The sequence below is a fragment of the Taudactylus pleione genome, unplaced genomic scaffold (assembly GCF_031769625.1).
Source record: "Taudactylus pleione unplaced genomic scaffold, aTauple2 ptg000579l, whole genome shotgun sequence".
In the NCBI taxonomy this organism is placed as follows: Eukaryota; Metazoa; Chordata; class Amphibia; order Anura; family Myobatrachidae; genus Taudactylus; species Taudactylus pleione.
In genome coordinates, this window is record NW_028284981.1 from 2,761,037 (window position 1) to 2,905,215 (window position 144,179).

The window sequence follows — 144,179 nt, forward strand, 5'->3', positions numbered from 1 at the left end:
GGGAGCAAAGGACAATCAGCAATTTGCTCCCAAAACACCAGAAACCACAAAAAAAGACGTTCAGGCAAGTTGGTTAATCTGAGTTAAAAACAAAAAAACTTTGAACAACAGCTTTTGTCAGTCTTCCGGTGTTTGGGAGCAAATGCCTGATTGTCATTTGCTCCCATGCATTACCGGATTTTCATTCCAACCAACTAGTTGAATGGTTGGAGGTAAATTGGTCTGGTGTATGTACCTAGGAATGACCTTTAGAGGCTTATATAGTCATCTGTCCCAGAAAGGACACAAAATATTTGTTATACAAATTATATAACATCCTTTTAGGGCAAGTATAAAAAATAATAATCTTGACTTTAGAACTCACTGGTAGATTTACTAAAGCTTCTAAAACAAACAAACACACACACATGTACGTGTGGTGGTGTTTCCCATAGCAACCAATAAAATGTTATCTCTCATTTTCCTGAATGCATTGAGAAATGATAGCTAGAATCTAGCTGCTAATAGGGTAGGGATGGGGAACCTCAGGCCCGGGGGCCGTATAAGGCTCTCAGAAAAAAAAACTCAGAAATGATTCTGCTAGCCTCATCTGGACAGCAGGGTGCCTAGAATGGTATCCTGGAGCCAGAATCTATGCAGCAGTGCCACCTGAAGCATCCTTAGGACGCTTCAGACTGTCACACCGCTGCCCTTACAGCTCCCCAAAGGGGGCGTGGCCTGCACCGGGCTTGCAAATAATGTTCTATATATAAAAATGGCTCTTTGCAGATAAAAGGTTCCCCACCCCTGCTATAGGAAACGCCACTGCTTGTCTGTTTTTTTTTTTAGAAGCTTTAGAAAATCTACCTGTTCATGTCTGATATACAAAGATCTCCATTAACTAGCTATTACCTTTATGGTAGAGTTTCCCAAACTCTGCCATGACAGTCCAGGTTTTAAGAATATCCATGCTTTAGCACAGGTGACTTAATTGATTCAATCAAACTGAATGAGGTACTATCTGGACTCAAGCATGAATATTCTTAAGACCTGGGGCTTTATTTATGAAGCCGCTGCTTCCTGGCGGGTTGCAGGTGACTATTTAAAATGGCACCCACCATTAGTGCAAAGCACACCGGGTTTTAGACTGACTGGGTGACTTTTTAAGCTTACAAAAGTCACTCTTTCGTAAATAAAGCCCCTGGAATGTAATGGCAGAGTATTGGAAACTCTGTCTTACGGTATTTTGTGCTTTTAAATGACCAACAAAATGATGGTTCCACTGTGATACTAATATTCTGTTGGGACCGTTCAATAAACTAATCATTGAAGGATTTATAACCTGTGAATGAGACTGAGCGTGCTCAGTTCAGCCCACTGCCCGCTTACTGTCTTCAATAGGTTGGCGATGCCACCATCACAGCTTCTCCTGCAATGGCATGTAACCATCGCAAGGTAACTATCGATTATGTGGTGCGCATGTGTAATCAGTGCTGGGATTTCGCACATGCGCAAAAGGTGCTGTGCTGCAGACACCGCTTCTGGGTGTCCTCAGCTACACTGAACATACTCCCCATCGGTTCCCAACCATCTCAATCCCGGCATGAAAAAGCCATCCGTTGTCCTGTGAACATCGATGGTTGCAAACCATCGGCTTACGTTGTCCTTCCCTAATTTCTGCCAGTGAACTGCTTAAACTACAGATTAGTGAGTTTCCCAGCATTGGTCCTGTATTTCTCTGACTCTATATTTGACTCCACGGGGTAGATTTACTATTGCTTCTAAAAATGAAAAGTGAGGATGTTGCTGATAGTAACAAATCAATTAGATTTTAGCTGTCCTTTCTCTAATGCATTCTAGAAAATGATAGACAGAATCTGATGTGTTGCTGTGGGCAACACCTCCACTTGTCTGTTGTAGAAGCTTTAGTAAATACAACCTCCATTACTAATAACAACCATTCCGGCTGTTGCCGAAGACCTTCCGGATTCTCTGAACCCAACGCCTACCACTGATTTGACTGGCTCTTTTCTGGACAATTATGTTGACCCTGCTTACTGATCATTGCACTGTTGCTTGCCACTGGAAACCTTTTCCTCTATCAAATTCAGGAGAACTTAATCGCCATATCGCATAACCATCATTCATCTTTTTCTACCATTTGTAAGCAATCCTGAATTTTTACATGGGCAGTGTTTCTGTAAGCCAGTGTGCTCCATTCCAAATGGTCTGAGAATACATCTGCCTGTACTGCCATTTACTCCTAATTTGCATGTTATCCAGGTTATAGGTGAGTACAATGTAAACAAAAATAAATGAAGGCTGCAGGTGTACTTCAGGGTCCAGTCTTCAGCCCGGGCAATGACGTGTATCCCAGCTGGTTTAATATATAAATAGTTCATGGTATGATACCAAGGAGTATATTTATTAAGCTGCGGGTTTTTAGAAGTGGAGATGTTGCCTATAGCAACCAATCAGGATCTAGCTATTATCTTCTAGAAGGTGCTTGCTAAATGTTAAGTAGAATCTGATTGGTTGCTATGGGTAACCTCTCCACTTCTAAAAATACTCACTTTTGTAAATATACCACTATGGGTGTGGTATAAAAAGTCAACTCCTTTTTTTTTTTTTTAACATAATTTATTGATATTTTTAGCAGATAACATGCAATATAGTTACATATAGCATACTAAGGAGTTATATTGTTCAGCAAAGGTATTAGATCTATAAACCTACTGGAAATAATAAAAAAAAAACTCAAAAAGCCTTACAGCTGAGTATTGCCATACAGTAACCACAAAAGAATATCACTAGATATATAATATAGTAATTTGAAATGTTAATTGAAAGTAATTATACCATAAGCATTTAGTAAGAAGAGACATATATATATATATATATATATATATATATATATATAGGGAAGAAGGGGAAAGACAAGATATAGAGATATATATATACACACACACACACACACACACACAAATACAAATAAATGTGAACTGCAGGTAGCCTCTATGAGGAGGAGATTTATTCGCATAAGGAAATGGTTTCGCCGTCAGTACCAAGTTGGCGTAGCGGACACCAATTTGTTTCAAATAATTTTTTAATATGTGCTCGAGTGTCAGTATCTATGGGGTCTATGTATTAATAATCGCGGTACTGCCACGATTATTAATGTTCCAACTCGCCACGGATATTTTCATTTATAAAAAAAATATCCCGGCTACATACTACTGGGAACACTCATGGACAGCGGTTGCGGTAACCAATGTCCGCGTGAGTTGTATCCCTGGCATTTCAGAGAAGTATTTTTCTGAAGTGAAAGACTTCCCGGGGGAAGCTGACACTGCGCACAGCATCAGCTTTTGGGGGCTGTGGGGGAGAGATTGAAAGATTACTCCTGCATCGGGAGATGGTATAAACTACAGGTGTTAAACTTCGAAAAGCTTCGCTTTTTGGAGTTTCTGACATTGGGGTCAGATCGTAGTCCTCATTGATAATAATAGGGCTTGCGATCTAAAGTGCTAATTAGCACCTTGCCGGAGATTTCTGTGAAATCACCTGCATTGTGCTATTAGTACATAGGATCGATACATAAAATTATGCAGAAACGTTTATGTAAAAAATCAGCTTGATACATAGGCCCCTAAGTGCTCAATATAAAATCCCCATTTTTTTTATAAAAACGAAGAACACCTTTCTCTACATCTGGCACTGTGGCCTGCCATTCAAATACTGTGGGGGAGACTCTGCTAGTCACACTAAGAAGTAGACGCTATTTCACTATGATAAGACTCACCGTAAGCACCTGCGGACGCTCTTTGAAGTGATGCGATCACAGGCACTAATATCGCACCCAAATCGCATTGAGTATGCGATTATTGATAAATGGGCCCCTAAATCTTGTCAGACAAGAAAACCTTTTTAAATATGTGGTGAATTTTGGGGTGTGGGGCCCCTTGAACTGCTCTGGCTGGACTTCTTTGGGGCATCACTACTTAACACCTATTTTTAACACTTTATAGCACTATGTTTGTTATTTATGTTACATTTTCAATTTATTTTTCATTTTTTCTAACACTTTCAACCACTTCAACACTTCACTGCTATTTTTTATTTTATTTTGTGTGGTGCCCTGGGGTGGTTTGGCTGGGATGGTTTGGGGGTGCCCCACGCCCCCAGACATGCACCCCTATAGTGTTAGGGACTTACCCGATGAGGTTACTTTGACGTTTGTATGTAAGCTCATAACTTTGGCCAAATTTATGCCAAAATTCTTGTATATAATGGTTATATGGTGCATCTGGTGTCTCTCTTTTTTTTCTGTGTTGTAGTATTAAGTCTCAGCTAGGTAGCACATCCCATTAGAAAGGGCTAAGGGTGTGCAGTCCATGCCCCCTTCCCCTAAAATAAATTTAAGTTGCTACAGACTTCAACATTATTCTCGGCTTTATTATATATTTTTTTTCCCCTCTTACTAAAAGCTTTATTTAGGGAGCTGGTTTGATAAGAGCATCCTCTACATTTTAGCTTTTGGTTGTAAAATATTTTCTGTATATAATGTTTTTCCGTTCAGTCCTGTCCCTGTCTTTAGAGCAAGCCTCGAGGCCTTCCTGTACTATGCATTGTGTGGACGCCACAGTCTGGCCATTTGCCCAGCTCCAAGCACTTCACCGCCCGCTGCCTCGAGTGAGCCTTGACCCTCATACATGGCGCCATGCGGACACCCTTTGTTGCCAATGAGCCTGAAAAGGAAACGCAACTATTTTGTTAAAAAAAAAACCTCTCCTGTCTGACGCAGCTGCAAATTAATAACAAGGACTCTTCCTAATATGCTTTGAGTTGTTTTTTTTTTTTTTCTCTCTCTTTGACCCCTCTGGTCGAGTCGCCCCAGCGTAGACTCTACGTCTGCGCCAGATGGAATATTCCACCTCCTGTTACGTGACTTTCCTTAACAACAGTCTGATTCCCCATTGCAGGCAGTTCTTTGAGTTCCAGCCAAGATATGAAATCAAAGCACATTTTATGCCCCAGAAGCGCATAACTCTAAAATTATATATAACACAAAGAACCAAAAATATTGCAGTATTTTGACTAAAACCGACTTCTATAACCAGACTCCACTAATGTGAAGTAAAATTACGTCTGGTTAAGAGCGCACAGTGCTCCCAAACAACGATGAGAATAAATAAATATATCAGTACTTCCCCACAACTTCAATCAGGATTCAGTATATGATTTTCAGACCGTAATGATGGAGTTTTCATATACATGAAAAATATAAAATCGGCCAGACATAGTGTAATACCATAAAAACTGCAATTTATTACACTCAATAAAAAATAAACATGAAGATTATATAAAAAATATGGATATAGAAACAGGGCATATGGTCATCAATGCCTCTCACAATAATTCCACAAATGCTATATACTATATAATAGCTTTCTACATGAGGATAAATCCTCCTCCATACAATAAAATTGGAGATTTACCAGAAGTCCCCTTTTTTAAGGGCCCGTAGTTATTAAAGATGGAGGCTTCCGGATTAACCTCTATCTCAGGGTCCTTATCCAAGGGGTGATCTTATGTGTTTCCTCCTTTCTGGATGATCCTGTCACCATGTACCTGTACCAACGCGTTTCAGGAGTCAGCTGCTCACTTCCTCAAGGTAAAGTGACATGTGCAGAAATGATCATTTTTTTATATACCCTATTCCTAGTTAACTTCCGGGTCAAAGGTCAGGGGCTGTAATTTTACTTTATTTCCCCTTATAAATACATTTGGATGATGTATAGCCATTATCTAGCTAAATCGCAATGCTTTAAATTCATTTAACATACCAGAGAACCTCTAATCATTTTTAATAACCTGTATACTTCATTTATCGCCAGACCGGAAGTGCGTCATCCTCACTTCCGGTTTCGGCGTGCACTCGCAAAGAGCTCCGTGTAGTCCACATGGAATAAGTACTTCATATTTTCCTAAGTATCTGTCGAGTCGCGACTACACAGTCTGTCTGCGTCTCATCTTGCTGTGTGTAGAACGCACCTATTCTCCGTTCTACTTCTGGTTTCGGCGGCCATTTTCTTGTAGCTCAAAGTACCCTGTGTAGTCTTATTATCATGCGGTTATCATTGGAAAGCTGGCAGTTCATGTATATCATATAGTCACAGTAGCCATCTTGTGTTTGTCATTTTTCCCGATCGAACCGCTATTACTTCCAACCAGGTGCCATCTTAACTAAGGATAATTTTCACGTACCTTTAACCCTAATATATGGGCAAAAATAATAATTAGAATTTGATAAGCCATTGTAATAAAGTGACTCCGTGCAGTATAAGGGAAAAAAAGGTGCAAAAAGAGGAATGGGTGAATAAGTGTATAATATTTTAAATTCAATAAAATACAGAAGGACCACATGTGTATAAAACGAGGACTACGTGTATAAAAAGATAACTATGTATATAAACAGGGGGGCGCAGTGGGAAGGCTCATGCACTTCTATATAAAACATATGGAATCTATAAAATATAATGTGTTAAAAATGTTATATAAAAATATATTTTATAAAAATATTTTATAAAAACCATTTCAACTCAAAATCCGAGTTCAGTCCTCTTGGTATCATAGTCTTTAGTTTAAAAATCCACTGCATTTCACTTTTAGCTAGTTTTTTTTCTTCGTTACTTTCTCTCCACATATTCTTAATGTTTTCAATAGCCAAAAGCAGTTATGCACTAATTTAAAATGGTTTGATAAGGAGTGTGTTGTCAATCCATTCCTGATGTTTCGGAGATGTTCTCCTAGTCTTGTTTTTAAGGCTCGACTAGTTCTTCCTATATATATCAGGTGACAACTGCATTCAATAAGATATACTACATTTGTCGTATTGCATGTGATGAATTGGTTCAAGTTATATGTAGTGCCTTTAACGGTGAAATTCACATATATTAGAGGGAAATTATGCTGTAATTGATACACAATTATTTTATTATATGTATCAATTCTTGTATATAATCACTTTGTAAGTACATTTGTGTTGTCATTCAGTGATAATTAGGAAAACTTGTGTAATATAAGGAAGAACACACCACTTATAAGTCACCTCAGATTTCTGTGACTTGTATAGAAGCATTCAGCCTATAGTAGCGACAGCGACAGCTCCTACCTCCATCTCCCGGGGGGAGGGGGTCTAGTCACTGGTGTGCACTGCCGGACCGGTCTGAAATGTGCAGAATCCCGTGCATGTGTACAAATCAACAAGCAGCCCAGGCATCTAGGAGCAGCAGCTGATGCAGTCCCTAGAAGCCTGTGGTGCTTGTTGATTTATATGCATGCCCCTAGAAGCCAGGTATAGCAGGGGAGTGAAAGCACTCTGGACCCCCTTTATTAATGATGCATAACCCCTTTAGCGAGTGCTAAAGGGGTTATGTCATCTTTTCTGTATTCAACAAACAGCGGTAATCTAAGATTACCGCTGTTTGTCACAGCATCATTCGCGACATCTTTAGATGGCAATGGGGACCCGGTGCTGCCTTTCTGGCTTCAACGAAGCCTACGGGTCCCCGTGTCCTGCACATGTGCAGATGGACCGTCGCACATGTGCATTACACAGGAGCCTGTCGCTGGCAGAGTTAAGCTGCCAGCAGCCGAGCGGAGGACCTCGCAGACGAGGAGGACGTCACTGGACCCCACCGGAAGGGTAAGTATTGATAAATACTAGTGGCATTTAAATTTGTATCACAGTGACACTAAACGATAACATTCTGCTGGTATTTACGTTCGTTCGTAAATGGGGTCACCTCTATGCTAATTGCAGTCCAGATTGCTAGTCCCAGGGGGAGAAAACACCTCCCCCTGAGCCTGTCTGTCTGGCTGTGATTAGCAGGAAGCGCTTCCAATGGGAAGTCACTGCAGGTGGTAAAATTTACAGGGGGAACTGCAGCCCTGCCACCCCAGTTAAAATCTGCCACTGAATATGGTGGTTTATATGGTCACAGAACCCAATGACTTTGAATATCCAGTGGCAGTGATAGTGGAGGCGAAGCCTGGTGTAACATAACCATATACTAGGATTATGGCTGTTTGGGGATCTGTATCAGGTCCGTCATCACAAAATGAAAACAAACAATAGAGGTATTCATGAAAGCTTGGAGAGTGATAAAATTGTGAAATATAAAGTACTAACCTATCAGCTTCTAACTGTCATTTTTCTAACAGCCTATAACATGGCAGTTAGGAGCAGGTGGGTTGGTACTTGATCTCTCACACTTTTATCACTCTCTTAAGCTTTCATAAATATAGCACTGCCTAAAAAAACACAGCAGCTGTCAGGGGCGTAACTAGACTTAGGGGGGCCCCATTGCAAAATTTCCACGGGCCCCCTCGGTACACACCCTCCCCCGCACTCTCCACACCACCCTCTCCTCGACTTACCTGCTCCGTGGTCGCGGTGCGCAGGGCAGGGACACCATCTCTCCCGGTCAGCTCCCTCTCTCCTCGCTGACTGATGCTGGGTTCAGTATCAGTCAATGAAGGGGAGCCGGAGGCAGTGCGAGGATTGGAAAGTGAAGAGGGGGGACTGAGGCTGGCATTGTAGGTGCAGGGGGAGGGCCAGGCCCTATAACATCCGCACCCCCTGCATCTACAGTAGTTACGTCACTGGCAGCTGTATATGGAGGTTATGAGCCTCTCAAATATGTATATAAACAATGTGCAGCTAGGTTAGAGAAAATAATTTTTGGCATCAATACACTTGTATAAAAGAAAAACGCCATTCGCTAAAATCACGTGATGAAGTGAACATGAACCATCTTTTCTTTTTTTTCTACTATATAAAAGCGAAAATTTGTCCTTTTGTCCTTCTGTCTTTCTATACAAATACACAGTTTACAAGCCAAGATTGGGAAATTTTACATACGACCGTATTAAAGCACGGCGAAGGCAACTAAAAAATTTTAAATCGAAATTAATTACTGTTCATTTTTAATTAATTAAAAAACACAATTTTTGCATAGCATTCGCCCTCTACAGGTCAGGAACGGAATTAGAAAAGGATTTAGCTTATCTACTATTTTTTCTTTTCTATCTCTACTATCTACTGTTTAAAAGCGAAAATTTGTCCCTCTGTCTTTCTATACAAATCCACAGTTTACAAGCCACAGTTTACAAGACAAGATTCTCATGGTTCTACATCTAAAACACCAAAGAAGAATAAAAGCATTGTCCTGTTTGGTTTATTGTTAGATGCAGATTTGGACACCATTCTTCTTGGGCCATCTGCAAGGTCAATAATAAAAATGTTATTTTTGTTTAATTTCATAATTTGATTTTATAACATGCATTTTGCTACATACTAAGGAATTATGGAATTTTATTCTGTAGCATATAATCTAAGTCTCTGAACATCATTTACTATGGCTTTTGCTTGGAGTTTACAGTACCTTTTAAATGCTGTATGAATTTATAACCACTATTGATATTAAGCCAGACTCATCCTGGTATCAGAGCAACAGAAGCTCTTGGCCGTGTTTACACCTTACATCCGACAAATTTTGAATACTTTTAGCTCCAAAATTTGCTTTATACCTTTACAGGTCCTGCTTCCTTGGAAGACCTTAGGACTGTGGATGGGGAAGTTTGTCACACTTTTCGTGAGGCCTGCCTAAGGACAGGTTTGTTGGAGGATGATGTGTAAACAAACATTCTTAAAATCCCGGACAACGCCGGGTACTCCAGCTAGTATACAATAAAATTGAGATCATATCTATATTTCCCAAATGTATGAGTGCTATTATCCAGAAAGTCACTGAAAACAGAAATGGGTACGGTGTGATATCACCCAGATACAGAGATTGCCACTTGTTAGTCCAGTGATGATAGGAAGATAAGTTACCAGACCAATGGACATGCCCATACAGAGTTGTTAGCAAGAAAGATGGCTGTAGGAGGTCCATGTCTGCCAACAAATGGGATACCCTTTGACAGGTCCCTGATAGGTGCAGTGCAGAGAGTTCTTGAGGTCTCAAGTAAATAATTGTCACTGCTCAACGTGTTTCGCTGAGATGTTTCAGAAGAAGCTGAGGGTCATCTCAGCAAAACACGTTAATAGCGAATCACATCATCACCCGCATCACAGTTGCGGTATGCGGGGGATTTGCCGACTAACGGGAGCCGGGAGACTCCCAAATTCAGGGGTCCCCGCAACTTCCGTGATGGTGGGTAAGTATGATCAAGACACATGTGCAGTCGCAAAAGGTCGCCAACTATGTGAACATCGGCATTGACCCTCATCTCAGAATGACCTCCAAATTGTCTAGTACCACAAATATAGGATGTCAGCCAGCATGGTGTGATCACACTGAGATCCTGTCCGATAAAAATAAAAAGGTAACAAGGGCCAGGGGTGTTTTAAAGAGGAGGGGGCCCGTGTGCAGTCTCCGACATGGGCCCCCTTCTCTTTGTCCGGTGGCCGGAAGCGCACTGAGCTGTGCGCGGCCAGCGCCGGAGTTATAGACTCTGGGCACTAGTGCGCAGTGAAAATTACTCTGGCGTCTCAGCGTCACTCAAAACTGTGATGATCTAATGATCTGGGACAGATGCGGCATCCTTGTACTCAGATGCTGGGACTTGCAAAGCCGCAGGTGCGTGTCTCAATGCATCTCCCGGCGTCTGCGATAACATTCAGAAAAGGAAATAAAAGAATGTATAGTGGAATCGGTATATGCAGAATACCAAAGCATGTAACTGTAAGAGTACACTATAAAAAGTAAGTCCCTGAAGAAAAAGTGAATCCCTGGGAACTGGACCTGGGCCATTGGCTACTGTCCTTGTGGATTCAAGGTGCCTACACACTTGGCGATTTTTTACACAATTTGCCCGATTTTGACGAATCGTGAAGACAAACCGTGTAAATATGCCCAAATATGCACGTCCCCGCTCGTAGTACATCGCATCTTCAGATCTGCCATGCTGTAGGGAAGATTTGGCAATCTGGGACACAATGCACTGGATGCACGATAGATCTTAAATCAGATTGGACATTTTTGACTCCAAATCGTGACCACGACTGCTGGGGAGCTGCCTGGGGAGAGTTCAGGGGAAATCGTGCCTCAGGCTGGATCGTGAGCACATCACTATGTGTGTAGGCACCTTTAGATAATCCAGCTGGTCGTAAGTCCGAGTGGTTGTTAAATAAGTAGGTTATTAAGTGAGGAGCATCTGTAATGAAAAGTTAAAAGGTGCATACACACGCAACGATTTTGTAACCAACGATTTTCTGTCAGATTTTCCCATGAAAAAAGTTAACGATTTTTTGAATGATGAATGAATAATGCTCCTTCCCTTAATGAAAATCATCACGTTGGACAGTCTGAAATGGATGATGAATGATAACTACAAACGGGAGTGCGCATTTGTGATTATCGTTCATCGTTATAACTCATAAACTGAACGTTTTTTTTTTTACGATTTAACAATAATGACATCGTTATCGACAAATCGTTCAAAAAATCGTTCCGTGTGTATGCACTGTTTGTTGAAGTCATTCATGTATCTTGCCATTTTCCAGTTTGTCCACAAGAGGCAGTGGAGAGAGCAAGCAAACTATGCTTACATGTTAGGGGGAGATCCACCATGCTAAGGTACAGTAATGAAATATATACATGACATATGTGGTAGGGCAAACAAACATTATTGGGGCACAGGCAGACCAGCAGGTGCCCCACTGCCACAGGCTAACCAAATAACAGCTGGCAAACCAGAATTGGGCAAAATATTAGGAAAAGCAAACAAAGTGTCTACCCTCCCGATTTGGCCGGGAGTCTCCCGAAAATCGTGTGCAGCTCCCAGCCCCCCGGAAAGGCAGGCAAGCCTCCCGGCAGGCGGCCTCCCGAACCCCCGCGATTAATAGTTAAACCCTCGCATCGGAGAGGGATGGTCATTTTGGCCCCGCCTCCTGCTCCACAATGTCTGTATTAATGGCATTGTGTAGCGGTGGTGGGGTGAAAATTACGCGATCATGTGGCCCCACCCACCACCACGCCCACAAATGCTCGTCACCCGCCCTTGTCCTGGCCCCCCCCCCCCCCTCATCCTGCCGATCTGGCTGCTCCCTCCCAGAAGGAGCAGCCAGAAAGTCGGCAAGAATGAATATAATATATGCCAATTTATACTTTGCCAACCATGTAAATAGGGTTCCGCAGAAACCAGCACCTGGAGCATACAGAGCCTGATTCTGAGATTTCTGCGAATGCAGTCGCAGCTGCGTTCTCACGGATCGCAGTTGCTACAATATGCTAATGCTTTCCAAAGCGCAGCCAAGCATAGGGACGCCCACTACTGCCTTGTCGCATCCGTCCAACATGACGCACAGCGTGAACATTGGTACTATCAACACATCGGGCAGTCACGCAGCATGTAAGGCAAGTCTGACCAGCCGCAAACACTGCAGCCCTCCTGGCACGCAGGCAGCTCTCATGCTGCGAAGGAGATGGCAATGGCTACTTTATGCGCGTCCATGAAACAGCATTTAAGCGGTCAGACACTCCTGCGTTTGTATAGTCACCCCCCCATTCAACTCAGAGGTGTCTCTAGAGAGGAGGGGGCCCGTGTGCAGTCTCCGACACGGGCCCCCTCCTCTCCACCCGGCAGCTGGCAGCGCACTGAGCTGTGCACGGCCAGCGCCGGAGTTATAGACTCTGGGCACTAGAGTGTGCCCAGAGTTTATAATGAATGCACAGGTGACCAGGAAAATCTGACTGCCTGTCATTCAATGTGCGAATGGATACTCTGGGCAAGCGTATTCGTCAAACAATTGCTGCGCGTGTGCAGTGAAACTGGTACACATGCGCAATGGCTAACAATCGCTAAATATGCATTTAAATCAGCATGGCGTCCATCCCTGAATCAGGCCCACTGCCCCTTCACTCACCCCTGGCGCACTCCCCGTGTTGGCCCAACCATTACAGCTGGAGATAGGTGTTCGGACATCCCCACCTTAAGAATGCAGAATTTTCCCAGGTTGTAAATGACCGCCAGTGGGTTGACAGCATCCATTGAGCAGGAGTTTAATTTATTAAACAAGTTAATGATGAGATAGTTCTGTACTAAATGTATCACAATATATTATTATACCATTGTGTATTCCGAATGTATAAAAATTTTATTTTCCAAAGGATATAAAAACTCTTTATAGAAAGCTACATTGGTAACATAGGAACTTCGCAAAGAACAAAGGATCAAAGACTTACAGTGTTAGAAGGGAAATCACTATTATGAAGAGGCTGTTGATGTCTTATTAACACCCTCACTGCTGGGAGTACTGAGCATTTGCACAACGATGGAAAATGGAGATCTATTGTATAATTCCCAGGGAAGACTTGACCTTGCTTTTAAGGACAAACAGCCGCATAAATTTCTATAAATCTGCAGTCTGTGTTTATGTCATAATAGTATTTTGGACCCGTCACCCATCATTCACCAGGTCACTAGCTACTGTATTATGCTGTGATTTGTTTTCCTTTCCCCACCCCACTTTCTCATCTCTCTTCCCTGTCCTTCCCCATGTTCCTCCCGACTCCCCCTTGTTCTTTCTATTTTCCTCCGGTACCCTTTGTCTTTCTCTCTGTTTCTCCTGTTCTTCCATGTCCTTCCCCTTGTCCCTCCCATCTTCCCCTGTCCTTCCTGATGTTGCTCCCGCCTGTCTCTGTTCTTTCCCTTCATCCCATCTACCCTGTTCTTCCCTCCTGTTCTCCTGTATTCTCATGTCCTTCCCCATGTTCCTCTCGTCTCTCCCTGTCCTTCCCCATGTTCCTCCCGTCTCTCCCTGTCCTTCCCCATGTTCCTCCCGTATCTCCCTGTCCTTCCCCAAGTTCCTCTCGTCTCTCCCTATCCTTCCCCAAGTTCATCCCATCTCTCCCTATCCTTCCCCAAGTTCCTCCCATCTCTCCCTGTCCTTCCCCAAGTTCCTCCCGTCTCTCCCTGTCCTTCCCCAAGTTCCTCCCGTCTCTCCCTGTCCTTCCCCAAGTTCCTCCCGTCTCTCCCTGTCCTTCCCCAAGTTCTTCCCATCTCTCCCTGTTCTTCCTGTCTCTCCCTGTCCTTCCCCAAGTTCCTCCCATCTCTCCCTGTCCTTCCCAAAGTTCATCCGTCTCTCCCTGTCCTTCCCCAAGTTCCTCCCGTCTCTCCCTGTCCTTCCCCAAGTTCATCCGTCTCTCCCTGTCCTTCCCCATGTTCCTCCCATCTCTCCCTGTCCTTCCCCAAGTTCATCCATCTCTCCCTGTCCTTCCCCATGTTCCTCCCGTCTCTCCCTGTCCTTCCCCAAGTTCCTCCCGTCTCTCCCTATCCTTCCCCAAGTTCATCTGTCTCTCCCTGTCCTTCCCCAAGTTCCTCCCGTCTCTCCCTGTCCTTCCCCAAGTTCCTCCCGTCTCTCCCTGTCCTTCCCCAAGTTCTTCCCATCTCTCCCTGTCCTTCCCCAAGTTCCTCCCGTCTCTCCCTGTCCTTCCCCAAGTTCCTCCCATCTCCCTATCCTTCCCCAAGTTCATCTGTCTCTCCCTGTCCTTCCCCACGTTCCTCCCGTCTCTCCCTGTCCTTCCCCAAGTTCCTCCCGTCTCTCCCTGTCCTTCCCCAAGTTCCTCCCGTCTCTCCCTATCCTTCCCCAAGTTCATCTGTCTCTCCCTGTCCTTCCCCAAGTTCCTCCCGTCTCTCCCTGTCCTTCCCCAAGTTCCTCCCATCTCCCTATCCTTCCCCAAGTTCATCTGTCTCTCCCTGTCCTTCCCCAAGTTCCTCCCGTCTCTCCCTGTCCTTCCCCAAGTTCATCTGTCTCTCCCTGTCCTTCCCCAAGTTCCTCCCGTCTCTCCCTGTCCTTCCCCAAGTTCCTCCCGTCTCTCCCTGTCCTTCCCCAAGTTCTTCCCATCTCTCCCTGTCCTTCCCCAAGTTCTTCCTGTCCCTCCCTGTCCTTCCCCAAGTTCCTCCCGTCTCTCCCTGTCCTTCCCAAAGTTCATCCGTCTCTCCCTGTCCTTCCCCAAGTTCCTCCCGTCTCTCCCTGTCCTTCCCCAAGTTCATCCGTCTCTCCCTGTCCTTCCCCATGTTCCTCCCATCTCTCCCTGTCCTTCCCCAAGTTCATCCATCTCTCCCTGTCCTTCCCCATGTTCCTCCCGTCTCTCCCTGTCCTTCCCCAAGTTCCTCCCGTCTCTCCCTATCCTTCCCCAAGTTCATCTGTCTCTCCCTGTCCTTACCCAAGTTCCTCCCGTCTCTCCCTGTCCTTCCCCAAGTTCCTCCCGTCTCTCCCTATCCTTCCCCAAGTTCATCTGTCTCTCCCTGTCCTTCCCCAAGTTCCTCCCGTCTCTCCCTGTCCTTCCCCAAGTTCCTCCCATCTCCCTATCCTTCCCCAAGTTCATCTGTCTCTCCCTGTCCTTCCCCACGTTCCTCCCGTCTCTCCCTGTCCTTCCCCAAGTTCCTCCCGTCTCTCCCTGTCCTTCCCCAAGTTCCTCCCGTCTCTCCCTATCCTTCCCCAAGTTCATCTGTCTCTCCCTGTCCTTCCCCAAGTTCCTCCCGTCTCTCCCTGTCCTTCCCCAAGTTCCTCCCATCTCCCTATCCTTCCCCAAGTTCATCTGTCTCTCCCTGTCCTTCCCCACGTTCCTCCCGTCTCTCCCTGTCCTTCCCCAAGTTCCTCCCGTCTCTCCCTATCCTTCCCCAAGTTCCTCCCATCTCCAGTGGCGGTTCTAGGGGTGGGCAAGCAGGGCTATCGCCCGGGGCGCTGCCATCTGAGGGCGCGGCTGTGGTCCCCCCATGGCGCCGTAAGCCCGTCCGCTCTCTTGCCTGCCCCGGCACCCCAGTCTTTGCATGGTTCTGCCTCCTCTGTCAATCTACAGCACCTCCTCTTCAGATGGCTCTTCCACCACTTAAGCCCATTAGGCAATTGGTCCTGTTGCAAGCGGCAAGTTTATGATGTGCTGCTTTGTATACAGACAGTCTGTTCATGTTACATTATTTTGTGACCAAACACCCTGTTTTTGAACACTTGGAAGTGTGTTTAATTTTTTTTACTTTATACTACAAGGTATAATTAATGGTGATGGGAAGAAATTAGAAAAAATTTTAAAAAAGAAAATAAGAGGAATGGAAATTATAGTAATATATAAGATTAAGGAGAAATGTGGAGACATGTTTAAAGATGGATAATGGTATTAAAGAGAATGCAGAGCCAAGGGGTATATTTATCAATTATCAGATTTTACACAATTTCTTATTGTAGCTATTTGGGGCAATAAACTATATACATAATCCATTCCCTCTCCTTGTCTTCCCATTCTCTGCATGTGTCTCTGATTCCTCTCTATGTGCACCTGTCTCTGTCACTCTCTGTTTGTTAGGTTCAGTGGCAGTTCTAGGGGAGAGCAAGCAGGGCTATTGCACTGCGACATAATGTGTAAGAGACATTACTGCGTGGCATAACATGTAAGTGGCAATGCTTAGAGTGGCATAATGTGTAAGTGGCATAATGTGTAAGTGGCATTGCTTAGTGTGGCATAAGGTGTAAGTGGCAATGCTTAGAGTGGTATAATGTATTAGTGGCATTGCTTAGTATGGCATAATGTGTAAGTGGCATTGCTTAGAGTGGCATAATGTGTTAGTGGCATTGCTTAGTGCGGCATAATGTGTAAGTGGCATTGTTTAGTATGGCATAATGTGTAAGTGGCATTGCTTAGTGTGACATAATGTGTAAGGGACATTACTTAGTGTGGCATAATGTGTAAGTGGCATTGCTTAGTGTTGCATAATGTGTATGGGGCATTACTGTGTGTGGTGTAATGTGTTATAAAGAGCATTACTGTGTGTGGCATAATGTGTAAGGGTCATTACTACAGTGTGGCATAACGTAAACAAGCTATGTGTGGCATAACGTACAAACTCCGGCGGCGCCATATTCCCAAACTGTGCTGCTGTTCGAAATCCCTCCCAGTCTCCCAGAAAGCCGGTGTAGCCGGGGAGCAGTCACGGGAGACGATGGAGCAGTAGCACACTGCAGCAGCGCATCCACTTTCTGCTGGAAATGCCCCATAGAGTGATGGACAGGAGGCATGTCATGAAGGCACAACCCGTTTAGGGAGTGCGCGCAGAAGAACGCCTTATTTTTACATATTTGCTAATTTTTTTATCTTTCGGAGGGGGGGGCGCCAAAGGGAACTTTCGCCCTGAGCTCTACGGGTCTAGAATCGGCCCTGCCCATCTCCCTTTGTTTTTAGCTCCCGCTCGACTCCCCTGTCCTTTCCCGTTTCTCCTATTTTTCCCCTGTCCCTTCCGTCTCTCTCTGTCCTTCCCCATTTATCTCCCGTTTTCCCGTCTCTTCCATTTTCCCATGTCCTTCCCCTATCCTGTTGGAAATATGTGTGTACAGGTTTGTAGGTGTAGCAGAGTTCCAGTACGCACCAGCAGAGACCACGAACAGCTCAATTGCTTAACCAGAGTATTGGTTTTATTGGTGTTATATGAAATATAAATAACCAAACAAGACTGCGCTAATTAGAAACACACTTCTAGACTGTAGGATGGCAGAAATATATAACAACAGTCAGGGCTTCTTATATGCAAATATTCATAATTTAATCACATTTGATATATTTGACCACACATCACATTCATTTAAAAATAACAATGTAACTAATAATATCCACGGTTATATAAATATCTCAGTAATAATGACCTAATAAGGTACTTTGTAGGGCCTTCTGGAATAGATACATATATGACTCTAATAGGCTGGTGTTGGATCCACAAAGAAATGAGTCCAAAGGTAAGTGGAAATCCGTGTGGAATGGAATATAAACGAAGCATACAATTCCTTTTAAGACAGAAATAACGAGCTGATATAAAAAGTCTTATCCCAAATCCGGTATAATGACCACGCTTGGGTCTGTTTAAGTTGAAAAAGGGGCGAAACTTGTCAGAGGACCCCTGAATATCAGCATCCCCAAGTGTGTCAAGTGCACTGGAGTACTGGAATATTTTCTGGACTTAGACGGAAAAGATACGGCAAGTCGTTACTCCAATCCCACTGGGCTGTTATTTTATTCTGGATACACACACGCGGCTTTATCAGCTGTTCAAGAACGTGAGACAGAGAGACTGCTGGTGCAGCATATCCCGGTTCAGAGCGCCGCTCACTTAACTCCGGATAACTTAAACGGACCCAAGCGTGGTAATTATACAGTAGTGGTATATTTCTGCCGTCTTACAGTCTAGTAGTGTTTCTAATAAGCGCAATCTTGTTTGGTTATTTGCATTTTTGTTAATACTAGGGTATCACAATCCCTGGAGTTTAGATTTGCAGCTGATTTGCTGGTCTCTTGTCTCCCTGCAGTCCCAGGGAGCTCCAAAAAGCTAAAAAAATAATATCATAAAAATGATTACAATAAACAAAGAAGATGTTTATAAGTTATAAATACTTTGTATTATTCTAAGAATTTTTATTTCAAATCTCAGGAGTATGACAGGGGAGGCTCTGCTGAGTCTGACCTCATCCCTCCTGGAAAATGGGGCAACGCGACCCCGTTTCTGGGAACGCAGTCTGTCCCCATCCACACACCGCCCCACAAACACCTGTCAATCAGGCCTGCGATCTCGCAGGACCTGTCCTGCACATGCGCAGATTCCCGATGATCGTGAATCTGCGTTGATAATAGGATCTACGTCCTCTGCTTAATCAGCCTCTCAGTTCCCCCAACAGTTTTTGAGGATTTCCGTCTGTGGTAGCAGGTGGGATAATTACTGACCCAGCAAAATAAATGAACTCACCTGTGCATGATTAACGAAATCCACAAGCCGTGGCCTGTTGGTGGGACTTGAGGACTGGAGTTGAGAAGCTCAGACTTAGTAAAAGCTAGAGGGGGTTTGTGTACTAAAAATGGTCAGCCACTTATTTTGTAAAACTTTTTACTTTTCAACTGTCTCGTGTGCCTTTAATTTCCCATGTCTAAGACGAACGCTTTGAAGACGCATTCCAGGATATGAGTCTCCCAAATGAATGGGGATAAAATCTAAAGAATGAGGCGCCAGATTCAGGCCTCTAGGACCCAGACTGCTGCGGGAGATGTCTCAGTCAGAGTGACGGGTCTACAGCATGAGACGGTGAGGCAGCTTTCAGTAAGAGTGCCGGTCAGCGAGACAATAAGGGCACCAGGCACCAGGTCATGTGCCTTGATCTCAGAGCACAGCCGCAGCCAAAATAAAGACTGGAATATGTCATATGATGTGTAGGGAGCTACAGTGACTGTGATTGCAGTAACTATTACGGGATGACTAGCATTAGGGTCCAACAGTGAAGTTGTGTAAGTGGCTCATTTATTGAATTGATCTATGTTACTATAAACTATCATTTCCTAGGTCAACACAGGAAAACTTCAAATATTTTGATATTAATCGCAGTCTATGTATTATTGGTAAGCTGAAATAAGATGTTTCTCCCCAATGTGCAAAGTTTATGGTCCCTCTAGAGCAGTTTCAAAACCCCAAAGATGTAGGAGTCTTGCAGGGCTGGATTAAGAGCCACATGAGGGGGGCTAATAATATTATAACCCTCCCCCTGGTGCCTAACCCTAACCGTCCCTGCTAGTGCCTAACCCTAACCCTCAGGTAAGGGCCTAAACCTAACCCTAAGAATAAAAAAAAAAACATGTCGACCATTTCTGAACCTGCCGACCTTCTGTACTGTCAATCTTCTGGTGTCGACTAAATCACTGTCGACTTTTTTTTATTGTTGACCTTTTGAATGGAACCCCTATGTGGGTGTGACCAGACACAAGTGCATGTGTACACTCCATACCCCATACAGTATCAGCCCCACTGTCTCCCTATATACATAAAAATAGAAAAAAAAACATAATTCTGTCTGAAAACTAGAAAAACTATTTTATTAATTAAAATTCATGGCTGACTGTATGACCAGCTTGGCAGCTGGTCATCATCATACTGATGGTGGGCCTATTTCTGTTTGGAGGCCTGGAGCAGTAGCTCTATCCGCCCCATTGTTAATCTGTCCCTGATGTCTTGCATAATTGAATTGCCATGATAAAGATATACTATGAATGTTCTAGCCCAGTGGTTCTCAAACTCGGTCCTTAGGACCCCACGCAGGTCACGTTTTCCTGGTCACCCAGCAGGTGCACAGGTGTAGTCATTACTCACTGACACATTTTAAAAGATCCACAGGTGGAGATCATTATTTCACTTGTGATTCTGTGAGGAGACATGGAAAACATGCACTGTTTGGAGTCCTGAGGAACGAGTTTGAGAACCTGTGGTCTAGACATTTGCAGTATCCTCCTATCACACAGCCAGACAATAACATCTCAGGAAATAAAAAAAAACAGCTGCAAAGAGGAATAAACTTTCAACTCTGAAAAATTATGTTTCCTTTTAAATGTAGTGCTGGTTTCCTGTGTATGGACCTGGCCCCAGATCTTCATTTTGTGGATATTTTGGATTTCCGAACACTCTGCATTAATACCTGTCTACTATGGGTGTGGGAATTCCCTGCATGAATACCTGAAGTGAAACAATGGCACCTCTACTGAATGCTGTTTAGCATTATTTTTACTACTGTACTACAGTACTAATAAAAAACACAGGGAAATTGCTACAGCATTAACATTCAAAAGGTATGCAAAAGAGTCAATATGGAACTAAAGTATATGGGAGAGGTTCTATGGGAGTATATGGGAACAAATCTATGGGAGTATATGGGAACAGGGCCGTAGCTAGGGTAGTGCGGCCGGTGCCATCGCACAGGGCACCACAGGTCAGGGGGTGCAGTTTGGGCCTGTCAAATTTCTGTTTCTTAGCATTCTTGCTTGTAGCTTCCTCTTATTTCATCCCCAGCATCTCCTGGCCTCCCCTATCTCTTCACTGGCCCTTCCCCATGAAGCCATGGCTCTTTTTTGGGTGCATTATGTCCCTTTGAAAAATGAGTGGGGCGCCAATGCTCTTTCTGGCATAGGGCACCAAAAAGTCTAGTTACGGCTCTGTATGGGAACACCTCTATGGGAGTATATGGGAGAGCCTGCTACGCATGGATGCCCTAGGGGTAACTCTCCACTCACCAGCGGCACTCCGACAACCAAGTCCCGCTGATGCCTGGGCCCCTGGCTCGGCTAAAAGCCCGTTCCATTGCTTTCAGCAGTACTCAGTTGGAGCGCAGCATTGCAGCAGGAAGGACAATAGAGGAGGAACAGCAAGGGGTGAGACTGAACAGCCGCTCTTCTCTGCTGCAGGCTGCCGCTATCTGTCATACAGTGTGAGAGGCGGCAGCTGCAACAACTGACTCAGCAGCAACTGCAAGGAGAGCGCCTCTCCAGCCTAGCGCCTCCCTGCAGTGCAGGATATGCTGACTGAGTTTTGTAGGCCCTTGCTGGCTGTTTAGCCTGTGAAACACTTACCCCACCTGCCCCCGCCATCCGCCGTGGACCAGCATCTGCGCACTGTTCCCCCAAGGTCACATGCTGATGTACGGCATCTGACATAGCTCCCTTTTGCAAAGCCACTTCTCGCGATAGAAGTGGGCTGCAGGGAGCTGGCAGCCGGGCTGCCTGTCTTGCTGGAATAAAAAAAGACAGCCGGGCGACGTGATTCGGGGGGCAGGGCCACAGTTGACAAGCGGCCCCAAGGACCAATCGGCCCACCGGGATTTTTTCCGCTGAAGGTAATTGCCAATCCGCCCCTGAAGTCTACTGTGGGTGTGGGAATTCGATGCATTAATACCTGTCTACTGTGGGTGTGGGAATTCTCTGCATTAATACTTGTCTACTATGGGTGTGGGAATTCCCTGCATTAATACCTGTCTTCTATGGGTGTGGGAATTCCCTGCATTAATACCTGTCTTCTATGGGTGTGGGAATTCTCTGCATTAATACCTGTCTTCTGTGGGTGTGGGAATTCCCTGCATTAATACATGTCGACTATGGGTGTGGGAATTCCCTGCATTAATACCTGTCTTCTATGGGTGTGGGAATTCCCTGCATTAATACCTGTCTTCTATGGGTGTGGGAATTCGCTTCATTAATACCTGTCTTCTATGGGTGTGGGAATTCCCTGCATTAATACATGTCTTCTATGGGCGTGGGAATTCCCTGCATTAATACCTGTCTACTATGAGTGTGGGAATTCTCTGCATTAATACCTGTCTACTATGGGTCTGGGAATTCCCTGTTCATTAATACCTGTCTTCTATGGGTGTGGGAATTCCCTGTTCATTAATACCTGTCTTCTATGGGTGTGGGAATTCCCTGCATTAATACCTGTCTTCTATGGGTGTGGGAATTCCCTGCATTAATACCTGTCTTCTATGGGTGTGGGAATTCGCTTCATTAATACCTGTCTTCTATGGGTGTGGGAATTCCCTGCATTAATACCTGTCTACTATGGGTGTAGTAATTTCCTGCATTAATACCTGTCTACTATGAGTGTGGGAATTCTCTGCATTAATACCTGTCTACTATGGGTCTGGGAATTCCCTGTTCATTAATACCTGTCTTCTATGGGTGTGGGAATTCCCTGCATTAATACCTGTCTACTATGGGTGTGGGAATTCCTTGTTCATTAATACCTGTCTACTATGGGTGTGGGAATTCTCTGCATTAATACCTGTCTACTATGGGTCTGGGAATTCCCTGTTCATTAGTACCTGTCTACTATGGGTGTGGGAATTCCATATTCATTAATTGCTAAAATTGAAGCAGAGAAACAAAATGGATTATGTTTGCATGTGAGATTACAATTATAATTTGATAACTAGTAATGATGTCCTGATAAAGGAAGATGAGCTGGACTAGGAGATCATGGGAAAAAAAACCAAACTTCCCCTCTGGGGCCTGATTCAGGGATGTAGGCAACACCGATGTTTTTTCCAATGGCCGATGTTTTTATCGGAGTCACACTGTGTATCTGCCACGATGGTCCTGCACAAAATGATTGACAGCCAGACCTGTTTGTGACAAGTGACGGGGGATGGGGTGACTCCAACGCGGGCACGGCTTAGCCTGCGACTGCGATCCCACATACAGTTACGAAGACTCCGGTGTCCTGAGTTATTCATTCTGAATAACCAAGGGGTTACAGAAAACGTCAATAATCGTCTGATCTGCGACTGATGCCGCATCTTTGTACGCAAAGGCTGGGATTTGCAAAGTCGCTGGCGGGCGTCTCCATACAAATACAGATGGCTGCAACATTTGCATATTTTCGCACAGTCACTGCGTACAAAATCGCAAAATGGGATTTACGTAAGTCCATATATTGTGTCCAGCATATTTATTATATACAATCTCAAAAACATCAGTCAGAATACCCTAGAAAAGGTAAGTACCCCCTGAATGGATTACATCCTGGAGATACTTACAGGATACTTACAGGTTTGTTTATGGGGGCTGAGATATTGTGAGCTTGGCTACCGCTAGCTAACGCCATCGTAATACTTATGGGCGGTAAAGAAGGTCCCTGTGATGGGGCGAGGCTTAATTATGAGATTCTTCATGAATTGCGTCATTTAGACCCACCCCCTATTTAAATTAGCACCAATAGCGGCAATTTACCACACAAGGGCGTGGCTTAATGACGTACCCCATCAGGCCCCGCCCCCCTTGCAACCCACCTGCTTCTCCTCCTCGGGAGAAGAAAAAGTAGGCAAATATGTTTTATCGTTATAAAATACATGGATTTGTGGTGCAGATATGCATAATATAACTCATTACATGCTGCCTCCAGAAGCAAGACACATAGTTGATGGCATTGGTTAAATATGCAGAGTCCCAGGGGTATATTTACTAAGGTAAGAGTTTTTAGAAGTGGAAATGTTGCCCATAGCAACCAATCAGTTTCTACTTAACATATAACTAGCACCTTCTAGAAGATAATAGCTAGAATCTGATTGGTTGCTATGGGCAACATCTCCTCTGCTAAAAGCTCTCACTTTAGTAAATTTACCCCCCAGTCTATTATGCCGCACTGGGGCTAATGGGTCTATGCTGCTGGCGCATAGAATAAATCCCCAAATAAAAGACAGACATGATGGGATCCAGACCTTCACATTAGCATGGCAACCATCACCCTGTACGATAAGATTCCTCAGGATGTATGTGATAGATACGTGCCACCCTCTGTACAATGGAACCATGTTGTATAAGTTGGTCACGCTGTGGCCTTGAGTCGGGCATTTCCTGGCAGACGGGAGAGAACATACAGGAAACACGGCCCCTTATTCCCCATGCTGGCAGAGGACAACAGGACTATAATAAACTAGTAACAAATTAGGAAAAAAAACACATCTCTGGGGAGTGTTACATAGTTTTTGAAAATTTTGAATTAAAAGTTCTAAGGGCCGTGAGAGTACATAACAGTCATTATGTAGATGGATGAGAACTACCGATTTCTATAAGACAGCTGAGCAATATATGGTGTGGATAAGGCCTTTCCTGGTCTGCTATTGGCTGAGTATGTTGCAGCAGTGAAGGCATTGAGAGGTAGGACAAAAAAAATTGCACATTATATTTATATGGAGGCATGATACTAACAAACATGCCGCCAGTATGTACCATAACTTACCTCTCCGGCAACGTCCTGCCGCGTCCTTCTCCTCAGCAGCATTCTGAGCTGTGTCGCCGGTAGCCTACACCTGCTGAGTGATGTATTACACTTTCACCCCATGGGGACTCAGCAAAGACTGGAAGGTTTCGCTACGTTTGCTGGGTCCCCATTGCCGAAGAGTAGCAGAAACACTAAGGGGGTCTATGTACTAAGCCTTGGAGAGAGAGATCAAAGACCAACCAATCAGCTCCTAACTGTCACTTTACAGGCCATGGGGTCTGTTTACTAAGCAGTGTTAGGAGACAGAGTGAAAAGTGATAAGGTGCCAGCCAATCAGCTCCCAACTGTCATTTTTCAAACACAGCCTGTGAGATGACAGTTGGGAGCTGATTGGCTGGCACCTTATCACTTTTCACTCTGTCTCCTAACACTGCTTAGTAAAACAGACACCCATGTTGAAAAATGACAGTGAGGAGCCGATTGGTTGGCACTTTATCTCTCTCCAAGGCTTGGTACATAGGCCCTCATTCAGACCCACTCGCGAGCGGCTGTCCGCTCGCAAGTGGGTCGATGGTCCGCACTGCGCATGCGCACGACGGAGGGAGCTCCGTCGTGCGCATGCGCGAGCCCCGACGAGCGAAGGACTTTCCTTCGCTCGGAGTGTCTCATCAAAGGGGGCGTGCTGTCGATGTTGACTGACAGCACGCCCCCTTTGGTGGGCATGTCGGGGGCGTGCCTGCCAGACGGTAGGCGTTCCCAAGGGAACGCCTACCGTCTGAAGCCGGCCCCACTGACATCACTAGTAATGTCAGTGGGAGTGATTTTGGCTCTGATAGAGCCAAAATCACTCCTGGCCTTGCCGTTGAAAAACTCAACCGCAGGCTTTTGCTTGCAGTTTTGATGGTCGCGATGGTCAAGACCATCGCGACCATCATCCTGCACGCTCGTATATGCTGTGGGTGGTGACCCACAGCTATACGAGCGTCCAGGAGGACGCTCCATATTAATGGAGGTGGGCCCTGATTCAGAGCGAGCACTCTGGTCAGAGCGTCCGGCTCTGAATCAGGGCCATAGACCCCAAAGTATCAACCAATCAGCTCCTGTCATTTTTCAAACACAGCCTGTGACAGTGACAGGAGCTGATTGGTTGGTACTTAATCTCTATGTATATAAAAAAAATGGCCGCCCTGCCCACCCGGCTCGCACCCTTTAATGACCCAGCTCCGGTACTCCCATATCGTGCTGCGCGATCACTTCCGATCGGGCAGCTGAACTTCACTGGCTAAAATTGCGCCTAAAGGCAAGCTAGAGTTGACACATACACCCGGTGTTTATCTTCACCAGAATCATATACACACACTTTAGCTGGATGGTATCCCCTTGCGCCCTAAATAACACAAAAAAATAACACTTATCTTGTTACAGAAGAAAACGATCTCTTTGGACCAGAATTCTCCACAATGTGATGGTTTGTAATAATGAAGATATATTCTTGGACCATAAAACATGTGAAGATATAAATATACAAGATCTAGTGCAACCAGTTCACATTCATCACAAATTTATGAAACAAATGTAGCATTAGTACAATGTAATAGCAACGGATACATTTACTGAAAAAAGTGTATTGCAGTAAAAAGTGATACACTCTCCATCGTGATAATGAATAGTAATCACAATAGATAAAAAAATAAACACATTTAATGAAGATAAAAAATCCAAATAGCACCATCCATATGATTAAAGAATCAGACGTTACCTGGGTAATGGTGCAGTGTAAATGGCGCAACCCGGGTTATCTGACCTGGATCATGCCTAAACTGAGCTGATTGGTGGTTGTGGAGCAGTCACCTCCCACTTTTTATGACCTCACATGTTTAGCAGGGCAGACCCAGGTTCAGTGTGAACGGGGCTGACCTGAGAATAACCCAGATAAATGGTGATGTGTAAACGGTGTCTGACCTGGTTCTGACCTGCGTTGGACCCATGTCTGAAAACCCAGGTTGGACCCGGGTTTTTTGTGGAAAAGAGGTATGAATGTCAATTTAGCTCAGCTATAATGGGTCCATTTACTAAGCCGTAATGTACCCATCCACATAGTGATATATGCAAGCGATAACGACGTCGTTATCGTGCAATCGCTTGCAAATCGTGCATGCATCGTGCACATTTATGTCGGAAACGAACAGCGATGCGCACGCCTGCTGGTTGTTTCCGACATCTATCATCGTGCAAACAAGCTGGTCAACCTGATGATATCGTCAGGTTGAGCATGTTTGCAGATGATTGATGAGCCTGCACTGAACGACTGCTCGTCATTCAGTGCAGGCTGAGAGGGGGGGGGGAGCGGGTACTAATGACCCAGCCCGGGCTTGTTGAAGGGGTCCGCGTCCGGCACCGTTCCCCCCCTCTTACATCACAGCAGCCCAGCACACGATGCTGGGCTGCACTGGGAGACTGCTTGCGGCTCCTAAGAAGCAGCCACAGCAGTCTCCTATGCCTGTGGGGGGGAGCGATCAAGCTGTTCGCGCTCCCACTGGTTATGTGTTGGGCTGAGGGGGCTCACTGCGACCCCCTCACCAGTGCGCAGTGCCACAAAACTATTTTTTTAACCTAAGGGGGCATGGTCATGCCTCCTGCGATTAGGCCACCCCCTTTTTACCTGGGCCCGGCGCGGCTATTGGTGGGTATGTGCGCGGCCACGTATGGACGATAGTGATATCGTCCATTGGCCATGCATGCAGGTCAACTTGCTCGATATCGCGCAAGTTACTATAGGGACCTGCTAACGTTGATTGCGGGTGGCTATAGTCGTCGGCGACTAGGTGGTGTGCTGGATGATCGATATCGTGTGTATGTTTCAGGTGTATGTGTTTATTTTTTTTAAGTTTTATTAATGTCTACTAGAAAAATATGAGATATGGTAAGAACTTACCTTTGTTATCTCTATTTCTACGAAGTCCATAGGGTTCCACAGGATACCTTGGGGTATAGGCGATGGCGGCACCACAGAGTTAAAAACTTCTCCATCCTCCCAGGATGCACTGGGGTCCCTCTCCTACAGCGGCGGATTGGGACGCCGGGACGCCAGGCTAGTTCCCGCTGGGCCGGTCACCTTGGTGGCCGGCGGCCGCCCTGCCCACCCGGCTTGCACCCTTTAATGACCCAGCTCCTGTACTCCCATATCGTGCTGCGCGATCACTTCCGATCGGGCAGCTGAACTTCAACATGGCGGCCGCCCGGCCCTTCCACATTCTAAACCCGGCCCCACATCCCGTGCAGACTCCTCTCCACAGCCGTCTCGCTGACGCGATCGGAGTTCAGTTCCGATCGGGCAGCTAAACAGCACAGTGGCCTCCCGGCCCTGTCCAACCCCACCTACAGCACAGTCACTCCTTCCCCTTCTGTCCCGCTGCCGCGATCGGAGGGCAGCTGCACTGTGCACCTTCTGCGCAAGTGCAGAAGCCTTCAAGCCAGTGTGACTGACTTTTGAAAAAAAAAAAATGGCCGACGGGGGAGCTGCTGCGCATGCCCAGCCGCAGCAGCTCCTCCCATAAGCCTTTGCGGAGCCCGGGGACGTCAGTCAATTCTGACGGCCCCGCCTCCAGCCACAGGGAGTCAGGGACACAGGCAGCAGACGCAGCTGCTGCACAAAAGCGGGCGAGGAGGTGGTGGCGACTGGGCTGGGCTGGAACTAATTGAGCTTCGTCACCAGCAGGACAAGAATATTTTTTAAAGTAAGTTTAAATTTTAGATTCACGATATACTGTGTGTGTATATATATACGCTTGTTCTCACCTTTCGTTTTCCATATATATATATATATATATATGTGTGTGTGTGTATATATATATATTTATATATATATATATATATTAAGAACGGAACCGAGTAGAACCGAATCCGCTCACCCTATATATATATATATATATATATATATATATATACACACACACATATACATGTCTGTCTATATCTGTGTATATATATATATAATATATGACAACTATATATGATATTAATATCTATATAGAGTCAGATATATATATATATATATATATACAATCTCAGATATAACACATATATATATATATATATATATATATATATATATAAAAATAGTTATATATATATGAAAAGTAGTATATAATCTGTCATATGTATGTATGTATGTATGTATATATATATATATATATATATTACACATACACACACACACACACACACACACACTGTACAGGGGCGGATTGGGCGGAAACCGGGCTGGTTCCCACTGGGCCGGCTGCCAGCCAGCACTTGCCCACCCCCCGCTGCCGCAGCTACAATCGGGCAGCGCTATAGTTCTTCAACACATGCACAAACGCTGCTGAGCTGATGGGGAAGGGGGGGGGTAAGGCTGACTGGGGAGCTGCTGTACAGCCGCAGCAACTCCTCCCACAAGCCTTTGCAGAGCCTGTCAGTCACCACTGACGGCTCCTCCTCCGTTCAGCCCTTTTGCGGCCCGGCTCCCCACCTCCAAGCAGTAGCCTGCACAGCAGCACAGTGACGCCGTGCGACCGAGTCAAGCTGCCGGCAGACAGAGGAGCTGCCTGTAAGTAAGTGGCGGCGGTGGCTGAATGGGGGATTGGGGTGGAGGCAAGGTTAAGAGAATACTGGGGTTGCTGGGAATGAGCCTGACACATGGGCTGGGGCACACAGGGACTGCTGAGACACACATGGGCTGGGGGGAATGAGACTGAGACACACTGGGGCTGACACACAAACTGAGGCTGGGTGGAATGGGACTGAGACACACACATAGGGGATGGGGGAAATAAGGCTGACACACTGCGGATGAAACGCACACTGGGGCTGAGACACACACTGGGGCTGAGACACACACTGGGGCTGAGACACACACATAGGGGCTGGGGGAAATAAGGCTGACACACTGGGGCTGAGACGCACACTGGGGCTGAGACGCACACTGGGGCTGAGACACACACATAGGGGATGGGGGAAATAAGGCTGACACACTGGGGCTGAGACGCACACTGGGGCTGAGACGCACACTGGGGCTGAGACGCACACTGGGGCTGAGACGCACACTGGGGCTGAGACACACACTGGGGCTGAGACACACACATAGGGGCTGGGGGAAATAAGGCTGACACACTGGGGCTGAGACGCACACTGGGGCTGAGACACACACATAGGGGCTGGGGGAAATAAGGCTGACACACTGGGGCTGAGACGCACACTGGGGCTGAGACGCACGGGCTGGGGGGAATGAGGCTGAGAGCTACAGGTGGGCCTGGGTATGGGGAGGCGCAGGGGGTCCTGAGAGACATATGGGGTCCTGGAGAGAGAAATGGAGGCCTAGAGATGGAGAGACACATGGGGCCTGAGGATGGAGAGACGTAAGGGGGTCTGGAGTAACACTGGGGTCTGGAAAGACACAAATTGTTTGATCAGGGAAATTCATGTTTTTCCCTGCACAAGAACTTCTGTTACTATACATTATCTGGTTATGATGATAACATTGGTTAAATGTCTATGTAAACAGGCATCTTCCAGACAGTGTGATCTACATGAATAGTGAATACCGGCTGAAGACGCTGCCCAGAGAGGCTCAATTTCGTCAGAGTTTCCCAGTTGCAGAGAAACCACAATATAGGTAAGAAAAGAGACTTCCAAACTGATTGGCCTGTACCTAGTTCAGAGGGATGGGGGTCCCCAAAAAGAGTGCATCATTCACCAAGATTTCTGTTGCAGACCCTGCAACCCTCAGTGGCATGCAAAAGCCCCTCCAGGCCCTAAGAGGAGGGAGTATCCTGCCTTCATCCAAAGACTCCGCCCCCTCGACAGACCCGCCCCCATAAGGGCTGCTTCCAGAAATTTCCCGGGCTGATTTTCCATCCCAATCCGCCCCTGCTCTCCTATACCCCGTCCCCGAGCCTCAGGCACTCAGTTTCGTCACAAGTCATAGGCCGGAGGAGGATAAAGAGAGAAGAAAGTCTGGAACACACAAGAATCACATTCTCACAAGAGGGAGACGGAAAAACCGGTGACCAGAACCACAGCCCATCTGCAGTACAGGTGCGACAGGGCGGGAGTCCTGTGGTACCCTATGGACTTCGTAGATATAGAGATAACAAAGGTAAGTTCTTACCATATCTCATATTTTCTACATCAGGGTCCATAGGGTATCCACAGGATACCTTGGGGATGTCCCAAAGCAGTATCCTTCAAGGGTGCAGACGCTCCTGTGCTGAGAGGAGAATCCGTCGCCCGAAGGAAGCATCCTGAGAGGCGTAGGTATCAAAAGCATAATACCGTACGAAAGTATGGACAGATGACCACGTGGCCGCCTTGCAAAGCTGAACAGCTGAGGCGCCACATCGAGCTGTCCACGAAGGACCCACAGACCTAGTGGAATGAGCCTTAACAGAAGATGGAACAGGAAGGCCCTCGTGAGCAAAAGCTTCAGAGATAGCCAGTCGAATCCATCCTGCCAATGTTTGTTTAGTAGCAGACCAACCTCTTTTATGGAAGCCATAAAGGACAAACAAAGAGTCTGACTTCCTATATATAGAAGTGCGGTCCACATAGATTTTCAAAGCCCGCACCACAGCCAAGGTGGCCTCACCAACCGAAAGGTCCAGTGAAGTAAACTATGGTACAATAATTTCCTCGTTGATATGGAAACTAGATACCACCTTTGGAAGAAACCCAAGACGAGTGCGCAGCACAGCCCTGTGTCTATGAAAAATTAGAAATGGAGGTCTGCATGAGAGAGCTCCCAATTCTGAAACCCTTCTGGCCGAAGCAATAGGCAGAAGGAATACAGTCTGAATGGGTAGCCATTTCGAATCCACTGAGCCAGGTGGTTCAAATGGCGGTCCTTGAAGAGTCTTCAAGACCACAGCCAGATCCCATGGTGCCACAGGTGGAACAAAGGGAGGCTGAATAAGAAGCACCCCTTCAGGAAGCATAACAATCCTATGATAAAAACCACACTGACACCTGTACCTTCAGGGAAGCTAGGCGAAGACCCTGGTCTAAACCCGCCTGTAGGAAGGCCAGAACCCTGCCTCTAGTGTGACACCACTGGAAGAAAGCCCGCCACACTCTATGGCAGATGAAGGCTTCCAAGCTCTCAGCATGGTGTTGACCACAGAGCTGGAGAAACTTCTGGACCTCAAGAGGGCAGGCTCAATAGCCCCGCCGTCAAAGACAGCCGACTCAGGTCCGGATGAACGCAAGGACCCTGAGACAGCAGGTCCTGACGTTAAGGCAACAACAGCGGAGTGTCCACTGAGAGACCCTGAAGATCCGTGTACCAGTGCTGCCTGGGCCACGCTGGATCAATCAGCAGTAGCATGCCGCCTTCTTGCATAAATTTGCATATCACTCGAGGAAGAAGGGAGAATGGAGGAAAGAGGTACGCATACTGGAAGGTCCACTTGATTGCCAGAGCAGCCACTAGACAAGCCTTTGCGTCTCTTTTGTTCTTGACCCGAACATTGGCAGTTTGTTGTCGTGTCGTGAGGCCATGGAGATCTATCTCTGGAAGACCTCACTTGTTCACCAGTAGCTGACACACTTCCTGGTGAAGAGACCAATCTCCTGGATGCACGTCTTGACTGCTGAGAAAGTCTGCCTCCCAGTGGAGAACTCCTGGTATGAACACTGCTGATATTGCGGTGAGATGCTTTTCCGCCCATACTAGAATGCGAGCCCCTCCTTGGCGGTTTATGTATGCCACCGTGGTGGCGTTGTCCGACTGTACCTGCAAAGGTTTTCCCTGCAAGACCTGTCTTGCTTGCTGGAGAGCCTTGAATATTGCCCGCAGTTCCAATATGTTTATTGGAAGAGCAGCTTCTACCGATGTCCACCTTCCCTGAAAGAAGTGTGGACACATCACCGCTCCCCAGCCCCGGATACTGGCATTCGTCGTCAGAAGGGCCCAGTCTGCGATCCAAAAGGGGCGCCCCTTTTTCAGGTGAACCGTCTGTGGCCACCAGGCCAGAGATAATCGCACCTCCGGGGAAAGCACCATAGTCTGTGTCTTTATCCTTTGGGGCGACCCATTCCATCTGGAGAGGATCAGCTTCTGCAGAGGTCTCGAGTAAAACTGGGCAACCTCCACCATGTCGAACATGGATACCATGAGTCCCAGTAACCTCATTGCCGAGTGAATAGACACCCGGCGACTCTGCAGGCAAAGACGGACCTTTGCCTGTAACGCAGAGATCTTTTCTCCCGTCACCAAGATCCTCTGATGTTGGGAATCCAACAGAGCTCCTAGATGGAGCATCCTCTGAAATGGTACCAGGGAGGACTTCTTCCAATTTATCAGCCAGCCGTGAGACTGCAATACAGACACTGTTAGTTGCAGATGGCGTTGAAGTTTCTCTGAGGACTCCGCCAGTAACAGGAGATCGTCCAGATAAGGTAACAGGCAGACTCCCTGCAACCGCAGTTATGGCCATTATGCCATAATGGCCATAACTTTGGTGAACACCCGAGGTGCTGTAGCCAAACCGAAGGGCAGAGCCTGAAACTGGAAGTGGTCCTTGGACACTGCAAATCTGAGGAAGCACTGGTGTGCTGGGACAATAGGGATATGCAGGTAAGCATCCTGAATATCCAGCGACACCATGAAATCCCCAGGTTCCACTGCTAAAATAATGGAACGTAGGGTCTCCATCCTGAACCGAGGAACCCTCAGAAATTTGTTGAGGGATTTGAAGTATTGGCCGGTAGGACCCATTGGGTTTCTGCACCAGAAAAAGATTGGAGTAATACCCCAGTCCCTTCTGAGACAAAGGAACTGGCACTATAACTCCATTCTGGAGCATCGAGTGCATTACCTTCTTGAGTTCCTGGGCCTTGTCCTGATTGGACGGAAGGCCCATGGTGAAAAACCGGCGGGGAGGCCTCCTGCGGAAGGAGAGGGCGTACCCCTGAGAGACCACTTCTCCGACCCATGTGTCTGAAGTGGTCAGACACCAGCTTTTTGGGCGAATTTCAGAAGTCTGCCTCCCACTTTGAGGTCCCCCAAAGAGAGGCCCGTCCCGTCAGGTCAAAGGTTTGTCATCGGACTTGGGAGTGGGACGTCTGGTACTCCAGGCCTGCGTCCTGGGCTTTGCAGGTTTCTTGGCGGCAGTCCTCCTAGGAAAGGTCTGTACCCTGGGTCTGTTCTGCGTTCTATAGGCCCTTTTTGGAATCAGCATCCGCCTTCCAAGAACGCAGCCACAGGATACGTCGAGCCGCCACTGCTGCCGAGGAGATCTTGGATGCCATGAGGCCCATATCTAAGGCTGCCTCATTAATGTAGGTAGCTGAGTCCCTTAAATTACCCACCAACTCCACCTGTTCAGGTGACGAGTGTGGGTCCAGGGATGCCTCCAAGGTATCATCCCAGTGCTCCATAGCTCTTGCCACTCAGCACACGGCCAAAGGCGGCCTGGACACGCCTCCTGCAAGGGAATAATTCTACCCTGCGATCCGTTGGATCCTTTAAGGAGGACATAGAGGGCATAGGCAACGTAGCACTCTTTACTAGACGTGTAAATCCACTTGTGGCGGGTTATTACATTTTGCAAAATAATTATCTGCAAAAGGGTATGCCACCGCAAACCGTCTAGGGGGCTGGTAACGCTTACCCGGCATTTTCCACGCCTCCTCTAAATGATCCACTAGCTGATCAGATAGGGGAAACACTGTAGTATCACTTTTAATATCCTTGAAAAAGGCATATTTTGATTTAGCTACAGGAGGAGCGCCATCCTCAATAACCAAGGCCGTGCGCACCGCAGCGCTAGCCCAAAGTCACATATAATGCAGAATATTGAAAACCCTGCAGTTTCTGCGCTTCATCAACTAACCAGACCTCAGCCTGGTAGGAAACAGCGCTGCATACACTGACCTCGCACCGGAGGAGAGGTAAGGAGGGGGACCCAGACCACGATGCCCGCGTTAACAGCTTCCAGCAGTGTTTGCCACATGTATTAAAATGGCCACCGAGGAGCAGAGGGAGGGCTGGTCCAGGGGGGGGGAGCGCATGCAGATGCCTAACCACCTTGTGGAGAGGCCGTGTGCAGCGGGGGAGGCGCAGGCTGCTTAACAGGGAAAGCGCGCTTCCCTGGCATGCATTTAACCCCTGGGATGCTGGACATTTACTGTTTCTGTCCAGTCCTCAGTCCCAGGGGGTAGTGGAAAGCGCAGGGATCAGTAGCCTGGTTCCACACTGCAGCCAGGACTGTGCTATTCGGCTGGGACCCACCGCGGGACCTTGCCGCTTACCTGAACCCCCGTAAATCCGGCCACAGTCCGGGCAACCGGGGCCACCGCTAGCTGTGACCCCAGTCACCCACCAGCATCCCCGGATCAGTACCGGCGTTCTGGTACCAGCGGGGTGTAGGAAAGACGACATGGACGTCAGTACAGACTGTCCATGTCTGCTCGTTAGATGTGCAGCCACAGCTGCATTGAAGAACTTCAAGGGCCTGCAGTCCCCCACTCTGTACGGTGCATCCGACTTCGGCCAGGCACCGACGAAAACTGAGTGCCTGAGGCTCGGGGGCGGGGTATAGGAGAGGGACCCCAGTGCATCCTGGGAGGATGGAGAAGTTTTTAACTCTGTGGTGCCTGGATGTCTGCTGTCATCGCCTATACCCCAAGGTTTCCTGTAGATACCCTATGGACCCTGATGTAGAAATTTGTATTTAGCAAGCATAACAAACATTGGAGTGAATATATGTGATGTGTACCTGCTGTAAACCAACCTGCTGCCGATACAAAGCTGTACACATCAGTATGTACGCCTCAGCACATAGGACAAAATATATATTTTGCTGATTTTTACTGTTAATTACGAACATTTTAAGGGGCCTATTCATTAAATGTAAAAATTCAATGGAGATAATTAGCTTTAGAACTCTCATGGAGTTCTAGCTAATTATAGGTGGAATTCATCATTCCACCTCTCCATAAGTATCTATTCCGAAAAGCTGTCATTTTTGCGATGACAGCTTTTTGGGAAATAGATACTTTTCCCTGCCTACACTACCTTATCGCATCTGGAAACAGTGCTGCGCATGCGCTGTTACATCTGTAAAACCAGCGCATGCGCAGCACTGCCTACAGATGCGTTAAGTTTCGTACCCCCCCGGACCCCCCCCCACCCCTCCGCTCACCTTCCCCCCCCCCCCGACTTACCTGTCCGCGCAGCAGCCTCCGGCTCCGTCCTGCTGGTCTGTCATGTGGTTTCCCAGATTAGAAAAAAAATATATATATTTTTTTCTTTTTCTAAACTTTCTTGTGCTCTGCTGGGAAACCACATGACAGACCAGCCTCCGGAGCCTGAGGACGGAGCAGAGCGTCGGAGGGACTCGTCGGGGGACCTGCACACGCTGATACAGGTAAGTGGATTCTGCTATTCGTCACCTCACAGTGGCGAATAGTAACTGCATCAAATTCCGAAAAAAATTCATAATTTTCGGAATTTGATGAATACCACAATTTCCACATCCCCATACTAATGTATGGGGAGTGTGGAAATGAACGCAGGGGAACTTAGCAAGGAGATATCTGTGATATCTCCTGTGTTAAGTCTGTTCATGAATGCCAAAATAACGTTATTTAAGGAAAATGTCCTTAAAAACGTTATTTTAGTGTTGCTGAATAGGCCCCAAAGTCCAACTCTCTATCAGCTCCAATGCGTTCTCCATTTTCTCATTGACACATCTATTTAATCGCATGTTGTGGTCTCTAGCATAACCCTATTTATCTTGTGTTTCTCCTTTTGGAATCTGGAGAGGCAAAAACACAACGTCCACTAAGCTTTTTTTCTGTTATAAAGCATATGCTTAAATTAAGCCCAGGGCTTAGTACATATGAAAATTCAGTAAAAACTCTGAAAACTAGGTTTTTACCACATTTTTTCCTTTAGTACAAAAAACACAAGTTCACACCCAATCTCACATTTTTATTTTATTTCACCCCCATCATGGGGATGTTGATTATAATTTAGCATTTTAACTGATACACTTTATACATTGAACATTTCGTGATCTGTGGTGGTTCCCATAGATAATGACTGCAAACTGTTTTGACCATTAATATTGTCTTTAAAAATAAAGAATATTTCACACGATTCTGAGGGGATCCCTCAACCGAACTTTTCAGTTTAAACCTTGATAGTGATAATAGTGACATCACATTGACCAAGATGACCAATAATGACATCTTATCTAGTTTCAATCGGGCTGAAGGAACGTCTCATTAATGGACCCAATTAGACCAAATTGTGTTATTTGAACCTTTATTGTGCTGCCTGCCTGTGGCAGTTTCTAAAATGGCGCCTTTCAATTATACAACGCTAGAGAACCATATATACAAGGTGAATGACTGAGAATGGATCCTCATTACTTTATTAGTTTTATATTGACAAAATATACTTCTGAGTAATATATGTGACCTTTTTTTAACCCTTTAATGTGTTTTTTTTTTATACCTACACTATTAATAAATACTCCTACATGCTATACATAATAAAGCAATTTTCTTCCAGATGTAGTCCACGTGTCGCAATGTCGGCAAGTGTGAAATGCTACTTACAAGATTTTACACTCGAAGGCAGTACAACTTTAAACATGACAAATTACCGTCAGGTTTACAACTGTAATGCTGCCGCGCGTGATATGCTTAAAGTAGCATTTTACACTTGCCGACATACCGCCGTCTGCCTGCTTGTCGACATTTTAACTGCCGACAAGCCATATGTATCCCATTTTATTTCACCATAGTTTTAATACCCTTTGCTCTGTGGCAAATTGTGGTACACAATTTTATTTCAGAATGTACATATCAAGCAAGTGCAATATTTAGATTATACACACCCTGTACCAATTACCAATATATATAGATAGTCTATTCTAAACTCAGTGAAACATATTTTCTTCAACCTTTAAAATAATACCATTAATAAATATATAATACAAAGGTTAATAAGTATAAAATGGAAACAATAGCCATATAAACACCGAGTTCTGATGTCATTGCTTCTGTTCTGTGAGTTCTGATGTCATCAACTAAGTGTCCAATAAGCAAGCTTGTGCATTATGAGGAATAGTATACTATGTCTGTCTATTACTATGAATTTTAGACGTCACCTCCGATTTCTGACCCACATAAAATAATGATTGCGGAAATCATAGGTGACTTACTAAAGTTCATATAAGGAGTGTTCTATCCCATATATATAGCCGTCAGCAGCTGTAGTAAGCAGCAAAGATCCCAATATATTCATAAGAAAATATTAATACTGGTTAATGTATAAGTCCAAAACATAGGGTGGGGGGGAAGGATGGGGGACAGCTTATTTTTTACACAGTAAAAAAAATAAATAAAAACTAAAACCATTGACTATTTTTTTTACAGACTAGTAAAATGTGACAGACTTTTGCACCCCAATAGACCTGACCAATGTTCAAGGGATTTATGAAGGGAATTATTCAGATGGGAAGTGATATGTACATAAACGTCCTTAACATTAGTATATTTTTATAGGACCGCTGAGTCCTGATTCCAGGGACCTTAAGCCTCGAGGCTGTAGCATAGTTACCCTGGTAATTTTCAAAATGGATTCCTCTAAAATCTATTATTTTCATAAATTAAGTGCAATGTATTTTTTATACTTGATCTGTTGCATCCATTACAGCTATAAAACACCCATCCTCCTTTAAAATTGTCGGTCACAACATTATACATTGTGGGAGCGACTATGGATGTTGTAAGCTGTGTTTGATGGCCAGGATCTAGGTGCGCCGCGAAAATTATAACAAGCAAACTTTAGCGGCATCCTAAATTTGGAGAAATTAGAATATGACATTACTGTTTTTTTTTAGGTAAATTGGGTAACTGAAGCCACAAGTTATCTGGGGCTATCGACAAACATCAATGAAATTAGTTTCATGAATGAGAATAAAACTGTGACTGTGAAATTGAGCGCTGCCAGGATGAATAGGTGATTGCTAAACGCAGGCCCAGTGGTGCTGTTCATAAATCCAAACACGTTCCTGAGGTATTTTTTTCATTGCATTTGCTACAATTTACACTACTAATATGGGTAGGTGATGTAAGGTGTTTTAAATATGAATATATAAAGTTCCCATTAGGAATGGTCAATAAGTGCCTAGTACCCTCCAACGTGACCCTTTCCATTAGGTAATACTCTGCTTCTGGACTTCCCACCTAATGCATGATTGCAGTCACCTGTATTGAACTAGGTAATAGATGAGACAGGTGTTTCCCCACAGGTGTCTGCAATCATAGGTTTAGAGGGAAGCCCAGGAGCAGAGTATTTTGTACCTAATGGAACAGGTTATGTTGGAGGGTCTGTAAGCGGCCCTCCAGCTGTTGAAGAACTACACATCCCAGCATGCCCTGCCACGGTTTTGCTATTTGGTCATGCTAAAACTGTTTCAAGGCATGCTGGGATGTGTAGTTTAACAATAGCTGGATGGCTTGTTGCCCACATCATGGAATACAATAAAACATTTACAAAAAACTCTGTTAGCATACATGACTATTACAGATGACCATCACATCTAATTATATGTAAAAGCACAAATTGCAGATCAGATAGCTAGTTTTAAATTCATGTTGCATATGTCATTTTATATTCCCACAGTACAGTTAATGGGCAGGATGTACTAAAGAGGGAAGTGTGGCAAAACCCCGAAAATGCAGTTTTCGAGGGTTTTACCGCATAACCCATATGTACTAAGCACTGGAATGCATTCGTCGAGATGCGGGATGTACAGCATCGAGGATTAGATGCTTAGTACATCCTGCCCAATAACAGCTGTAACTCCATGTTGAACCTTCACAGGCCAGCTCTGATGCATGCAGCCATCTTGTTTCTTCACACAGACATAGGACAAGAAACTGCCTCTTCCCATTTGCTCTGGTCCCATTGGTTGTTATCAAGCAGGTAATAGTTACAGTTCAAATCTTTGTTTCTGATTCTTGAATAAAATCCATGTGAATAAGTGGTGTCAGATGGTAGATTACATTTGGTTAAGAGTGAATTCTTTAATTTTGGGCGCCTGTGTCATGGAGGCACACTGGCAGGACGGACGTAAGAAAAGTGTGAGCTGTACTGTTGTACTGGGTTCTATATTTTAGGAGACCTGTTAAATTAAGTCACAGTGCTAGTTCCCCGCTTATCGCGTCTCCGCTGTTTGCGTATGGTCCTCTTGGTAATGTGCAGCCCCGGGTTACGCCCTGCTACTGGTACTGCAAGGTGTACTCTGAGTGCTATCAATACTGTGGTTTGTGCTGCTGTTCTCTGATCCTCCAGTCAGGGTCGGAACTGGCTGCATCTTCACCGAGGAGCCTGAATAAATGAAAAGGGAGAAGAAGTATTACTTCCAATAAGCTCATAGGATTTACTATCTAAAGATTTGCCGGTGCCGGTTCTTTATACGTGATTACAATATTTGCTGTTTCCATTAGAGCTTTTCAAATATATCATCCAAGCCGCAACTAACCGAAGGAACAATTACTATAAGTACACTCTGTTGCAAACCTTAGGATTCAATATCCTCTGTGTGTGAATAGAGGAATTTTACACAAACGTATCCGGAGTGCTAATTATATGCCGTTGGTGCCTCAGGTGTAATAGATACACGTACATATGTATATATATATATATATATATATATATATATATATATATATATATGTGCGGAATTAGTACCAGGGTATGTTTATTTGATTACATTTGTACTAATTTTTTTATATGTATTTTATAAAATTGTGTTCATGTGTATATATATATATATATATATATATCTGTGGTCATTATTTAAATTATTCTCTATTTTTGGATAATAATTGTATACATTGAAGACCAAGCGCTGCTGTGTTTTTTTCTGAAGTATCCTCTCTTGCTATAGATGGTAGCAGCTGCTGGTTAGTTATTTAGATTTACAGGGGTATTCAATATGGGAGCGATAACATCGTTTTTGCGTTAATATCGCACTATTGACGTCATTATCGCAGGTTTGACTTTTACACCGTATTCAATTTCAAAGACTTATCGCAGTTTTGAAAAGTCTTTGATAAAAAACGGGGATAACTTTTCACCATTGAATAGGTGTCGAAAAAAAGTGCAGAATTGGGATTTTAGGGGTGCAGGCTTAAAAAAATAGCCTGCACACCTGGGACTGACATTTAAAAAAGAACTGTGTCAAAAAAAGTTTTAAAAAGAAATAGGGACACCCCAAAAAATTAATTTAAAAATTGGGGTAAAAAAAAAATGGGAAAAAATTGTTTAACAATAGGGAAATAGGTTCAGGGCTATTCTGCAAGTATGCGGCAGGTGTTTTCTAGAATAGAATTATAGCGGCATGTGCACAAATGCAGAATTTTTAAAAACTTACTTTAGGGACATCAAAATATGCTAGTACCCATTTTCATGTACCCCAAATTTGATGGGACCACTTAAAAAAACGATAAAAATAACCTAAGTGCTCTTCTGCATCACTTCTTCAATGTCGGGAAAAAAACACCTGCTGCGGCTATTTAAATCCCTGACTTTCAATTAAAGGCTCAAACGGGGGTACCCATAGTGTTCCCCCATGTTTTTACAACTTTAGGGGGGTCTTACAATTATTTTAAGGAAAAATTTGTAACTTTACGAAAATCCAACTTCGGAGTTTCGCGTTTTCGTTAATTTTATATTGAATACGGGGATAAGCGGGAGCGCGCACCATACTTTAACGCAGGAAAAAACTCAGATATGAAACCTTAACTTCGACAGTGAAGTTAACGTTTCATATTGAATACCCCTTTAAAAGTCGGGGACTTAAATAGCCGCAGCAGGTGTTTTTTTCCCGACATTGAAGAAGTGATGCAGAAGAGCACTTAGGTTATTTTTTTCGTTATTTTAAGTGGTCCCATCAAATTTGGGGTACATGAAAATGGGTACTAGCATATTTTGATGTCCCTAAAGTAAGTTTTTAAAAATTCTGCATTTGTGCACCTGCCGCTATAATTCTATTCTTCAAAACACCTGCCGCATACATGCAGAATAGCCCTGAACCTATTTCCCTATTGTTAAACAAATTTTTTCCCATTTTTTTTTTCACCCCAATTTTTAAATAAATTTTTTGGGGTGTCCCTATTTTTTTTAAACTTTTTTTGACACAGTTCTTTTTTAAATGTCAGTCCCAGGGGTGCAGGCTATTTTTTTTAAGCCTGCACCCCTAAACCCCAATTCTGCACTTTTTTTCGACACCTATTCAATGGTGAAAAGTTATCCCCGTTTTTTAGCAAAGACTTTTCAAACCTGCGATAAGTCTTTGAAATTGAATACGGTGTAAAAGTCAAACCTGCGATAATGATGTCAAAAGTGCGATATTAACGCAAAAACGATGTTATCGCTCCCATATTGAATACCCCTGTTAGTCTGCTGCGTTCTATTCTACTCAGCGCTGAGGGTAATTACACATATATATTCTTCTTATATTTACTAAGTGGTGGGATTTCAAAAATACAAATTGTCGAAAAATGTGACTGCTGAGTTTAAAACGGCAACAATAGTGAATGCAAAACCAGGAGTGTTTTGAATAAAACATTATTAATGTAGTAAATTCCGCCATGTCCCATCCCAGTGGCTTGTGCTGCTCAGCGGTTGTAGCCAACTGTAATGCTGGGTACACACAGGCTGATATGTATCGGCCGTTCAATTGGGCGGCCGATATATCGTGGGGGCATAGACGGGTGAGTATCAGCGATATGTCTGTGACTGACGATGTTCACAGACATATCGCATCAACTGTGCTGCACAGCCGATGCCCAATATATCTGCAGGTATATCAGCACATTGCGCTGTGTGCACAGGCGGTCATATGACGGTAGTGGTCAGGGAAAGATGAAATAAAAGCGCAGTACCGGTTACTCACGTGTGTGCGTATAGATGTACCACAGGACAGCTGTAAGTAGTGCTCCAATGGCAAATGCTCCGAATGTGATTCCCAGGACAGACCCCATGCTGAGTCCTCGCTCTGTAGAGACACAACAGTCAGTATCTGGTTTGTGCTCACCAACATTTTTTGTGACTGTTCCAATCGATGCGCGTCAATGTGCTTCCGTATCTGCTGTATGTATCTGGCGCGTTCTGAATGCTGTACTCTGCCAACCAGCTTATCTGCTCTGCGCCACGGCCCTGTCACTCTTCCTCCCTGTTTTAGCTGATGAGCCCACCATGTCTCCCCCATCCCTTTCCCCTGGCTTCATGTTTATCTTGGCTTCCGGTGGCTTCCTTCCTGCCCTCTTATCTCCCCCATTCCCTGTGTATGCAGTCAGTACACAGCCTTTCCTGAGGTCAGCGATTGCCCCTGCGCTGACTGCTCACTGTCTGTGACATCGCCAGGCCCCGGGGAAAAGGAGGGACGCCAGATGCACCTCAGTTCTAGCGCCACTAACATTCCCTTTTGGGGAACTGTGTTATTCCTAAAGCTAATGCTGCTGTTCTACAACTTGCAAATACAATACCATAAACAACACCTGGGTATACTCAATAATGCTGACATTACGTCTAACTCAATGGAAAACATAACAGGACTAATCATTTTGGTAGTGACCTTAGAGGCCCTCTATATCCCCACCTCTTTATGGCCTATAGAAGGTGTCCACCCTTACTTATATTATTGTCCATGAGAGTGTTAGACGTCATCTCATCTAAATCACTATAAGTGGATCTACCAAAATTGGAGTTATGATCTGTAGCCACTGTGCCAGTAATCACAATAAAATGTCCACATGCAACACATATTTTAACACCCACAAATACTACTCTTGTTCCCAGGGGACAATCTTCCCTGTGATAGGGCGTTTGCATTGGGACAAGGGGGGGGTGTACTAAGCCTTAGAAAAATCCATCTGGCGTCCTTCTGTGCATACGAAGGCGAATGCAGTGATGGGAGGGATATGACTAGATCCCTCTCATTACCCCCATAGGCTTCTGTTGGGTAATGCCACCTGAAGATGGCATAACCCATCGGGACGAAGCAATGCATTCCAGTGCTTAGTACATATGGGGTATGCAGTAAAACCCCCTGAAATCTGCATTTTCGTGGGGTTTACCACATTTCCTCTTAAAGGTCTCATTCATTAGTAAGTTTTATCATTCACAATGAGTGATAAAACTCACCCCTAGATATAGCAGGGACATGTAAGGAATTTAACAAGAATGAAGTACTTCCTGTTGTAAGGGCCCAAACAGGAAGTTGACTACAGCGTAGGTAGTTAAGTTCCATTTTCCCACACGCCACATACATCTTGATAAAGACCCATATGCAGGTCGAAATGCGTTGGTTGTGACCATGTGATGAGGACAGGATTTAAGCATTGGGGCCCACATCTCCATCCCCTTGAAAACGTCTGGAAGTTCCGAGGTCCAGTGGTGAAGGGGCCCCAATGTTTTTACTATTGTTATGAACTTTTTATCTGTTTCATATTCATGTTGTATATTTTATAATTATAATCAAAAGTTTTTATTCCCTTTTTATAAGGGTAATATCCGTCTTTGTTCTATCATTGGAATTTGAAGTTGAAGTGTTTTTATTCCCTTTTTATAAGGGTAATGTTTATCTTATTGTATTAATAAACTGTCTTATCCCAATCATCGACTTTCTTGTCTAGTCACTAGGTAATCACTGACTGTTTACTAAGGGAACCTCTGCTATATCTAGGGGTGAGCACCCAATGAAAACCCACATTTTGGTTGTATTTACTGTTTGAATTTGGTCCTTTTTGGTGAAAGGATCTGGCGAGAATCTCAGCCCCCTTTTACCCATTTCTGAGTGATAAAACTTGTTGCGTTTGACAAATGGTGCTCCAGCCAATTAGCTCCAAATGTCATTTTTCAAACAGCTTATATACATTTTCCCTATAGACTGTTTCTTAGAACCACATAGAAGCAACCTTAGCACCCTTCAATTGTCACTTTATGGCAGGGGTGGGGAACCTTTTTTCTGCCGAGGGCCATTTTGATATATATAACATTATTTGTGGGCCCGGTGCAGGCCACGCCCCCTCCATGTGATGTCCCCCGGGCGGGGCCACAATTGTCGGTGATTACAGCAATGCCCAGAACATCCTGAGGATGCTCCGGGGAGCTGTAAGGGCAGCGGTGTGACCGTCTGAAGCATCCTAAGGACGCTCCTGGCGGCTCTGCTGCATAGATTCTGGCTGCAGGGCGCCATTCTAGGCATCCTGCTAGCCAGATGAGGCTAGTAGAGAAAAGTTCAGAGGGCCAGACCAAATGATTCCGCGGGCCTTGAGGTTCTCCATCCCTGCTGTATGGGGTATATTTCCTAAAGTGCAGATTTTAGTAGTGGAGTTGTTGCCCATAACAACCAATCAGATTCTACTTATCAATCATCTAGTACCTTCTAGAAGATAATAGCTAGAATCTGATTGGTTGCTATGGGCAACAACTCCACTTCTATAAAACCCACACTAGCAATTATACCCCTATGTATATCGCTGTAATTGGGGCAAAATTAACGCAAACTTCTAACTGTATATCACTGAAACAATTCAGTCTGATGTTAATGCCAAGTGATTTGCGGTCACTTACTGGACGAGTGGTTGTTAAAAGTTACTGCCAACGATTTCTGCATCAGTTCAACGTCAGGACAGTCCTGGAATTGTACAGAAGAAGGGCTTTGTTAAGAAGACAACGACAACCTCTGCCAACAATGCTGCAATCACATGACACTGGTAACTGCCCCCAAAATGATAGTAATAGTCTGATAGCCCACTAACTGTGCCACGTGCCCACGAGAGAGAGAGAGAGAGACACACAAGCTATTCCTCCCACACAAATGCCACTGCTTTGAGAAACTGATACCATTCATTGAAAAGTTTGGAAGGACACAATTTATTTGGCAGTAGAGATTTTCCTCAAAAGTAGACCTGTCACCTACATATGGTGAAGTAAACCATTGGGCTAACTCAACATAAATCAGATTATCTACTGGCTAAGGGCCAGTACCTCATGACAAACCTCAATAATGTCACTGGTTCCTAAAATAGGCGGAAATATCAGTTTAACCCACAAAATGGCTGCCTCCAGTGGAAGCTCCAGAGGTGGGGCTGCAGTCCAAAATGAAAATAGGGGAGCCACACCAACTGCCAGTGAGTCCAGGCTGGCAACGTTTGGCTGCATTTGGGGTGACAGTTGGTGTGATTCCCCTATTTGAATTTTGGACCACGCTGCAGCCCCACCTCTGGGGCCGCCACTGGCTGCCTTCATTGTTTGTAGGCAACCAGTTATCTTTAAGGAGATAACTACAAGTGGAGAAATTAAATTACCCATAGCAACCAATCAGATTCTAGTTATCAATTATTTAGAACATGCTAAGAAATACTTGGTATAATTTGATTGGTTATATGGGCAACATCTCCTCCTCTTCACTTTAGAAGGCTTAATATATCTCCCCCTAAGACTACGGTGGCCATACATAAATTTATGGACACAATTAAACACAAAGGGGTAGATTTAACCACTTGCCTGGCGCGGTTGCATCGTTTGCGATCACACCAGACCGTGCGTTACTTGACATGGGGCCTCATTTATTAACGAGTTTTATCACCGAAACGAGTGATAAATGTCACTGTGTATGATAAATGGTGCTCCAGCCAATCAGCTCCCAACTCTCAACTGTTAGAAAAATGACAGTTGGGAGCTGAATGGCTGGAGCGCCATTTATCATACACACAGGGCCTATCTATAATTGGTGCAGGGTGTGTGGGGCACACGGGCCCCTGGGTCCAGGGGGGCCCCGCATCGCACACCCTGCACCCATAGTATTAATTACCTCTGCGGAGTCCCACGTCGGCGCAGGGGTCCGGCGATGTAAAAATGACTGGAAAATGGCCACCGTGGCCATTTTCCCATTGTTTGCGCATGCGCAGTACAGGGAAAATGGCCGCCGCGGCCATTTTCCCAGTGACCTGAGCATATTCTATAGACTCTGGGTGCACTCTAGTGCCCTAGAGTCTATAACTCTGGTGCTGGCCATTCACAGCTCAGTGTGCTGCCGGCCCCCGGACAGAGAGGAGGGGCCCGTGTCGGAGACTGCACACGGGCCCCCTCCTCTCTAGAAACGCCCCTGCATACAGTGACATTTCTCACCATTTTTGGTGATAAATAATTTGTTAATAAATGGGGGCCATAGTCGGAAAACAAGACGACCAGTCAAGAGCGTACACTCGGCAGCTGCCAGAAGATAATCTTCCAGCAGCCGCCAATAGCAGAGGGACCTCCCGGCCCATCTGTATCCCTGCATCCTCCTCCAGTGTCTGCCGAGCTGCTGATCACTGCTGATTGGGCAGCCTGGCAGTACTGCCCCACCAGGGGCTGCAAAGAGGAGAAGCCAACGAGGATATTTAACTCCATAAATCCAGCAAAGCTCAGCTCCCCAGTGTATACCAGGCAGCTGCAGAGAGGGGCAGTCGTTGGGGAAATGCAAAGTCGCAATGGTTTGGTCATCAATGGTCTGATATATAGATGACCGCTATGTGAAAAATGTATATTAATGTTATGTGCTTCAACCAAAATAAAAAAAATATTTATTTGTTTGTTGTTGTTTTTTTTTTTCTGTTGTATTATTTTTTTTTTTTAAGTAAAATCATGTTGGTTAAGTTATATATAGATATTCTTGACCTAATTCAATAATATTTAAAAAAAAAAAAATTCTGAGTGGTTTTTTTTTTTTTAAATATCAGCTAGTTATGTGGTTAATACAATTTAAAAAAGGAAGATATGGAAGTGGTGCACACAGCAACCAATCAAATGGTAGCAATCATTTTCTAAAATCTACTAGATAAATGATAACTACGACTCTTCCACTTTTCCCTTTTAGACATTTTAGTAAATTTACCCCAAAGCACAGCTTAATGTATACAGCCACAAAACACCACCAAATATTTCATTTAAGGTCCTATAGCCATGGTTACATTAGAGGAATAGCTGGAAGCTGGCTGTGGAGGAGGCTGTCAATATTATTATTAGTTATTTTATATTATCTGACTTGCACTTTAGGTCTAGTGGTAGTTTAAATGCTGACCTCTGTTTCTGAGGACTCTCACCCGGGAAAGTTTTAGGTGGGAGAATGAAGAAGTGCTGTAGATGGTGGCATTCAGTTGGTGGTGAGTAGGGATGGGACACTGAAAGAAAACATCGGTAGTACCGATGTTTTTAACATTGTTCAGTGCTAAACAGTGGTTCGGGAACACTGATGGTTTTTGATATCTCTACTTCTTTGAAGAAAAACTAGCTACTTAACAACACTCCAACGCAAGGGATTTGAACACAAACCCTTTTAATTGTTAGTTTAAAACCATTGCAACTAAGTATATCTAAAAGGTGTGCAGCCACATATTAAATAGATCTACCTTACTGCAATGGTTTAAACTAACAATTACAACTAGCTTTGTAAAGTTCCAATTACAGGTGTCTGACTGTGGTATACGAGGATGGGAGTTTGAGTCCCATGTATGGAATGCTGATCATTGCCTGTTTTAAATACAGGGGGAATTAACTGAAGGTGCACTTATAGGTAGGAAACAATCAAATGAGCCAGCTCCCCCCACATCCCCAATACATCCGTGGAACATAGAAACAAAATAGTTATGGTGAGGAAACATTGGCTCTGAACATTCCATGGTTAGCCTTTGGAACTAATCCATTGATGGTTCCGATGAAACACCATTTGATTCCTATGTGTAGTTGTGAGCTAGCAAATGTTGTCAGAACCAGCGGTGGTCACTTATACAAATGCCTTCAAAGTATCAGTGTTGTTGATGCAATACTATGTCAATTATATTATTACAAAAATAATACACAACGGGATACTAAAATGTGCAAAGAAGACCAGAATACACCATTAACATGGCTGAACTCACCTTATTTTTCTCATTTGCCAAGCAGAAGGTGCAGGTGAGGCTCCCGGAGCTTACAGCTTCTGGCAGCACAAGTTGTTTTGCGTCAAATATCCAGGTTATTCCACCATGTGACGTGTCTGTAGTGGGTTCCTCCAATTTCTGTTCCTTCTCCCCAGCCAGTAACACACACTTATTTAGCATCAGGAAGTTGTTGCCTGGCATAGTCGGCTGTCCGATGGAAAATGGCAATGAGGAAAAGGACAGTCTGAAATCGCTCAAGCAAGATTTACACAGTGATTTCCCCCGCCCCCTTCCCCCGCTAAAAATAAAACCCGAGCAAACAACAAAAACAGTATCTGAAGTGATCTAATGCTAAGCAATGGGCAGAACTGACCACATTATGTCACACACACAGGTACTGTACATGCTTCCTATAAATCAGACAGACAGGAATGCTACACAGGTGATTCAAATCAGAACGTTAACTGCAGTTGCTCACTTTCCACTGCATTATGGCAACTCACAGTTCTGAAGGGATAGGTACGGGATCCCGGCAGTCAGAATCTCGATGCCAGCATCCCGACAGGGTTAGAATACCGACACATGACGGTCAGTATTCTAACCCTCCCCCTCTCCCTACCCTAACCCTACCTCTCCGGTGCCTGACCCTAAACCTAGCCTCCCCCTTTGCACACCCTAAACATAACCCTCCCCCCTTAGTGCCTAACCCTAACCCTCCCCCTAGTGCCTAACCCTAACCCCCCCCAACCTCCCTACTTACCTTCGGGATTCTGGCAGTCGGGATGTTGGCACTGGGATTGAGAGAAGTGTTGGGATTCTGGTGCCGGCATTCTGAGTGGTGGAATCCCTGCGGTTGGGATATTGACCGCATCCCGTTTTAATCATCATCCTGGTGACTAAGGGCCTGATTTAGAGATGTACGCTAAACCGATGGTTAGCACACTTCTTGGATTGTTGAAAGAGTGCTTCCCAGCCATAACCTGATTGAGGGAGGCAGGCAGGGGCGTATCTATAACACTAATATATATATATATACTTGCCGACTATCTGGATGCTCCTTCCGGGAGGGAGCAGTCAGATCGGCAGAACTGGGGGCGTGGCCGGGAAAAGTGGGGCATGGCTGGCGGGCTGAGGGCAGTTTGTAGGTGTGACAGGGGGCGGGGCCACGCGAGCGCATCATTTTTGGCCCCGCCCCCACTACACAATGCCGAAAAAACAGGCATTGTGAAGCAGGGAGCGGGGCCAAAATTCCGCGAATCACGTCAACCCCCCCCCCGCTGTGGGGGTTTAACAGGTACTGGCAGGGGGGACACGGGGATCGGCGGCAGGCTTACCTGCCTTTCCGCCGTGCAATGATTCATATATCAAATGAAAGGGAATTTAATGCACAATAAACAGAGGTCAAATATTTGAATTACAAGGGAAGTTCAGTTTGGCTGTTTCATTTTGCAGAATAAAGTTGTTTACTGAAGTGCAATTACGGTTGGATGTTTGTGTGTATTGTTTAGTGCTAACGACGGTGTAAGAAATACATACAACAATGTCATCCAGGCAAAGTGGTGACTGCTCACCCAGGAAGAGATCCAGGATTGTGGTGTTACGTGAAAATGGTCTTTCATATGCAGCAATTGCGAGAAAAGTTGGTGGGAATGTGACAACATCAGGAGTACGAAAGTTTTGTTTACACTATCAGGAAACACAATCTATACAAAACAAAGAAGGAAAAGGTCGGAAAAAGTGCACAACAGCTGTTGATGATAGGAGAATAAAACAAATTTGCGTCAGGGACAGATGGATGTTATCTGCGGCCATTAGCAGTGACCTGAGTGCAACTAGTGTTTTTGTCAGTGCAAGAACGGTACGGAGAAGACTAACGGAGGTTGGCCTAAAAGGTAGAATTGTCCGAAAAAAGCCATTGCTGAATAAAAAGCAGCGGCAGAAACTAATACAGTGGGCAAAAGAACACATTGCATGGACAGAAGGTCAGTGGAAACAAGTGATATGGAGTGCGAAACTAAGATATCGATATTTGGTAGTGATGGGAGAAAATATTGGAGACGTCGCATCGGGGAAGAGGTCCATCCAGATTTTATTCAAGCGAAAACAAAGAATCCTACAAGTGTTATGATCTGGGCATGTATGACAGCAGATGCTGTAGGCCGCCTTTATGTCATAGATGGCACACTGAATAGCAAAAGTACATTGACACCATCCTACAACCAAAACTTCTACCTTCTATCAGGGATCTTTTTCTAGATAATGCCCCATTTTTTTTTCCAGCAGGATTCAGCTCCCTGCCACACTGCACGGACATGCAAAAAGGGGTTTACGGAGAATGTCATACAGGTGCTGTGATGGCCAGGAAACAGCCCAGACCTGAACCCCATAGAACATTTGTGGTTCCGTTTGAAAAAACTGGTACATCTGAGGCGTCCATCCAATAAAAGACAATTAATTGAGGCTATAATTGTCTCATGGCACCACATAATAAAGAAGGAAGAGCTCCAAACATTGGTTGGCTCAATGACACATCGCTGTGCTGCTGTCTTGAAAAATAAAGGATACCCAACAAAATACTGATAGGACAGTAACATCATAAGTACACAGGGATTTTCATCCTAAGTGTTGTTTTCACTGCATAACTTCCTTTGTAATGCAAATATTTGACCTCTGTTTATTGTGTTGAATTCAGCATTAAATTTTCTTTCACTTGATATATGAATCATTGCACTGCATGAAGTGTAACAGTTTTTATAAGCATTCAAAGTTGAAAAACATTCAAATTTCAAAAAGTGTCCGCAATTTTGGCCACCACTGTATATGTGTATATATATATATATATATATATACGTATACACACATACATATACATATATATATATTATCTATGATGGGTGCAGGGTATGCAGTTACCACCCACAGCTTTAGTGAGTGACCAGGAGATGGTCGCAATGGTTGAGACCATCGCGACCATCGGGGCTTGCGAGGAGACCCTTGAGGTAGGGTCTTGTCTGCCGCAAGCCCCAGAGAGCTTTCGGCTCTAACAGAGCCGGAAGCTCTCCCACTGACATCACTGGTGATGTCAGTGGGGCAGCCCACAAATGGCAGGCGTTCGCATGGGAACGCCTCCGTTAGTGAAACCACCCCCCCGGCCCGCCTACAAAACGGGGCGAGCTGTCAATCATCATCGACAGCTGCCCCTTTTGTAGAGAGACCCAGAGCGAGAGAAATTCTCTCTCGCTCCGGGTCTTGCGCACGCGCAGTGCGGCCGCAGAAGTGCTTGCGAGCGGGTCTGAAGGAGACCCTGAGTCTGCACACGGCCCCCCCCCTTTCTTAAAACGCTCCTGGAGGTAGGGCTGGGGCGTTCCTGGGCAGCGTTCCCGGAAACGGGGGAGTCGCCCTCATTTTCCAGGAGGGACAAGGCCAGGGTCTGTTTCTGTGGTCGCAGATTTCCTGGCCTCGCAATCTGCCAGGACCCGGTCAGACTACAGCCTGGCCAAAGGGGCAACAATCGTAACCGATGGTCGCAAGTGTTCAGTTGGTAATCCCAGGCTTTCACCTTGGTCGCAGCACTGGGATCGCAGATGCAGCAAGGAGGTATTTCCTAGTACCTGTGTGTGTGGCCAGATTTAAGTTGAGAAGGGTTTTCTTTATTCATATTGGGTGAAAATGGAGGGGTGTGAATGTATTTTACATTCTGTACCCCTGGATCAACACTCTATTAACTGAGGAGAAGAATAAATTGATAGACTTGTTTCTGGTTTCATTCAAAACTCTGCAGTTTGGTTTCAACAAAACAAAGCAGAACCTACATGTACATAAATCTTCTGGTCAGTGTCCAATGTATTCGGGGTCAGGCTGGCATCAGGGCTCTGGGATATATTTATATGGATACTGGGACTTTGGCAAAGGACTGTCTGAAAATTAAAAAAAAAACAACAACTTTATTTACAACATTTCATTTGCTATTTATTTTGCACTAGTACTTATTCATCCATCACAGTGGCGAAATTTAGACCAATCCTTAGCCTGGGTAGAGCCGTAACTAGACTTTTTTAGTGCCCTGGGCCAGAAAGAACATTGGCGTCCCCCCCCCCCCCCTATTTTTCAAATAGGGACAGAAGACACATGCCCCAAAAAGAGGCGTGGCCTCATGGGGAAGGGGCATGACAAATATGATTAGTATTGTACCACTGTTATCTAGTGGGAATGGCCACCAGAGTGTTTAGCATTGAAGGCAAAATAGCAAGTAGCCATCGATGGCTACCAACTATGCAACTGATGACCATCGTTGGTTTCACCAACTGATGGTCATCCCTGTTTTTTTTACTGACTGGCCCGTGGGCCAATCAGAACATGAGGGCGGGGCTTTGTGGGTGACAGGGTCGGAGCTATGCTCCGTGTCCTGGCACCTTGTTAAAAAACAAAACAACAATCGGTTATGCTTAGACATCGATGGAGGGAAACCATCTGGTTCTCCCCCATTGATGGCAAAAGCATTCGACATCGGCCATAAACTATCGATTATTATGAATCGTCGATGGAAATCCCTATCAGGGCCAGCTCTTAGGGTGTTCGACCAGTGCAGTCGAACAGGGGTGCCAACCCATAGACGCCGCACCTCTCCCAACATACCGATTTCAGCTGGGCAGCACAGGGAATAGTACTTCACATAAAGGGTAGTGGACAAGTGGAATAGCCTCCCATCAGAGGTAGTAGAGGCTAAGACAGTAGAGCAATTTAAACATGCATGGGATAGACATAAGGACATCCTTCAGAAGAAGTCAGGATCAATAAGGGTTGAGGTAACAATATGTTTAAATATGGGACAGACTAGATGGGCCAAGTGGTTCTTATCTGCCGTCAAATTCTATGTTTCTATACAGTGCGAATCCAATGGCTGCAGTGATGATACACAACAATTATGCAGAGGTGATGGATTCTAATCTTAGGTATGACAGTATTTTGAAATGTGTATGATACATAAAGGAGGATGTGACTGAAGATGCTGGGGGAGGTGGCCAGATTGAGGGGGAGTCGGCCAGGGAGGAGATAGGGGCAGGAGATGTCGGGATGAAAGAAGAGAGAGCTACAAGTAAGAATGATTCTAAACAGAAAATTGACAGGCCCTGCGGTACCCTGTACCATGGCACATGTCGCACCACCCTAGTTACCGCCCTGACCCTAGGTCTAGTAGTTCGCCTACTCTGGGTATAACATAACGTGAGACAGCTCCCATCTAAATGAATCGCCCCAATGCCTGTTTGATGGCTCCAAAGAAAATATATATATATTTGTTTGTCATATTTTTTCATATTATGCTTTTATACAAGTGTTTGAATCACACAAATGGGCCAAGAGTCTGATTTTTACACTAATACGTATAAAGAAGTTGGTAACTTCCTTTGTTTTTTTTTTGGTTTAATACACTTATCACAGTTTAGTTATAAGCCGCAGAACATATGATATAAAACATATAATGCATACATTGTCTATACAGTATAAATGCTTCTGAGAATGGGAATGTGTGACTGAATTCCGAAATATACGTACCTCATGTATACTAAATGTATCGCTCTTAATAATGAACTGGAAAAAAAAAAAGAACAAGTGTCAGGTTTTTTATTCTTGTTATAACAATAGTACATTACACCATCAACCATGTATTGTAAACACGCACGCAGACACACGGACGCACGCACGCAGAGACACACACACACTCGTATATATTGTTTAAGCAGTGAAAAAAAAAATCAGTTTAATTTATAGATTAAACTGCAAATTCCACCATATTGGGAAAATATGTTTATTGTTTCCATACGCAACATTATATGTAAGCTACATCTAGCTCTCCCATATCCAGTTGTTCTTGCTATTGTGACCTAAAAAAGGTGATATAGAATTGAGGGGGTAAATTTACTAAAGGTGTTTTTTAAATCAAGCTAAATCGATTATATATTTCAGGAGCTAAATTGCACATTTACTAACAGACACATTTTGATATTGATTTTGAAATGTTAGTAAATGTGTGATTTAAATCAATTAAGATCAATTAAAATCAACCTTTAGTAAATTTTTACCCCCGAGGCTTTATTTAATTACTATAAGGGGCACCTAAATCTGCCACTTTACCGCTCCACGGCTCTATATCCTGCTCCCCCCTCCTCTTCTGTCCTTTAGAACCTGGCCTCTGCTTTGAGCCTCTCTGTCCCCCTCTATCCAGCTCTGCACCGCCCTGATTTTTGGCAATATAGAATATTTTTTCTTACGTTTGTCTTTTATTGATATTGTTTACAGGGTGCAACCTTTCTTTTTTTTTATTTAAAAAAAGTATTTTAAATATTAATAAAACTAGTAGAGACTACAATTCATAACAAGCTAAAATTTGGACATAAACTCAATTTTATTTCCTGCAACTTGCTCTTTTCTTAAGTGCACAGTTGAAATTTTTTGCAATGTGTGTTTTTTTCCCCCCCCCTTTTACAACTGTTTGCTCCAAAAGGTACTGGATGGGAGTGTAGACACAGCAAAAGTACAACAGTAGGGGTGCGTCAATGTGAATTGCATCCCACGCTGGTGACCTAACAGGTGCCTATGTGCCTGTTATGGGTGCTCGACCCCAGGAGCAAGTTGCGAGCTGATGATGATGATGTCCACTGGGAACGTCTGATTAGCCAAACACGTTAAGGCGCACCAATTATGCACATATAGTATAACTGCACCAGCTGCGATCTAATTGCAGGATTACAGCGTACTGAACACTTGACTTAAAAATTAAATAAAATAAAACATGATTCCTACTCTGTTTGGGAAGGGGAAGGCTACTGATATGTGTATTCATGTTTTTGTGATATGTAATGATTAATGATATGTAAATTGTGTCCAGCTCTGAATAAGGTCCATAGAGGACAAGTTCCCCCAGTGCAGATTTGTCCCCTGTTATCCTGCCTTTAATCTGTGTGCAGCCACTGGTACTGCGGTATTCCAACCTAAATATACACATGTATACTGTATACATTATTCCAACCTAAATATACACATGTATACATTATTCCAACCTAAATACACACATGTATTACTGTAAACATTATTCCAACCTAAGCATACACATATATTATTGTATACATTATTCCAACCTAAGCATACACATGTATTACTGTATAACTGTTTTAAAAAGGTGAAAACCTTTTAATTTCTAAAAATATTATAGTTCTTATCTGTTACTGTCTCCTCACACCCTAGGGCTCCTGTACTGCTTCCTCACACCCTAGGGCTCCTGTGCTGCCTCCTCACACCCCAGGGCTCCTGTGCTGCCTCCTCACACCCTAGGGCTCCTGTACTGCTTCCTCACACCCTAGGGCTCCTGTGCTGCTTCCTCACACCCCAGGGCTCCTGTGCTGCCTCCTCACACCCTAGGGCTCCTGTATTGCTTCCTCACACCCCAGGGCTCCTGTGCTTCCTCCTCACACCCCAGGGACCCTGTGCTGCCTCCTCACACCCCAGGGCTCCTGTGCTGCCTCCTCACACCCCAGGGCTCCTGTGCTTCCTCCTCACACCCCAGGGCTCCTGTGCTTCCTTCTCACACCCCAGGGCTCCTGTGCTTCCTCCTCAAACTCTAGGGCTCCTGTGCTTCCTCCTCACATCCTAGGGCTCCTGTGCTTCCTCCTCACACCCTAGGGCTCCTGTGCTGCCTCCTCACACCCCAGGGCTCTTGTGCTTCCTCCTCACATCCTGGGGCCCCTGTACTGCCACCTCACACCCCAGGGCTCTTGTGCTTCCTCTTCACACCCTAGGACTCCTGTATTGCCTCCCCACACCCCAGGGCACCAGTGATTTCTTCTTACACCCCAGGGCTCTGTGCCTTCTCCTCACACCCTAGGGCTCCAGTGCTGCCTCCTCACATCCCAGGACTCTTGTGCTTCCTCCTAACATCCTAGGACTCCTGTACTGCCTCCTAATACACCAGGGCTCCTGTGCTGCCTCCTCACACCCCAGGGCTCCTGTACTGCCTCCTCACACCCCAGGGCTCCTGTGCTTCCTCCTCACACCCCAGGGCTCTTGTGCTTCCTCCTCACACCCTGGGACCCCTGTACTGCCACCTCACACCCCAAGGCTCTAGTGCTTCCTCCTCACACCCTAGGGCTCCCGTGCTGTCTCATCACACCCCAAGGCTCCTGTACTGCCTCCTCAAACCCCAAGACTCTTGTACTGCTTCCTCACACCCCAGGGCTCCTGTACTGCCTCCTCACACCCCAGGGCTCCTGTGCTGCCTCCTCACACCCCAGGGCTCCTGTGCTTCCTCCTCACACCCTATGGCTCCTGTGCTTCCTCCTCACACCCCAGGGCTCTTGTGCTTCCTCCTCACACCCTGGGACACCTGTACTGCCACCTCACTCCCCAGAGCTCTAGTGCTTACTCTTCACACTCTAGGGCTCCTGTGCTGTCTCATCACACCCCAAGGCTCCTGTACTGCCTCCTCAAACCCCAAGACTCTTCTACTGCTTCCTCACACCCCAGGGTTCCTGTACTGCCTCCTCACACCCTAGGGCTCCTGTGCTTCCTCCTCACACCCTATGGCTCCTGTGCTTCCTCCTCACACCCCAGGGCTCTTGTGCTTCCTCCTCACACCCTGGGACACCTGTACTGCCACCTCACTCCCCAGAGCTCTAGTGCTTACTCCTCACACCCTAGGGCTCCTGTGCTGTCTCATCACACCCCAAGGCTCCTGTACTGCCTCCTCAAACCCCAAGACTCTTCTACTGCTTCCTCACACCCCAGGGTTCCTGTACTGCCTCCTCACACCCTAGGGCTCCTGTGCTGCCTCCTCACACCCTAGAGCCCCTGTACTGCCTCATCACACCCCAGGGCTCCTGTACTGCCTCCTCACACCCTAGGGCTCCTGTGCTTCCTCCTCACACCCTAGGGCTCCTGTACTGCCTCCTCACACCCCAGGGCTCTTGTGCTTCCTTCTCACACCCTGGGACCCCTGTACTGCCACCTCACACCCCAGGACTCTTGTGCTTATTCCTCATAACCCCAGGGCTCCTGTGCTGCCTCCTCACACCCCAGGGCTCCTGTACTGCCTCCTCACACCCCAGGGCTCCTGTGCTGCCTCCTCACACCCCAGGGCTCCTGTGCTTCCTCCTCACGCCCTAGGGCTCCTGTGCTTCCTTCTCACACCCCAGGGCTCTTGTGCTTCCTCCTCACACCCTGGGACACCTGTACTGCCACCTCACACCCCAGAGCTCTAGTGCTTCCTCCTCACACCCTAGGACTCCTGTGCTGTCTCATCACACCCCAAGGCTCCTGTACTGCCTCCTCAAACCCCAAGACTCTTGTACTGCTTCCTCACACCCCAGGGCTCCTGTACTGCCTCCTCACACCCCAAGACTCTTGTACTGCTTCCTCACACCCTAGGGCTCCTGTGCTGCCTCCTCACACCCTAGAGCCCCTGTACTGCCTCCTCACACCCCAGGGTTCCTGTACTGCCTCCTCACACTCCAGGGCTCCTGTGCTTCCTCCTCACACCCTAGGGCTCCTGTGCTCCCTCCACACACCCTAGGGCTCCTGTGCTTCCTCCACACACCCTAGGGCTCTTGTGCTTCCTCCACACACCCTAGGGCTCCTGTGCTGCCTCCTCACACCCCAGGGCTCTAGTGCTTCCTCCTCACACCCTGGGACCCCTGTACTGCCACCTCACACCCCAGGGCTCTTGTGTTTCCTCCTCACACCCTAGGGCTCCTGTGCTGCCTCCTCACACCCCAGGGCTCTTGTGCTTCCTCCTCACACCCCAGGGCTCCTGTGCTGCCTCCTCACACCCCAGGGCTCTTGTGCTTCCTCCTAACACCCTGGGACCCCTGTACTGCCACCTCACATCCAAGGGCTCTTGTGCTTCCTCCTCACACCCTAGGGCTCCTGTGCTGCCTCATCACACCCAAGACTCCTGTACTGCTTCCTCACACCCTAGGCTCTTGTGCTTCCTCCTCACACCCTAGGTCTCCTGTACTGCATGCTCACACCCCAGGGCTCTTGTACTTCCTCCTCACACCCTAGGACTCCTGTATTGCCTCCTCACACCCCAGGGCACCAGAGATTTCTTCTTACACCCCAGGGCCCCTGTGCCTTCTCCTCACACTCTAGGGCTCCTGTGCTGCCTCCTCACAAATTCCAGCACTCTTGTGCTTCCTCCTAACATCCTAGGACCCCTGTACTGCCTCCTAATACCCCAGTGCCCCTGTACTGCCTCCTCACACCTCCGGATTAAAAAAAATATATGTTACACGTCATTGGATATATGACCATACTTTCATTTTAAATGTTATATTTTTAAAAAGTAATTTGCTCTTTAATTTTTACTGCTCATTTAATGTTGGTGACCAAATTACAAGCAAATATAACTATAATGGGATTAATTTACACTGGTGGTTTGAATTTGGATTTAAAATGAATTAAATCTGGTTGTGACTGGCAAAATGCACCCTATGCTGATAGCTGGAGAAGTGTATGGATGGCACACAGATTAGTTGATGAGATCCACACTCAGTGGCAGCGCAGTGCCATGCCGTCTCAATGCTTTCATGATATACAGAAGTAGGGGAACTGTCTGTCTTGCAACCCAAGGTAATGATCGAGACGCGCAGGAACACGTCAACCAGTTGTGAGGACCGAGCTGGAGGTAGGATGCAACTCGTATCATCAGGCTCACACCTACAGCTGTGGAATGCTGTAATTCATGTCAACACAGCGCGGAACGGGGCACGATGACCCTATCGGCAGTGAATCATGTCATCAAGATCCCGCCCACTTCCTAATGATGGCCAGGGAGTCCGGTACAACTCGGGAGCAAAGGAGTGTGCTATTACAGACATTCATCACTTAACCTGTTTAGCGATAGTTCGGACTTACGACTGGCGCTCCGACCAGCTAACTATGGCGTGCACTGATGCAAAAAAAAATAAACAGACAGACTCTGCCACGAGAGGGGGCCGTGGCTGTGGCGCGGGACACACAGGAGACCTCGACTCCCATGAGGGAAAGTATAGACAGGGATGCGACACACTCTAGGAGGAGGTTGGACACACACAGGCATGTGTCACCCTCAGCCTGGGTCCTGCTGCTTCCCGGCCACTATACGTCCTTGTTTAACGACCAAGCCGTAGGAACGGAACTTGGTCATTAAGTTAGAAATGTCTGCATATGAAATCCTTTTAATAGGACCCTGGACACAGATTTTGGGTCGCAAAAAAAAAAAAAGAACAGAGCTTTGCTGTAGATTATAGTTTCTTCATTATCTCACCTCATTCATCAGGTGACCAGCCATTTCTTTAGTACCGCATTCTTCCTTGTGGGTGACCAATATCAAAGAGTCACCTTGGGGCTTAGCTGAGCACTTAGAATTCCCAAAGTATACATTACTAGGGTCCAGAAGTCCGCAATACTAAAATATGAAGCAAGGATGTAATCAGCAAAAATAAATCTCAAGTGTATGGCCTGGAAAGTCTAACATCTCTGTATTCAAAATGTACCCAACACAGGGGCTTCTGGGCCTGACTCAGACCCGGACGCTATTTGCAGACGGTTGTTCCAAAAAAGGGGCCGTCTATTTAAATTGAGCGCTCGCTCTTTGCGGTTTGCGCCTCTATGTCTGAGTGAGCGAACGAAAAATGCGCTCGCTATTTTTTAAAGACGCCCCTTTGCCGTTCGCATCACACGTCATCTTCAGTATTTATTAGATTAATCGGGTACATCGAAAGGCGTCTGAACTTTTTCTTACCGCTATCACTGCGAGCAGTTCAGGCTAAAAGACAACCAAGTGACGTGGTCGATGACGCTCCTTTACTAATTATGCACTCCCATTAAACGCCCTTTTGACCGTTAGGCACGCCTGCGTTCGGATCTCCACTCCCCCGTTTTCAAGCACCTTCCCCTGTTACCACCCACAAACGGTACATTCTGTCAATCAAATTAGCAGCCCCTCGCTGTTTTGCGAGCGCACGATTTCCGACCACAATGACTGGTTGGCGCATGCGCATTACGACCCATACGCATGCGCAGTTGTGCGAACATCGCTCTGAGCGAACGAGCGGCCGCTTACGAGCGGCTCTGAATCAGGCCCTCTGTCCACTGTATTTGGGGGAGATTACAATTTAGAGAGAGATCAAGTACCAATCAATCAGCTTCTAACTGCCATTTGTCGGGCTGTGTTTGAAATATGACAGTTAGCAGCTGATTGGTCGGTACTCTCTACAAGTTTTGATAAATCTCCTCCAAAGTGTATATTTGAATGTTATTATTGTGAGTGGGAGAACTGATTGTTTGTCAGATACAAGAGCAAATATGAGCCACAGAGAGAACGTGGATTATCATGGAAACTGTAGATTTGCATGTTTTGACTTCAGCCAAAAATATAAACATAGTAACATATATAGTGTACATTTGTAAGTAAATTCAGCTACGTTTATCAGTCATGACTGATGGGCTCTTATTTCTCATAGTCCATATCTATGGGAGGAATTAAATCCATTGTCATGGATGTGATTTGCAGATCCGGATCTGCAAATCGGGTTAATTTACATCGCAAGTTTTGCCTCGCACCCCATAGAGGTGAGCATGGAAATTTGTGATGATGGCGTTACTGTAACTGGACGATATGTGCACGGTCAGGCATTCCCGGGGGCACATTCCCAGCATTTCAGTGACTCTCCTTGATTTGGATGATTTTGCAAGAAGTCACCTGAGTGTATCCATCTTTGCTAAGTGAATTATTTTGGTTATTGAAACTGCTGTCTCCTCCTTTATTAGTCTCTTTCTCTGTCTATACTTCTTACATGACACATAGGGCCTGATTCAGAGCCGGTCGCTATTTGCGCTCGCTCGTCCAGAAAATAGGGGTGGCTATTCAAATGAACCGTTTGCTGTTTGCGGTCTGTTCACGCCTCTAGGTCTGAACGAGCGAACAAAACTTGCGTTCGTTTTTTGGGAAACTACGCCCCCTGTCCGCTCGCATCCTACTTCATGTCCGCTATTTATTAGATTAATCGAGTACATCGACCAGGGCATGAGCTGCTCGCTATTCTTGTGGTTGGTTTTTGCTACCACAATTTTGCGAGCGGTTCTGGCTATAAAATAAACCAGTGACGTGGTCAATGACGCTGCTGTTTTAAATATGCACACCCATAAAACGCCCGTTTTGACCTTTAAGCACGCCTGCGATCGGATCTCCACTCCCCGTTTTCAAGCACCTTCCCCTGTTACCACCCACAAACGGTACATTCTGTCACTCAAATTAGCAGGCATTCGCTATTTTGCGAGCACATGAATTTCGGCCGCACTGACTGGTTCGCGCATGCGTATAACGATCCGTACGCAGTTGGGCAAACATCGCTCGGAGCGAAACTAGCTGCCACTTAAGAGTGGCTCTGAATCAGGCCCATTGTTTCTCTCATCGTCCCTGCTGTTTGTAATATCAGCCACCGTTGCTTCTAAGTTTCAAAGATTTGCGATTAATTCTCAAAAATATCACTCGGTTTGAATGCAAATTTAATTAGCTACATTGTATAGTATCTTAAACAGTTTCCATGGGTACTAAAATACTGTAGAATGTAGTCACTTAGCAGAAGAGGACTCCGTCGTGCGCATGCCCAGTGGGCAAACATCGACCAGATTGCGAGCGCTCAGCGCTTGCGACCGGGTCTGAATCAGGCCCACATTTCATAGTTTATTTTAATGCCTTATAGCTGTGAGCTGCGACCTTCAATTAAGCTGGACAGTTACAAAATACTCACATGCTGTTTGCACCAAGAACTAACTTTGATATTTTCAACCATGTTTGAGGTTGTTGAACTAGACCAATTTCAAAATGTTTCGATCAGCTTGAGCATCCCCTATGGCAGGGCCGCAACTAGGTGGGGCTAAGGGGGAACGGGACCCGGGTGCCGGACTTGAGAGGGTGCCTGGTAGAAGCTGCTGGGAGGCTAGGTTGCTGCTCTTGTGGGTTTGGAGCCGCATCCCGGCAATGAGAGGCACAGAGACACCGTCAGTCTAATGTGGTGCCAGTCGCAAGCCAATCAGTACTCGCGGACCGGAAGCCAATCAGCAGAGGCTGCCGGTCCGTGAGCTGATATTGGTTTGCGAGCGGCGCCACATTACAATGACGGCAGTACTGACAGTTCCCCAGCATGTGGCAGCCCCGTCCCATGCCACCTCGAGTTCACCCACCGCACAGCCCTGGCAGGTAAGAGAAGGGAGATGGGGCCTTACTGTGGCTTAATGTAATAGAGGCCTTACTGTGGTATAATGTAATAGAGGCCTTACTGTGGCTTAATGTAATAGAGGCCTTACTGTGGCTTAATGTGTAAGGGGCCTTACTGTGGCATAATGTGTAAGGAGCCTTACTGTGGCATAATGTGTAAGGGGCTTTACTGTGGCATAATGTGTAACGGGCTTTACTGTAACATAATGTGTAAGGGGCTTTACTGTGGCATAATGTGTAAGGGACCTTGCTGTGGCATAATGTGTAAGGGGCCTTACTGTGGCATAATGTGTAAGGGGCCTTACTGTGGCATAATGTGTAAGGAGCCTTACTGTGGCATAATGTGTAAGTGGCCTTACTGTGGCATAATGTGTAAGGGGCCTTACTGTGGCATAATGTGTAAGGGGCCTTACTGTAACATAATGTGTAAGGGGCTTTACTGTGGCATAATGTGTAAGGGGCCTTACTGTGGCATAATGTGTAAGTGGCCTTACTGTGGCATAATGTGTAAGGGGCCTTACTGTGGCATAATGTGTAAGGGGCCTTACTGTGGCATAATGTGTAAGGGGCCTTACTGTAACATAATGTGTAAGGGGCTTTACTGTGGCATAATGTGTAAGGGGCCTTACTGTAACATAATGTGTAAGGGGCTTTACTGTGGCATAATGTGTAAGGGGCCTTACTGTGGCATAATGTGTAAGGGGCCTTACTGTGGCATAATGTGTAAGGGGCCTTACTGTGGTATAATGTGTAAGGGGCCTTACTGTGGCATAATGTGTAAGGAGCCTTACTGTGGCATAATGTGTAAGGAGCCTTACTGTGGCATAATGTGTAAGGGTACTGTGGCATAATGTGTAAGGGGCCTTACTGTGGTATAATGTGTAAGGGGCCTTACTGTGGCATAATGTGTAAGGAGCCTTACTGTGGCATAATGTGTAAGGGGCTTTACTGTGGCATAATGTGTAACGGGCTTTACTGTAACATAATGTGTAAGGGGCTTTACTGTGGCATAATGTGTAAGGGACCTTACTGTGGCATAATGTGTAAGGGGCCTTACTGTGGCATAATGTGTAAGGGGCCTTACTGTGGCATAATGTGTAAGGAGCCTTACTGTGGCATAATGTGTAAGTGGCCTTACTGTGGCATAATGTGTAAGGGGCCTTACTGTGGCATAATGTGTAAGGGGCCTTACTGTAACATAATGTGTAAGGGGCTTTACTGTGGCATAATGTGTAAGGGGCCTTACTGTGGCATAATGTGTAAGGGGCCTTACTGTGGCATAATGTGTAAGGGGCCTTACTGTGGCATAATGTGTAAGGGGCCTTACTGTAACATAATGTGTAAGGGGCTTTACTGTGGCATAATGTGTAAGGGGCCTTACTGTAACATAATGTGTAAGGGGCTTTACTGTGGCATAATGTGTAAGGGGCCTTACTGTGGCATAATGTGTAAGGGGCCTTACTGTGGCATAATGTGTAAGGGGCCTTACTGTGGCATAATGTGTAAGGGGCCTTACTGTGGCATAATGTGTAAGGAGCCTTACTGTGGCATAATGTGTAAGGAGCCTTACTGTGGCATAATGTGTAAGGGGCCTTACTGTGGCATAATGTGTAAGGGGCCTTACTGTGGCATAATGTGTAAGGGACCTTACTGTGGCATAATGTGTAAGGGGCCTTACTGTGGCATAATGTGTAAGGGGCCTTACTGTGGCATAATGTGTAAGGGGCCTTACTGTGGCATAATGTGTAAGGGGCCTTACTGTGGCATAATGTGTAAGTGGCCTTACTGTGGCATAATGTGTAAGGGGCCTTACTGTGGCATAATGTGTAAGGGGCCTTACTGTAACATAATGTGTAAAGGGCCTTACTGTGGCATAATGTGTAAGGGGCCTTACTGTGGCATAATGTGTAAGTGGCTTTACTGTGGCATAATGTGTAAGGGGCCTTACTGTGGCATAATGTGTAAGGGGCCTTACTGTGGCATAATGTGTAAGGGGCCTTACTGTGGCATAATGTGTAAGGGGCCTTACTGTGGCATAATGTGTAAGGGGCCTTACTGTGGCATAATGTGTAAGGGGCCTTACTGTGGCATAATGAATAAGGTGTATTACTGTGGCATAATGTGTAAGGGGCCTTACTGTGGCATAATGTGTAAGGGGCCTTACTGTGGCTTAATGAATAAGGTGTATTACTGTGGCATAATGTGTAAGGAGCCTTACTGTGGTATAATGTGTAAGGGACATCAGTAAAAAATATGAATTGCTCATATGTGAAATGAGCTTCTTGCCAGCCTTGTCCTAATAGTTATAGTACTACGAGACTGTATTTTATCACCCATTTACTGAGATCTTCTTAGCCTCGGGAGCTAGCTGTTACAGTCTCTCTGGAACACAAGGCTAGGTCATACATGTCACTCTCTTTGGAATGTGCGGAAGGCTCTCCGAACTCTGGGATTCTCCTAGACTCCTGGCAGGAGAAGTGGATGGGTACATTGGCATGAGGGTACCAGCACACTGCAGCACAATGATGCAAATCGCATCATGGTGCAGTTGTGGAGGCCTGTAATCGCATTATCGCGCATTTGTGGGCAGAGGTCCTGATTCAGACCCATTCGTAAGCAGCCACTGACTCGTACGCGGCCGATGTTATGCATTTGCGCATGTGTATGCATCGCAGTGCGTCTGCACAAACTAGTTTGAGCGATCGGGTAGCGCTCGCTCGCCCAGCAAAGACAGCCCAGTGGAATGAGTGACAGGAGAGCCCGTTTGCGGGTGGTAACAGGGGCAGGGCAGTAGTAACGGGGGAGTGGAGTTGCAGACGCAGGCGTGCCTGAGTGTTTCAATGCCGTTTCAGAGGCGTGCATAATTAACAGGCAGCGTCAGAGTACACATCACCTGGTTGATTTTAACACAGAACTGCTCGCAGTGCCTGCGGTAGGGTACAGTCAATCACAAGCGCTGCTGTCTGATCCGATGGAACCCGATGTACCGATGGTTGTATATACTTCCTGGAGATGACGTACGCTAGTGGGCGGCTAAAGACAGGCTTGTGGGTGTCTATAAACAGAAAGTGATCGCACGCCAAGACATACTGGGAGTGCTTATGCCTTGCCGTGCGAGCGCCTGCCTTGACGTCACAGCTGACTTTCCATACGCTGGGAGCGAGCGGCCGCATCTAGCGAACGGATCTGAATCAGACCCAGAATCAGAAGCATTTTTGAGTGGCGATTATGTAAATCGTGCACCCTGAGATTGATGACCTCTCCATTGCATTTCCTAGGAAGACAGATCTACAAAGTTAGCAGGCATGATCTAGGCCCAGTGCTTCCCAAAATTAGTCATCAAGACACCCTAACGGTCTAGGTATTAAGGATGTCCATGTTAGAGCACAGGTGACTTAATTACTGTGCTTAACGATGGATATCCTTAAAACCTGGGCTGTCTGGGTGCCTTGAGGACCAAGTTTGGGAACCACTGATTTAGTTGTTAAACGGTCTTTGGTTTCTGACAATCCACAATGTCTTTTTTTTTTATACCTCTTTCACATATACCTGAAATAATTGCTGGTCCAGTTTAATAATCAGATGTGTATCGGTACATCTCCAGGGTTTCATGTTCCTGAAACCGTTAAAGTATTGGTCACACTGGTCCTTCACCGACACTGTTGTAGGTACGGTTTCTTTCTTAACTGCAGGTAACATACAGGGAGAGGAAAGCAGATGTTACTATTTGCAGTACACTTATAAATGATGGTTGTACAGTATATAATGAAATATAATTCCATTTTGCAATTGACTTGGTATTTATTAGAAAATAATGGTTATCTCTGCTTAATGATAGAAAGACCCTTTCTACTTTGGAGACAGGGCCGTTAAGAGATCAATGGGGCCTGGGTACTTTGGGACGTGACGAAATTTGGAAGTTATGGCTAACCCCCACCCCCCCAAAAAAAAAACCCAAACCCTTGGAAAATACAATGGTGGCTGCAGCAGATATCTCTGATACATACATTCGGGGGAAACTTAATATTTGTGTGTACCCCCCCAAAAAAAAAAATCAATGTTGTTTTTCAGGGGATATACAGCAAATATTAAATGATAAATAGGCCCCTTAGTTCATAAGAATGAGTGCTAACTTTTATACTAGACATCTTTCATAAACCCGAATACACAAATTCAAAGATATTATAGCTCCTAGTGACATGAATAAATAATAGTACATGCTATTTTAATACTGTTTAATGTACGAATTAAAAGTAAAACACATTTTTAGCACTAGGCTATGTAACCTTAAAAATGTAATTATATTGTGAAGAAACTTTTATGTACTGTAATCCATAGCAACCAATCAGACCTAATCTTTTAGGAGAAACTTTTATGTAATCCATAGCAACCAATCAGACATTGGCCCTCATTCAGAGCCGTACGCTCTGAGCAGAGCGCACGCTCTGAATGAGGGCCGCCCTCCATAATTATGGAGCGTCCTCCTGGACGCTCGTATAGCTGTGGGTCACCACCCACAGCCTATACGAGCGTGCAGTTTGATGGCCGCGATGGTCTTGACCGTCGCGACCATCGCCACTGCGAGCCGGAGCCTGCGGTTGAGTTTTTCAACCGCAAGGCCCGGAGTGATTTTGGCTCTATCAGAGCCAAAATCACTCCCACTGACATCACTAGTGATGTCAGTGGGCCGGCTTCTGACGGTAGGCGTTCCCTTGGGAACGCCCCCGTCAGGGAGGCTCGCCCCCGGCACGCCCACCAATCAACATCGACAGCACGCCCCCTTTGATCAGACACAACGAGCGAAGGAAAGTCCTTCGCTCGTCGCGTCTGGCGCATGCGCACGACGGAGCTCCCGCCGTCGTGCGCATGCGCAGTGCACAACATCGACCCACTTGCGAGCGGACAGCCGCTTGCGAGTGGGTCTGAATCAGGCCCATAATCTTTTAGGAGAAACTTTTATGTAATTCATAGCAACCAATCAGACATAATCTTTTAGGAGAAACTTTTATGTAATCCATAGCAACCAATCAGACATAGGCCTACATTCAGAGGCGGTCGGAGGATGCAAGCGATCGCTCAGAAACTGGGCGGCCGCTTGCATCCTGACCGGCCGCCTCTGTTTCGGTCGTTAAGGTTGTGGGTTTACACCCACAGCTCTAACGACCGCTTGGGTGATAGTCGCGATGGTCTATGACCATCACGACCATCGGGGCTTACGACGAGACCCTAGGGTAGGGTCTCACTTGTCGTAAGCCCCGGAGAGCTTCTGGCTCTGTTAGAGCCGGAAGCTCTCCACTGACATCACTAGTGATGCCAGTGGGGCCTTCCCCAAACGGCAGGCGTTCCCATGAGAACGCCTCCGTTTGGGCTGCCACCCCCCCGGCCCGCCTTCCAAACGGGGTGAGCTGTCAATCAACATCGACAGCTCGCCCCCTTTGGAAAGAGACCCGCTACGACCGGCGCTGTCGGTCGTAGCGGGTCTCACGCATGCGCACGAAGGAGCCGGCTCCCTCGTGCGCATGCGCACTGGACAAACATCGAGGCGGCCGTGCGGTCGTAGACCGTACGGCCGCCTCTGAATGAAGCCCATAATCTTTTAGGAGAAACTTTTATGTAATCCATAGCAACCAATCAGACAATCTTTTAGGAGTTATTCGGGTGTTAACATAATTACATCAGATCACATTAAGGGCCGGAATCCATTAGCCGCGATAAAACGAAAACTTTTGCACAATTCGCCAGTTTTGGAGCGATATTTTAGTGTATTTTTGCAATGCGTGCTCCTGTTTTTCGCCCTATCCAATTACAGAACACGCGAAAACGCATATGTGTGATAATTGCGCATGGTGAAACTAGCGAAAACTACAGCATATTTTGGAGAAATCAGTCTGTACCCCATAAAAAGCCTATCTGACATAGGTAATCCATATAGGAGTGTATTACTAGCCCTAATAAAAGTATTTGGGGTTCTTAAATTGTGTCAAATGGCTGTTATATGCATATTTGCATAAGTGTGGGAAATTGATATAAAGCAATATTTTTTGGAGAAAATAATTACTGCAGATAAATTGGGGGTACATTAAAATGGGTGCTAATATATTTTTGTGTCTATAAGGTGCAGTTTTAAAAAAAGTTAAAAATACACCTGCTGCAGCCACCTGTAATCCTAAAAACGCCTGTCCCCTCCACACAGCCCCCCAAAATACTGACCCAGTATTTTAAACCCATTTTCCAACACTTTTTACGTTATAACCCCAAAAATTACTTGTCATTATAAGGGGAATTAAGATAAATATATATATATATATTTTTGCCTAATTAGTCTTTAGGGGGGTATCCAAAGGGTTCTGATTCAGCACGGATCACACAGATGCGTTCACACGCACCCGCTAGCTGTGATATACTAATGAATGCAATTGCACGGAAACCGCAGCACTATACCAAGGCGCCCATCACTGTGCATTACAAACAGGGCCGGTGCTACCATTAGGCAACCATAGGCAGCCGCCTAAGGGCACCGGCCACTGGAGGGCGCCGCTGAGCCCACAAAAAAAAATGAATTGCATAATTCATGGCTGAGTGGCATATAATGAATTTGTGGCACAGCTGTGTGGTATATTATGAATTTGCGGCAGTGATGTGAGGTACATTATGATTTTGACGCTCTGCTGTGTGTAATATTCTATATAGTATATTATGAATTTGGGACACTGCTGTGTGGCATGGGTTTTAACTGGGGAGACTGATGCGTGGCATATTATGAATTGGAGGGAGCAGGGGCACTTGGTGAAATGTTGCCTAGGGCACCCGGAAACCTTACACCGCCCTCAAAGCCGCCCTCTTCTCACGATATGCATCCGCAAGTCAACGAAAACATCGGTAACATCGAAACCATCCGCACAGTTGTGGTAGACCTGACCCTACCTCACAAACTGCAAAACATCCTGGCACGCTTGCGTTTCTCTGACCCGTCATCGCCCTCAAATGGACACTTCCTGCCAATCACTGTGTGTAGACTCTTATTTATTTATTAACAGTTTCTTATATAGCGCAGCATATACCGTTGTGCTTTACAATTTGAATCAACATTAATAGAACAAGACTGGGTTGTAAGAGACAGACATAAAAGTAAGAGGGCCCTGCTCGCAAGATTACAATCTAAAGGGAATTAGGTGGTGATACACAAGGATAGGTGCAACATATTGCAAATTGGTCCAGCCTGATTGCAGAGGTTCTTGGTGAGTTGTATGATCCAGTCACACAGGAAAGTTGGCCTAGGGTCAGGAGGATGTGAAATTGAAGAGAGAGAAAATGTGATATGTGTAAACTATAAGAAGGGAGTTAGATAGGGAAGCTATAAGGCAGTGGTGGCGAACCCTGGCACTCCAGCCGCTGTGGGACCACACATCCCAGCATGTCCCACCACAGCCCTAGAATTCCCTAATAGCAAAACTCTGGTAGTGGATGCTGGGACATGTAGTCCCACAGCAGCTGGAGCGCCAGGGCTCGCCACCACTGCTATAAGGGTTATGTGGGCAGTTCTGAAATCTGATAAGCTTGTCTGAAGAGGTGAGGTTTTCAGGGAACGCTTGAATGTTTGGAGACTAGAGGTAAGTCTTATTGTGCGTGGGAGGGCATTCCACAGGGTGGGTGCAGCCCGAAAAGAGTCCTGTAATCTTACATGGGAACAAGTAATGCGTAAGGAGGAGAGACGCAGATCTTGTGCAGAGCGGAGATGTCGGCTTAGAAGATATGTTGAGATAAGTGAAGAGATGTATGCTGGTGTGGTTTGGTTAATAGCTTTGTGTGAGTGTAAGTATTTTATATTGAATACGGTAGAAGACCGGCAGCCAATGGAGGGACTGACAAGAGTGGATCAGCAGACACTGAACGTTTGGGGAGAAAGATCAGCCTCGCAGCTGCATTCATTATGGATTGTAGTGGTGAGAGCCTGTTTTTGGGAAGACCAGTTAGGAGACTATTGCAATATTTGCTCATTTTTTCACCTGCTCTGAGATGGTGAAAACTTTTCTCCAGGTTGCTATCTATGGAGTTTTCGCACATGCGAACACTTCGGGAATTGGACAGCTCGATACGCACTTATGTGCGAAAGGTTCGCACCTGCGAACACTTTTTGCCAAAACGTGACTTTTCCCGCCGAATTGAATTAAGCCTTTCACTCTAAAAAACCCAAGTGAAATAGTAAAAATTCACGTGAAGCAAAGCCCAATGGAAAAATTCCTTCCTGACCCAATATTGACAAATTGGAACATACTATATTGTGTTATTAACACCAGTATCCCTAAACTTTTTTTTTTTTCCCTGGTAATATCCAATCATTCCTTACAATTTTCAACAGTGCACAGTTTTTCACTATGGGCGGTTACAATATTTATACGACACACAATTATGATTGCTTGTTACTACAGCAAATGCTTATTATTAAAAAAAAAATGTTTTGCCACGTTATTGAATAATCCCCAAAGTATCATTTCCATTATTTGCATTTGTTTGTGTTATAAATGGGTCTATTTCGGTAGCACTTACCACAGAACACCGGAAGGGTCACAGATGTGACATCTCTGATATGTATATATGTTATGCTATTAAATGTCTCATTATAAGTCATTAAAGCTTTCATGATAAGTTTATCGCGATCTCCAGGTAGTTTTGTCCCAGGTATATTTGCTTTATTCACAGTGAAGTTGTCCGAGGCCTGTAAAAGATGGTTACCAATGTTTTTGTTAGACATATCTTATAAACACGTCAGGCACCTTTATTGGTCTAAGTAATAGTTCACCTTCCTGTTTTTTTTTTGGTGGTGGTTTTTAATTACATTAAACTCTCAGTGCCAAATAAATTAGTACCCGCCTCTGCCAACTATGGTGTTTATGGCATATATGACTACTGTCCTGGAACGTCTGTGTGACTCTCGAATTTCTAGGAGCTCTCCCGGGTCCTGCCCATGCCCCCAGTTTAGTGGGCAGTCCACGGCTCAGTGGATTGTATCATCATGGAGCCACAATCCCACACATCTCCTGCCTTGGATGCTCCCCCCAACTCCTTTTTTCATGGAGTGTAATTTGAAAAAAAAAATCAGCTGTTATAATATAATTTATGATCATTTGTACACAAGTCCAGAATATGATAGATCATTGTAAAGGTGCGTACACACGGAATGATATATCGTAACGATATGAACGATAACGATGTTGTTCAACGATATATCGTTCATATTGTTTCATGTGTATGCAATGAACGACCAACGATGAGCGTCCCCGCTGGACAATAGTGATATCGTCCATCGGGCATGCACACAGACCAATCTGGACGATAACGTAAAATTTTCCATAGGGGTTTGCGATCGTTGGTCGATCATCGTTGGTGATATCTCTGGTGTGTGGATTACCAATATCGTTCATCCAGCACACCAGGAATTTCAAGGGAGATCGTTCAGCGATATCGTTCGCTCAACAGATCGTCCCGTGTGTACCCAGCATAAGATGAAGCCATTTTTGAACAAGGAATCTTTTTGGGTTTGTTGCGTTCTCAGTGGATTTTGACTGCAATCCATGGAAAGACCAATCCATTATGTTATTTTTATTTGAGGCTTCAAAAAAAGCAAATCCTGCAGACCATTTTGTGTACCTGGGTCATAGGAAAATGACGGCCCATGTTTTTTTTTTTTTAATTTTGAAACATCTTTTTATTGTACTCAGAAAATAGAGAGTTATACATATGTAAAAAAGGTTACAACTAATGTATATCTTGTATCATAAGAAACATATAAATTCAATAAAATACATTCATTTTACAAAGTATTGAATACCTAAATTTTCTTTTTTATGGGGAAGGGGAGAGAGAAGGAGTCCAAATTGTACCCAAAGAAAAAAAACACATACGACGACCCATGATTAGCTGTACCACGACAGAATAAAAAGCAAACAGGAAGATGTATGGTGGGGCATAAAAAATTTTTTTTTCTAAATTACAGTCCTGCTAGCCTGGTCAGGCCCGCCGACAGCCGCACCGAGCCCAGGTGACAGAGGATGTGGCCTAATCGCGGGAGGCATGGCCACGCCCCTTTAGAAAGAAAGAAAAAAAAAACATTTTTGCAGCGTCGCTTGTGCGCTGGGGAGGGGGGAGCTGTGTGCCCGTCAGCCTGGCGCACAGCCAATGGTGGGCACCAACAGCGTGATCCCCCATAGGCATAGTAGACTGCTGCTTTAGCAGCCGCGAGCAGTCTCCCAGTGCAGTCTCCCAGTAATTAGTACCCTCTCCCCCCCTCTCGGCACTCCTGAGCCTGGTGACCCAGTGTCCGCTATAAAATACTGTAGCTTCAAGCAATCTGTCCATTATCTTACCCAAACTTTAACATCGAAAGTAGTATGGATGTCCCAAAGGTAGCCCGCCTCATTCTTCAAAAATACGATGGGATCGCTGTCACATTTATCATGGAGGGCAGCTAAGTAGAGGTCTATACTTTTTTGACTAGAAAAACAAAACAAAAAGAAAGTACATTACAGTTCATATATATCTATAGAATAATCCTGTAAGGCACGTCCCGTCTCCAACATGCGTGGTGTGCCCCAAGGGCTCCCACTGCTAAGGGAGACGGTACAGACCTTGCCTAGCAGGTGAGAGGGAATAGATGTGACTAGAATAGAGTGCTGCAGGGGACCTGTGACGTCACACCCACGTGATCCGGCATGAAAGGGGGAGGGGCGGGATGCTAACGGGGGACCAAAAGTGTGTGCTCGTTACGCTTGCCACAAATATTTATTCCCCCTCTATGCCCTAGTGTATGGTAACACATGAGCTGTCCAGCCTCCTGCAGTGGTCACGTGGTTGATACGTCACAGAGGTCCTTTCTGCACATAGGATCTAGCATCAACCGAGAGGGAAGGGAATGTGTCGCAGGGAACACAGAGGCGGGGGGGGGGGGCGGGGGAGTGCATACATTCATGAAGCAGGAGGGATTGCAGACCCCCAAAACGGTGTATACAGTAAAGATATAAGAGAGTGCTACATACAGTCTAAACAATTATTAACAATCGATTGTGAAAAGGATTGACTTTACAGTTTCAAAATAGATGCTTTGGGTGAGATGTATCAAATTAATTAAACTCCGAAAACTGCAGTTTTCTGACATTTTATTGCATCACTTTAGGATCTCCATATTTTCAGTTTTCAGGGTTTGTTGCAGACATCGGGCTATATCCCTGCATTGTTTTCTGGTGTATGGCCCGTAATAGCTAACGCCATCTATAGGTGGAATCACTTTCCGCGAAATTATATGCAGAGAGAGATCTGCAGGAAACCTCTCCTTTACTTGGCGCTTATGTATGCACACAAGGCGATGGCTGCGCACGCACGTTTCTACCGCCGGGTCAGAAAGACGGGAGTGAAGACATCGCTGGGACAGCTGTATATCGCAGAACAGTCCTGGCAAGAACTGAATGCAGAATACCGGAGGACATAACGGCAGGTAAGTAGGCAATGATGGTCATTATTGATTGGATTGTAAATGCATCTCACACATGTGAACGTATCTATTAAATGCATAACATGGGGGGAAAAAACAGAGACATCCACATCAGATAACCATATAGCACATTCTACTACCTGGAAAGATTATTAACGGACTTAAGGCCCCCATACATGGTGTGATATGCAACTTGCGACGCGACAGGGGATCCGACGGACGACATATGGGGCGGTCCCCCACGCACGGTGCGATCGGGTGGCCGGCCGCCGGATATGCCAGTGCCCCCCTCCCCTACCCGCTTAGCGCTGCATGGGATTGTACATCGCATCACCAGATCAAATGGACCTACAGTAAGATATGGAGGTGCGATGTACAACCCCACGGGGGCACGTTCTGTACGATATCATTCATGCCCATGCACGATACGATATAGCAGCGATAGCGTACCAATCTGTCGGATCGGCAGCTATATCTCGCCGTGTATGGGGGCCTTTACTTTTTTTATTACCAATATACGATACCGTCTTATCACAGCAGTAGAAGAATTTCCTTTCACCTTTATTTATACACAAAAAGTTGCCGGGGTAGCTGAGCCATACCCTGCTACCTCAGTGATGGAGTCTATTTACTAAGCCGTGGATGGAGATAAAGTGAACGGAGTTAAAGTACCAGCCAATCAGCTCCAAACTGCCATGTTTGAAAAATGACATTACTTTATCTCCATTCCCTTTATCTCCATCCAAGGCTTAGAAAATAGACGACGGCAGCGGTAAGAGTTAACTTAACTGTTTCCTCTATGCAGTGAAGGTAGCCATTTTAATTAAATTACAGCCTAATAATTCACTAGAAAACAGTGGCATCACAGAGGCGGCCATTTTCTGAGCTTAACAAACCTTGGTGTGGCCAGTGCTGTGTGGATGTGCACAGCCCGGCCTACACTATCCACCCAAAAGTCTCCTTAAATTCATAAATATAGAAAAATTGCAACATTTTTGTAAGAAAACTAGAAATATACTGTTAAAACACTTAGGGGGAGATGTATTAAGCATCGCTTCCGCAATGCGGTACATCCCACTGACTTCGCGTACATAACGCGGTTCATTACCGCGGTATGTACTAAGGATTTCGCAAAGGACAGCTCTCCCGATAAGAGCTGTCCTTTGCAATGCTGCCAGGCAGAGGGACGTCTGGGTTGAACACCCAGAAGTCATGCGCAGAAGGCCGCGGGCCGCGGGGGCTCATGGGAGGGATCCGATCAGATCCCTCCCAGCCAGGAGCGTCACATTAAGAAGCCCACAGGCTTCTATTGGCTAACGTATCTAGCGACGCGAAGCAGCATAATGTATCACATTCTTCTGCTTAGTACATATGGGGAATGCGGTAAAACCCCCGAAAACTGCATTTTCGGGGGTTTTACGGCATTTTCCCCTTTACTACATCTCCCCCATATGCTAATAGGCCTATTTTACTGTGGAGGCCTGGAGCTGTAGTTCCATCTGCCCCATTTGGTAATCTGGCCCTGACCAAGAGCCATCAATATCACTGATTAAAACTTTATTTACAAAGCAGGAACATACTACGCAACACTGTGCATTTAATGGCCATTTAGGGGCGAGTGCAGTATTTGCAAGGGAGGTTGCAAACACACACATTGTAAAGTGGGGACGAAGGCCACCATGATGCAATTCGGCACATATCATGTAGACAAGTATAGGTAGGGGAGAACACATACTACTCTGCATATAAGAGAATATACAAATTCAATTCTGCTAATGTAATGCAGGGAGCAATTACGGCCAACTTGCATTCAAATCTGCATGCACCCTGCCATGTTTAAGAGTAGCTAATACATAATGAAACTGCCCCCAAGAATTCTCTGTTGCCTACCTTGGCTGAGGGTCACTAAAAGTGACATGCACAATGTAGATATTCATTTCAGCCTTCGGGTTTGTACTTGGTATCGTACAGCTCATCGCATCCATAGGATATTCTGCTACCAGAATACCAGCAGCATTGAACTGATTCTGAAGCTCACATGTCTCCGGTCCAGTTATAGCTGAGAAGGGCAAAAAGCTCCATGAAATTATTGCATAGGGGAAAAAAAGAGCACCTGTACACACTTGAGGCACCAAATATCCTGAGATAACCTAATATTATGAGAATATGGGCCGTGCCTCGCTGAGGCGTGAGGTACAAAGTGATGTCACTGGTTCCAACTGATTTGATAAGCTGCATTCTAATGAATAGTGGTTCTGACTATGAGATGGCGATTAGATAGATAAGATAGATACAGATAGATAAATAGATAGATAGATAGATAGAGATCTGCACTTTACTAAATTGACAAAAATACCTGAAATAACTCAAGCATTTATACGTAACTATATATATTCACCCCCGTGCAGCAGGTAGTCATACATGACAGAGTGAAAGGTTTGTAAAACTGCTCTGCAGAAATATATTGTGTGAATTGGTCAATTTATAGACAGGGGCAGGGCAAGTGATGTCACAGCAGCTCAGCGGACTGCATTCTCCTCTGTTTTTGACGTACTTGGAATTACATATTTAACAGACATCATTCAATTTAGAATGAATGTGAAACTTCTATCATTGTTGTTTCACAGGCTGAATCTCCTACTTTGTTATGCACTACTGTGGATTCTGGGCCTGATTCAGAGCCGAACGCTCTGACCAGAGCGCTCGCTCTGAATCAGGGCCCTCCTCCCTGAAAATGGAGCGGCCTCCTGGCCGCTCGCATAGCTGTGGGTGACTACCCACAGCATATGCGAGTGGCCAAAAAGATGGTCGCGATGGTCAAGACCATCGCGACCATCGGGCTTGCGACGAGACCCTGCGGTAGGGTCTCGCTGCCGCAAGCCCAGGACTGATTTTGGGTCTATCAGAGCCAAAATCACTCCCACTGACATCATCACTGATGTCAGTGGGGCCGGCTTCAGACGGTAGGCGTTCCCATGGGAACGCCTCCGTCTGGCAGCCATGCCCCCGGCACGCCCACCAAAGGGGGCGTGCTGTCACTCACCATCGACAGCACGCCCCCTTTGGTGCGAGACCCCAAGCGACGTATTCCTCGTCGCTCGCCGGGTCTCGCGCATGTGCACGACGGAGCTCCCTCCGTCGTGCGCATGCGCATTCGCACAACATCGACCCGCTTGCGAGCGTCCTTTGCTCGCAAGCGGGTCTGAATGACCCCCTCTGTATTTTACTTGTACTTGAAATGACATTAGGACAGCATCCTAAATATATTAACTATGCTGGAATGGAAACTCAGGTTAACACTGAACTATACCACCTTTATGCCTTATGTTGGAAAATATAATGTTTTGGTGCTTCTTGCCTTTAATTGTGATTTAGTTTAGTTTAATATTTACATAAGGAAAACAACCTCCAATAACCGTTATCTATGTCACTCACCCTTCTCCATTTTCAGCTGAATTTTATTTGGACGTTGCACTTCAGCAAAAAAAGTGACTTCAGAGTATTTGTCTTGTGCCCATTGTAATAGTTCCTCACTGCTATTAACTGACTCAACGTCTTGTGACATATTCCAACGTTTTGGCAAACTGAGTTGCGTTGCAAGCTTGATATGCTGATAAAAACACAAATACATTTATGTAACGATATAGAAATCAACACAGAAATACTACATAAGTACAAAACGCAATATAGGAGAAACAGTAAAAATAAATGAAAACACAAGGGGCATTCATGGTACGTGCAAAGATTTTGATCAGCTTATGTGATGTCATCACTTAGAAAAAAGCATTGCATAGTAATGATGACGTCATACCACCACCATAAAGACCTAAGGGGTCTATTTATCAAGCAGTGAAAAGTGTGGAGAAGTGGATCAGTGGAGAAGTTGTGCATGCGCAGAAGGCCGCGGGCCGCGGGGGTTCATGGGAGGGATCCGATCGGATCCCTCCCAGCCAGGAGCGTCGCCTTAAGAAGCCCTATAGGCTTCTATTGGGTAACGCCACCTGAAGGTGGCTTTACTTAGCGACGCAAACGGGGAATGCAGCAAAACCCCTGAAAACATCATTTTCGGGGGTTTACCGCGTTTTTGTCGTTAATACATCACCCCCTATATATATATATATTCATCCTATGTAAAGAACACTCTACATCTATTGTCCTATGGGGAGAACTTAGACATCATTTAACCAAACACCGGGCCGTATTCCGCAGCGCACGCTAGTGAACTGCTGAACGCAGATTCCCGATTATCGAGAATCTGTGCAGGTGCATTACCCGTTCTGCGCATATGCAGAACGGGTATGCAATCCCGCACGCAGACTGACAGTCTGTTGCTGTCAGTGGGTGGGGAGCCGGCGGCAATGGCCTCCGTTTCCTGAAACGGAAGCGTGTTGCCGCCGTTGTGGGGAAGGCAGAGGCCAGGATCTCCGTCATGTGACGGAGATTTCCTGGCCTCTTCCTCGCATCGGCTGTGGCAGGCTGCGTGACCCCATGGGTCACCTTAGCCGGCCGATGTTCCGCAGAATATGCGATGCTGCGTTGGACACCGCAGCTCGGATACGTAATGCAGCAGGGGGCGTGATGCCTCCTGTGCATTACCATATCAGCACAGACAGAATTGCAAAGCTGCTTGCGAAGAGGAGCTATAATACAACCACTCTACATATAATATCATCCTACAAAGATAAGACCAATACAACTATACCACATATATCATTCTATAAAGAGAAGACAAAATACAAAAGTCTTGAAATTATCTCATCCTATAAAGAGGATACATAATGCAACCACTCTACACAAATCATGCTATAAAGGAGGTATAATACACCCATGCTACATATCATATTATAAAGAGGAGACATAATACAACCACTCTACACAAATCATGCTATAAAGGAGGTATAATACACCCATGCTACATATCATATTATAAAGAGGATACATAATACAACCACTCTACACAAATCATGCTATAAAGGAGGTATAATACACCCATGCTACATATCATATTATAAAGAGGATACATAATACAACCACTCTACACAAATCATGCTATAAGGAGGTATAATACACCCATGCTACATATCATATTATAAAGAGGATACATAATACAACCACTCTACACAAATCATGCTATAAAGGAGGTATAATACACCCATGCTACATATCATATTATAAAGAGGATACATAATACAACCACTCTACACAAATCATGCTATAAGGAGGTATAATACACCCATGCTACATATCATATTATAAAGAGGATACATAATACAACCACTCTACACAAATCATGCTATAAAGGAGGTATAATACACTCATGTTACATATCATATTATAAAGAGGAGACATAATACAACCACTCTACACAAATCATGCTATAAAGGAGGTATAATACACCCATGCTACATATCATATTATAAAGAGGATACATAATACAACCACTCTACACAAATCATGCTATAAAGGAGGTATAATACACCCATGCTACATATCATATTATAAAGAGGATACATAATACAACCACTCTACACAAATCATGCTACGAGGAGGTATAATACACCCATGCTACATATCATATTATAAGAAGGAGACATGATTAAATCAATCCACTTATAATATATTCATAGAAAGAGACATTATACAACCATTCTACATGTGTTATTATCATGAGAGGAGGAGACATATTACAACCACTCTAAATATATCTTCCTACAAGATATAAAACAAATGCTATACATATATCATGCTATGAGGAGGACAGAGGAATAATACGACCATTATATATCATATTATCCTATAAAGAGAAAACATAATATATTCCTATGAGGAGGAGACATTACACAACAATTCTACATATAACATCATCATATGAGGAGGAGACATTATACAACCACTCAAATATATTATTCAATGAAAAGAAGACATATTTACAACCAATCTACTTATGATATCATCCTATGAGGAAGCACCAAACACAATGTAGAAACATATGGCCGTGGAACTAAACCAAAGATTATTAAGGGTCATCGAAGGCTGTACCATTGGTGGTCGATGGTTTTAAACCATCGGTAGAAAACCATCAATGGTCTAGCCATTGATGGCTGAGTGCTGCTCATGTGCAGATCTTGGTAATGGGACCACTGCCACCGATGGATTCTCAACATCAGGTGCTGCCATCGATGGTACACCATCGTTATCATGCCATTGATAGAAAAAAAACCTTGCCATCAGGCATAGATCATCGATGGTTGCAAAACTGGGGTTAAGTACACATAATATTTGGTATCTATAACCAAAAGCTGCAATTTTGGTACAAGTATATACTTACATTATTCACATGCAAAATAACTGGATAGCTGTTATCATTGATAGAAAATGGTATATTGGAGTTAACGATGAGCACCGGGGGCTTCTCATTGCTTTCCTCTTGCAGTCTGTCGCTTGAGATCTCCAGAGAAAACTTTAATAAAGAAAAAAAAAAGATTTTAATGACATCCCAGGAATACCCATCAATGGGCCATCATCACATCAGCTTGTAAAACATTCAGTGGTCATATTTTGGTAGGCTGGAGGCCTCCCTATACTACTGCGGGGACTGTAACTACACTACAGCTACAACTGCACAGACCTGCTTATACGTGTATATACTGTATGTATAGCTAATGTCATGTTATCATTAATATTGATCTGTATACAGGGTGTCATTCATGGAATCGGTATGAATGACAGGCGTCTAGATATAGACGCCTGTCATTTAACCCACGCCGGGATAAAGCAGTCGGGAAGCAAGCTGTCGGGGTCAAGTCCGCCGGTTTCCCGATTGCATCCCGTCATTCACAGCACCTATTCTTATCTGAGATTGATGTAACAACAGAGACAGATGATCCATACAATATCCAAGAGAGTAACTATCCCCCATGAATTATTTAAAGGTACCAAAAGTATCCTAAATCCTAACACCATACATCTAACATTAAAAAAACAAAAACAAAATAAGCCCATCCCATTTCATGCCCCGCCCACAAAGATCTGACCAACCAAATCCAAGTTCTCATGATACCACACCCACTTCCTGTTCTGAGTCTGAGAATCGGAATAGTCCTACCATAACCGTAACCGGCATAGATTCCCCGCCCTGTGTTAGTCAAGTACATCTATACCATAACACCGCACTGTTGGCAAACGCCTCCGCAACTAGAAGGCGGTAGACAGCACCGGAACAAATGTTTTTGTATCATTTGTAATTCCTACAGCTGGTTCCAGAAACAGATAAAAAAAAAATCAATGGAATAATTTCAGCAATTAATAAAATAAGCATCCGAAGACCTGGCCAGAATTTGGATGCTGCTGTAAATCTTGTATCATGTTGTAACTTTAGTTGTGCACTGGCACCTTTTTGTCTCAGTACAGGACCAGTACCTATTTTTCATTGACAAAAAATAAAAAATCACCGGTAATTGCTTATTTGATGTAAACAATAGTACAGGATGATGAATTATGAAGAACTGCATAAAACAGTGTGCTAGCTGCCATGATACCCAGGGCCGTAAATAGGGGTTTGTGGGAGCTCTGCGGGAGGTACCATCGCTGCCCCACGGCCCTTGCTTTTGGCTAGCAAGGTGTCTGGAATGCACCCCTACAGCCAGTATTACGCAGCAGGGCCGCCCACAGTATCCTCTGGGTCCTCCAGACACGCACCCTTCCATCTGTACAGCTGCTTGCAGCATCCTCGGGACCCTCCAGACAGCGCTGCACTTCACGATGCTGGCGGTTCCGTCCCCTACGTCATAACATCATGCGCTTAGGGGGTGGGGCCGGCACAGGGCGCTCCGGAGCTTTGTTACGGCACTAATGGTGCCCAACGTACATGTACTTCACCATAGAGAATTATATACTGGCTTTTTTGGCGAGGTGTCAATGCAGTCCAGTGTCCATCTTGCTGCAGTCTGGGGGTGCGCTCCCCTTCAATATACTGGGTAGTCTGATTTTACTCTACTGGGGTCAATGGCACCACTGGTACAAGTGGGCTTTGTGTATTGATATGGGTGTCATTTTACTTTGCTTTGAGAAAGGGATAGCCGGCCCTCGCATGCTGTGGTAGTCATTGTGGCGTAAGTTACGCGGTCATTGAACAGCTGGCCATTCTTTCTTCCCCCACCATACATTTCTGAATTAATAAAAGCTGAACGAATTTTGAAACACTACATTGTTGTCCATGGGTGGGATGTACTAAGGGCAGAAATGCGGTAAACTCCCCCCAAAAAAGGCAATTTTCGTGGGTATTACTGCATTTCTCAAATAAGCAATGCATTACAGTGCTTCGTCCCAGGTGGGTAAGGTGGCGTTACTAAGCATTGCAACCGTGATGCACTACATCCCTCCTCTTATCGGGTACTTACCGGCGTTAATTACAACGATATGTACTTAGAAATGCGATTAAAATCTCTTGATAGGTCCTTTGTGATAGTCTTGGACAGAGGGACTTCTGGGTTTAGCACCCAGAAGTCTCTCTGGTGTCCTTCTGCACATGTGCAGAAAGGAGCGCATGCCGTTTTGGCGGGGACCCGTCGCTACTGTATGACAGTGACAGTATTCACTTCAGAAATTGGGCAAAAACGAATTGGGTCATCACTGCAAGTCTCCCCCCACTGTGAAGACAGAGAGTGCCCCCTAGTGGGAGAATAGCCTGCACTCCCAGGTAACAGGAGGTTCCCCCCACTAATTGTAACTATGGCTAATTATGACTGACAGTGGATTTTATTATACTCCCACAAGCCCTTTTTCCTGTGCCCCCATACATCCCTTGGTGCCTTCCATGGACCCTGTCCCATGGCTTCATCCTAAATATATGCAATAAACAAATGTAAATGACACAGCTAGTTTACAGCGAGTTTACATTGATGAACTTCAATAAGGATGAGAGAGGATGAGAGAGTCTGGCTGTGTATGTGATTACACAATATTGTATTATTCTTTGAATGACTATTTAGCAGGGATGATGGAAAGATGCTTATTTGCATTATCCCACATGACAATACATAAATAAAACCAATTACGCAGAGTTTAAAGATAAGGGATCATTTTGTGCCTCTTTCCACTTCAAGGGTTAATGACTGTATGTAACTATCACGAGTCAAAAAATATTGAAGTTTAAAGAAACTCTACATTTCCTCTTTCTTAAAATAAAGAAATAAAAAAAAAAGTAAAACTGTTATAATCATATAAACATTTCCTCTAGTTAATCGGCAAACCATTCTTTTTCTTACATTTTTTGGTTGCACAAAGTTGGACCATCCAACTTATTTAGTGCATATTTATCACCAACTGAGGTGATAATTATGTCCCAAAAATGAATATTCTGTACTGGCAAGCTGCGGCCGCTTGGGGGTGGAGAGGGGGCGGTGACTGCTGCGTTCTTGAAAATGGGGTGGTATCTGCCCCTTCAAGGCTTGGCGAGGCCAGGGGCTGCGCATACTTACCGACTTTCAGGCTGCCCCCTCCAGGAGGGGGCAGTCAGGTCATCTCTCTCAACACAGCAGGTGGGTGGTGCGGGGGGCGTGGCAGCTCAGTCACACATCGTGGCCCCGCCCCCTGCTGTACAGAGACGATAATACAGGCACTGTACAGCGGGGGCGGGGCTTCGATGACGCGATTCAGCTTGAATCGTGTCATCTGAGCCCCCGGACTGCCCACTTTTGCATACTAAGTGGGCGGCAACGGGGGGTGCGGACTGTCTGCGGCCGGTTCCGGTAGACTTGCCTAGTCATCCTGGTGGTCGGGAGCGCAACCCGATTTTCGTGAGGCTCCTGACCATTTCGGGAGAGTAGGTAAGTATGGGTCTGTGGGCCTGATTCAGCAAGATAATCAGACACACGCAATTAGTCGATGGTTTTGCTCTGCGCAATCATCGCAGTGCATGTGCGCGAACCAGCCAGTGCGATGTAGTAAGCGTACGCAGGGAGTCCGCAGCCCCAGGGACAAGTGATTGACATGAAGTGCCGTTTGTGGGTGGTGACGGGGGAGTGGTTGGACAAACGCAGGCGTGCCTGTGCGTTTGGAAGGCGTTTTAGCGGCGTTCAGTTACATGCGTAATTAAGCCCTTGCGGCTGACGCAGCCTGAGGTCTAGATGCATACAGGAAGTCTGGCTATGTCTGCAGGAGGGTCAGGTCACCAACTATTGTGTGTATGGGTCCGATGGATCTCGATGTTACCGAAGTTATTTGATAAGCAGACTGGACTAGGATTAGTTTTTATGTAAGTAAGTCAAAATAAAATAACGTTGAGAAATATGACCTAATCACTTTTGTTCTGTGCAGCTTTCCCCTGATTTAGGCCTCCTGGGGTGCAGCCCAAACATTTGTTTTTACTTAAGATCGCATACAAAGGCGTGAGGCTGAGAAAGAAGCAGTTCTGCAGTTGAGTAGAGGCCTATTTTAGAAGAAAAAAAAAGAAAAGAAAAATGTGTAAAATTCTTGCTAGAAATTCTTGTTGTTCTTCGAAGAGGAGAGCTCGGGGGCTTTCCGTCCCTTTACAAAAGAGGTGTTTTGTCACTGAAGCGGCCCAGAGATTTGTATCCAGTAACGACACAGTGTCGCCCCCGATGACGCCGTCTGGTGATTCGCCTCACTTTCTATTTTTACCCCGTGAATTTGCAGACATTGTTTCCCGTGAGCTGAAATAAGACGGCAGCTTAAGCTCCATTTCCAGTAATTCTTCTCTGGGACAGAAATTACCCTTTCCCCTACCCAGCACACTTTACACTACAAGGCCCCATGTAAGCAAACATTGATAAAAACAAAGACGCATGATGCGGGGAACAAAGCAGGCCTGGAGAGGGCGGGAGGGGAATTTGCCCTGCGTGAGGCTGACCGAGGGCCTGATTCAGGTGTGGAAGCAATGCCGTTATCTGCGCAGATTGGGCGTTTGTTAGCTATTGTGCATGCGTGTAGGCCGCACTGAGCACATGCAGCGATTGATTTGTGATTATGCTCACACAGAGGAATCACTCGTAAAGTGAGTGACAGGTAGTCAGCATTTGGGGGAGGTAACGGGGGGGGGGGCTAAGGAAACAGCACGTCGGGAGATTTTAAACACTGTTTTTTGGGTGTCCATAAATTAGCCACTGAGTTCTTGCCATACTGGTGACATTCCCTAATAAAAAATATTCCCCCACTCCCATATCATATGTGTAGCCACTGGATTAATATTTCCTTACTCATTTCCTTTTTATAAGGCTGTTTCCACACTTGTGGATCACCCTGTATTATATAATGGTCTTTAGATGGGATGTACTTTTTGACGGGTGGCATCCCGACCTCCGGCATGTCGTATCACATCGGATGCCGCCGTTCGGGGTGCCGGGCATCGAAATTCCGACGCCTGAATCCCGAACCACTAGCAGAAAACCGGCATTGAAATCCCGACATGGTTTGAGATCCTGATGCCTGAATTCTGACAGCTGAGCGTTGGTATAGCGGGTAAGTATACTTTCACGCCACGCGGGGGGGGGGCTTAGGTTGGGTTAGGTTACGGGGGGGGGGAGGGGGAGGTTAGGATTAGGCTGCGGAAGGGGGAGTAGGTTTAGGCACCACGGGGGGAGGTTAGGGTTAGGCACTAAGGGGGAGGGTTAGGTTTATGCATGAAGGGGGGAGGGATAGCTTTAGGCACTAACCTGGGGGGCAAGGGGAAGGGGTGCAAGGGTTAGGGTGCAGGAAGGGAGGGTTAGGGTATGGGGGTGAAGGGATTAGGGTTAGTGTATTTACGGAGCCCATGTCGGCATGCTGACAATCGGGATGCTGTTGTCGGTCCTTTGATGGGCGGCATCCCGACCACTGGTATGTAGTATCACACCACTTTAGATGTGTGACAAGGTAGGAACTGTGCATGCCGGACACTGAGTGAAATATGATGCGCTGTAACAAGTATAACATGGAAATTGCTAGGTATAATGTGTTGGGCATTGTTGAGCATAATAATCTATGTTATATTATGCAGTGCTCATAATCCTGATGAGAAGTATATACTGTTATTGCAGCATTCTCTATCTCTGAAACTACACACACTCAGGTGTACTCACGTGTCCATCTCCTCCGTGTACATTGAGAACATACACTTCCTGGCTTGAAAACTTTCCTGTACAGCCCTTAATGGTCATGGAATGATGCCTGGTCGACTTCACCATATTATCGCTGCCCAAGGCGCACAGTTGGGATACTGGCACTGGAATAGAGACATGACAGGCAACACTTAATAACTGTATTATTTAAAGCCAAACACAATCAATAAGACAAGGCCTGATTCTGAGTCACACCCAAGGCCGATATTCATGGTCGATGTTTTCCAACTGCACATGCGTCTAAGGGCCTGATTCAGCTAGGAACGCAGTTGCTTATACGCATGCAATCGGTCGACGGTTGCCTACTGCGCATACGTATGCATCGCAGTGCATGTGTGTGAACTAGCCACTGCAATGTGGGCTGCGATTGCAGAGGCTACGCAGACCCATGGCAGAGTGATTGACAGGAAGTGCCATTTATGGGTGGTGACAGGAGGGGTGCCAGTGCGTTTCAATGCCGTTGCAAGGGCGTGCATAAATTAGACACTGCGAAACCAGATGCAGCCTGAGGTCTCATAGCGTGCGCTGAAGTAAGCAATTCCTGAGTAAGGTCTGGGCTTCATTAACTGTGCGTATGGGTCCGATGTTACTCGATGTTACCGATTGTTTCTCTATGTTGGCCAAGTATACGGATGTGAGTAAGGGGAAGTGGGCGTCCTTATGTCAGGCCGCGATTGCAACGCAAATGCAAACATTTAATTATCACCTCTGATATTAGCAACTGTGTTGCGTGCGTATAAGCAGGATAGCGTTCCGCAGTGAATCAGACTCTAAGTCGCTAATAGGTCGCACAGCGCATGCATTCCCCGGCGTGTGCGCACAGATGCGCAGTTGCACTTTAGAAGCACGGTGTCTGAAGGGGGAGGAGATTGGGGGGGGGGGGAGGAGATGTACCAAGCCCTGAAGAGTGATAAATTGGAGAAGTTGTCCAGGACAACCAATCAGACTGTGCTAGATAAATGACACTTAGAAGTTGATTGGTTGTTTTGGGCAACTTCTCCAATTTTCACTTTATCAGTCTCCAAGGCTGGATATAGCTCCCCCAAGGCTTTAGTTACGTGTAACGCAGGGGAGCTGTGATGTAAGAACCAGGGATAGAGAATGGTAGACGAAATATGAATAGGATTGAGGATATGTAAGATTACTGGTTTTTACTGACTGGCTGTTTTGGTTGATGACAGCCTTGTTGCTGGGTAAGTTACTATCAGTTGTGAGAGCGGTCAGCTGGTTCCAGGGGCCAATTATATAGTTTGGGGGAGTGGTTAGATCAGGTTATATATGGGAGCATTTTGCCTGGGATCAGCCTCTTCGCAGGATTTTCGTAACCCACCATCCCTCCCGTTATTTTGTTGTGTATTAACCTTGTTTTTCCCAAGTTAGGTGAGGCACAGCATGGCAGGAGTACGCTGCAGCTTAGTGGCTTTATGTGGCGCAAGATAACTGTGGGGGCACTTGCCCTCGATGTCCATGGAGAAATTTGTCTTGCTCCGTGCGAGGGGACCCGGGCGCTTCTGTGTGAAGCGCCTCGGATTGGCCCAGGAGGGAAGTGGGACCCACGCAGCGTTAGTGCGTCTAGAAGGGGGGACGTGTTGTCGTCCCCCGAGTATTTGAGCAAGGTAAAAGCTGGAACTGAGGGCCCGATTCAGAGCCGGACGCTATCTCCGCTCGCTCGTTCAGAAAAAGGGGCCGGATATTTAAATAGAGCGCTTGCTCTTTGCGGTCTGTTGACGCCTCTATGTCTGAACAAGCGAACGAAACATGCGCTCGCTATTTTTTTAAAAACGCCCCCTTGCCGCTCGCATCCTACGTCATCTCCGCTATTTATTAGATTAATCAAGTACATCGAAAGGCGTATGAACTGCTCGCAGTGCTTGTGGTAGGATTTTCCTACCGCAATCATGCGAGCAGTTCAGGTTAAAAGACAACCAAGTGACGTGGTCGATGACGCTGCTTTGTTAATTATGCACACCCTTAAAACGCCCGTTTTGACCATTTGGCATGCCTGCGTTCGGATCTCCACTCCCCGTTTTCAAGTACCTTCCCCTGTTACCACCCACCAACGCCTCATTTTGTCACTCAAATTAGCAGGCACTCGCTGTTTTGCGAGCACACAATTTCCGACCGCAATGACTGGTTCGCGCATGCGTATTACAACCCATACGCATGCGCAGTTGTGCGAACATCGCTCGGAGCGAACAAGCGGCTCTGAATCAGGCCCTGAGTCTGCAGTGTCTCTTTGCCACCCTGGTTAGGTTAATTAATTCAATTATAAATAGAAAGCTGTGACCTTGTTAGCCAAGCTATGGTGTCTGTGTCTTTATTTGTAGTTTGTTAAGTAAGCTAATCAAGGTTGTTAAAGGTTTGGAGGTAATAAACCTATGTAGATCTTATAAGTACAGGAAATAATTTATTTACAATTATATCATGAACTAGTTACGATGTGATCAACTGTTTATCCCACATGTGATCGGTTGTAAAACAAATGAGGTATAATGGAAACCAAAAGGCGACAACATGATATTTACTGTTCCTGCATTGACCACTATATAGAGGACCTGGTAGATCTGTCTGTAAATGGCTTTCTCATTCCGCTTACTAGAACTACAGACGTTTACAGGCTTTTTATGGAATGCTAGAAGACTTGCTGAATCTGTCTGCTTCCCCTCGTTTGCGTAGCAAACCACGTATGACAAAGGAGAGCATATTAATCACTGTGCAGCGTGGAGAATGTTTCCCTAACACTGCTCATCATGGTGATTAAAAAAAATCACTATTCATTGCAATTCATCGGTAAAATGTCAGCCTGGAGGGATGCGGGCCATGCGGCTTAACTAATTCATTCGCAAGGCAAGTCTCAGGCGATATGCATGACACGGAGTGCACAGTGCCAGATGCCAATTCCACTGATAATTACAAATATATATATATATAGCAGCAGTGTGGTCCGGCGTTCCTGAAACAACAACGACTAGGCCAGGTGCCTGCACATATTACTCACATACAACGGCAGATGGTGCAGCACTCCATGCTCTTAATAAGACTCTTGACACCGGCGACATATATAATCAGCAACGTTTCAGTGCATTTTATTATCGCACTGTCATCAGGCTACTAGCAGTATATAACAGCGGCTGCACTCAGGATAATAAATGAAGGATATAATCCAACATTTCAGAGTTTATCCATTCTTTCAACAGGGATATATGTTAAATTATAAAATAAATAATATATAATAAAAAAAACAACATAAAGATACTAAATAAATAGTCATTAAAAAAGGCTGGAAAATCTAACCCCTTCATATATAGGACCATAAGGTTTCACTTCCCTTCGTGCATATGCCCCATAATTAGCAGCTAAACAGAAAATATCATTTGACCGGGTATAAACTTAAATGTACTTGACACAGTGGAACCAGCCGTTTGGTGAACTAGCTGATTCAGTACTACTGAGGATGCAGCCTATCAATTGACCAGGAGCCAGTGATTTTGCTGAGGCATAAAGCTAGGTATAAAAACAAAAGAAAATGTAACTGCGCTTATCAGGTTGTGTAAAAAAAAAACGCTAAAACTGGCAAGGCAGAAAAAAAGTGTTGACACTCTAATAAAAAAATAATTTAATAACGTACATAAGAATCACTAAAACTGTAAATTCATATACAATAACACATAGATAGTAGTTAATAAGGTTATTGGCTCTTTTAAAAATTGCTGAACCCGCTTCTACAATAAATACTACTAAAAGCCATTTCTCAATTGAGATCAAGGTGAAATGGAATCTCAGATTAATTGTGAAAGAATGTGGAACCACAAACCCCAGAATGTATAGCATTGTAAGCACAGTGTAGGACCTACACATGCGAGAAAGTTACTTTGTTACCAGTCCCGCTGGATAATGTTGATATTTTCAGGTCTGGCACATGTGCAGATGGCCACCTGGTATACAGTTCCCTATTGCCGCTCACAGACGCGGCACCTTCTTCCCAAAGGGACGAATGCTGAAAGGCGCATCACCACTTGTAAACTCCAGATTAATAGCGGGATAATTCTTTACAACAATACATGGCTACTGTTGAAGTTGATATGTATTTCATCATTGACGCATTTCGCCCTTGAGGCTTTATCAAAGAGGCTAAAGCCAGGTATACACTTGTATAATCATACTTTCGATTACACTTATGTTCGGAAGACCCTTTCAAAGTGCGAATTCCTGCGTACACACCTTTACCATCTAACTTGCGATACAGGAGACTCATCTGTCTAAAATATCTCCTGAAAAGACACACAGGCGGCAGAAGCATCGGACAGAACAATCGGCAGTGCCTACACACTACACTTTTTGTCCGATAATGTACCATCGAATCGTATGAAAATGAAACTGCACATAAAACCTGATCTTTCGATGCAACCAGTTTTCTTCCAAGAAAACATGATGGAAGATGAATCGAAACAACAGCCTGACGATTGAATATGTGTGTACCCAAAATTGTGCCTAAAAAGTAATTCAAAGATATTACAATTAAGCAAATGAAGTTGAAATGAGGTGACCATTCACCAATTTCTTTACATATTCACTGTGGACTGTAAAGATGACATTATCACTGATCCCTATAAGGGGCTACAACGTGTTTAGTTTTGCAATAGTAGGGAGAGTGGAAGTAAAGCTGGGTCGGGTATATAGCTGTGTGATTGGGTGACAGACAGTGCTACTGTGTTACTCAATAGCAGGGGAGACAGTCTTATGGGGCTGGAGTTCCCCTTTGTGTCACCACGTGTTCTCCAGTCAGACACATTGTAAAAATAGCATCTTGGCCTTTGGATGTGTGGGCAACTTCCTGCCCCGAGGGGTGAGGATGGATACACGGAAGCGCCACACTGGATTAATAGAAGATTTAATTAATGAGTAGGGCTCGCATCCAAACTCTGCAGTGGGTCACAGACCTAAGTAGTGACTATTGTGCACAGCTTCCTGCCGGCATGAAAAACAACCCTTATCAGGATGTAACAGGCTGGCTCCATATTCAGCTTTTCTGCTTCCAACACCTCACTACACTGAGCTCTACCATTCAACTAGATCACACACTGACTCAGCAGGCTGGCTTTCTCGTAAGCTCCCCATATAATAAGACAAACCGAGCAATATGCTTTTTATTTTTCCATCCCCTCCGGTCATTATCATCGACGCAACAGGTTCAGTAGCCCTCCATGATGAATGTTGTAGTACAGGTTGAGTCTCCCATATACAAATATTCCGAAATACGGAATATTCCAAAATACAGAATTTTTTTGGCATGACTGAGATAATGAAACCTTTGATTTTTGATGGTACAATGTACACAAACTTTGTCTACGGCACAAATTATTAAAAATATTGTATAAAATTACCTTCAGGCTGTGTGTATAAGGTGTATATGACACATAAATTAATTTAATTTCTGCATAAAAACTTTGTTTGAGCCACAAAATTATTGAATTTATTGTTTAAAATTACCTGCAGGCTGTGTGTATAAGGTATATATGACACATAAATGCATTTTGTGTGTATATTTGGGTCCTATTCCCAAGATATTTCATTATGGTATGCAATTATTCCAAAATACGGAATATTCCGTTATCCAAAATACCCCTGGTCCTAAGCATTTTGGATATGGGAGACTCAACCTGTATTTAGTATTACAGTGATTACTACATTCTTCCAAAACAAAAAACTAGAACGGAACAAATGACCATTAAAAAAAAAAATATATATATATATTATTTTTCTAGCAGGTTGTTGCCCGTTTTTTTGTTATAAAATGGCTGTGGGCAGTCAGCGAGCAACTGTTATCCCTTGCCATCCTGTAGCTGTTCCTTGCGTCACTTCCAAGCCAACTGGCACCACACATTATGTCATTATCAGATAAAGCCACACAGGCGGGTGCCTGGACAGAGGCGCTCGGCGGATCAGATAGGGAGGAAAATGCAAAAGGGAAGTTCTCTGGAAGCAAAAATAAATACAATCACCCCTCCCCGAGTCATGCACAAGATCCAGCGTCACGGCGGGTCTCAGTGTCTCCCTAGAGCCAAGAGCCAGGCAGCAAAACAACACTGAGAATAGGCCAGTTGGGTTCATTTAGACACAGGCAGAGAGTGAAACACTTGGGCAGAGTGATAAACGGAGTTCTATAATGCTTTTTACAGCTCTGCGTGGCTTCTCTGCTTTATCACATGGGCACGCTAAATAATTACATTTTATTTACTCAGGTTCCATCTGTCCTTACAAAAAATAAATTGGTTTCAGACTGAACCCACAGGAAGGGCAAAGCCGTGGCATCTGATCCATATGTAGGAGACCAGGTATCCCATGGGCATTTGTTTTTCCATGCAGCATTGGTGGCTTTAACATTCACAGTCATCCGTAAACCAGGCAAACTGAGGGCTGATTAAGGGGGTCATTCAGACCCACTCGCGAGCGGCAGTACGCTCGCAAGTGGGTCGATGGTCCCCACTGCGCATGCGCACGACGGAGGGAGCTCCGCCGTGCGCATGCGCGAGACCCGGCGAGCGAAGGACTTTCCATCGCTCCGGGTCTCGCACCAAAGGGGGCGTGCTGTCGATGTTGATTGACAGCTCGCCCCCTTTGGTGGACGTGCTGCCAGACGGAGGCGTTCCCATGGGAACGCCTACCGTCTGAAGCCGGCCCCACTGACATCACTAGTGATGTCAGTGGGAGTGATTTTGGCTCTGATAGAGCCAAAATCACTCCAGGGCTTGTGGTTGAGAAACCCGACCACAGGGTTTCACTCGCAAGTCCGATGGTCGCCATGGTCAAGACCATCGCGACCATCTTGTTGCACGCTCGTATATGCTGTGGGTGGTGACCCACAGCTATACGAGCGTCCAGGAGGACGCTCCATATTAATGGAGGAGGGCCCTGATTCAGAGCGAGCGCTCTGGTCAGAGCGTCCGGCTCTGAATCAGGGCCAAATTCTGAGTTGGGAGCAAAGCATTGAAAGCAAGTAACTCTGAACCTGGAACAAACCATCTTGCACTGGGAGGGGCGCAAATACATTTAATATTTTTGCATGCAGGTTAAATACTGGCTGCTTTTGCATGTAGCCCACAAATGCTGGGCAGCTTTACTCATATATTTACAAAAGTGAGAGTTTTTAGAAGTAGAGATGTTGCCCATAACAACCAATCAGATTCTAGCTATTATCTTCTAGAAGGTGCTAGTTAAATGTTAAGTAAAATCTGATTGGTTGCTATGAGCAACATCTCCATTTCTAAATCTCTCACTTTTGAACACGTTCCTTTCAAATCTAAGGGGCCTATTCTTCATCGAAGGCAGTATGGCCTCCGATGATGAAGTTTTGAACTCGCTGCGAGGGATACTTTAGTGTCCAACTCGCAGTGGGGGAAGCCTTACTCTGGAGCAATTCATCATTGCTCCGGTGAGGGGACAGCTGTTCCGAAAAGCAGTTGTCCCTGTGGAAAGTATCGCAGCTACTTCTGTAGCTGCATTACTTACCTGCTCCCCATCGTCCCGGCAACCCATGTGTGATCTCGGGTCACGCATGAGCACAGCCGCCGAGGAGCTGGTGAGGAGGCGGCGGAGGGATCCACTCGCAGCGGGGAGAACAAGCACCGTCTGAAGATGGCGCTTGTTCTCGGCAGCAAAGGTTGCTGAATACCGAGGGGGTCCGATAGGACCCCTAATGATGAATGGCCCGGTAACCGCATGGTTACCGGGCCATTTAGCGGTTGATGAATAGGCTCCTAAATCTCTCTGCACATTTTACTTCTACCCCACCTGCAGTGCTGTGCTACATGATTTTACCAATGTCAAACGTTACTTTGGAGGAGATGTATCAAACCTTGGAGAGAGATAAAAAGTACCAACCAATCAACTTCTGTCATTTTTTCAAACACAACCTGTAAAATGGCAGTTGGAAGCTGATTGGTTGGCACGTTATCTCTCCCCACTGTATCTCTCTATCCAAGGTTTGATACACCTCCCCCTTTAATTGTATTTGCTCCCTATCTCAAAATCAGCCTTTCTATCTCTATGTAGAATCCACAAATGCTGCAAAGCTTTTATATATACAGTATTTGTAGTAAAAAAAAAATGGCCCTTAGATTTATCAAGTGTCTATTTTTTGCAGCCATTGTGGATTCATACATAGACATTCCTTGGTTTGTTTCAGTAGATGAATGAGCTCCCTGTAATATTTCTCGGGATGAGGAGTCACAAAAATTTGACTTTCTGGATGTTAAGAGTTTTAAGTTGAACAAAACATGAATGTGAGTGAGACGGTCAGGAACTCAGGCACTAAGCAGTTCCTGTAGGCTGCTGCCCTAACTCCCAATGCTCAGAGCGGAGCAAGAAACAGGATGGAAGAGTGCTTCAACCCGCCGTAAATGTTAACAGGATGGAGCCAGACAGACGGATGGATTGACGGGGAGCTTGGAACAGTCATTGTTGTACATTCTCTCCTGCTTGTCGTACAGTATACTGAGGAAGATACGTTGGCCTATATTTCTACAAATGTACCGTAATATAGGACCAGATTACCACTTCTTTTATTAAGAATAATTAATTTTCCTTCATAATGGTATTTATTTATTTTTTCATTTATGTAAAATGTAATATTACTTTTGATGATAAAATATAAATAAAATACTTTAAGCGAATGATGCAAGTAGAGCATAGCAACCAATGACATACTTTCTTTCAGTAACTTGACTACAATAAACCATTTATACTTTTTCAATATATATGGGGGCAACACAGTGGCATAGTGGTTAGCACTGGTTCGATTTTTACCAGGGCACTATCAGTGTATAGTTTGTATGATCTACTGTGTTTGTGTAGTTTTCCCCTGGGTACTCTGGTTCCCTCCCTCACTGCAAAGTCATGCTGGGTTTGGCCATCAGTGTGTTCTCCATCGATGGTGAAAATGCATCGATGGAAGCAAACAATGTAATGGTGGATCATCGATAGTTCCACCCACCGATGGTCATCCCTTCAACTTTACTCATTGACCTGCGGGCCAATAAGAAGTGGGAGCGGGACTTCGCGTGTTGCATTGGGGGCGGAGCTATGCTAAGTATCCCAACATTAAGTTGAAGAAGAAAAAAACAAAAAAACATTGGGGGAGTTTTGGATCTCCACTATTGATGGCAAAACCATCTAACATCGGATGTTAACCATCTATGGTTTGCAAACATCGATGGTTGATGGCCAACCCTAAGTCACGTTGGTTGATTAGTGTGTATGTGTGTATGTATGTGTGTCCATGTGGTAAGGAATATTGGCCCTGATTCAGAGCCGGACGCTCTGACCAGAGCACTCGCTCTGGATCAGGGCCCACCTCCATTAATATGGAGCGTCCTCCTGGACGCTCGTATAGCTGTGGGTCACTACCCACAGCATATACGAGCGTGCAAAATGATGGTCGCGATGGTCTTGACCATTGCGGCCATTGGAACTGCGAGTGAAAGCCTGCGGTTGGGTTTCTCAACCGCAAGGCCAGGAGTGATTTTGGCTCTATCAGAGCCAAAATCACTCCCACTGACATCACTAGTGATGTCAGTGGGGCCGGCTTCAGACGGTAGGCGTTCCCTTCCGTCTGGCAAAATCACTCCAGGGCTTGTGGCAGGGAGACCCTACCGCAGGGTCTCCGTCGCAAGTCCGATGGTCGCGATGGTCAAGACCATTGCGACCATCTTTTTGGCCGCTCGCATATGCTGTGGGTGGTCACCCACAGCTATACGAGCGGCCAGGAGACCGCTCCATTTTCATGGAGGAGGGCCCTAATTCAGAGCGAGCGCTCTGGTCAGAGCGTTCAGCTCTGAATCAGGCCCTTTGTGCTCAGTTTATGTAATCCATTCCAAAATCGAATCTAAAATCCCTATTAGAATTGAATGCAAAATAGAATGCAAAATCGAACTCATCTTCCTCATTACTTCCTATTGGGCCAGATGTATCACATGCAAAATAATTAACGACAAAAAATTGGAAACACTAGAAAAGTGAAAGTGATTTTTATAATGTCTTCATAAATATAATATGCTCGTCTTAAATATATATATATATATATATATATATATATACATTTATATGGATATATATATACTTTATACATGTGTATATACAAATACGTTTTTTTGTTCGCCTGGCTATGTCAGCTGAACCGCACCATGGGGGGGGCCTGTATGCACCTTTTGCTATGGGCCCCTCAAAGAGCTAGTTACTCCGAGGCCAGCCAAGAGTCGTGCTGGGCCCGAGTAAAAGGGGGCATGGCCTATTTGTGGGAGGTGTGGTCACGCCCCCTTAGGTTAAAAAACAAACAAACCAGTTTTGCAGCACCACGACGCTGAATGTTAAAGAACCTGTACATAACATTTGTAAAATATAAATAAATAATAACAATATTACTATTAGTGACCCGTTTATTCACAATAAAATGGTTGACATGTTAAGGGGCCCATACATCACCAATCTCAAAAACAAAATAATAGATTCCCCGATTTAAAGATTCCCCAATCCACCAATCTGTGTCCATACATTGCAGATATTTGTCAGAGATATGCAGATTACTTTCAGCAAATCACAGCTCTGCCAATCTTGAAAGGCTCCTAATTTCACTAGTAACAGTCAGCAAATCGGCTGATCATCTCCCTACAGGGGCAATCTCTAACCCGATTGATCGCTGAAATTCATCATGTCGGACAACATCATTTAGCGATTCCGAGCACTTTTTGATCAGAATCGGTAATCTGCCAACCCCATACATTGCCTATTTTTTTAGACAATCATCTGCAAAACACCAAATTGTCCCAATTACTTGCAGATATATGGACGCCTTTATTCAAACATGTTTATATTTGGGATGTAACAGCTACTACATATGGCTAAACGTTTCAGCTTATTCAATGGGTAGGTGCCCTATGTGCAAATGTCTTGTAATCTATAGCAACCAGATGTTAGCTTCCAATAGCAATCAGATGTTCGCTTTCATTATCTAAACCACAGTAAAATAATGACAGCTACAATCTGATTGGTTTCACTTTCTATAGATCCATACTTGCCTACTTTTGAAAACGCATTCTAGGGACATTGTGAAAGCAACAACTATGAGCGCGGCGGTAAAGTGGGCGTGTACTGCTACATCTGAGAGGCGTGTCATAAAATTTACTTATATCCAAATGTAAACAAGCCTAAAAGCAGTTAGTAAGATCTACTTGTTGAAAACACACATATGGTGCATACACACGGTCAGATTTTTTGTCACATCTGAACGATAACGATTTTAAAAATCGTTCAATCGTTCATATCTGAAATAAAATCTGACATGTGAGCCTGCAACGATGAACGATGCGAGTTCCCAATTGTCAGATAACGATAGCTGACATCTGATGTGTTTGCAGTCAGATTTGGACGATTCCGTTCATTTTAATACTGTCTGAAATCATTCAAATCGTTGGTAAAATCGTTCAAATCGTTCAATCGTTCATCTGACAGATCTGACCGTGTGTATGCACCATAATACTCTTCAGAAAATGCATGTAGCCATAGGGATCATTGGCCCTCATTCAGAGCCGTTCGCTATTTGCGGTCGTTCGTTTAAAAACAAGGGGTGGCTATTCAAATGATCCGTACGCACATTGCTGTCTGTTCCCACCTCTAAGTCTGAACGAGCGTGCAAAACATACGCTCGTTTATTTCTTAAAAACGCCCCCTGGCCGCTCGCATCCTACGTCATGTCCGCTATTTATTAGATTAATCGAGTACATCGACCAGCGTATGAACTGCTCGCTATTCTTGTGGTTGGTGTTTGCTACCACAAATTTGCGTGCAGTTCTGGCTATAAAATAACCCAGTGACGTGGTCAATGACGCTGCTGTTTTAAATATACACACCCATAAAACGCCCGTTTTGACCTTTAAGCACGCCTGCGTTCGGATCTCCACTCCCCATTTTCAAGCACCTTCCCCTGTTACCACCCACATACGCCTCATTCTGTCACTCAAAATAGCAGGCACTCGCTATATAGCGTACAAAGGATTTTCGGCCGCACTGACTGGTTCGCGCATGCGTACTAAAACGCGTACGCATGCGCAGATGTGCAAACATCGCTCGGAACGAGCGTACTGCCGCTAACGAGCGGCTCTGAATGAGGGCCATTGTGCCTTATAAAAACCAATGCAGGGAAATGATACTAATGATCCCATTTGAATTAGGGATGTGCGCCGGACCATTTTTGCCGGATTTGGATTTGGTTCTAATTCGTCGTCCAGCTTTGGATTTGGATTTGCCAAACTTTTTACAAAAATGTACAAAAAAAAGCTAAAATCATATAAATTGGGCTTTTTTTTCTTCCTAGAGTATTATTAACCTCAATAACATTAATTTCCAGTCAATTTAGACCACCTCACAGTTTAAATTATAGTTTTCACCATTATTGGCCAAAGGTTGCAGTGAGCTGACTGGTTACAAAGCGACAAAGCAGCGGCACAACGACACAGACACCACAGTATACAGCACATCTATGACACATTGCCACACAGCAGTGGCAGAAATGAGAGGTAGTGCAAGATGGAATGGTCCTTGGGCCCTCCCACCCACCCAATGGGGTACGGCCAGCAAAGTCACAGTACTTGTATACACAGTGGGCTATGGCCCAAGGAGTCACAGTGCACAATCTTATTCACATTACACCGCACATAGTGCCCGATTCACATTACACCATAAAGTAGTGTCTCTTATTTATGTTACGACACACAGTAGTGCCCCTTTTACACAATGCCCACATTAGCGACCCTTATACACAAAGCCCACAGTAGTAATTCCCCTTATACAATGCCCACAGCAATAGCGTCCCTTACACAATGCCCCCAGCAGTGATGTCCCTTACACAATGCCCTCAGTAGTAGTGCCCCCTATGCAGTGCCCTCAGTAGTATGCCCCCATTAGTAGTGCCCCTAGTAGTATGCCCCTTACCTGAATCCCCACTCCTGCTTGTGACCGCAGCCGTCCACTCCTCTCTGCACTATGGGAGAGACGTCACTCGTGACGTCTCTCCTATCACCCGCAGCGGGGGGAGCCGGCTCCCTCCGGGGACGCAGCAGCCAATAAGAGTCTGCCTGACTCTCATTGGCTGCTATTACAAACACACAGCTGCCGACGGGCATACGATATATTGGTCGATCAATTGACCGCCCAATATATCTGACACTGGGGGTCATTCAGACCCGCTCGTGAGCGTCAGGACGCTCGCAAGCGGGTCGATGTTCCTCACTGCGCATGCGCACGATGGAGGGAGCTCCGTCGTGCACATGCACGAGACCCGGGGAGCGACGGGCTTTCCATCGCTCCGGGTATCGCACCAAAGGGGGCGTGCTGTCGATGTTGACTGACAGCACGCCCCCTTTGGTGGGCGTGCCGGGGGCGTGCCTGCCAGACGGTGGTGTTCCCATGGGAACGCTTACCGTCTAAAGCTGGCCCCACTGACATCACTAGTGATGTCAGTGGGAGTGATTTTGGCTCTGATAGAGCCAAAATCACTCCAGGGCTTGTGGCAGGGAGACCCTACCGCAGGGTCTCCGTCGCAAGCCCGATGGTCGCGATGGTCAAGACCATCGCGACCATCTTTTTGGCCGCTCGCATATGCTGTGGGTGGTCACCCACAGCTATACGAGCGGCCAGGAGGCCGCTCCATTTTCATGGAGGAGGGCCCTGATTCAGAGCGAGCGCTCTGGTCAGAGCGTTCAGCTCTGAATCAGGCCCACTGTGTACCCAGCATTAGTGAGTAATGAATACCCCTGCGCACCTGCTGGGTGACCTGGAAAACGTGAACTATGTGGGGTCCTGAGGACCGAGTTTGAGAACCACTGATATAGATTATAGCATTTCTTAGTCCCTTTGAAATGAAATAAAGAAATTAGTAAAATAAATGGAGAGAAAATATTTCTGAAGGACAAAAATGCAATGTTCCATTGTGTGCTAGGTTATACGTAGCCAAGGAAGCCTGGCCTTACTTCCTATCCATCTGCTGCAGAGCTCAAAGAACCCACACTGACATTATTTGATTAATTACAACTGAATTAAACAAAGCTGGTTTAGGCTCCACAATGTCGCTCCCTCCTCCATATCCTCTCCTCAGCGGCAACAAACAGTCCAGGGCCCGTCAAATGATATTAAATTCACCTCATGTAAACCAGCTGGGCTTAGTTTCTACTCAATTATTTTGTATTCGTATCCTCTAATTGGCAATAGGATGAACTTCATTGTTATACTTTTGTCTGCTGTGTAACACCGTAAAATAAAAAATTTACATGACAGATGATTAAAACTGCAGCAAAATTTCACGTAAATCATGTAGTGTATTTTGTGGTGTGTTTCATATTCATATTCTGGCAAAATGCTTATAGTTGGGTTCCAGTGTTCTTGTGGCCACAGCCGCCATCAGTAGTTTGGGCACTAGCTGGTGTGCATCCCCTCGTCATCGCCATATGCATGCCTCAGAATAGCGCAGAAGTCTAACACCATGCCCCATGACACTCCCACTAACAGGGGCAGACTGGTGGTAAGAATCGGCCCCATGGGGGCGTGGCCACACACCACTGGGGTGTGTTATGAGTGGCTGGGCGTAGCCTTGTGGCACTCCCCCGTCTCTGAATGCAGGTCCAGTAGAGTGCCGGGAAGCGGAGCTGCTCGGCCTGGCTTTCAGGCGGCCGGACCGGCCCATCAGGCCATCGTTCCTTCTGCAATTTGCCAGAAATGCTATATGGCCAGTCGGCCCCTGACCATGAACGGGATCGCTTGCGTTTGCAAGGGAGCCGCCCAGTTAATACCCAAAAATGCCCATTTCACAGACAAAAAATGCGTGAACGCATGGCGCCTCTGTTACGTTGCATATGTAGCGTATGTGCGGTGCAACGCACGCACGATTTGCTACAAATCGTTAGATGCGTCCGCATTTGGACTTCGCAGTAAGCTATGCCACACACAATCCATTTTTTTAATGCGGATGTGGTCGATATTTTTTGCCTAAATTCACATTATAAAAATGAATATTACAATGCAAATTTACCATTATGATCTTGCCGGGAGATGGACTCTGATAAGAGCCCGTCCTGGTGAAGAGCTGGAAGCAGATAGCTTACACTATCACTCTGCTTCAGATTCAGAACACGTACTGCGCATGCGCGTCTGACGGCCGGCGCATACACCAGTGAGGGGACACGAAAACAAATCACCAATACAGTAGCCCATACCGGGTCCAAGCTCCAGGAGGCTACACATGCAGTAGGCAAATTGAGACACATATCAGAGAAATCAGATGTGGTCCCTCCATTGTAAATCCCAGGGATCCTTAATAATTATGGGTGTTTTCAGGGATATCGTACAAATAGTAAATGGTATTTGTTTATTCACATATGACAGTGTTTATAGTATATGACTAGAGCTGGGCCAGTCAGTTATTTCTGCTGTGTGGTATCAGTAGGCCTGGGAACACCCACGAATGCGCAAATGAGGCGAATATTTTGAAAGTTTGAGTTGAATCTCTTTATAATTTAAACTTATGAACTATTCCAATATAGCTGGCCACAAAACAGACGATTTTGGTTACTCAATTGAGCTAATCTGACCAAGCATTGATGTATCACGCATGGTCTCCTAAATTATGTCACTTGTCTTGTTGTTCCTAGAGAGTGACATCAATCCCCAGAGAGGAGATCCAAGTGGCAAGTTCGAGAAAACAATTCGCAGGGAAATACGTCACCGTGGCCACAAACCCCGTTGTGCAATGCTGCGTATGGCCGCCACATGAGGAGTGGGAGGGATTCGGGAGGCTGCACTGCTCTTACGAGAACCTGGAAGGACTCCCCAAACTTCAGAACACTCATAGAGTAGCTAAGTATGATTCATAGGCTGAACATTGCTATGGCCCATATAACGATTACTCCACTTTGTATTGGTCACGAGAACATTTAGAAACTCTGAACACAATGATAGACGCTGATTGCTAAAATTGGAACTAAACCTAACATGAATAGACATATGAATAGATATATTTCAAACCCCCCACCCCCCCATGCACTAATTGTTTGAATCACCTATGGGCAGATTTACTTAAACTACTAAAAATAATGCACTAGATAAATGTTAGCTACAATCTGATCGATTGGTTGCTATGGGTAACATCGCTACAGTACTTTCTTTTTAGATGTTTAAGAAAATCTGTATATCCAAATACCACATTGTAAAACAATACCTAGGTCTTGACATATGGGGCGGTATTCAATGTATGGCCCCCCCCTACGCGCCCGGCAGGAGCTATTCAATTGTTGCTCCTGTCGGGCGCGATCAGCTGCCAGCGCACAATTTCAGCTTGCAGCCCCAGGGGGGTGCGAGCTGAAATGAGCGAAAATGACCTGTTTGGGCGCCCAAATGGCACTTTTCGTGATCGTACCCGGCACTTTGGTCGGGGGTAGCTGTTTTACGTGGATAAACCCAATCACTATGGGCACGATCAGTGCGAAAATGGGCATCAATTGAATAGTGCCCCGTGATCTCCTGTCATTGTTCACAACTTAATTTTTGCCACATTTTGGTTCTAAAGCAAAATTGCAGAAATGTCATAACCCCTATAGTATTGACCTTTTTACATCATGTTTTTAAGGGAACAGGAAAAAAGGGCACTTTGTGGACAACTGCTATTTTCACAGTCACATCCTGTCTTGCTGTAACATGTAAGAGCACAAGGCACTATGTGATGCACAAACTTGTATGTAAAGAGATCAATGGTCATAGGAAGGACAGGAACAAGACACTTTTTAGGTGAGATTTTCACTAATAATGGCTTCCTTAGGTAATAGCCCGTACACACGGAGCGATCAGACAACGATCAGATATCGTTGTCTGATCGTCCTGCATGTGCTGGATGTTCAATATCGAACATCCAGCACATGCACCAACCCCCAAACAGCTATAACGACCCGCCATCGTTAACCAGGCTAACCCGGACGATATCGACCAGGTTGGCCTGCATGCACGGCCGATGGTCGGTATCAATATCGACCATCCATGCCCGCGCATCGACTATCGTTTGGAGGTTGTAAGGGGCCCAAAAATGGGACGATATGATTGATAACGATATAGTTATCGTTCTTACCGTCCTGCAAAGTTGGACTGTGTGTATGCACCATAACCAGAGTTGCCGACTTGTAGCTCCCTCCTTCCGGGAGGGAGCTGTCGGGCATCCTCAGCAGGGGGGCGTGTCCCATCAGAAGGGGGCGTGACCCGGACTATGACTAGTCAATGGGGGCGGAGCATGGATGTGACAATGCGATTGCGTCATCGCGGCCCCGCCCCCTCTTCACAATACCAAGATAAATGGCAGTGTGAAGCAGGGGGTGGAGCCATGATGACGCGAATCGCGTCATCGGGCCCCCCCCGCTGATCGGGATAATACTGTATTCGCGGGGGGAACGGCGGCGAGCCAGATGGATTGCCGGGGACCGGGAAACTTACCTACCTTTCCGGGGGGCCGGGAGCGGCACCCGATTTTCGGGAGGCTCCCGACCAAATCGGGAGGGTAGGTAAGTATGACCATATCTCAACTTACCAATAAATGGAAAAATCTCGACACAAAAAAAGTTATTTTATTCCAAACTTAATGTAGACTAACAACATAATATAAATACACAAACTAACATTATGCTCCCTATATGCCATAATAGCAAAATATGAATAATAAAACAGATTTCTATATTATAGGAACAGGCCGGGTATGTGAATCACCTTTTATTTTACAATTTATAGGAACCAGCTAACAAAATGCAACAACGACTTGTTATCCCTGCGCATCGTACCTGTCTGTATAGTACATACTTGCCAACTCTCCATTGTCAGGGAGACTCCCTGAAATAGTAGAAACCTCCCGGACTCCCTGAAGAGCCTAGCAATCTCCCTGATTGCACCTTATCCCTATAATACAGCTGTTATATATTAAAAAAAGATAGATCTATATATTTAAATGGTATCATTAGTATAATTTCCATGCATTGGTTATAAGGCACAATAGACCTTATTCAGAGTCGGTCGCAAGCTCCGATGCGCTCGTAACCGACTCGATGGTTAGTCCTGCTCATGCGCAGCTGCCGCACTGCGTGTGCGCAAGCCCCAGAGCGACAGATAAACTCTGTCGCTCCGTAGCTTGCTACCAAAGGGGCGGCTGTCGATGTTGATCGACAGCTCGCCCCGTTTGGTAGGCGGGCCGGGGGGTGGTTTCCAAAACTGAGGCGTTCCTTAACGAACGCCTACCGTATTGGGGGCGGCTGCTCCATCAGAGCAGAAAGCTCCCTGGGGCTTACGAGTGTCCAGACCCAACCTTAGGGTCTGGTCGTAATCCCCGTTGGTCGCGATGGTGTTCACCATCGCAACCATCAACCTGGTCGGTCGTTAATCTGTGGGTGGTAACCCACAGCTTAACGATCGACAAGGAGGCGGCCGTTCAGGATGCAAGCGGCCACCCTGATTCAGTGCGACCGCTTGCAACTAACGACCGCCTCTGAATGAGGTCCAATGATCCCTATGGCTACATGCAATATCTGAAAAGTATCAGTGTGATTTCATCAACAAGTAGATCTTACTAGCTGCTTTGGGGCTCATTTACATTTGGATGTAAATCAATGTTATGACACGCCTCTCAGATGTAGCAGTACACGCCCACTTTAATGCCGCGCTCATAGGTGCTGCTTTCCCAATCTCCCCGAAATGCTTTTTCAAAAGTAGGCAAGTATGGTACAGTTATGTGCATTATGAGCTGGCTAGCCGGCTCGCGCAAACAGTGTTGCTGTGTCCCAAATTTGGGGGTTTCAGTTCCGCTGATAAAAAAAATATCAGAAATATATAGAAAATATATTAAAAAAAATTTTATGAAACATTAAATATTTGTAAAAAAATGCTTTTTCCAAAGCATATTCTGCAGTGTGTTTACATACTGGTGTGATACTGGTTAAATAGATCAAAGCCAGTGTTCATCCTTTTCTATATAGTGCGAAGTGGGAAATAAAATGTTTATTGTCATCAAAAACAGTCATTATTACCAGAAGTGCTGCTACTCACCCTTTAATAAATCAGCCACTTGACTTTTTTCCTTTCCCTTAAACTTGAGGCTGTTTCTGCAGTATCCGGTAACCTAGTGACCCTAGTTTACGTACTGGAAGCAAAACAGGACTGTGGGCAGTGTGAACACTGAGGGCATGAAAGTTGTATAATAACAGTCAAAAATAACTATTTGTTCTCAGCAGAACCCGTTGCTGTATGTGGCCTGCATTCCTCAGACTATGGCGGCACATGATAGCCTATGTTTTTCTTTTGTTAATCGTAGACAAACACTTTTTCAACAGTGACTCGCGGTGAGGTAAATGGCTGGGGAGGCACTGGCAGGTATCAGTGCCAGATTTACAGATACATATATGAACCTGAGGGTTGATGTGGGCATTATACAAAGATGCAGCAGTATATTGTGCTTGAAATTTGGTGAGTTTTGATCAGGGATGTGCGGAAAGGGTAGACAGGGGAGGCAGTGCCTCACCTGCCATACACTTTTTACTCCAGAGTTTTGACTAAAAAAATGATTAGAATAATACAAAGAAGATATTTATAATATTTTATTGACATTTTTTTTATAATTTTTATAGTAAAAACTCTGGAGTATACCTAAGTATGACAGGATAGGCTCTGCCTCACCTGACCGCACATCACTGCTTTTCAATGCTCTTTTTCCATGACGCCACATCCATGTGTGGAAAATGAGGCAGTCATGTACCGGAACATAAGAAAAAACGTAAGGGCGCTAACCTATATAAAGGGTACCAGCCTTAGACAATCACAATCTGTGATATAACCATCAATTGACAGCAGCCTTATTGAAAATGGGAAAATTGCTGGATTCCCATACAATACACAACAAGAAGATAAATAGGCGCTAGTCAAAAAAGGATATAACAATTTATTACACAATCTAAAACAAAACAATAAAAGAAAAAAAAATTAATTATAAGCTTAAATATATAGATTAAAAGACATGTTGAAGTCTATAAAAATTAGGCATGTGTGTGGGATGACAATTAAATTCTGGATAATTGGTACAGCATATTAAAACTGATAAGTCAGGAATCTACTGAAGACACAGATGGATGAATAGCAAACCGATTTAGATTCAATGTAGCAAAAAAATGCTTACCAGTATAGATTGTAACAAAACTAGATATAATATCTTTACAAGGAGATTCACACTACAGATATACATTGTGGTATGAGAATTGATAAAGAGCATAAAATACATATGATAAAAAAGTCAAAATCACACGATCCAGCTGTAACTTGTATAAACCACGTGGTTAGTGTATCATTTGTTTAAAAGAAATACCAATTATTTCCTCTTCGTGTGGAATTTCAGAGATTGCTTTGAATAGATGTAATGTCCAGAACCAAGCAAATGTATGGTTAATACTCATACAAATAATGGTAATACAAGCATTTATCTTGGTAAGAGTTATAATTCCAAAAACACACAATATCACGGCCCAGGAGGAGGAACACGGAAGGAGGCTGATTCTCAGCCAGCAATTACCATCTGTGGAGTGGGGTATCTACACCTACACACCGCAATCCGTGTGTGCCCGAAGCGGCCAGCTGAGAGCAGCATTTGAGCCGGGAATAAGAACATAAAACACATGCATTTACAGTGGACACTCTCGTGATCACGTAAGCCATCAAAGTTAATAACCACAACAATTTAGGTTATATAACTTTTTTTGCATGCATGCTCACTCATTTTTCTCTCTACATCTCCTGTTGATAACCGAATATCTTCCACCATAATGATATCCCCAGAAACTAAGGGGTATAATCTGTCTGTGTGTTTTTGGAATTATAACTCTTACCAAGATAAATGCTTGTATTACCATTATTTGTATGAGTATTAACCACAGATTTGATTGGTTCTGGACATTACATCTATTCAAAGCAATCTCTGAAATTCCACACGAAGAGGAAATAATTGGTATTTCTTTTAAACAAATGATACACTAACCACGTGGTTTATACAAGTTACAGCTGGATCGTGTGATTTTGACTTTTTTATCATATGTATTTTATGCTCTTTATCAATTCTCATACCACAAAGTATATCTGTAGTGTGAATCTCCTTGCAAAGATATTATATCTAGTTTTGTTACAATCTATACTGGTAAGCATTTTGTGCTACATTGAATCTAAATCGGTTTGCTATTCATCCATCTGTGTCTTCAGTAGATTCCTGACTTATCAGTTTTAATATGCTGTACCAATTATCCAGGATTTAATTGTCATCCCACACACATGCCTAATTTTTATAGACTTCAACATGTCTTTTAATCTATATATTTAAGCTTATAATAATTTTTTTTCTTTTATTGTTTTGTTTTAGATTGTGTAATAAATTGTTATATCCTTTTTTGTCTAGCGCCTATTTGTCTTCTTGTTATGTACCGGACATATTAAAAAAATAAATCCCCACGCCGGCATTGAGTAAGATCACATCAAATACACCCCACAAAAAGCACCGCCTTGTTCACACAGGGCCTGATTTAGAGATGGACGGAATTGCAGAGCTGCACACAAGCGTCTGCGCAATTCTGTCCATTTCGAAATGCAAAGCAGCAGGAAGTGTCTGTAGGAAACAGTCACCTCATTGCTGCTTCTGCGATCCTAGCGCTGCGACCAAGGATGCAGCCTTGGATCACCATAGCAACCATCACTATAGATGGTTGCGATGGTTACTCGTCTGGCCAGGCTGCTGAAACTCACCACAGCCTGGCCGGGGTCCTGGCAGCTGCGACGCCAGGAAATCTGCGCCCACGGACGCAGACCCTAGCCTCGTCCCTCCCAGAAAACGGGGTGACACGCCCCCATTTCCGGGAACGGTGGCTAACAATGTCCGTGCTCTGTCCCCCCAAACGTGCTGCGGCTTTGAGGGGGTTTGCGAGCGCGGTCACAGGACCTGTTCTGCACATACGCAGACCACTCACCATCGGAGATGTGCGCTAGCCATCGGGTTAGCTTACATCTCTGAATAAAACCCACAGTACGTAAGGAAGTATGCGGGTGCTTTCAGATGTCAGTAATCAACCACCAATTAAACAAGGTATTCGGCTGGCACTGATGCAAATGGCTGGCATTACATCACTCTGCACATTTCTATTGATCATAGCAAGATAAAGTGTAAAAACAATTGAAACAGCAGAATCTATAGGCATAGACATATTCAGCCACTGTAAGGCATGTCTGCTAGTGTTATTGACTAAAGGCGCATATCCACTACTACACGATATAAATGGACGATTGAGTGATATCGACATCGTTATCGTTCAATTATTCATTAATCGTGCAGTGATTATGCCGGCAACAACCAGCGATGCACACATCATTGTTGGTTGGATAAGTGCTTAGAAGAGGGTTTAAGTATAAAAAGAGAATATGGGGTCTATTTATTAAGCAGTGTTAGGAGACAGAGTGAAAAGTGATAAGGTGCCAGCCAATCAGCTCCCAACTGTCATCTTACAGGCTGTGTTTGAAAATTGACAGTTGGGAGCTGATTGGTTTGCACCTTATCACTTTTCACTCTGTCTCCTAACACTGCTTAGTAAATAGACCCCTTTATGTAAGTGAACTGTGGGGGTCATTCAGACCCGCTCGCGAGCAAAGGACGCTCGCAAGCGGGTCGATGTTGCCCCACTGCGCATGCGCACGACGGAGGGAGCTCCGTCGTGCGCATGCGCGAGACCCGGATAGCGACGGGCTCTCCGTCGCTCCGGGTCTCGCACCAAAGGGGGCGTGCTGTCGATATTGATTGACAGCACGCCCCCTTTATGTAAGTGAAGTCACTAGTGATGTCAGTGGGAGTGATTTTGGCTCTGATAGAGCCAAAATCACTCCTGGGCTTGCGGCAGCGAGACCCTACCGCAGGGTCTCGTCGCAAGCCCGATGGTCACGATGGTCAAAGACCATCGCGACCATCTTTTTGGCCGCTCGCATATGCTGTGGGTGGTCATTTTCAGGTAGGAGGGCACTGATTCAGAGCGAGCACACTGGTCAGAGCGTTCAGCTCTGAATTAGGCCCTGTGTAAAGAGCTGATAATCGGCTACAGTAGTCCAGAGAGGCTAAGAGGGTGGTTTGGGAGCTTGATAAGAATTGTGAAAAGGAAGTTTTCAAGGAATACTTGTAGTTTGGAAGCTAGGGAACAATCTTGTTGTATAAGGGATAGAGGCACTTTCTGCTCTACGAACATAATAACTTAATAGTAACTCATCTATAACATTCCATGTCGGTGAAGTAAACTTCATCCATCATTGTGCTCAGCCAAAGAGACTGCACTCAGAGGGGTATATTTACTAAGGTGCGGGTTTTTAGAAGTGGAGTTGTTGCCCATAGCAACCAATCAGAGTCTACTTATCATTTATCTAGCACCTTCTAGAAGATAATAGCTAGAATCTGATTGGTTGCCATGGGCAACATCTCCACTTCTAAAATCCCGCACTTTAGTAACTATACCCCTAAATGCCTGGTTGTACACCTTGGGAAAATGCAGTTTAGTCAACAGCTTGATTCCAGAAGGCCACCCATCTCTGTTGGTGGCTATTAAGCTAGCTATACACAGCACGATAATTGTGCAAACCATCCAACTAATTTACTGGTTTGAACGATTATCGTTCAGTGTATGATACTGAATGATGATCATTCACACCCCTTTATATGGCTGAAAAATGGTTTGGATGGTTCAGTTTGGTTTGCAAACCTGTTTGGTACACCATACATTGTGTAGTGTACAGCAGTGCCCGATCCTGACTATAGGACAGTTAGCTCCTCCCCTATCGCTGCCGGCTGGTATGCTGCAGTATATGGCCAGCCTTGGTCTAGCTGTTCTAAACACAAATTATAGCAAAAAATAAAAATGAAATCTACAGTCTCAAAATTTGAAATAAAACAACGTTTTATTTGTTGTAAGATATTCCATATGTAGGTCACTATGGAACCCTTCTGGTGACATAAAAATAAAAGATAATAATACTATTAAGTTATATATGTTATTGTTTATAACCCTAATGCTGGGCATACACTATACAATTATCTGTCAGATATCTGTCCAATCTGGCTGGTTGGAATGAAAATCTGGTAATGTGTGGGAGCAAATGACAATCGACCATTTGCCCACAAACACTGGAAAACAGACAAAAAAATGGTCGTTCAGACAAATTGGTTAAAACACACAAATTTAACCAATTTGAAAAATTGTTTTTTTGGCAGTTTTCCAGTGTTAAGACCATATGATCGACTGTCATTTGCTTCCATACATTACCAGGTTTTCATTCCAACCAGCCAGCTTGGACAGATATCTGACAGATAATTGTATAGTGTATGCCCAGTATAAGAAGCCAAGCTGGTACTAAAGGGCACTTTAGAAGGTTTAAAATGGTCAGTTACTGGCATGTGGCAGAATTAGAAGCATAGTTCTTATTATTATAATATTCTGTACTTATTTGCTGTAAAATAGAAACCATCATGAAATTGATTGGAAGAGGGCAGTGAACTAGCGTGGGAGGAATGTTCTTGATTTTAAGTATTTTGTTTTTCTTGTTTTCCCTTAAAAGGCAAAAAAAAATCCCCCAAAACTAGTGACCATCTGTTTGTGAGTAAAGACTGGTCCTCTTGGGTATGTTATCTTCTCGATGATAATCAAACTCCCAAAATTCTTCTACACTGTGAATAATTGGTGCAGGCTTAGGCAGTCTATAGCTCCCACGCTGTTGTGGGAAGCCCCGGACGGCCACCATAATCCTGAAACAATGACAAACCAAAGCATAACGGGCACTTTTCTGGCCGACAGCGAATGCTGGGACTTGTAGTTGTAGAAACGGCTGGAAAGTCACAAGCTGCCTATCTATGAAATTGTCTTATTCCCACCAGCATGTCTCAATACACTGAAATGATGGGCAACACAAAAAGGACAAACCGGGTCCCTCTGATTGTCAGGTTATGCTGAGACTTGTAGTTCCACTTGGCTAGCCATGACTGCCTATCTCTGACATGTTAGTGACACTAGACCACATCAAAAAACTATAAGCAGCACAAGACTAAAAGGGGCCCTCTCTGGCTGTCAGGGCATGCTGGGAATTGTAGTTATACAACAGCTGGAAAGCCACCACAACTTATATACTTAGCAAATTTCATTGCCTCTGTCCCACCAAACCATCTCAAAGTACCAAAACAATGAGAATAAAAGCCATTATGAACACAATAAACACGTTTCAGTCCCCCTTTTCCCCACCATAGTCTTTGAAATGACAGTTAGAAGCTGATTGGTTGCTTTGGGAAACTACTTCATCTGATTTCTCTCTAAGGCTTGATACATTTCCCCCATAAGCAGAGAACATCGGCCACACTAAGGTGGCAACTTACTTGAGTGTCCCATTGGGAGACCGAGCACAAGCAGCATCAGTGGCAGAGCCTTCATCCTGTCGCTGGTCCTGCTCCTTACCCTGTGTCCAGAAGCACCGGCTTAGAGAAAGCTCCCAGCAAGCGGCAGAGTGAGATCACAGCCGCACGGGTGGGCACGGAGTGGGGCAAAGTCAGACAGATGCAGAAATCCAGATTTCGTTCCTCTATAAGAGATTTTCTGCTTATAAAAGAGAGTAGAGAGAGACAGACAGACAGACAGTAGAAGAGTGCGGGGAAACTGGAGAGACCGGAGCAGAGAAGTGAGCAGATGCTCAGATTGTCCTGCACTGCTCTAACAAGGCGAGGTATCTGATGAGCCCTGTACAGGAAACAACTGGGACTGAGGGAGGTCTTACTCTGCAGCTGGATATCACTGAGGAGGAAATGCCTTTTACACAAGTAAAGAAATTCTCCAAGGAGCCTGAATACCAGAAAAACAGACCCCCTCCTTCTAGCACACGTCCAGAAGGCGCTCTATATTGGGGACGGAGCAGGACCCCACTCAGGGGGACGGGCTGGATGTGGCTGTCACTCTATTTGAAGTACTGTCCTGTTATTCATAGACGGTATGCTGCCTTGACAATGGCTCGTCCACAGTTGGCTCAGATATAACAAATAATACACCAGTATCAAAGCAGCAAATATTTCGTCTGGAATGCCGACGATGTTATCATTCTTCGGATAATCTCATATATCAGCCAGACTCCAATGGGTCAACACAGAGAGCATTTGTTTTTTTTTATTCATGGAGCACAAACAACATTTTCACCAGAATGATCAGAAAAGTTACCTACAGTTAACAAATACTACATAACAGTAGTGGTGGCCGATTGATAGTTGGCCGAAAAATGGGCGTCATTGACGAATGAAAAAGTCGCACGCGAAAATAGCTTATTTCCGCTCATATGCGGAGATTGTCCTGTGTACTGGTCGGCCACATTGGCATAAGGGTGCTCACCAGGGCAGGATTGAGGGCCACATGGGCCTGGAGCTGAAAATTATCAAGAGCCTATTATGATAAGTGTGACCAGTGCAGTGTGAGAGTGGCCAGTGCCATGTGGGAGTGTATACACCCTACACTACCAGCCCCAATGTCTCCCTAAATATATAAAAGAAAAAAAGGTAACTAGAAATACAAGTTTACTACTTATGAATTATGGCTGACCTTGTGGATAGCAGATGGCCAGTCAACATCATGCTGTCATGATGATAGGCCTATTTTTATGTGGAGGCCTGGAGCTGTAGCTCCATCCGCCCCATTGTTAATCTGGCCCTGGTGCTCACACTGTTCTGGGTATGCGGAATTCACGCAAGATACTCCATGCCAACTGGAGCGGTACTCACTCCTTATCGATTAGTGCCACAAGCATTGTTGTCAGGTATTAAAAAAATTTTTATTGACAATTTAAATTAAGACAAAAATATACACCCGTCAGCCATTTTAAAACCACTGATAGGTGAAGTGTATAACATTGATTATCTCGTTAGATTGGCTCCTGTCAAGGGGGGGAATATATTAGGCAGAAAGTGAACTGTCAGTTCTCGAAGATGATGTGTTGGAAGCCGGAAAAACGGGCAAACGTAAGGATCTGAGCGACTTTGAGAAGGGCCACATTGTAATGGCTAGAGGACTGGATCAGAACATCTATAAAATGGCAAATCTTGTATGGAGTTCCTGGTATTCAGTGGTTAATAGTGTACCCAGGGGCGCCGAGAGGGGAGAAGGAGCTGGTATTAATTACCCGGGCCCGGGCTTGCTGTAGGGGCCCGGCAGGGGCCCGGGTCCGGCACCACTCCTCCCCCCTCTTACATCACAGCAGCCCAGCACACGCTGCTGTGTGCTGGGCTGCAATGGGAGACAGCTCGCAGCTGCTAAGAAGCAGCCACAGCAGTCTCCTATGCCTGTGGGGGGAGCGATTAAGCTGAATGTGCCCCCCACTGGTTATGCCCCAGGCTGAGGGGGGCTCATTGCGCCCCCCCCCTCACCAGCGCGCAGTGCCGTTTCGCGGCGCTGCAAAACTTGTTGTTTTCTTTACCTAAGGGGGCGTGGCCACACTTTGCACGATTAGGCCCCGCCCCGCCTGAGTGTACCTATCAAAAGTGCTCCAAGGAAGGACAACCGGTTTCGGAGTCATGGGTGCGTGTGGGGAGGGAAGGCTAGCCCGTCTGGTTCTATCCTGCAGAAAAGCTACTGTAGCACAAATTGCTGAAAATGTTAATGCTGGCTAAGGGATCTATTTACTAAGCAGTGTTAGGAGACAGAGTGAAAAGTGATAAGAAAGTGATAAGGTGCCAGCCAATTAGCTCCCAACTGCCATCTCACAGGCTGTGTTTGAAAAATGACAGTTGGGAGCGGATTGGCTGGCACCTTATCACTTTCTTATCACTTTTCACTCCTAACACTGCTTAGTAAATAGACCATTATGACAGAAAGGTGTCAGAATACACAGCTTGCTGTGTATGGGGCTGCGTAGCGGCAGACCGGTCAGAGTGCCCATGCTGACCACTGTCCACTGCCAAAAAGCATCAGAACTGAACCAGGGAGCAATGGAAGAAGGTGACCTGGTCTGATGAATCACAATTTATTTTACATCAGGTGGATGGCTGGGTGCGACTGTGTGTGTTCTTTACCTTGGTGAGGGATGGCACCAGGATGCACTGTGGGAAGATGGCAAGCCGACGGAGGAAGTTTAATGCTCTGGGCAATGTTTTGCTGGGGAACCTGATATTTTTGTGGATGTTACTTCACGTACCACCTACCTAAACATTGTTGCAGACCAAGTACACCCCTTCATGGCAACGTTATTTCCTGACGGCAGTGGCTGTTTTCAGCAGGATAATGCGCCCTGCCACACTGCAAACATTGTTTAGGAATGGTGTGAGGAGCATGAGAAAGAATTTAAGGTGTTGACTTGGCCTCCAAATTTCCCAGATCTCAATCTGATCGAACATCTTTAGGATGTGCTGGAGAAAACAAGTCATAGAGCCAGGGGTGTATCTTGGGGTCTGAGCGCTCCTGGCAAAGTAAGGGACTGGGGCCCCCCCTGGTGGCAGTTACTAAACAGACACCATGGTGGCTGAATGGGTGCGATCGCCCATCCTCCCCTACCTCGTTATCCGGAGCTGATGCTTCTGACTGAAAGATCAGCAGCAGCACAGACTTTTTAGTTTTATAGACTGAACTGGCCACTAGTGGCATTGCCGGGCGGTGCCAGCGTGCCCCCACACCGTTCGACGCCCCTGGTGAGTGCCATCCTGGCCAATAGGAAGATACACCCCTGCATAGAGCCGTGGAGGCCTCACCTCGCTACTTACAGGACTTAAGCAGGACTGGTGCAAGGTTTCCGGGCGCCCTAGGCAACATTTCACCAACCGCCCCTGCTCCCTCCAATTCATAATATGCCACGTATCAGTCTCCCCAGTTAAATAATATACCACACAGCATTGTCCTAAATTCATAATACACTATATAGAATATTGCACACAGCAGAGCACCAAAATCATAATGTACCTCATAACACTGCTGAAAATTAATAATATGCCACACAGCTGTGCCATAAATTAATTATAAGCTCCTCAGCCATGAATTATGCCATTAATGTTTTTTTCGAGTCGACTCAGCAGCACCCTCCAGTGGCCGGTGCCCCTAGGCGGCTGCCTAAAGATGCCTAATGGTAGCAGCGGCCCTGGACTTAAGGGATCTGTTGCTAACGACTTGGTGCCAGATAGATACCACAGGACACCTTCAGAGGTCTTATGGAGTCCATGCCTCGATGGGTCAGAGCTGTTCTGGCAGCACGAGTGGGACCTACACAGTATTAGGCAGGTAGTTTTAATGTTATGGCTGATGAGTGTATAGTGACAGCTCGCATTTTTACAGACACATTATTATGCTAAAACTAAGGGCTCTATTCATCATTCACTAGTATGGGGACCCCGATAATTAACATGATGAGTAGAGCCCCATATTTGGAGGTTCAGAGGTAGTACAAATCAGGTCAGAATGTTATAGAATAATAACATGATTATGGGGCCTATTCATCAACACTAAAATAACGTTTTTAAGGACATTTTCCTTAAATAACGTTATTTTAGTATTCATGAACACACTTAGGGCCTGATTCAGAGCCGGACGCAATTAGCGCTCGCTCGTACAGAAAATAGGGGTGGCTATTCAAATGAACCGTTCGCTCTTTGCGGTCTGTTCATGTCTCTAGGTCTGAATGAGCGAACAAAACTTGCGGTCGTTTTTTGGGAAACTATGCCCCCTGGCCGTTCGCATCCTACGTCATGTCGGCTATTTATTAGATTAATCGAGTACATCGACCAGGGCATGAACTGCTCGCTATTCTTGTGGTTGTTTTTTGCTACCACAATTTTGCGAGCAGTTCTGGCTATAAAATAACCCAGTGACGTGGTCAATGACGCTGCTGTTTTAATTATGCACACCCATAAAACGCCCGTTTTGACCTTTAAGCACGCCTGCGTTCTGATTTCCACTCCCCGTTTTCAAGCACCTTCCCCTGTTACCACCCAGATACGCCTCTTTCTGTCACTCAAATTATCAGGCATTCGCTATTTTGCGAGCACATGAATTTCGGCGGCACTGATTGGTTCGCGCATGCGTATAACGATCCGTACGCATGCGCAGTTGGGCAAACATCGCTCGGAGCGAACGAGCGGACGCTTACGAGCGGCTCTGAATCAGGCCCTTAGCACAGGAGATATCACTGATATCTCCTTGCTAAGTCCCCCTGCGTTAGTTTCCACACTCCCCATACATTAGTATGGGGATATGGAAATTATGGTATTCATCAAATTCCGAAAATTATGTATTTTAGGAATTTGATGGAGTTACTATTCGCCACTTTGAGGTGGCGTATATAGTAGGTAACACTTACCTGCTTCCAGCTGGGCAGGTCCCTCGGCGTCTCCCTCCGGCACTCTGGTCTCTCCTCTGACTCCGTCTGCTATGCTGTCATGTGTTCTCCCCAGCAGAACACAATAAAGTTCAGAAAAAAAAAACTTTTTTTTTTTTTTACTAAACAGTACTGAGCTCTGCTGGGGAGAACACGTGACAGCACAGCAGACGGAGTAGGAGGCGCTGCTGCGCAGACAGGTAAGTGCTGAACGGGGAGGAGGTGAGCAGGAGGGAGGGGGGGAGGTGAGCGGAGGGGGGGACTCAAACTTACCGCAGCTGTAGGTAGTGCTGCGCATGCGCTGGTTTTACAGATGTAACAGCGTATGCGCAGCACGGATTCCAGCTGCGGTAAGTTAGAGTAGAGAGGGAAAACTATTTCCCGAAAAGCTGTCATCGCAAAAATGACAGCTTTTCGGAATAGATAGTTATAGGGAGGAGGAATGATGAATTTCTCCAGTAATTAGGTAGAACTCCATGTGAGGACTGGAGTCCCGGGCCTGGACACTGGCAGAACGGGTGGGGGTCCGCCTGCTTCTACCCAGTACCACCAGCTCCTACCGCCGCTGCACAGCCCGCACTACCGCCTTGGGCCCACACTAACCCATTAAGTAAAAGGAGGAGGGCCCGCTCCAACCTGCATGCAGCACTGAGGCCCGCCCCCGCCTGCCCCCTTGTTCAATAGTCAGAGGAGACGCAGCACGTGAAGAGCAGCGCCAGCCAACCAGGAGGAGAAGAAGCCAGAAGGAAGGAGCCTTATTCAAGGACATAAGGTAAGTCCTGACTCAGGAGACTCAATACCACCAGGAATGTTTCTCGTTCGGTAAGCTCCTACACTGACACTGACAGAAGCACACGGAAGCTGCCGTCACACATAGCGATATGTTACCCGATCTGACCGATTCCGACACATTGGAACGACAGATCGTGTAAAATATGGCCAAATCCTGAGTACATCGTGAGTCCCCACTCACGATCACGATACGATGCGCGTCCCCGCTGGTCGCATATCGCATCGTCAGATCTGCCGTGCAGTAGGGCAGATCTGACAATTTAGGAGGCGATGCATTGTGAAAAGTCTGGATGCAGGAGAGATCGTATGAAGATTGGACACCAAATCGTGTGTAGATCGCGTGCAGAGCTGCCGGGGAGAGTTTCAAGGGAAATCGTACACATCGGCTGATCGTGAGCACATCGCTATGTCTGTGGGCACCTTTAGGAGTCTATTTATCACCCATTTGCGTTTTGACCTGGTAAATTTTATTTGTTATTGCCAGTATTCACCACGATAACAGATGACTTTGGCCGGGATGTACTAAGGTTGCGGTGACCATTCCACCAGTCACCATGACCTTGCTAATCGCATATGTACTAACATATGCGATTAGTATCGAAAAGGGCAGCTCTTGCAATAAGAGCTGCCCTTTGCGAAGCAGCTGACGCCAGGTGAAGGGGTCTCCGTTGGACCCCGCCCCCTCCGAGCCTCGGTAGCTTCCTGCTGGTCACATGTGCAGGAAGCCCCGGGCTCCTCCTCCCTGCACCAGGAAGATTAGAAGGAGGCGGAGGACCCAGGAGGAGTGCGGGCCGGCGACTATGGAGAGCAGGTGAGTGGGGGCCAGCACTGGGCAACGACGGGGCGGCAAGGCGGGGCTGAAGTGTCGGGAGCAGGGTGCGGCAAGAAGCTCATAGGCTTCTATAGGATGACGCCAGGTTTTTCTGGCGTTACCCTCTGCACCGAAAAAAGTGCGGCCAGGCCTTAGTACATATGGAAATTAGGTAAAACCCCCGAAAACGGGGTTTTTACCGCATTTTTCCTTTAGTACATCCCGGCCTTTATGAGACAATTTAACAAGAATCTCCTGACAGGACAGTGGCCTTGATAAGAGGCAGTCCTGGAGAACAGTCTTTCTCACTGCACACGGAGAAACCAAAAGATCCCTCTCTGGTGATGCTCCCCTCACAGACTAGAACAGCTAACGCCGTCTCCAGGCCCAGGCTTTTCAGAGCGCCATGACTTAATTCTTGGTTATCAAGCAGAGTTTTGTACACACTGTAGAGGACCCTTTGGAACCAGTAGTGTTTCCTGGCTTGTCAAGTTGTGGAAATACCTCCTGTTACTTGTGATATCATCTCATGTGGAGAAAACTTAGAATCAGCTTAAGCACATCTAGGCTTCATTTGGGATACATAGGCTGTTATTATGGACAGAGATTTTTCCATATACTGTAGATTGGGAGTTGCTAATATTTGGGGACAAATTTAACCTGCAGGTTGCCACAAGTGCCGAGTTATGGGCAAGTTAGTTGATAGACCTGGGGGCTTATGTAATAGGTTCCGACTTGCAGCCGCTGTGGGAATTCCTGCAAGTCTTCCTGTATTTAAAAAATGGTGATCATTTTAAAAGCAAAATCGGCGTGGTTTTGCCTTTACAATGATTGACGTTTTAAAAATACGGGAAGACTCGCAAGAGGTCCCTTGGCGGCTGTAAAGTCGCACTTTATTACATTAGCCCCCAGGTGTTCTTAGCAAGGAATGATGACAGGAAGATGTAACCAATCATTGGGGGATATAGCTCCCCGTTTGATGGTGTGTGTTGGGTTTCTTCTCCTGGTTTCCAGTGTTATCAGGTTTTAGAGCTTAGAACGCTGAAGAGGATTTCCTGAAACTACGTTAGGGAAGAGATAATGGTGTGTGGGGTGTTTAATTGGCAACACTGTTCCATCAACTAGCTTTCTGATATAGACGTAAGCTTGCGTTAATAAGCTGATTATTTTACAGGGTGAAACTGTTGAAAGGATTTCCTGAGTAGATGGCAGGGATGTTCTGTATTGTAAGTTTAGAAGGTAAACAATTTTTTTAATCTTGGAGAGGAGAGAAGAATGCAGACAATGGTGTGCAAAGATTCACCCGCTAATAACATCCAATAAAAAGGGAAACGTGATATCAAAATATTCCTGAAACAATCTTTTCTGGAAAAAGTCCATACACAATACACAATGGTTCATATCCATGCAGTCATATAATAGTTCTTAAGGGCGTGATATGTATTACCGCCGGCCGCATGGAAATCCCGATCGTCCCTAGGTAAGTATTTACTAACCTAACCTACCCCCCTAACCCTCCTTAGGGGTGCCTAACCCTAACCTTCCCCCCGTGCCTCACCCTAACCCTCCCTCTAAGTGCCTAAACCTAACCCCCCCTTCCCCGTTGCCTAAACATAAGTCCCCCAGGGGGGTGCCTAACCCTAACCTCCCCCCGGGGGTGCCTAACCCTAACTCTCCCTCCCCCTAGCCTAACCCTAACCTCCCGGGGGGGTGCCTAACCCTAAGTCCCACCCGGGAGCCCTAAACCTAACCCTCCCCCCGGCTGTCCGCTGCGGCGCCCGGCATCCGCTCGATCGGGATGCCGGGCGCCGGTCTCCAGGCGTCGGGCAAATGACAGGCGTCTAGATTTAGACGCCTGTCATTCGTCCCTAGTCGGGATGAAGCAGTCTGGAAGCCGGCGGTCGGCATTTCGACCGTCTGGTTCCAGACTACATCCCGTTCTTAACTGTTTTTCTGAGTCTAGAGCCTCAGATTTAACTAAATTAATTTAGTATCCCATAAGGGTGCCAGAAACTTGAATTTCATGTTGAGACGTGAGAAGAGGGACAGAATGCATTTCATATGCATGTAGGAAATGGGGTATATTTACTAAAGTGAAAGTTTTTAGAAGTGGAGATGTTGCTCATAGCAACCAATCAGATTCTACTTAACATTTAACTAGCACCTTATACAAGACAAAAACTACAATCTGATTGGTTACTATGGGCAACATCTCTACTTCTAAAAACTCTCACTTTAGTAAATTTACCACCAAGTCTGTAAGCGTCTGCCCCTGGACAGGCAAGGGATACAATTGTAAGGTGTTTTATAGGTGGCGCTTAGGGGAGGAAAACGCTGACCTGACGTCACTCTCTCTGCGATGGCTTTGTATCTGCATAGGCGATTGCAATGCCAACTCACGCACACGCGCACTGCGATGCCTATGCATGCGCAGTACGCACCATCGTCCGATCTACGTACGCGGTTGCAATTGCGATCCATGATGAATTAGGCCCGCTGCTCTGTAGGGCACTACAAATGACTGTGGCACAGTATTAATAATTAGTGATACGTTGGTTTGATCTAGTGAACAGACGCATTTGAAGGCGCATTTTGACCACTATGAAAACATTTTTCAGACACCCAAATGTGACACATGCAATAATGACAGTCCTGAAATGCTTGAATAAATAAGGGGGCTGGACCCCACTGTAACATTATACTGTTCATTACCTACCGTGTACATATTTCAGATCATGCACTGGTCCCCAAACCCAGACGCAGATTCATTTTATGGAGCGGTTTCCAAATATTGTGAAGTGAAAGCAGACAATTAAGTGCACTTCCATATGTAAAACAGCATTATAATTATATTTTACTTATTTATTACCAGTTATTTATACAGCACACACATATTGTGCAGCGCTTTATAGAGAATATTACAGTCATTCACATCAGTACCTGCCCCAGTGCATCTTACAATCAATATTCCCTATCACATGGACACACATACACACTAGGGCTAACGTTTTGGCGGAAGCCAAATAACCTGTCAGTATATTTCTGAAGTGTGGGAGGAAACTGGATATACAAACTCCACACTGTTAGGGCCATAGTGGGAATCAAACCCCATGACTAGGGATGGACAGCAGAAACCGATGGTTAGCAACCATCGATGTTTCTGATTCGATGAAAGTACTTTTTCCATCAAATAGAGGGACTTTGATGGTTACTAGCTATCGGATGCAGCTTTCCGATGGCCATCCAATAGCTGGCTGTCATTTACAGCTGCAGACACCCAGAAGTGGTGTCCGCAGCTCAGCTAAAGTGCGCATGTGTGAGGCTCTGACTGCTTCTGCACATGCAAAAATAGAACCATCGCGATGGCTATACCACTGAATGGTTGAGAGCAATGGCTAGCTGCCATTGCATCACTGGATTTGATATCTGAAGCCCAGTAACCATTAGACGCCGGGCTTCCGATGTCCATCTCTACCTCAGTGCTGAGATGCAGTAATGCTGACCATTACACCAACCGTGCTGCAACAGGTGTTCTGTAGCGCCGCACAGTGGGATGTACTTATTATAATCCTAGAGGTCGGGATGCCGGCACTCATAATGACGGTGCTGGAATCCCCACACCAATTAGGTAATCCCGACAACAGTCACATCCTGGTGCCAACATCCAGACCGCTGACAACCCGACTGGTAAGTATTCTGGTTAGGGGGAGGAGTTAGGGTTAGGCTGTGGGGGGAGGGTTAAGGTTAGGCTGCATTTAAAGTTAGGCTGTGGGGGGAGGGTTAGGTTGTTTAGGCTGAGTGGGTGGAGGGTTAGGTTTAGGCTGAGTGGGTGGAGGTTTAGGTTGCTGAGAGGGAGGGTTAGGTTTAGGGGTAGGGTTAGAGTTAGTATACTTTCCGCTAGGTGTCAGCCAGGTAACCCAGAGCGCCAGAATTCCGTATCCAACTCCAGACAGTATAAAATTCACATAGACACATAATTACAATGAGCAGTTAACAATTATGTAGAAACAAATGGGAAGAGTCCCTGCTCATATGAGCTTACAATCTATATCATTGAGGGGTCTACGGATTTTGCAGTGTGTATAAATGACCTATAAATATCTTCATGAGCATATACCACAAATTAATCTCTCACTTATAAATGAACTAATTTACTAACCAGAGTGTTTCCCATACCCTATATTTTTTTTGGTAAATTGAAAAGAAAGAAAAATGATGTCACACATTAGACGCCGATGTGGTCAGCGAGTCTACCAGATGAAAGGTCCCTGTTATGAAAGAAACTAAATTTACACAAGATGTAAACATTGTAAAACAGTTAGACGCATAGAAAACAATAGCAGGTGATAACGCAATGGGCAATGCTACAAGTGGGACAGGGAGGGACCGAAGAAACAGAACAACACAGCCAAGAGATGTAGAGACAGACACATGAGAATGAGAGAGGAAAATGCCTGATAAATGGCTTGTAACCACACAAACGTATCAGAGTCACGGCTCTGTGCTCATTCCCCATTCTGTGTGTTTCTGAGTGGCTCGGGAGACATTGCTGGTCAGAAAATGCTCCCTGCAGGAAACCGAGAGACAGATATTTTGGGATATAATTGTGCGACCAACTCACAATAGAAATAAATGGCAGGGGGTATTTTCCGTCTGTCACCCAAGATATGACTGGCGACAGCCAGCCATCAGGAAGTGCCCTGTCTGCGTCCCTTATAAGTTGTGTGCTGTGTAATTCTGCGTCCTATCCAAATAAGTCAAAAGAGACATACTACCACAGGGGAGGGGGGAGCAAGTGACACCAGGCTGTTGCTATGTACAACACAAAATGGATGACAGGAAATATGTCATATATGCACTCACAGGGCTTCTAATAAATCCCTAAATCAGTGCACATATAATAATGTGTTACTGCTATCTGATTTATTTTGGTTTGCCTTGTTTTCTCATTGATTTTTATTTAAACTGTTCGCCAATTAGGGTTATAAGGGCATATTAGGGTGAAGAGCTTACTTACCCGGTAGACCACCCTCCCGGATCCAGTCCACCTCCCTGAGGTTTATTGTAAATGGGAACAGCATGATCCTGTCCGCACACCATTGTGCCGCTGACAATTGCTGCATTTTGCAGATGGGGTTGTTATGTCCCTAATCATCTATAATTTCAGGGTATTCACAGCCAAATGGGAGGAAGGGTTTAGGATTTACAGCTGTTCAATATGCATGCCCCCCCAGGGCCAACACTAGGGGGGGGGCTGGAGGTGCACATGCACCGGGTGTGCTGCTGCACCCGCTGCCAGTGTCCTCCAGCCCGGCGCCGCAGGGGGTCTCCAAGCCAAACTCCCACTGAGATTTTATTACCAGCGGGCGTCCGACTACTTCCCTGCAGTGCCACGGTAGCCGGAGGCTGGAGTTCTCTCCTGAACTCCAGCTTCCGGCCCTTCTCACAGGCACTATGGGAGAGACATCATGATGTCTCTCCCATAGTTCCGAGGAGCAGCCGGGTGGACCGGACGGCGGCGGACGTAGGAGCGGGGATTAAGGTACAGTATTGTTGTTTTTTTTCGGGGTGTAAGCGGCACTGCAGGGGCATTACTATGGGGGCATTACCATATGGGTACTACTACAGGGGCATTACTATGGGGGCATTACCATATGGGCACTACTACAATGGCACTACTATGGGGGCATTACCATATGGGTACTACTACAAGGGCATTACTATGGGGGCATTACCATATGGGCACTACCTCAAGGGCATTACTATGGGGGCATTACCATATGGGTACTACTACAGGGGCATTACTATGGGGGCATTACCATATGGGCACTACCACAGGGGCATTTCTATGGGGGCACTACTACAGGGGCATTACTATGGGGGCATTACCATATGGGCACTACTACAGGGGCATTACTATGGGGGCATTACTATATGGGCACTACTACAGGGACATTACTATGGGGGCATTACCATATGGGTACTACTACAGGGGCATTACTATGGGGGCATTACCATATGGGCACTACCACAGGGGCATTTCTATGGGGGCACTACTACAGGGGCATTACTATGGGGGCATTACCATATGGGCACTACTACAGGGGCATTACTATGGGGGCATTACTATATGGGCACTACTACAGGGACATTACCTTATGGGCACTACTACAGGGGCATTACTATATGGGCACTACTACAGGGGCATTAGTATGGGGGCATTACTATATGGGCACTTCTACAGGGGCATTATTATGGGGGCATTACCATATGGGCACTACTACAAGGGCATTACTATGGGGGCATTACCATATGGGTACTACTACAGGGGCATTACTATGGGGGCATTACCATATGGGCACTACTACAATGGCATTACTATGGGGGCATTACCATATGGGTACTACTACAAGGGCATTACTATGGGGGCATTACCATATGGGCACTACTACAAGTGCATTACTATGGGGGCATTACCATATGGGTACTACTACAGGGGCATTAATATGGGGGCATTACCATATGGGCACTACCACAGGGGCTTTTCTATGGGAGCACTACTACAGGGGCATTACTATGGGGACATTACAATATGGGCACTACTACAGGGGCATTACTATGGGGGCGTTACTATATGGGCACTACTACAGGGACATTACCTTATGGCACTACTACAGGGGCATTAGTATGGGGGCATTATTATATGGGCACTACTACAGGGACATTACCTTATGGGCACTACTACAGGGGCATTAGTATGGGGGCATTACTATATGGGCACTTCTACAGGGGCATTATTATGGGGGCATTACCATATGGACACTACTACAGGGGCATTACTATGGGGGCACTACTACAGGGGGCATTACTATAGGTGCACTGCTGCAGGGGGCATTACTGTGGGGGAATTGCCAGTGGGGACGCCAAATTACTGTCTTGCCCCGGGTGACAAAAATCCTAGTTTCGGCCCGGCTCCCCCCCTCCCCTCTTCATTGGGTAGACATATCATTATCCAAGTCTACCATAAAGGGAAGACTTCCCGAGAGCAAATACAGAGTGCTGAGCAGTGATCCAATGCAATTCCTGGCGCTGTTTGTAAATATAATAAAGGTACTTAAAAACTGCTACCAGTAATTATGGTCTAGTTAAGACCAGAGACATATACTCTCAGTTGGAGATACAAATAGATATAGATGACTGCGCTAGGTATTAAGTAGTATTTTTGACCCCTGTATATAGAGATAGTGTAGAAAGTATATTATATTATATAAAACTCCAATAAGTTTGCTCTCTATTAAGGAACTTGAGGCTCTGGGCCTGATTCAGACCAAGTCACAAGGCTGCGTTTGCACGCAGCCGTCAGCAGTCAAAGTATGCAAATCCTGCGATCGCTAACAAGACATTAGCACGCCCACTATGTCTTGCCGTGCGATCGCTTTGTGAAATTAGGCGCCCACCAGCCTGACACAAGACGTACACTTTCCGTTACTACTAACACGTCATCTCCAGGAAGTGTATGAAACAATCGGTAACATCGGACCCATACGCACCACTTGTGGCTGACCATACCCTACCGCAAGCACTGTGAGTGCTGCTGTGTGTAAGTCAGTCATGTGATATGTACGCTGACAATGCATCTTAATTATGCACGCCCCTGAAATGGCGTTCAGATGCACAGACACGTCTGCGTTCGCACCACCACACCCCGGTTACCATCAACCAACCCGTTACAAACGGCACGTCCTGTCACTCATGATTGCGGTGCATCTGTGTACAGCCTGCAAACGCTTCCCGATCGCATTGACTGGTTCGTGCACGCGCCCTGTGTCTTGTACGCATGCGCAGATTGCAAACATCGGCATGCTGGAAGCGAACGCAGCCTTGCGACCATGTCTGAATCAGGCCCTCTGTTCACATATCACTAAAATTAGTTTTATTAACACAAACATATTAAAACACAAAACAATACACTTCACATATAAAATAGCAATACACTTTATATATAAAATAGCAAATTTCTAAATCCTTAAAAAATAGTAGTTTAAACTAACTTCAGCAGTAATATAAGAATGTCTATTTCAGCATTTGGTATCCAAGCCACATAAAAAAATGTCATGAAGTACTTGTAACTTAGATGTTAATAAGTAGCCATTTAGGCCCTGATTCAGAGCTGAACGCTCTGAGCAGAACGCTCGCTTTGAATCAGGGCCGTCCTATTTAAATGTGGAGCGGCCTTATGGACGCTCGCATAGCTGTGGGTTACCACCCACAGCTTATGCGAGCGTCCATGATGATGGTCGCGATGGTCAAGACCATCGCGACCATCGGGCTTGCGACGAGACACTTGCGGTAGGGTCTCGCTGCCGCAAGCCCAGGAGTGATTTTGGCTCTATCAGAGCCAAAGTCACTCCCACTGACATCATTACTGATGTCAGTGGGGCCGGACTCAGACGGTAGGCGTTCCCATGGGAACGCTTCCGTCTGGCCGCCACGCCCCCGGCACGCCCACCAAAGGGGGCATGCTGTCAGTCACCATCGACAGCACGCCCCCTTTGGTGCGAGACCCCGAGCGACGTATTTCTCGTCGCTCGCTGGGTCTCACGCATGCGCACAACATCGACCTGCTTGCGAGCGAACTTTGCTCGCGAGCGGGTCTGAATGACCCCCTTAGTGTGGAATCCGTCAATGAGATAAATATGAGCCGGTTACTAATATGCAGTCTTTGAGGTGCAGTACATAGGCATTATCATGTATATAAGAGAGCAAACCGGTTTATTAGTAAGCTGCCATTAAATGTAGTCCGCGAACACTGGCGTCCCGGTATTACACTTGTGTAATAATTTAATTACCTCGGTCTTTATAGGCAGATGTCCGGCTGTACCCCAGTGTACACTCACTGTCGGTCCACTGGTTGGCGTGGCTTCACGGTAGTCAGTTTCACCATGTGTTCTCCTGATAGACAAGGCAGCCGGAGGTCTGAATGAAATCAGAGGGCTCACCAAAAGGTGTAAACCATTCATAGGTCTCAAGAATAGAAAGGCTAGATTAGACTTTGCCAAAAACATCTAAAAAAACCCAGCCCGGTTCTGGAACAGTGGCCCTCATTCAGAGCCGTTCGCTATTTGTGGTCGCTCGTTTAAAAACAAGGGGTGGCTATTCAAATGATCCGTACGCACATTGCAGTCTGTTCACACCTCTAAGTCTGAACGAGCGAGCAAAACATACGCTCGTTTATTTGTTAAAAACGCCCCCTGGCCGCTCGCATCCTACGTCATGTCCGCTATTTATTAGATTAATCGAGTACATCGACCAGCGTATGAACTGCTCGCTATTCTTGTGGTTGTTGTTTGCTACCACAAATTTGCGAGCAGTTCTGGCTATAAAATAACCCAGTGACGTGGTCAATGACGCTGCTGTTTTAAATATGCACACCCATAAAACGCCCGTTTTGACCTTTAAGCACGCCTGCGTTCGGATCTCCACTCCCCATTTTCAAGCACCTTCCCCTGTTACCACCCACATACGCCTCATTCTGTCACTCAAAATAGCAGGCCCTCGCTATATTGCGTACCAACGATTTTCGGCCGCACTGACTGGTTCGCGCATGCGTACTAAAAACCGTACGCATGCGCAGATGTGCAAACATCGCTCGGAACGAGCGTACTGCCGCTAACGAGCGGCTCTGAATGAGGGCCAGTGTTCTATGGACAGTTGAAACTAAGGGCCCGCTTGTTCGCTCTGAGCGATGTTTGCCCAACTGCGCATGCGTAGTTGCGTACGGATCGTTTTACGCATGCGCGAACCAGTCAGTGCGGTCGAAATTCATGTGTTAGCAAAATAGCGAATGCCTGATAATTTGAGTGACAGAATGAGGCGTATGTGGGTGGTAACAGGGGAAGGTGCTTGAAGACGGGGAGTGGAGATCAGAACGCAGGCGTGCGTAAAGGTCAAAACGGGCATTTTATGGGTGTGCATAATTAGAACAGCAGCGTCATTGACCACGTCACTGAGTTATTTTTTAGCCAGAACTGCTCGCAAGATTGTGGTAGCAAAAACCAACCACAAGAATAGCGAGCAGTTCATACACTGGTCGATGTACTCGATTAATCTAATAAATAACAGACATGACATAGGATGCGAGCGGCCAGGGGGCGTATTTTTCCAAAAACGACCGCAAGTTTTGTTCGCTCGTTCAGACCTAGAGGCATGAACAGACCGCAAAGAGCGAACGGTTCATTTGAATAGCCACCCCTATTTTCAGGACGAGCGAGCGCTAATTGCATCCGGCTCTGAATCAGGCCCTAAGATCAACCTGTACCCGAATGATGGGAAGAAAAAAGTATGGAGAAGGTTTGGAATGGCTCATGATCCGAGGCATACTACACCATCTGTAACATTCTGTGGAGGCAGTGTCATGGCGTCGGCATGCATGGCTTCCAAGTGTTTATTGATGATGTGACAGAAGATAGAAGCAGCCAGATGAATTCTGAGGTATATAGGGATATATAGTCTGCTCAGATTCAGCCAAATTCTGCAAAGTTGATTGGACGACGCTTCACAGTACAGAGATGGACAAAACATACTCTGAAAGCAACCCAGGAGTTTTTTAAGGCAAAGATGTAGAATATTCTGCAATGGCCGAGCCAATCATCTGATCTCAACCCGATCGAGCTTTCATTTCACTTGAAGTCAAAACTCAAGGCCGAAAAACCCACAAACCAACAACAACTGAAGACAGCAGCAGTAAAGGGCTGGCAGATCATAACACAGGGGGAAACCCAGCACCTGGTGATGTCCACGGGTTCCAGACTTCAGAACAGTCATTGGCCCTGATTCAGAGCCACTCGCTAGCGGCAGTACGCTCGTTCCGAGCGATGTTCGCACATCTGCGCATTTGGTGCGAGACCCGGAGCAACGGAACACCCGTCGCTAGCCGGGTCTCGCGCATGCGCACGACGGAGCCGGCTCCGTCGTGCGCATGTCCAGTGGAAAAACATCGACCCGGTTGCAAGCGCTCAGCACTTGCGACCGGGTCTGAATCAGGCCCTCTGTTCATTGCTGCTGAGCAACAGTCTCCTCTGCCTGCGGGGGGAACGGTCACACTAATCACGCTCTCCCTGGATTTGCACCGGGCTGAGGGTCTCACAGCGCACCCTTTCCCAGCACGCCACTGCAAATAAGTTTAGTTTTTTGTTCTAAGGGGGCGTTGCCACACCTCCAGCGATTAGGTCATGCCCCTTATTAGTAATGAGGTCCGCTCTCTATGGCCCAGACTGTATAGACAATACAGTACACTGCTTATCAGTCTATTTTAGATGCTGGCCAAACAAAGTATTGTATGCTAAGAATGCAGTTGATTTATATACTAGATATGTGGCTGTATATGCTACGAATAGGACTGTACTATACAGCCATGGCCAAAAGTTTTCAGAATGACACAAGTATTGGTTTTCACAAAGTTTGCTGCTTCAGTGTTTTTAGAACTTTTTGTCAGATGTTACTATGGCAGAGGTTCCCAGACTTTTTTGAACCACAGCACCCTAGAGTATATCAGCATTGTTTTTAAGGCACCCCATAGCCAGATATTTGTTATTGAGAAATTCACAAGTCATCCTCAGGTTTAGTTATGTGGTGGTGGACAGGTTTGTGCTTCTGTTTGTCTACATATTTACATTACATTGATCATAAAGAATTTGATTTGGTGCTGGACCACCAATCTGAGGCAGCCCTACAACTGTCCCGAGGCACCCACGTGGCGCACAGTTTGGGAACCACTGTACTATGGTACACTGAAGTAAAATTACAGCATTTCATAAGTGTCAAAGGCTTTTATTGGCAATTACATCAAGTTTATGCAAAGAGTCAATATTTGCAGTTTTGACCCTTCTTTTTAAAGACCTCTGCAATTCGCCCTGGCATGCTGTCAATCAACTTCTGGGCCACATACTGACTGATGGCCGCCCATTCTTCCCTAAGCAATGTTTGGAGTTTCTCAGAATTTGTGGGTTTTTGTTTGTCCACCCGCTCTTAAGGATTGACCACAAGTTCTCAATGGGATTAAGGTCTGGGGAGTTTCCTGGCCATGGACCCAAAATGTCCATGTTTTGTTCCCCGAGCCACTTAGTTATAGAGATGAGCGGTTCAGATTCTGTGGAATCCGAACCGCTCCAAACATAGGGGATCCGAGTCCACCCGAACCCTGTTCGGGTGTTCCCCGCCTGACTCGGATCCCCGTTTGGGGCCGAACGGTGGCCGCCTGATGTCAGATTCTCACTAGAGAATCCGACATCAGGGCTCCTCGAGTGTAGGGCAGACCGCTGTGATAGCGGTCTGCTCTACACAGAACAAACACACAGCCGCCAGTGGCATCTGTGTGTTTGTTACAGCAGCCAATGAGAGTCACACAGATTCTCATTGGCTGCTGCACGGAGGGAGCCGGCTGGAGCTCACTCAGGAGCTCTGTCTTCCGGTTCCCTCCTCGTCGCGTGGCAGCAGAGCGGACGGCGGCTGGAGCGGGGATACAGGTAAGTTTTTTTTTTTTTTATTGTGTGTATGGGGACCTGCTAATGGGGGGGCCTACTACTCGGGGGGCCTACTACTGGGGGGGCCTACTACTGGGGGCCTGCTTGTGGGGGCATACTACTGGGGGGGCATACTACTGGGGGCCTGCTAATGGGGGGCATACTACTGCGGGGGGGCATACTACTGGGGGCCTGCTTATGGGGGCATACTACTGGGGGGGAATACTATTGGGGGCCTGCTAATGGGGCATACTACTGGGGGGCATACTACTGGGGGGCATACTACTGGGGGCCTGCTAATGGGGGGCATACTACTGGGGGGCTGCTACTGGGGGAACATACTACTGGGGGGCATGCTAATGGGGGGCATACTACTGGGTGGCATACTACTACTGGGGGCACTTCATAGGGGGCCCTACTACTACTAAGGGGACTGCATAGGGGGCACCACTACTGGGGGCATTGTGTAAGGGACACCACTGCTGGGGGCATTGTGTAAGGGATACTATAGCTGTGGGCATTGTATAAGTGGCACTACTACTGTGGGCATTACTGTGGGCTTTGTGTATAAGGGTCACTACTGTGGGCATTGTGTAAAAGGGTCACTACTGTGGGCATTGTGTAAAAGGGGCACTACTGTGGGCATTGTGTCAAAGGGGCACTACTGTGGGCATTGTGTAAGAGGGTCACTACTGTGGGCATTGTGTAAAAGGGGCACTACTGTGTGTCGTAACACAGTGGCGTAACTTCATCCCAGGTGCCCGGAGGCAAGATAAATGTTGGTGCCCCCCCTCCCCCAAACTAAAATGTACCACCCCCCAGCACCTATGCCAGCCCCAGCTGCCACCGCCCCCCTTATGCAGTTCCTTTTATATAATGCCCCCAGTAGTGGTCTGCCTATGTAGTGCTCCCCAGTAATGGTCCCCCTATGCAGTAGTGAGCCCCCGGTAGTTGCCCCCAGTAGTGAGGCCCCTTGTAGTTGCCCCCAGTAGTGAGCCCCCTGTAGTTGCCCCCAGTAGTGAAGCCCCTGTAGTTACCCCCAGTAGTGAGACCCCTGTAGTTGCCCCCAGTAGTGAGGCCCCTGTAGTTGCCCCCAGTAGTGAGCACCCTGTAGTTGCCCCCAGTAGTGAGGCCCCTGTAGTGAGTACCCTGTAGTTGCCCCAGTAGTGAGCACCCTGTAGTTATCCCCAGTAGTGAGGCCCCTGTAGTTACCCCCAGTAGTGAGGCCCCTGTAGTTGCCCCCAGTAGTGAGGCCCCTGTAGTTACCCCAGTAGTGAGGCCTCTGTAGTTGCCCCCAGTAGTGAGGCCCTTGTAGTTGCCCCAGTAGTGAGCACCCTGTAGTTGCCCCCAGTAGTGAGCCCCTGTAGTTGACCCCAGTAGTGAGCCCCTATAGTTGCCCCCAGTAGTGAGTCCCCTGTAGTTACCCCCAGTAGTGAGGCCCCTGTAGTTACCCCCAGTAGTGAGGCCCCTGTAGTTGCCCCCAGTAGTGAGCCCCTGTAGTTGCCCCCAGTAGTGATGGCCCCCACCGCGCGCGCACACACAAGAAAAAAAAACACTTACCTTTATCCCCGCTCCAGTGCTGCCGTCCATCCCTGGTGTCTGCTCCTCGGCACTATGGGAGTGACGTCATTACGTCACTCCCGTAGTGCACTGCGGGACCCGAAAGACGGAGCTCACTCGTGAGCTCCGTCCCCGGCGTCCGCTCCTCGGCACTATGGGAGTGACGTTATGACGTCACTCCCATAGTACACTGCGGGACCCGGAAGACGGAGGGAGCTCCGTCCTCCGGCTACTGCCAGGAGGATAGGAGCTAGGCGCCCGCTGGTAACACACTCAGCGGGCGCCCGGCAAATGGAGGGTGCAGGGGTGCGACCGCACCCCTTGCACCCTCCGTAGTTACACCAATGGAGGTGGAGCGCCGATCAGCGGCGCTCCTTCTCCATGCAGCTCCCGGGGACAATGGAGCCAGGTGCCCCCTTCAGGGCTGACGCCCGGCGGCAAATGACTCCATTGTCTCCGGGAGTTCCGCCACTGTCGTAACATAAATAAGAGACACTACTTTATGGTGTAATGTGAATCAGGGACACTATGGGCCTCATTCAGACCCACTCGCGAGCGGCTGTCCGCTCGCAAGTGGGTCGATGGTGTGCACTGCGCATGCGCACGACGGAGGGAGCTCCGTCGTGCGCATGTGCGAGACGTGACAAGCGAAGGACTTTCCTTCGCTCGTTGTGTCTGATCAAAGGGGGTGTGCTGTCAATGTTGATTGACAGCACGCCCCCTTTGGTGGGTGTGCCGGGGGCATGTCTGCCAGACGGAGGCGTTCCCAAGGGAATGCCTACCGTCAGAAGCCGGCCCCACTGATAGAGCCAAAATCACTCCTGGCCTTGCGGTTGAGAAACTCAACCGCAGGCTTCTGCTCGCAATGGCGATGGTCGCGATGGTCAAGACCATCGCGACCATCATCCTGCACGCTCGTATAGGCTGTGGGTGGTGACCCACAGCTATACGAGCGTCCAGGAGGACGCTCCATATTTATGGAGGTGGGCCCTGATTCAGAGAGAGCGCTCTGGTCAGAGCGTCCGGCTCTGAATGTGGGCCTATGTGCGATGTAATGTGTATAAGATTGTGCACTGTGACTCCTTGGGCCGTAGCCCACTTTGTAAACAAGTACTGTGACTCTGCTGGCCGTACCCCACTGGGTGGGTGCACTACTTTTCATTTCTGCCACTGTTGTGTGGCAATGTGTCATAGATGTGCTTTATACTGTGGTGTCTGTGTCGCTGCTTTGTTGCTTGGTAACCAGTCAGCTCACTGCAACCTTTGGTCAATAATGTTGAAAACAATATTATAAGCTGTGATATGGTCTAAATTGACTGGAAATTAATGTTATTGAGGTTAATAATACTCTAGGAAGAAAAAAAAAGACCAATTTATGTGATTTTAGCTTTTTTTGTCAATTTTTGTAAAAAAATCCAAATCAAAGCCAGTCACCGCAGTTTGGCAAATCCAAATCCAAAGCCGGACGACGAATTAGAACCAAATCCAAATCCGGCAAAAATGGTCCGGCGCACATCCCTACTTAGTTATCACTTTTGCCTTATGGCAAGGTGCTCCATCATGCTGGAATAGGCATTGTTTGTCACCAAACTGTTCTTGGATGGTTGGGAGAAGTTGCTCTTGGAGGATGTTTTGGTACCATCCTTTATTCATGGCTGTGTTCTTAGGCAAAACTGTGCGGAGGTCTTTAGAAAGAAGGGTCAACACTGCAAATATTGACTCTTTGCATAAACTTAATGTAATTGTCAATAAAAACCTGTGACACTTATGAAATGCTTGTAATGTTACTTCAGTATACCATAGTAACATCTGACAAAAAGGTCTGAAAACACAGAAGCAGCAAACTTTTTGATAACCAATACTTGTGTCATTCTCCAAACTTTTGGCCATGGCTGTACACTGTTCACTGGGTGTTAGTGTATTCTGCACATGGAGCTGTGTAATATGATGAGACCTGTATTATATAGCGGACATGGAGATATTATATGCTAAATATGTTGCTGTATTTTATACTGTACATGGAGTTATATGTGGGCATTGGATTATATGTTATATTGCACATAGGACTATACTATACATGGAGCTGTGTAATATGAAGAGACATGTATTATATAGCGGACGTGGAGATATTATATGCTACAAATGTTGCTGTATTTTATACTGTACATGGAGGTATATGTGGGCATTGGATTATATTTTATATTGCTCATAGGGCTATACCAGCATGTTTACCCACTGTGCCGGGGCATACTAGTGTGCCGTGAGCTGTCCTCAGGTGTGCCACTGGAGGAAAGGAGCAGAGCCATGCCCGCCAGTACGTAGCTGCTGGTGCAAGGTGTCACCACGCTGACAGGAGCCGACGGAGGAACGAAAAAGAGCGATAAGTAAAGGGAATCCTTAGCAGTATACAGTACTAAGCATACTAGCCCGGGAGACGAGTGAAACTGCCAGTTTACAATACTATCAGGGGGCACACTATCCAAACTTAATACTGTGTATCATGTCACCTCCTCTTTAACTCTTTCCAAGCTGCTTTGCATTAGAGATGGACATGGATGGTCGATGTTTTTCTTGTGATGTTAGTGTTTTTACCATTCGATGGTGTCATTCCGATGTTTGCCACCATCAAATGGTAATGATTCGATGGTGTTGCGATGGTTAATTATTTTTTTAAAATGCCGTGCCTGCAGCTCTCAGCATCGGGCATATTGCCCTGCCCCGGATACCACCCGTCCCGTCCCCAGTGCTGTCCTATGCCAGCCGTGAAATAGGGCTATTGCACATGCACAAGAAGGGTCTTTTGGGCATGCGAATATCAAATGAATAGGTTTTTTTTCATCTAATACTTTTGATGCAATGGTTCTTACTATCGCATCAAAAGTTTTGATGTTGGAAGCCCAGCCATCATTTGCATAGAGGGCAGGTATTATAACTACAAACACACTATTGTGCAAACAAATGAATTTATTTACCAATGATCCTTTCTGTGCTCAGCATTTGCCAGACAGGGGGGTGCTGATTCAGCAAGGAACGCAGTTGCTTATACTCACGCAGTGCGTGTGCGCAAGCCAGGTGCTGCATTCGGAATTGCGACCGCAGAGGCTACGCAGACCCATGGCACAGCGATTGACAGAAAGTGCCGTTTGAGCCACTGCGATACCAGATGCCGCCTGAGGCCTCATAGCGTGCGCAAAAGTAAGCAATTCCTGAGTAAGGTCTGGGCTTCCCTAACTGTCCGATGTTACCGATTGTTTCACTATGTTCCCCTAGTATACGGATGTGAGTAAGGGGAAGTAGGCGTCATTATGTCAGGCTGCGATCACAGGGCCTGATTCATTTCAGAGCCGCTCGCAAGCGGCCGCTCATTCGTTCTGAGCGATGTTTGCACAACTGTGCATGCGTACGGATCGTAATACGCATGCGCGAACCAGTCAGTGCGGCCGAAAATCGTTTGTTCGCTAAATAGCGAATGCCTGCTAATTTGAGTGACAGGAGGAGGCGTATGTGGGTGGTAACAGGGGAAGGTGCTTGTAAACGGGGAGTGGAGATCCGAACGCAGGCGTGCTTAAAGGTCAAAACGGGCGTTTTAAGGGTGTGCATAATTAATACAGCAGCGTCATTGACCACGTCACTGGGTTATTTTATAGTCAGAACTGCTCGCAAGATTGCGGTAGGAAAAACCAACCACAAGAATAGCGAGCAGTTCATACGCTGGTCGATGTACTCGATTAATCTAATAAATAGCGGACATGACGTAGGATGCGAGCGGCCAGGGGGCGTAGTTTTCCAAAAAACGACCGCATGTTTTGTTCGCTCGTTCAGACCTAGAGGCGTGAACAGACCGCAAAGAGCGAACGGTTCATTTGAATAGCCACCCCTTTTTTCTGAACGAGCGAGCGCAAATAGCGTCCGGCTCTGAATGAGGTCCACAATGCGAATGCACACATTTACATATCACCGCTGATATTAGCAACTGCGTTGCATGCGTATAAGCAGAATAGCGATCCTTAGTGAATCAGGCCCATGGAACACAGTGATCCGCTGCACTCTGTGACTGCATGTGACGGTACAGTGTGACTATCACAATACCATGTTTACACTGTATTAATCCTGCCTGCTGGTGTTTATAGAACATATCCAAACAGTATGGAAAGTAGCCAAATATTTACGTTGCCTGCAACATACAGGGGTATAGATCACATACATGCTGGGTCCCTGTGGTATACTGTATATATGCTGAGCACACAAAGCACTAGTCTGCCGCAACCCTAACATGGAGCATTCACAGGTATTAACAAAAATTGAATAACTAGTCTAGTTATCCACTGGCTGCAATCAGTAAATGGCCAGAACCAAAGGCTACTGTGCTTATGATGGTCACTGCCCAGAGGCAGGATCTAGCACAGTGGCCCTGATTCAGAGCCGCTCGCTATTTGCGGTCGTTCGTTCTAAAACAAGGGGTGGCTATTCAAAAGAACCGTTCGCTAATTGCGGTCTGTTCACGCCTCTAAGTCTGAATGAGCGAGCAAAACTTGCGGTTGTAATTTTGAAAAATACGCCCCCTTGCCGCTCGCACCATACGTCATGTCCGCTATTTATTAGATTAATCGAGTACATCGAACAGCATATGAAATGCTCGCTATTCTTGTGGCTGGTTTTTTCAACCGCTATTTTGCGAGCAGTTCGGAGTAAAAAAAAAAACTAGTGACGTGGTCAATGACGCTGCTGTATTAATTATGCACTCCCTTAAAACGCCCGTTTTGACCTTTAAGCACGCCTGCGTTCGAATTCCACACCCCCGTTTTCAAACACCTTCCCCTGTTACCACCCACATACGCCTCCTTCTGTCACTCAAAATAGCAGGCATTCACTATATAGCGAACAAACGATTTTCGGCCGCACTGACTGGTTCGCGCATGCGTATTAAAATCCGTACGCATGCGCAGATGTGCGAACATCGGTCAGAACAAACGAGCGACCGCTTACGAGTGGCTCTGAATCAGGGCCAGTGTCAGCATTCCCTGTACATGAATCTGTTCTTATCTGTGGGCATTTGTATACTAACACTATTTTTATTCAACTGAACAACCTGTTCATTACTAATAATAATAATAATAATAATAATAATAATAATAATGCTATGTTATCCACAGAATAGTTATTTTGTGTGAGTTCTATTGTGTTTATTTCTATTTGTTTTAGTTATTTTGTTATTTCTGATTGTACTCGATTATTTTATTTAAAACAAAAAAAAATTATACAAAAATTATGATGGTCTAAATTGGCAATTTTAAAATCTTGGTCAGTGTGGCGCGGGTTGAAAACGATTAAAAATCACTGGGCTATACTATGGGCCGTATCCAATTAGAAGCGTAAAGTCAGTTTCGGCGATACTTTTTCGCCAATGACGTCATTTTCACTGATTCCACTTTTCCCCGTATTAAATTTGGCCGACTTTCCGCCGGTGTGAAAAGTCAATGCAACAGACCTGGCGAAAAAGTATCCTCATTGATTAGGTGGCGAGAAAAAGTGCAGAATTGGGGTTTTGGGGTGCAGACTTCCGAAAACCACCCTGCACCCCTTGGACAGTCCCCTAAAGGTAATGTGTCAATTTTTTTTTTTTTTTAAAGTACCTTGGGGCATCCCAAAAAACGACTTTCGTTTTGGGGGTGAAAAAAAAAACAGAGTTGGGTGACAAACTCTAAACTAGCGAAATAGACTCAGGGGGGGTCCCCAAGTATGCCCCAGGTATTTTTTTTATTGCAGGTGGTTGCGGCAGGGGGATTTTTCTAGATTTTTAAAACTACACATTAGCCACTTTGAAATATGCTAGCACCCATTTTCATGTACCCCAAATTTGGTGAGACTACTCACTATACAAAAAAATAACTTGCTAAATGCTATTCTTCACCCCTTATGCAAAGATGCTAAACGGCACCTATTGAGACCCTTTAAACACCCCAAATACCTTCAGCAGGGCTATTCGGGGGTACCCATAGTGAACCCCCATGTCAGAGCATCTTTTGGGGGGTGTCAGGCTGATTTCCCAAAAATGACAGCACTTTTTGCGTATTTCAGTTTCGCCGGGTCCTGTTTTCGCCGATTTGGAATTGAATACAGGGATAAGTTGGGACGAACATGATACTTTTTCGCACCCAAAACCAGCGATGACAGCGATGATGGACTTTTCGCTTCTAATTGAATATGGCCCTATATGTTAGACACTTGACATAGTATATTCTGATTATAGGGCTGCTTGGCATGCTGGATATAGCTGTATCAAATGCTGCTCATATTTTGGGTGTGGGTAAAAGTAGGTGGGCTTTAGTAAAATGAGGTGTGCTCTAACCCAATAACCTATAGGGGCTCCATAGAAGCAGTAATTATCCCAAACTCCTAGAACCAACTCTGTTATTGAATCATTTGTTTTAGAACATCATCTCTGTAAAAATAATGAATTATCATTTCAGCCCATCTTGGATCCTACATATTGATATACAGTAATGCACATTAGAATGGCGCATAGTACTGAAATGATCGCTAGGGGAGCCGAGAGGAAAGGAGTGGGTACTAATTACCCGGGCTTGTTGGAGGACCCGGGTCCGACGCAGACCCCTCCCTTTTACCTGTTAGCAGACCATCACATGTTGCTGTTTGCTAGGCCGCAATGGAAGACTGCTTGCTGCAGCGGTCTTCTCTGCTTGTGGGGGGGAGCGATCACACCGATTGTGCCCATTTGGATTTGCCCCGGCTGAGAGGCTCATGGCGCCCTCCTTCCCAGTGCGCAGCGCCGTGCCAAAAAGTTTTTCTTCTAAGGTGACATCGCCACACCTCCCACAATTAGGCCACACACCCTTCCCCCAGACCGTGGCGTCTCTCTACACCCTTGGTGACTGCACTGGCGATGTTGTATGACTATGTAAAATCATGACTATGGGGGAGACTTATCAAAGCTTGGAGATAAGGTGGAGAAATAAAATACGAACCAATCAGCTCCTGTCAATTTACAGGCTGTGTTTGAAAAATGACAGCAGCTGATTGGTTGGTACTTTTTCTCTCTCCATTATATCTCCCCCTGCAATATAATATCTGGTACTCTAAAGCTGGTATTTTAGTTTGATGACAAGAAACACATATTATATTAGTTTCTTGTCACCATACTAAAATATCGGCTTTAGAGTACTGAATCTTACCCCCTTATTATATTAATTTAAATATTTGTGTTTAGATATACTTAACCAAGCTAATTTAATCCGTTTTAACAGCATCACTAATGATATGCAAGAGAGGAAGGCGACACACTATATTAAAACCGATAGTCTTGGCTATATTGTGTTAATTACTTTTTAATAGCATTGACTTGTGTGCTATTAATTATGGGCCTGATTCAGAGCCGCTCACTCGCGCTGTGCGTTCTCAAGTGGCCAGATGTTCTGCGTACGCGCATGCTTAGTTCTGCGCGTGCGCGAAGTACACCCTGCGATCGCAACCCTCTCGCTCGCCCAGTAAAGGCAGCCCAGGGTAATGAGTGACAGGAGAGGCCGTGGGTGGTAACAGGGGCAGGACACTAATAATGGGGGTGTGGGGATGCGAACGCAGGCGTGCCAGAGTGTTGCAACGCCGTTTTAGAGGCGTGCATAATTAACAGGCAGCGTCATAGTACACGTCACTTGGCGTTTTTTTACACTGATTTCCTCGCAGTGCTTGCGGTAGGGTAAAGCAACCGCAGGCACTGCGTTAGCATCCGATGGTGCTCGATGTACCAATGTTTTAATACACTTCCTGCAGATGACGTGGTTCTGGTGGGCGGCTCTGCCTGTGCGATTGGGCGTACGCTTAGACAAACTGGCCGCTCGCTAAGATATGGTGGGCGTGCTTATGCCTTGGCGAGTGTTCACTTCCCGTGGCGTCACTTTGACAAATTTGCATACGCATCCATGGAGCGTACGCAGATAGTGAGCGGGTCTAAATCAGGCCCTATGTACCTACATCCTACTAACAATATATACTTGTAAAATTACAACAAATAATCAGATGACAGAAAATAAAATATCTTACTACTATGTTGAAGTGTGGATAAAACAATATTATCTGTAAGTTGTAATTGTTCACATTACCTAGTAAAATTATCAATTAAGTGGCAGATTGTTACCAAATACATACAATGTACTACAACCCCAACCTACCAACTGGTCTTATTATGCAACATTTATATAATGTTTGTTTTATTCACCTATTTCTGTCTTTCTCACTTTTTTTAAATATTGCTAAGCTTTAACATTATTTAATATAATTAATAAAAGTTACGTTTTAAATTAATTGTGCATCACACAAGGCAACACTGTTATGAGCCGCCATTGCGGCTCATCTGTAATGCGCGTCCTGATCATTGCTAGGCAGCTGGGACATCGCCTCTCCCCCGCCGTGCTTGGTGCAGGTCCTGCGATTGCTAAGCAACCGGGACGTTGGACGGCCACGGGGAATTGTGGTCCTGGCTGTTACTTAGCAGCCGGGACACCGGACAGCAGCTTCTGTCATTTAGTACCTGGGACACCGGCCGTACGTGAAGCAATGCAGCTGCATCCATTTGTTTTAATTAGGGGATGGTCTCTCTGCCTGCATCCTATTGGTTCAGCTCCCTGTTAAAAGGCAGCCAGCCCCACACCTCCTTGCCAGTGATAGTTCATACATCAGTGTGTCTAGCTGGTCCTTTTCATGTCACCTCTGTGTCCTGGAATATTCTATTACCTGCATCTCCGTGCTTATGCTCCCGGTTATTCTAGCCTGTACTAGATTTATCTAAGGCCTATCTCCGTGGCCTCTTCATTATTACTGTTCAGGCTCTGAGCAACATTAACTCCGTTCACCCCTTCTGTATTTACTACCTGCAGGCTACACCACCATTAGCCCTGCTCAGTGAACGTGTTGTTTTTATACTATTGTCAGGTTGCATCTGTCCAGCCCTGTGTTTTACCTTTCGTGGCTCCATTTCCCTGGCTTATTATTAAGGTCAATCTTGCCTCAGTAATTACTCCGTATCCTCACCATCCAGCATATCCTGCGTTCACCTGATAATTATATAAGCACCTACTGTCAGGAAGATTAAGACCTGGTGGCATCCTAAGTACCGGTGAGTGTATACAACTCTATGGGAACAATGGGCAGTTGTTATAGGCAGAAGGCATTACTAGCTTGACTCTAGGGTTTCTTATAAAAAATATTCAGGAGCATCATAGCGAACACATTTATTTTCTTCCTGACTTAATATAATGCACATTAGTCACAAGGAGTAACTGTTCAGGGCATATACTGTATATCACAGAAATATCACATTGCAACTGCGTAAAAAATGCAGATAAATATGCCTATTTATCAAAAACATTAATTTTGGGGGGATGCCCTCAAATATTAAGTATCCCCCAAATGTAACATAGAGGGGCAGCAGCATATATCGCCAATATCTGTTGCGGTCCCACCATTTCCAACAGCAGCTGCAGCTGTCATAGGTCTCTAAAGGGGGCTGCAAAGCTGTCGGAGCTTGGCCACGATAGGATAACGCCATCTCCAAATGCTGTTACCCTATAGAAGCCTATGGGCTACTAGTTCACAAATGTTTACGGACTGGGGATCCGGACAAGGAAGCAATGTGATAGCGTTATTCTTTCACACTGCTTCCAGCTTTTTGCCAGGTTGGTCTCTTATCGGAGCCGGTCTCTTGGCAAGAGATTGTAAGTCACACTTGCCAACTATTCCGGGATGGCCAGGAGCCTTGCCTACTCTCCCGAGGATGCCCGCACCCCACCTCCAGTTCCTGCTTCCCCCCCAACGGCATCCATTCCCCCTTTTAAGTGGGCGGGCCGGGGGGAGCCAATGACGCGATTCACACTGAATCGCATCATCGTGGCCCCACCCCTGGCTGCACAATGCCGGTAAACTCAGCATTGTGTAGCAGGGACGTGGCCGCGATGACGCAATCGCGCAGTCACGCCCCCATCCCGTCCCCAAATTCACATCATGCAGATTGTCGGCAAGTATGTTGTAAGTAAATTTGCGTGAAAATGTTCATTTTCACTTTGCAAATGTACACAAAAATTATTTATCACATCTACATTAAAACAGTGGATTGTGATAAATATGCCTCTAAAGGTGCATACACACACAACGATTTTGTAAATGAACGATTTTAGTAAACTATTTTCGTTAATTTTTTCAAGGGAAAAATGAACGAAAATCGTTTACTAAAATAGTTAATTTACTAAACGATTTTTTTGAACTACAAACGATTTTTGCATATTCCCTTAATGAAAATCGTTGAGTTGGTCAGTCTGACTGAACTACAAACTACAAGCTACAAACATGAACGCACATGAACGATAATCGTTCATCGTTTTAACTTAGAAAGTGAACGATTTTTTTCAACGATTGAACAATAAACGATATCATTAACGATAATCGTTCAAAAAATCGTTGTGTGTGTATGCACCTTAAATTATACATGAAAAGATTGGAATTTCACTGATTAAATGTTCAGGAAAAACATCTATATGGAAGATTGAAAATGTAAATGAAATATGTATTTGTTTATATATTAGTGAGGCCTGTTGTTCAGCTGGGGTAAAAATCTATAACCCTTAGGGGCCCTTTTAGGAAGTGACACAATGGGAAATGGGTCACTTTGCACTGCAATGCTACGTCTGTGTTTATATTGGGCGCTGTCAGCTTGGCTCCCCGCAGCCTCATAGGCCCTGCTTATCTGACCAGATTGCTCTGTTTTATCAGTAAGATGAAGAAGTGAACCAGTCCTGTCTGGCTAATACAAATATAGGAGCATCTGTTTCTTCACTGATCTGAGCGTTTTCTGATTTATTCCAAAGAATTGCTCATTTGTAAGGGGACATTAGTGCAGCCTGTCCTGTCTCAGCTGTCACATTTGTGAAGTCAGAATGAGATAATACACTGGTATATTAGGACCGTACTGCGAGCCGTGTGCACCTTCAGAACTTGGGTTCTGCAAACCAAATCCGATTGCTAATAAAAGTTAAAGTCACCTCTGCAAAACGAGGGACCCTCCACTCTGAAAAATGTCGGCCTGTACTTGCAGAGCGGATAATGTTATACCTCCCTTTGGGCCTACTGTCGGAGGCACAGTCCCAATTTGTTGGGTTCTTAAAAGTGCCACAGGATTAAGGGTATGAGAATGAATGGCCAGTCACAGTGATGGCTTTAGAGGATTGGGAGGGTCTTATTGTATTCTGAATTTTTACTTTTTCAGATATCGAGAGACATCATATTACTCTCCACAGCCTTTTATAAGTTGCTTTTTAAATAATCTTTTATGACTGGATGCAGTGAGGTTAATGGCTGGGGAGGCACACATGGAGATGGGTCCGAGTGCTGGGAGCCTGTCTCACCCCATACTCACTACACCATACTTGCCTACCCTCCCGATTCGGCCGGGAGCCTCCCAAAAATCGGGTGCCGCTCCCGGCCCCCCGGAAAGGTAGGCAAGTCTCCCGGCCCCAGCGACCCACCTGCATAAACCCCGGCAGCGGGGGGGGGCGATGACGCGATTTGCACTGAATCGCGTCATCGTAGTCCCGCCCCCTGCAGCACAATGCTGATATTAATGGCATTATGATGCAGGGGGCGGGGCTACGAT

At 45.7% G+C, this 144,179-nt stretch overlaps 1 protein-coding gene across 1 annotated transcript; it reads right to left on the reverse strand.

Annotated features, from left to right (window-relative positions):
• Nucleotides 1-36,522: 36,522 nt before the first annotated feature.
• Nucleotides 36,523-112,235, reverse strand: ENG (endoglin). The gene is made up of 15 exons (XM_088453371.1): nt 111,879-112,235; nt 86,345-86,487; nt 80,596-80,727; nt 77,703-77,877; nt 76,158-76,326; nt 73,147-73,273; nt 71,330-71,498; nt 66,332-66,468; nt 59,828-59,968; nt 54,085-54,120; nt 52,344-52,448; nt 48,532-48,738; nt 45,200-45,263; nt 42,519-42,620; nt 36,523-39,946 (listed from the first exon to the last, which is right to left on the reverse strand). The coding sequence occupies exons 1-15, from the start codon at nt 111,931-111,933 to the stop codon at nt 39,828-39,830; spliced, it is 1,881 nt and encodes a 626-aa protein (XP_088309497.1). The 5' UTR covers nt 111,934-112,235; the 3' UTR covers nt 36,523-39,827.
• Between the last annotated feature and the right edge of the window lie 31,944 nt (nt 112,236-144,179).

What these genes read in the sequence shown, in the direction of transcription:
- ENG (XM_088453371.1), bottom strand. Translation starts at nt 111,933, where the DNA reads ATGAAGGCTCTGCCACTGATGCTGCTTGTGCTCGGTCTCCCAATGGGA. An exon ending in TCAGCTGAAAATGGAGAAGG is followed by an intron (nt 76,327 to 77,702) that starts GTGAGTGACATA and finishes TGCCCTTCTCAG; the next exon opens with CTATAACTGGACCGGAGACA. An exon ending in ATACATTTAGTATACATGAG is followed by an intron (nt 52,449 to 54,084) that starts GTACGTATATTT and finishes TTTAATTTTCAG; the next exon opens with ACAGTCCTTTGCCAAAGTCC.